This window comes from Anarhichas minor, unplaced genomic scaffold (assembly GCF_050575085.1).
Source record: "Anarhichas minor isolate MPS153535 unplaced genomic scaffold, ASM5057508v1 ptg000016l, whole genome shotgun sequence".
Classification (NCBI taxonomy): Eukaryota; Metazoa; Chordata; class Actinopteri; order Perciformes; family Anarhichadidae; genus Anarhichas; species Anarhichas minor.
Window position 1 is genome coordinate 2,275,635 of NW_027466462.1, and position 144,179 is coordinate 2,419,813.

Consider the following 144,179-nt stretch of genomic DNA (forward strand, 5'->3'; position numbering starts at 1 on the left):
GTGTGTGTGTGTGTGTGTGTGTGTGTGTGTGTGTGTGTGTGTGTGTGGCCTCTGGTCCTGTAAAAACCTGCAACAGGTTACAATCCATCTCACTTTGTTTGTGTCTCCTCCTAAAGCCAGAAACACATCCATCCTTTTGTGAGTTAATGTGTGTGTGTGTGTGCGTGCGTGTGTGTGTGTGTGTGTGTGTGTGTGTGTGTGTCAGACCCCCTGCAGAGCAGACTGTGGTGCAGAAGATGAGCAGTGCATTGTGATGTGGTGTTTTTACCGTAGCTAAGGAGAGAATAGCATTACCATTCAAAAGGCCTGCTGTCGCGGTTGGAGGGGGTTTAACAGGGTTTTCTGCTCCGCTGTTATGAGCTGCTTCTCGGCTGCTTTTACACACTCTGGTGTGTGTTGCTTCATATATTTGTTCTTCTATTCTTTCATCAAACTTATATATTTATATGTTTCTGTAGTTTTTATAAAATCTTTCCCTGCTGACTGGAAATATAAAACCTTTAACTGTACGCGTTATTGAACCAACTTTAACTTTAAGGAAGTTAATGTTAAGGAAGACGCTGTTAAAGCTATAATCTGGGGTTAACCTAAAAATATTAATAATAAATATGTGCAGTTTTGAATCATATTGAGCTGAATTCAACAATTTTTATTAATTGCATTTGAATAGGATCAGCTGTGAATCTTTAATCACCTCACACGTTGTAGGAAGAGATGCTGAGAGAAATATATACTGTATATCTGTGAACTTGTTTCGCTTCTGGATGGAGGAATGTTTGGAGCACAGCTGCCCACTGGGGTCAGAGGTCACCGTTCAGCGCCCGCATAAGGCCTTCGTGAAATGACCTGGCATTGTGTGTCTCCCCCGTCTCCCTCTCTGTGTCCACACATACACAGAAAACACTCTGTCACTTCTATCAAAAGGGTCATCGCCGCCCCGTCGACTCGGATTAGAGACGGAAAAAGTTTAGCGATGGAAGAAGAAATGAAACGAGGAGCGGAGGGAGAGAGAAAACGATGACCGGGCGGGGAAGGGAACAGACAAAAAAATGTAGAGAAGGAAATAGACTGAACCGATCGGGAGAGACGGGAATAGAAAGAGTGACAGAAGGACGGAGAGGAGTTATTGTGGGTGCGGAGACAAAAGGGGACATAAAGAGACGGCTGTATATCTGTCAGGGGCTGTCCAGTGTCTTTCTCTGCAAAGGTCATGGACTGATTCTCACACACACACACACACACACACACACACACACACACACACACACACACACACATACACACACACAGAGCTGACCTCAGTGTGCTGAGTAACTTTTTATTAGTCTTCAAAAAGGCTGCAAATTTGTATTGTGTGTGTGTGTGTGTGTGTGTGTGTGTGTGTGTGTGTGTGTGTGTGTGTGTGTGCGTTAATGGGCGAGTGAGTCAATAGCCTCACATCAACTCAATTTATTGACTTTTTTGCATCACTATGAAAAGCCGTAAATTACCGGGGCGATCCTGATAGCCTGGCCTCCCCCTTTCTTTCTCTCCCCCACCCCCCCACTCCCCACTCCCCCCTCCCGCTGTCTGTCTCTCTTTTCTCTCTCTCTCTCTCTCTCTCTCTCTCTCTCTCTCTCTCTCTCTCTCTCTCTCTCTCTCTTCATCGGTCCGTGTTGAGGCTCATGACAGGAGGATGAAAGGGTCAAAATTAAAGTGAGGGACAAGTTGAGGGGAGGAGGGGGAGAAAGGGGGCGGGGGAGGAATTGCACATCAGAGGAAGCGAGGGGAATGAAAGGGAGCACATTTGAATTTGAAGAAGTGTAAATTTACAGATGATTGTCAAGAATAATTTTAACGCCGCTAATCAGTCGCTTATGCAAATTTTTCGACCAAAAACTGTATTTTTGGTGATTCTGGACTGTTTGAAGGTTTCACTTTTGGCTTTATGAAATTGTTATTCGGCATTTTTCACCATCTTTTCTTAAATGTTACGTTACAGAACGTAAATAAGTGAAGCGTCTATTGCTGAGAAAATCATCATAAATAGTGGTAAAAATAGGGTTTGATTGCATAAACATCTGAATGTTTCCAGACTTTACATTTTGCAGTTTGCATAAAAGATTGCTACTAAAACAAGGTAATATCCAATATTGGCATTAATAATGGCGTCCCTTCCTCTTGTGTAGCTCATTAGCAGCTGTCCTTAAATATTGTTTGGATTGTTAGTTCAGCTTTATAGAAACATACAATTATTAATGTCTGATGGTGCAATACTGTATTCAATTCTCATAACGATGTAAATCACTGTCGGACTCACACCATCAGTGTCCTCCATCCTTCAAAGATTTCTAACTATCTCCCATCCTCATTCCTACATTTATACTCCCCTCTTTCCTTCCTCCTCACCTCACTTCCGACCTCCATCCCTCTCTCCCTCTCTCCCTCTCTCCCTCACCTTCTGGCCTTAACTATCAGCCTCCATGAACCTCAGGCCTGCAGGCCTCGATCATTACACTTGATTCCACCTGATTCCAGTTCCCTCGTGATGGCACCCTCATGTCCCACATGCACTTGTTCTAGTTTGTTAAAACTGTCATTGCAGATGTGGCAGTAAAAGGTGGTAGTAAAATTATGACTTTTAATCAGCTTTTGAAGACACATTTGCTTGACCAACGACGGTCGACAGCATCGCTGATACGACCTGAAAACTGTGGTCGACCTCTTCAACACGCATGAAGTTCTCGCCTCGGCAAACGTGCAAATAAAACCTGTGATGATCCCTACGTTGCATATTAAAAGTTTGCATATATTTCTTTAAAAAATATACATGACAGTTATATGCATGTGTCTGTTTTTTTATATATATATCTCGTATAGTGCAGATATAACAGAAAATACAATGGTTCAAATCGTGTGCAACCCACCGTATTGAGCTGGAAACGGACATTTAGGGGACACACAAGCAGCCAGCTGCTTGGCCGAGCGTAGGCATGTCCATGCAGCGCTCCCCCAGCGGTGCTTCCACTGAAATCCCCGTGTAGATATCTCCAAATATCTCATTTGTTTTAACCTGCCCAGGAGTTCCAGATGGTCACAGTTAATTACCGTCTATTGAGTTGCGAATCACGCCAAAAGTACGCTCTTGTCCGATCGCTTTTCTTTTAGTATCTGTGGCGCCAGCGTGAGTTTAAACAAACCATAAATGGTACTTGTAGATGCCTGCCTGACCCCGGGTCTGGCATGCGTTGCGTGCGAGCCGCCATGGAACGACGCTCAGTATGCACAAGAGCTACAAGTCAACATCCACATAATGGGTTTGAACGGACAGGAAATTTTAAAGACAAATGCCATCGCATTCCTGCTTTGATAGGACGACGCGTGAAGCGCTCGCGCACAGACAGGAAATCCACCGCATGCGTCCTGGATTCCCACTTTTATACACCTGCAGGAAGATATGAACGTGCAGACAGGATATCACCCAGAGCCTGTTCGCTCTTCATCTCTCTGCCGTACTGTTTGTTGTTGGCTTCTGGTAGATTCCAAAGAAAGTATTGCTCGGTGAAAAGGTCACATGCTGCTTTCATGCTCACGGACTCGTCAAGGCAAATAAACTCGATAAAGTCCCTTAATTAAACACAGAAATCTAACATTTTTATTGTAACTGTACATCAACCGTTGATGTACAGTTACACACAAAACAAAATACAATGTTAAGTGAGTTGTACAGTAGTTTATGTATATATATATACAGGCCTTAGTGATTGATTTTTAGATGAGCATTGCAATGAGCTCAAAGTGACAACAGTGACGTAAGATTAAGACCATGTTTTGAAGAGGGAAACCTTAATTTACATTGACTTTGGGCCGGTAGTCCTCACTTGAAAACAAACGAACCCTGTGAAAAAAAGCAGCCTCCCAGGAATTCTTAGATCTCCCGAGCCCCTCTCCTGATTTTATCCGTTTCAGACAACAGACCCTCCTTCACTGTCCCTTTGAATTCCTCAAATTCCCAGATTTGGGAACGTGGAGTTCCTATATGATGTCTCTCCAGACCATTAAGCGCAGTGATCCTGACCCCCTGCATCCGACAACACGACATTCCTGACCTCCTCGGCAGGCTCTGATCCGCTCCGCTGGAAACAAACCTCTCCCACTGCTTTCATTCCCTCCTCCTCCTCCTCTTCCTCCGCCCCGGAGGTCCTCCCTCTGTTTCAGGATCAGGGAGTTAGAGGAGGGGTGAAAGGTGAGGGTGAGGAAGGAGAGCGATGAAGACAGAGGAGGCTTGTCTTGTGACACAACCATAACTTTTTTATCGGTCACATTTCAGTCCTTAAAATTGGTGCGATTGACTGTTTAACAATATTGAGTGTTTTCAGGTGTTCTACTTTTATTTATCTAAAGTATTACAGTCAGGATATACTGTTTACTTCCTCGACCGTCCAGACATGCTAATGCTGGGCGGAGAGACACAATGGTTGATGAAATCAGCAGAGAGACGAATGTGTCTGGGCACCCCGCAGTTCGACCCTTAAGTCAGTCATTTTAAACACCTGCAGGGGTACCAGGCTCACACACACCTGGTTTTGGGAGCTGTCCTCCACTTCCTGGGTCCCGTGATCCATTTGTCTCTCTCACGGGGCATCTTCGCTCCTCCTCACCTTTGGCCTCATCAGAGGAGGGAACATCTGGGGAGGAATCGTTTTGGCTTCTTATCCATGTGATTGATTTTGTTGCGTTAGCCCTTAAATTAAAACCATAACGCTGTCTTCGTCTGTATATATATCAGTTTATGTCCTTCGTTGTTTGGAGGAAGCGCACACTGACTCCTAGAAGCTAATGGTTTTATTTATTCATAAGACGTGACGTAACACAGAACTTCCTTGGGGTGGTCTCGAACCACCAACCTTTCGGTTAGCACCTGAGACCGCTCTGGACAATACGTAACAAGTAGAAGCTAGTGTTAGCATGCTAGCACTAGCCCACACAGTCAACACTTTGTGCTAGCCTGATAATAATCTGTATTTCTTATTTGTTAAGACGACTTACAACAGCGTGTACATGTCGTCCACGCTTGTTGGCACTTTTATGTTTCTCATGATTGTGTTTATTTGGCTTGTTAGCTATGGAGAAAGATGAAATCTCAATCCTTCATCCTGCCTGTGAACAACTGGCTCGGTTGTTTTTCCAACCTGGGAAACAGCCGAACAGCAAAACACCAGACCAGTTTGAATCACTGAAAACATTAGAGATGTGGGCAGCGATGCAGAAAAGGAGGCTATAGAGCTAACAGCTAACCTAGCCATTTCTGACAAAACCTCGAAGCCTTTTCTTTGATAAAAATGCTGTTATTTTCGAGGTAAATGCCTTTTTTCTGTCTAAAACAAGTTAATACTAGACCCGTGTGATGGCTACAGCTGTCCATTTCTTCAGTGCTTTCCCACACTGCTGAACAGGTGCTTTGTGTGACTTCATCTTGGTCGAGCTTCCTTCCAGACTCAACAAATTTCAGATATAATCAGTCAAAGTTGTGGAGTAAATTCAGTCTCGTTTCACACTGTTTCTGAAGGTTTTGCACTTCTGTCGATCAGCAACGTTACACAGAAGGTCCAAAAGGCCTTGTAGACATTTTTCCTGAAGGGATGCGGGAGAGTGATAGTGGACCTGATATCATATCACACATCAGATAAAGAGATTCCTCGTATGAAGAAGGCTGCAATATCTTGATCTAAGACACATAAACAAAAACACGGTTCGTGTGGTTATTCACGATTATCAAGGAATCTATATTTAAACCATTTCCTCGTCGTCTGACAAGGTGGTTGCTCATAAATCAGCATGTTTCTCTGCATAACTTCCATATTTATATATGTTTCAGACTGTAATCGCTCAGGCTTGTTCTTATATTTGATCTTTTACAAAGTGTTCTGGATTTAGATTTGAGGAATAAGCATTAACTAGCACAGATATTCAGCCCCTTTGTTTGCTGAAAATGTGCTGAATTGTTTCAATCCCAAAGGAAATGTAACAAAAAATAATAAATACATCAATGGTATCATGAAATCCATTCTTTAACTCCATCTCGGCTCCTTTTTAAAAACCTTTTCATGATCCGATCTACATTCTAACGTCCCAAACTGGCTCCCAACCTTTAACAAGCAGCTTGAATATATATATATATATATATACGTGACAGCCGAGATCAGATGGGATTGTCCCAAAAGAGCATGTATCAGCGTGGTAAAAACAGATTGCCCAGTCAAGTGCGCCCTGATGTCATGTCAGATATGTGTTGTTTGTTCCGGTTGCGGGGGGAAACCTGTCTCGCTGCCAGGTTTGTCTGGTAACATCTTCATCCTGCTCGTCTTACATTGCAGATCAGTCTGGACCTTTGCAACCTTGTGGGAGATATTTTCATGTGAATGTTAATGACTGGTGATGAGTTTAAATATACTACAGAAGGTACACAGAGATGATAGTAAGATTTCTGCCTTCTTGCAGTATATAGATCAGTGTTTTCGTGCCAGAGTTGTTACTGAAATTCATTATTTTTCAGGTTTCATTCGCCTCATGTTTGTCTAACCTTTACCCCCTGATCACACAAACCTGGTTAACTATTAACTCGTCCTTAACTGGTTATGTAAACATAAATTCACACGTCCCTGGGTGGGCTCGAACCACCAACCTTCCAGTTAACAGCCGACTGCGCTAACCGATTGCGCCACAGAGACTGCTGAAGGAGGTGTTAGCATTGTAGCATTAGCCCAGACAGTTGACACTGGGTGCTAGCCTGATAACGATTGTTATTCCTTATCTTTCTTGTCAACTTACAACTTGTACCGCTGCTTTCATGTCCAGTTTCCTGTTGCTATTTTTCATGGATGTAGCAATTAGCTTGTTAGCCTCACTCTGCCTGCGTGTGATTGGCTCGGTTGTTTTTCAGCAAAACCAAAACTTAGATCTCTGTGATCATAACAATTACACTCACATATCTGCTGACACCATCTAATGTTTCCAGTTGACTCCACACATCACATGTATAAGAAGCTCACTTGGTATCCAAGTGCAATGCAATGTTTCCCAACTTTTGGCCGAAGTGTCCTAAATACCCCCGAGTAGATGCCGGCGCTCCTCGCATGGATACTGCAGCCTGAGACGCGGTATGTGGCGGGATGTTTAACGTGATATAAGGCCTCCGCTGGCTCCGCGCTCTCGTTATGGACTATTAAATTACACAAGGAAGACATACTTGAATGTTGCTGGCATTGCAGCGCGCCTAGATACCAAAAGGGGACGATGGTAAATCCTGGTCATGTAAAGGGAGAGATTTTCTTTACCCGTATGTTGGCATTAGTGGGGATTTATTTTTAGAGGTGTCTGCTGCAGAGAGACATGGACTTGCAGACTTAAATGCAAGATTGCAATATTGGATTTTCATGACTCGATCGAAGGAAATCTGCGCTGAACATTCATGGTCTCTGTGTTTACGTTGCGTGCAAGCGTACATCGTTTCGCTTCAACATGCTATAACCTCGCAAACTTTTCCAGATGAAAAAAAAACAAACAAAAACTCTCTTGATTGAAAAACTCTTTCATTGTGAACGTTACTGCAGGCGAGCCGTTGTCTTAGCATCCAGATTTATGTTTTTTTAATAATAAAAGTATGTCAGCACAGTCTAGCCTCCAGGTACAGGAGACATTTCCCTCCCGTCTGTGTCGGAGGCTGCTGGGGTTACACCAGCTCTGTCCTGGCATGCTAAAACATGCGGTACACATGCATCATTTTCCTTTTTGCATTACTTGGACTTGAAGGTATTTGTTGTATTAGTAGTTTATGACTTTGTTTCAACTAGTGCAATGAGCCTTTTGAGTGACTTTTCTTCCTGTGAGTCCCGTGGAGATGCGCAGCGCAGCCACAACCGGCAGCTCTGACATTAAAAACGCTGTATGATGAATTTGTTTTGTTTGTTATAAGAAATTGCAGTCTGCAGTTTACCCGCTGTCTAAAGGCAATATCAAAGTTATCGAACTTTGAAGGGAAATTTCCAAAATAAAAGGCCTAAGGGAGAGTTTAATTTCCAAAATAAGTCGCGCAATGAACAGTTTTATTGTGAAATAAGATGTGCAGCGATGGAAAAACATTGGATTCCAAAATAAAATGCACATGGAAAAGATTTAGTTCAAGATAAGACATGCAAAGAGGAGTTTTGCTCTGAAATGAGACATAATGGGCGCAAAGCAGTTTATTTGCGAAATTCCCTTTCAAAATAAAACAAAGAAGAAGATGCGCAAACAAAAGCTACACGCTGAAATAAGATTTGCAAAATATGACATGCAGAGAGTTTCACTACAAAATATGACATGAAGAAATGTTTCCTTCCAACACAATATGCACTAAGCCGGCATCTTATTTCAAAATAAGATGCCCTAAAGAAGAGTTTCGCTCAAAAATAAGTTTACACAAGTTTAATCCAAAAAAAGACACAGGAAGAAGAGCGCGAGGTGAGGAAGTTTTCGGTATTCATGGTCTCAGATGACCCTGAACTTGCTTTATTCATTGAGCTGTAAACCCAAGATGACAGATGCTCAAGCGTCTTTGTTTAAGGTGGCCCTTTCTTTGCGTTAGTTCTTTAATCCCTAACTTCCTCTCCCGTCTCACCACCTTAAAGTGAATCCACAGGTTTAAATCGCCTTAAACGATGTCACCTACAGCGCTCTACTTCCATCATTGTTAACCACAACCGCGGTTTCCGTTGGGATTTGTCTCAGGAGCTTCTTCTCCACATGTGGACTCACTCTGACATAAACACATAAACACACACGTCGCCTCAGGACCCACAACACCAAAGAATGGCATTCAGCGACGCCTCTCTCTTTCTGTGTGTGTGTGTGTGTCTCAGGTGGGAGCACCTTCGTGATTTAGTGGCTACCTTCATATCCACCTCCTCCTTCACTCCTCTGCCTCCTCCCATGACGGTCCATCGTGTAAAGAGATCTCCTGCTTTCTCCTCAGTTTATTGTCTAAAAGATTCTCATTTTCTTTTCTTCCGAGCTGCATCCCTGAGGGCAAACGTATCTGCGCTGAGTTTTGACACACGATTGACACACGATGATCCACCTTTAAGAAAAGAGAGAGTAGTTTTTGTCTCTTCTATAAGTAGGGACCTTATACTAAATAAAAGAAAAGATAGATATGAGATGAGCAAAGAGGAAAACTAAGAAGCAAATTAATGTGGATATTTGTTTACAGCTGCAACATACAGAACAACATGGATGAAATGAGTATAGAATTTTAAATGTTGAGTCGGGAAAAATGTGAAAGAGATCATTTTAGCAGGAAAATGTCCCAGAAAGAAGAAGCTAAGAAATAGGTAGTTTTATTTATTTAACAAATATGAAGCGTTTCATTTGTTTACTATTTGTAGTAGCTATGCTTTAGAATTGTATTTGATTTATGGATATACACACAAAAAAAAAAGAGAATCCAAAGGATACCATGAGATATTTGACATGGTCCTAATATGTCAAAATACAAACATGAAACATGAACCAAAAGATAGAAACACCTAAATACAACAAAAACACTTTAATAGTAAAATGTCATCTTGCATAACATAACTCCTGTTGTCTCATATGGAAATGCCTGAAATAAGTAATCGATCATGTACGATCCAAGTAATTGAGTCCCCTCTCTTTCTGGCTGAGAATGAGAGTTTCCTCCCCCTCCTCCCCCTCCTCTCACTCCTTTCTGTGCGTCCCATTCACAGCTTCAGGCTGTATTTTACTGGTTCCCATCAAAGTCTAATGGTCTGTAGGTAACTCTGTTGTTCTCTCGGCAAACCCCGGCCTCTCCCCTGTCTCCCCGTCTCCTCTCCCACGCGCAGGAATACATGCCTGACTTTGTGTGTTTAGGAGGAAGAGAAAGAGGTGGATCGGATCACAAAAGAAGGAGCGTCAGGGTGATATTTTAACCCCACCACGCTGCTCTGAGAGCTGCTGAAAAGCTGATTGACTAGAGAGGAGAGGAGGGAAGAGGGGAGGGGTGCCTATAGCGTAGCAGTAGCCTGCAGGATGCTTATAAGAAGACATACTCGCACCCTGGTTACATCCTGCATGTCTTACTAGGCATTCCCGCTCGCTTTTCTTCCGTTGATGAGACACATTTTGAACCTCTGAGGCACAGAAACACCTTCAAACTTTTATTTGTGAGGCTGAACATGAGTTCCTATGGTTCAACAGGTGTCCCTTTGTAACAGCGGGCCCGATCAGACATCAGTAGAAATGTTACTAGAATATTTAGAAATGCTTCTTTCTTCTTCGGCCTTACTGGCGTGTTTCGTAAAAGAGGAAATGCTGCCACGACCAAAGAAGACACAAACTCCGGCATTAACATAAACCTCGAGGTCTCTGTCAAGGTCTCCTTGAGAGTTCTGGCCAAATCGAAGCAGCAACTGAGCGGCTTATTTCCAGACTTTCGGGAACCCCTTTACCATTTATGGACATGTCAGCGTGCGCTGAGGCGGCCTTGAAACACGTCAGAGTGAGAAGAGTCACTCAGAGCTGCTATTTGAACGTGTTTAATCTCTTTTATAGCAGTTTGAAGGACTAGTCTGTTGAGAACGAAAGTGCACAAAAGGTGTCACACTCGCCTCGCATGTCTTTTCCATTTAAGGACATCACACGGTGTTCCAAGTCTGTTAACATTACAGCCCGCATCATATCAGAGGGTCCACTGGACCCTGCACAGGAGACTTCTATGGGAGAGAATAATGTATAAAATGCTCAAAATGTTGGTCGCTTGGCTTCAAGTTCCTTATTTTAGTCTTTTAAAATAATCATGTCTAAAGATCGTAGACGTTAAAACCTCTAAAACAAGATGCATGAAACAAAAGAGGCCAGACTGCGATATCATTACAACCCCTTTGATGTTGGCTTTTCATTGCAAGATTTTAAAAATGCAAGATTTCAATGAAACAAGTGAAGTGATGCTGAGGAAAACATCTGGAGGAAAATGGAAAATGTGCTTAATATCTCTGCAGAAAACAAACCATTAAATGCAAAGTTAGTGACACCGAGAGGTGAAATTAAACTTTTTAGTAATTCAGCGTGGAGAACCTCATCGTTTGTACGCCTCCACGCTGCTGAAGTCCTTTGAACAAGAGACTCTGAAACTGACCTCCCTGCAGAGGCTGAAAGATAGGGAACGTATGAATCAGATTTCTTTGACTGACCCAGACTGTCCCCACCCGTCTGCTCCTTCAGGCAGGTTAAAACAAACGCCGACGATTACTCAAATGTGACTCGAACAGGCCTTTCCACACTGCAGCCACGTCAGTTAGTATAATAAGTGAGATTTAATAGACTGGAGCTGATGCCGATAGTTAGTCAGGAGGGTAAAAGTGAAATTTAATGGAGTGAGCAATTCATGTGGTCTCATTACAGCGCCGCAGGCTCTCCCAGGTGTGTGTTGGTGTGTGTCTTTGGGGTCAGCGAGTGGAATTTTCCCTCCGTTTGTGCACTTGTCTGCCTGTCTCCACATCGCCCCCTGTGGTCAAAAAGGGGGACTCAAAGACCCTGGCGATGACAAAAGTATTTTAAAAGTAAAACACACACACAGCCAGCGATGAATCAGAGCTTCCTACTTAACCTTTTGTATTTTTTTTTAATCTGTCTGACTGCGCAGTAGCCACAGGAGAAACGCACGCTCTGATATTTATGCCAGGGTTTGCACAATTCGACTTCAATCAGCAAAAGCCAGACAATACAAGAAATGCAGCTGATGGAGAGTGACTCAGCAGAGTGGAATTCTGTCTGTCTCATTAGTAGAATCCCCCATAACTGCACCAATCAGTTTTTTGATGATGGTTACATGTGTCTGGTGGGACGGATGAACTTCAGCCACAACTAAAGGTTGATCTGACTTGTGGTTGGCGCTGCTTTGCCAGCGAGACATGACTCACTGAGGACTTAAAAGAGCTGAGGTCGGACGAAAGTATGGAGTTAAATGGAAGGATGAGACATAAAGATAGAGAGAGGGAGAAGTCACACTTCAATAACATACAGAAGTGTTCATTTAATAACTCCATGGCTTAAACTATATTTGACATACTACACATAAAACCCCTCCAAACCACAAATTGTTGTTTTTACAGTTTCTTTTGTAAATTATTGATCTTTAAAGTTGCTGATAGGCACATTTTGTTACCATTGGACAGGCGAACTGTTTCCAGGCTTTGTGCTTAGCTAAGCTAACCATCACCAGGATATGTCTTCATATTGAGCGATTATTATTACTCGTATTACTCTCTCAGATCAAATGTCACATGAGTCAGGACTTCTTAGGCGTTAAGAAACTACAGAAGGAGGGTTAGACAATTAAAACATAGAAACCGAACATGTGTCTGTCACTCCAGTGCCAGACCTGTGTTTGTTATTAGGCCTGCAGGTATTTGCACACACACACACACACACACACACACACACACACACACATCTGTCCACATACCTGCTATGTGAGCACACACAGATACACACACACAAACACACCCTCGAGTGAAATCTGTGTCCAGATTACCACCAGCCCTCTATTCACACCACCTCGACAAGAGGAGAAAAAAAAGAGAGAAGTGAAGCTGCAGCTCTGTTAGCGAAACTTCCGTTGCTAAAAATAGGTCCTGGTTGGCAGCGGTGGTTGGCAATGCGAGGCGTTGTTTGGCAGGGTGGCGGGATACGGTGGGGTAACCCGAGGTGCGCGTTGGCTCGATGACTCTGCAGCTTTTTAAAGAGGATGCTTTGGTTTGCAGTGCTGGATTAATAAAGTAAAGGGAAAGTTATTTTGGGGGATTTCTTTGCCCCCTCCTGGTCATTTTTTGGTATCATATTATCAGTTGTTAAGTGAGAGAGTAAAAGTGAAATAGAGAAATATTGATTATAGATTTGTTGCAACCACCTTTGCCCTCTTAATTAGCCAATCCAAGACGAGGATGTGATGCGGACGTTAAGAAGAATTAAAGGAATAGTTTGACATTTTTGGGGAATGCGCTTATTTGCTTATTTGATCAATACCACTCTTATCACCACTATCTGCCAGGAGATGGTTAGCTTAGCTTAGCACAAAGACTGGAAACAGGGGGAAACAGCTAGCCTGGCTCTGTCCAAAGCTAATTAAATCCCCATAACATGACAGTTTTCATCATTACAAACTGTATCAGTCAATAGCACAGCAGCTGCAGGAGCTCAACATCTGCTCCAATCCCGTTTTGTTTTGCCCCGACGTGCTTTGCCGAGGCCTTTTAGCGTCGCGTCTCGGCTCGATCGCGGCCTTGGACACACACATGGCGGCGTTAGGGGGGCATTTATCCTTTCAGGTACATCCACGGGGACCCACCGATCAGTTTACACTCGTTGTTCGGTGAAACCTTAAACTGCACTGCTGAGGGCATTTGTGTCTGTCCCTGTAGGCCTCTTGGTAAGGACAAAACTCTTCTGAGGGGACATTAGCTCCATCTCAGATTTCACGAGCTGTAATTGCCGTCCCATTGTGATGCGGAGACAAAAACACGCACATATTCTCTCCACATGTATGTATATTTCCGTCCTTGTTCCTTTTTGCGCACATGTCGCTCTGAGGTACAAAACAGAAATCACACAGGTGGAACCAGATCTTGTTTCACTCCCCCTCCTCCATCTGTAGATCCCTCCTCCCCTCCCATCGTTCCCTCCGGCTCTCTAGAAGATTATTTTCACCGGTCCCATGTGTCCACCATTACACCCACTTTTCACCCCGGCTCTGCCTCCATCTGTACCTGTTGGAAGCCATTACTTCTTACTACTACTTCCCTCTCTTGTTTAACAGTTTACCACTCCATTATCTACCTCTCCATCCCTCCATGCACCTCCCCTTTCCTCCTCAAAAAGCCCCCCGTCCCCCTCCAGGCGAGCCCAGTGGACTTCAAAGGGGGGTGATTATCATAGCACTTATCAAGAGGGTGGGCGCTGTCACTCACTTTATGTGTGCGTCTCTACAGGCCAGCTTGTGTCTTGAAATCATTTATATTTTACAGTTCACACATTTAGAGTTTTGAGGGAACTTCTGTTTAAAGAGCAGTTCATGATTAACCAGAGAAAGTGTTGCTCATTTAACATAATTAGGGTTTTGTTAAGTTATAAATATGACCCCGGATGAGAATTTGCAACGTAGCTTTAAGGCTGTGTGTGTGTGTGTGCGTGTGTGTGTGTGTGTGCAAAATAGTACGCCAATTTTGTGCAGATTAGCAGGTAGAAGGGGAGGGCAAAATAACAAGAACACTATTTTGGAGCCGTAATGTTTAGTTTTGATAAGAAACCTCGATAGTCATTTTTTCAAAGCTCATTACTGTGTGTTGCATTGTGTTGTTTTATGTTTGTGCATATTTTGACCTGTCAATCACTGTGTAGCCCCGCCCCTAAAGCATCCCCTGCTTCATGGTCTGTGTGACTCTAAATGGACCATAATGTACTAAATGAACATCATGCTGTATTGAAGAAGACTTGAAACTAGAGATTGAGACCATAAACTCATGTTTACAATGTTTACTGAGGTAATAAATCAAGAGAGAAGTAGAGTCATTTTCTCATAGACTTCTATACAACCAGAGGAGTCGCCCCCTGGTGGACACTAGAGAGAATGCACGTTTAAGACACTTCTGCATTGCCTTAACTTTTCAGAACCGGTGGTCGCCGCTTGCTTTGGCCTAAATTTCGTTCTCTTCACATTGTTGACGTGTAACACTCACTGGATGTTCATGTAAACTCACGTCCTCGACTGGAGACATGTTTGGTTCACATGAGAGTACAGCAGCTTGTATTAGAGTCAACGGACCATTTATAAAGAGCAGTTGGATGTTTGCGTAGACAACAAAAGCCTGATGGGAATAGTTTTCATTCATTTTATCCTTCTTCTAATCTTCTTTAAGCTAAACAATGATGTGTTTGTGCTGCTTAGGAGAACAAGTCTTTGCAAGAATGAGACAACACATCTTTCCTTTATTGATTTCTGACGCTGTGTAGTACCTGACGAGTTAATTCCGTGTTTACTACACTGCAGTTTGTCTCCTGCAGCCGTCAGCTCTGTTCATCCTCATCCAGCTGATGTTAACATCACGCTACACTGATGGATCCTCCAGTTTTACAACCCTGAATGTGCATTGTAAATATTATCTTTAGCGTCGTACATCTCTTGGCTTCTACTTGGCTAATTGAAATCCAATCATAAATACTTCTATGTGGTCTAATACTGTAAATACTGTCTTGTACTGTAACGCTACTCGTCTCTGTCTTGAGCTTGATAATTTGTCAAACTCTCTCTAAACGCTCAAAGAGAAATGGGATGTTTGCTTCCAGAACATCAGATCCACCTGCTCACAATGAAGCAGTCCTGTTTATTGTCCACGTGTTGACTGCCAAGACTAAACGAGACAATCGACAGATGTAGACACCGAGAAGATACACAGCTGCTGCCTTTGTTGTACTCCTAATGAAGTTGAGTCAGAGAAGATCCATGTCAGTTAATCTTGTTTTATTGAGACAGTGAAGGGGAAATCCTTTTTCTTTTTCTCCTTTTTTCCAGTAGGGATGGCAGGAATGGTGATATATACAGTATATTGTGAGACAAATACATTTATCAACCGCCAAAGACTTTGCCATACTGTTTGTTGTGTTCAATGTCTCTGAGTGTGTTGTATGGGCCTCATGTTTGTCAGGTATTTGCTGGATTAAATTAAACAAAAACAATACTTTCCTGCCCAGAAAATGGTTTATATCAGGATATATTTCAGAATAAAATCACATGTATTGCAAATTTTTGCAATTGGAATGGAAATGGAATTACGTCCATATTGGATCTAGTTTTGATCTACTTATGGAGACTCCAAGTGTAGCCTGTGTTTGTTTTTTCTCCTCCCGATTGTCGACCTTAAAAGCAGCTTTTTTATCCACAGTTTAATCATCATGAATTTTGTCTAATTTCACAAGTCCAGACCTGAGACAGAAACAACTGGTGGTGATAATCTATTCCTTTTGTGCCAGTCCTTCCATTCCCGTCGTTGGTTTGCCGGCGTGTAATTTATGCCCTAAACACACATTTCATCTGCTCCATTGATCACGCAGCGTCTTTGTCTGCGCTCTTGTCCGGACAGCGGCTCGCAGTTTGTTTTGGCTGCCGCCCTAGTCTCCTCCTGTAAACCCGTCTGTGTCGACAGCAGATTTTTCGCTGCAGAAAACGTCTCTGAGCTCTTTTTTTGTTTGTTTCTTAATTGCCGGATTGAGCTGGCATGAAGCTGCCTGTTCCTGGTTCGCTTGCGGCGGTGTTGCCGGTGGGCAGCCGGCCACCTTTATCGGCACGCCAAAGAGTTACGAAAGGTTCATTCCAAGTGTCTGTGCTGAAAGGTGGAGGATGTACTGATCAATTTAGAGCTTCAACAGGTGGCAAAAGTGATGATTAATCCTTTCCACTGGCAATGGCACAGCTCATTGGAACAATGGAAACACCTTTGCAAGCGAGGGGAATCCCAGCTTTATTGTTGCACTGAAAGAATTATGGGATTTTTTTCATGTTTCCAAACTTGAGTCATTGTCTGATTGAGATCCAGATACATTTTCTGCTCCTTCTTCCCAATATAAATGTGTTTCTTCTGATACTTCCAGACCTCTGCAGTGTGTGTTGACCCTGCATGCACTTTTAAAAGTGACCCGCTGTTCTATACTTGGTGCTTTGGGTTTATTTTCATGTCACTGTTGTGCACTCACAGTGAATTTATAGCTGGAGAGAAACCAAACCCCGACCGGAAGCTCATGTTCTGACGATGTGGACTGTCGGGCAGCGTCTTGGCTCCATGTCTGAATACCAATGGGGTGGTGGGGGGGGGCTGCGATGAGAATCTGAACTTTAATAGATCATGTGACGTGCCTGACACTGGTGTTGATTGTCAGGGCAGCAGTATCTCTGCCCACATAGGAGGTGCAGTCGTTTAATTATAAAATATGATTCACGGAAACAAACTTTAAAGATAAAATGTGAAAAACCTTCAATAAGGTGAGCGGCCATTAAAAGAGGCGAGGTGGGGCACGGTTGAGAATCGGTTATCAGGAAGGCTTCGCACATATTTCAGCTCATCTTGGTTGCAGATCAATCATCCTTTCACTGATAACATCTACTTTTAGAGATAGCTGGGCAGGGCCTGGGACCTGAGGATACACTCTACATAAAGCTGTACCAGAGGTATTAGAAGAAACTCGCTTCTTAGCTCCTGTTCGGCGTGCGTGCCCGCTCTCGCGTGATAAAAGAGAGAGAGAGGCACACAACAAGGCTAGGCAGGTAGAGTCCTAATCCTGTCTAATAGTAATGTTTCTGTTCCATCACGACTGCACCAACCTTAGCCAGAGGAAAGAGTGTGTGTGTGTGTGTGTGTGTGCATGTTTCTGCATGAGTGCAAGCCAGCACAAATGACTGCATGTCAACACATCGACGATTTTGATCCAATATGATTATATTTAATAGAGGATTTCACAGGTTTAAACGTAAACATTCCCAAATGTGTCCCAGTTTATTGTCTGTTTCAGTGGAAGTGAATGAGATCAGCTGACAGGAAGTGAACGTGGACCGAAGCTCGTGAATGTACTTTACTTTCCATAACTGTATATTTGCATCGTGGTATTGATACTTTTACGACAGGTATGATGTATGTATGTATTATTCATCGGAAAATACTGAGAAAAAAATGGCTATCACGATTTCTCGGAGCACAAGTAGACGTCTTCAAAAGTCCAGAACTCGAAGATATTTCAACTACAAGTGAGCAAGTTTAGACTTTGACAGGAGATAACTTCGTAGATCACTTTTTATTGGGTGGGGGAAGTTTCAGCAGTCTAAAGTAATTGATGTTATGTGTTGGGAGGTTTGAAATGTCAAGTGTTTCTTCATGATTGTGTCACATCTATCTCATCATTATAAGTTCTCGTCAGCCAGTTAAACTCCTTTATGTGCTGTGAAACATTTTTGAACATTTACCCATCATCACATTTTTTTGGCTCAATAAGATATTTTTTCATCCCTTTGACTCTCCATTTTTCATTTTGTTTTTGAATTTACGAGGATGTAAATCCAGTATATAACCTGGTCTGATGTGAGGCTCTTGCTGTTTTTGTTACTCAGATTTAGCTAAGCTTAGCTCAACTAATCTTAGTTTACTTTGACTCTGCCAGGAAAGCCGCATCATGCAGCACGTTAGGACAAAGAAGTTGAGACATTAAAGCGTTTTGCAGCATTAAGTCTTAACTGGATTAGAGATTGGGAAATGCAGAGGGGAAGATTTCCATTACTGTTTACTATCTGTTTACGTAAAGTCCCAGAATGCATCTGGGTTTAAAGTGCATGACTACGAATGTCAACTGTTGCTTTCAAGGACCATATCAGAGTTTTCTTTTTTTCTTTCCAAAAACTCTTGTGGTATCATTTTTTATGCATTTTCTTTCCTTTCAGACTTTGGTTTCCATTGATTTCTGCACAATATTTGCATATGTTGAGACGTATTGTTCCACGTTAATACATTAGTAATCAGAGTGATTTGTCTGCTTTGCATCACCTCGTCACAATAATGTAACTTCGACAAAAATAAATGCAGGTTTAACGTCAAATGTGATGGATTAAGTCCCCAAAATCTGCTGATTGATTTAGAAAGCACGCAAAAGTGAATGGAAGCCAATGGCTGCATGGAAAAGTACCTTCAAAAAGCAGAAACACAGCAACGTAATTTAAACAAAACACAGTAATACCTCTGGTATAGTCCTTCCATGACGAAAAAAAAACATCGAAACGTGAATTTGGAGCATTTCACATGAACTGAAATTCTGCTATTTTACTATTTGCATCAACAAAACTTCTTTTTTTATTGAGTTTTAAATCTTGTAAAACGTCTTTGGAACTGTTTCAAAGAGTGGACATAAAAGTGAAGTCCCTCTCCTGATACATACGCATTGCGCCTTCTGCCAACTACAGCGGTATACTTTATATACATTCGCAGCCGCCGGTCGTGTCAGCCCGCTCTGTGCGACGTCCTGTTTGGGTCGGGTTTTAGCGCCAAAGATTTCCGCTGTCTGCCCAAAGTTACAGATGATCTGACTCCAGCTGGGTGGCCTGCACGGTACAAGAGGGAACGCATTACTGAAACACACGAGGAGCTTGTGTACAAGTACACAAAGCGGTGCACGTGGACACATGTACAGTCCATACCGCTCACACACACACACACACACTTAGACACACACTTAGACACGCCAACACAACGTGGAATAAACAGAAGTAAACGAGGAACGCTGGAGGCCCAAACACAGCTGGTTAGTCTCCTGTGGTGGATGTCAAGGTCACAGATGGACCAGAGAGGAAGAGGAGGGAGAGGAACGAGAGGAAAGATATGATAGGGAGGGGAGGAAGAGGAGAAAGGGGGAGGAAGGGAAGACAAAACAGAGACATTGGATTGAGGGGGTGGGGGAAAGACTCTTTCTTCCTCTTATCTCCACATTTTCCTTCTTTGCCCTTTGCCTTTCTTTATGTGCATAAGCAGTGACAACCTCCCGCTGCTCTTCTTCCTCTTGAAGTCATTCCTCAACGTCAGCTTCAGCTTCAGGTGCAGGTGAAATGTAAAAAGGGTCACATTCAAAATCCATCTTTTTCCCTAACGCTTCGCTGTCAGTCAGTGATGATCCCAGTCATGTTTTTGTTGTTAAACGCAGACAGCGACTCCTCAGAGAGTTCATTGGTTTGTGTTGTGCAATGTCATTTTGACTGGCAGGTGTTGGAGTGAACTCTGCGCTCCCATTGGTTGTTAGCATGCGAGGACATGCTGAGGATTAAATAAATTCCTGTGCATCACTTGGTTGGGAAAGCGTGAAGGGTCAATTTAAGGATTCGCTTGGTTCTGCACTTCAATTCCCAGAGTTCACTTGTCAGTCAAACAGTTTGAACGTGACCTTTTCCTCTTTTTTTTGTGGAAAGAGATTGTTTTATCTTTATTCTCTTAAACCTTCTCCATGTTTTTTCTTCTCTCTGTCTCAGTTAAGTCAAACACAACATTGTGTCTCAAAGAGCAGATTAGAACTGAAATGAATAGTCGAATAACTCATCAGTTATTTAACCATATTCAATTGGCAACTGCTTTCAAAATGTTGATTATCTGCTTCCAGCTTCTTAAATGTGAGGATTTGTAGCTTTAAACTTAATATCTCTGACTGTTAGTTGAACCAAACAAATGATTTGTGGCAGGATTTTTCACGATTATATAGACAAAATGATTAAAGGGATTGTGTGATAGTTTGGGGCTAGCTGTTTCCAGTCTGTACGCTATGCTAAGCTAACTATGTGTGACTGCGACTACATTTACTGCTGCATAGTATTTACTGATGAATGAAATGTGGAGGAGGAAAATGAACCTATGGGTGTTTCTCTCCACAGTAAATCATCTGTTGAGTGTTTGATGGGTGCTTCTTTGTGCTTTAGGAAGTAACTGCCGTATTTTTCTAACATTCGCACGACTAACTTTACTTTTGATGCTTTGCTAAACTCTCCCCTTGTCCTAAAATGGCCCAAAATCAATACTAGATTACTTCCTTGTTTTGTGACTGAAGCGGTACACGTGTTGAAGCAGCGTCGCTGTGTGTGTTTGACCAATGAATGACCGTCAGTCCTGCAAACTCCACCAGGAAAGTTCCCGGTCTCCACGGTCAAAACATTCCTCATAAGGTTTTCTCGTCCCTGGGGAAAGGTCTCCAGGTGTTTTTTAATCTGTCACTGGTCTGATTTGTCTATTCTTTTAGTTGTTCCTCTGCTTCAATACCTGAAACAAGCATAAAAAGTACATTTCCCAAAACCTAATTGATGCAAGTGAGTTAAAACAGCAAATAAAAAACGTTTCGTTGTGTTTTATGGATAGAAAAAAGGCCGAATGCACATTATCTTACATCAAAATGCCACACATTATTTCTTTAACTACATATTAGCACTACAATCGGCTTATACATACAGTAATGCCAGGTATCTTCAGGATCACACATTCCTTCAGCCGTGCCTCTCTGACCCTTAAACCACCACCATCATGGTGTAATTCTATAACATACGAAGCAAACAAAGCTTTATCTCACTTTTTGTTTTGTTTTGAATTTAAAGCAAACTGGCTGTCCTGTCACATCACGCCGTTGTTGTCTCAGCCGTGCAGCTCCGTTTGTGTGTAACCCTATAGACTCAACCCTTCACGAGGATAACATCTGCCGACCCTATAGGCACGAACGAGGCAAGTCCAGACGTCAGCCGACGCACGAGCTGCCACTCTCGGGTGTTTGAATGGCGTTTTGAAAAGAAGTCTCGGTTAGATGCTCGTACATGAAAGTGTTTGGACAGTGAAGTATGAGCAAACAAGCGAAGATTGATTGGGGAACATTAGCCGAAGCTTAGAGGCACATAGCTGCATAATGCCAGGATGACAGAGTGGAAGAAAACTGTTGAATTCACGCCGTCGAATCGGGAATGTGCCTGTTCCATCACGTTATGTCAGTGAACGTATGCAAATTGTGAGCGCGCTGCTTTTGTCTGGAGTGCTGTAACCTTATCTGGTACAAGTCTAACCCTGTAGCAGATTTACATTCCTCTAACTTAACCTCGCTGGCTCTAACCTTGTAGCATAAAGGGTCTTTTCACCCAAATTACGAAACACACGTACACTCACAGGTTGTGTTTCAGAGGGTGTAAGATGATTAGATGATCAAGTAGCTTTCATATTGTGAAACCAGGGCTTCAGATCATTGTCCTCTTTGTTCTCTGTGGGAGAATGTAGCCCTGAGAAAGCCGATCTCGTCACTACTCGTCATTTTTTGCCGCTTGGACAGAAGCCCCTTGACAGCCTTTTTGCGTACTATCTTTTAAGTACGTTGGGAAACAGCGGCGGTTAGGTTCAGGCAACAAAACGAGCTAGTTAGCGTTAAAAAAAAGCATTATGGTTTGACTTTAAATAAGTACACTTGTAACGTAACAACCTATCCTCATTCAGCAGTTCGTATGATATCATACGAAAAAGTTACTTCTCATTTTTTATGCGTTTTCCTACGACAGTCCAGCAACACGTGTCGATTACCACTCGTTAAATGCATCAAGTCTTTTCAAATTAAACTTCCGTCTTCACAGGAAGCAACTTAGTTAGGTTTAGGCAAGAAACTACTTGGTTAGGTTTAAAATAACTACAAAAGTTGCGTTACTTAAGTACGGAAGTAATGTGACAAATAAATAAATCAAACGCCGATCGAGCATCGGTATTGAACTAGGCTGTGTGTGTGCGTGCTCTTGTATTTCTATCTATGCGAGGACCAGGACCAGTTTAAGGGAAGTGAGGACACTTTTTCAGTTTTGTTTGCAGGTTGTTACACTTCAGGTGTTAATCTTAGAAAAAGAACTGGGGTAGATTGTGTGTTCTCGTGCAGCATTACCTGCATCTAGACGTCCAAATTCACCCACATCACCTGTGAGTTTATTTATCTCCACAATAATTCTTCATTGTGTGCATGTGTGCGCGTTTTCCTCGTCTTTATTTGACACCACCTCACACATCCTCCGCTCTCCCCCTCGGGCGCTGGCTTAGCAGCTGTTTGCGCATATCATCCTTCACTTTTTTTAAATCTGGGTGTGGACAGGGGAGCGCATCTCCGCCCTGCTCAGGTAGAGGCTGGATTATATCCCAGAACAATGCCTCCGCAGGGCCAATAACAATCTGAGGCAGCCGGCTCTGATTGGGTAATACCTGAGGAGGTATTCATGCCTTAACAAAAGGAGGATAATAGAGCGGAATAATAAGAGCAACATGATATAGAGATGGGAGCTAGGAGAGCGCGACACTTTTGTCATCCTCTGCTTCTTGTTCCACATTTTTAAACCATGTTTTTGCTTAAACTGAATAAAGTTTTCATCGTCTTTGCTCCTTTTACTTTGTTGTTCTTTTATGGATTTAATTTTGAGTACCTTTAATGCTCCAAATTGCTTGTTTTGCATCTATTTTTAGCTTCCTCTTCTTTAGCCTCTTTGGCATACGTTTCCTTTGAGCTGCTCTCTTTTTTGGATTCCCTCCATTTCTTTTACCCGCTCTCTTTTCTTGCTCCCTCCACTAGCCCAAATTTCACTGTTTTCCTGCTCACTTTCTCCCTCTCTTGCCCTCCTTCTGTCATTGTGATTAGAGGAGTTGAGGAGATCAGAGGGAAGAAAGCAGGAGCAGCACTGCTGACCTTTCCCCTCCTTCTCTCTCTCATACTTTGTGCCAAGCTCGCGTTCTCCTTGTTGTGTGTTTTCCTCTGTTGTTTTATATTGGGGAGTTTTTCCTTTTCCGATACGACGGTCCAAGGAGCGTGGATGTCATATGTTGTACAGATTATAAAGCCCTCTGAGGCAAGTTTGTGATTTGTAATATTGAGCTGTACAGAAATGTTTTTATTGAATTGTATTGAATGTTGTCGTAGTAGCTTAGCTTAAAAGTAGTAGTACCTCAACATTTCTCAATAGCATATCAATTCACCACATATAGATGTAATAAATCAACACTGTGCAGGGTTGTTCTGTCAATCATCATCTTATTGACACTCTTTAACTGAACGTTTCTCAGATGCCTTCCCACCAGTCTTTCCCAGGCTCTTATTATGTCAGACCGAGACCCAGACTAGACCATCTGATGACTACTTACGGGGGTCCCGGAGGGCCCTTGACCTCGATTATTGTGATTATGAACACTCACAGACTGTGGTCATATGAACTAATACACCCTGCACTTTCTCCTCATCCACCCCTGTCCCCTGAACCTCCATCACACCCCAGTCAACACCCTTTTACCCCTCTTCCTCCCGCCCCTCCTCTCCTCCACGTCTGTCCACCCCGCCAGCACCCTTTCATCCACTAATCACATTGAAATGCCAGCCATGACCTCTTAGTTTGACCCGCAAATAGACCCCCAAACTATGGACCCTTATGAGACATTTGCTCCTATATTCACATGGAGGTAATTAAGTGTGTAATTAATGAGGTATTTTACATGGATTTACCACGACAATCACACAGATATGTAGGAAGAAAACACACCTTTATCTCTGCTCGCCATGTGGTCCATCAAGTGAAAAGATGGCGTCAGGTTTTAAGAGGCTCGTACAAAGTCTAAGAGCACTGCGTGATGTTTGGTAGATATCTCAGGAATGCCACCCCTGAACACAGAAGGGTTAATCTGTAGTTCACTTGGAGTTCATGAGCTACAAATGGCGTGTGGTGATGCTGACGTTTGTTTACTGTGCATGATATGGGATGTATGAGGACGTGAACCTGCAGAAATGGAGATCGCTAGAGTGAAAATGCACCTGAAACAACAAGAACTTTGGGAGTTAAAGCTGGTTTGTGTGTCTACCAATCAAAGAAAAGAGCCGGAGGGAACGAACCGAGTTTGAAAACCCAGAAAAGAAAAGCGTACGGGGAGACAAATAAACAGTAAACACAAAAGGGAACCTGGTAGTACATCTTATGTTTGATACATAATTAGATCTGCCCTTTAGAGAATTATGCACTTTTTAAATCAGCAATGACTGGATCTCCTAAATCCGGTTTAAATCCCTGCCAACTTCTCACTGATGCAACTACTCCTCACATCCACATGACTCATGGAGTTTTTGCCAGACTCTCTTCGTGCTCCTCTGCCTCTGTTTTCCGTCTCTTTGTTTGATTTGTTTCTTTTAGTCATGAAGGGATTTGAACAAATCCTTTCAGTTACATTCTGATGATGCATTGAGGCGGTGAAGTGTGTCGCTCAAACGAAGAGGAAGTTCGACATTCAAACTCCAAATTGTCTGGTCTTGAACAAGATTTCTCCACATATATTTCCAAAGCACAGGTTGTAATTTCGGTTTATTTTTGTTCTTCTTTTTCTGCAGGGTACGTCTGACGAGCCGTGTGCAGGCAGAAACTGTGGCGAAGGATGCAGGTGCAACCCAGAGAAAGGCAGCCGGGTGAGTCCCGTCTCATCTGCATGATAGCGCCAACTTGTACAACTTGTACTTGCTTTTACCTCCTTTTAATCAGGGCAGCTCTCAGCCTGGTTGGCCATCACGTGTTAGTTTACACTGTGATATTACGTCGCATTATAAAACTACACATTTCCTTTAATAGTTAAGACATCATGTAAATGTTAGCTTGTATGAAGTTGCAAGAAGTGCTTTTTTCCATCTAATTATATTTAAAAAGAAGCTGTTTTGGGGATTTTAAGTGATAATGTTTCTGTTAATCCCATCCCCTCCTAAAAACTATAATAACTTTAAATTGTAAGTTGTTATTTCCCCCAGTCGTCTATAACTCCCTATCATGGGAGTGTGTGAGAGAAAGACTATCAATCCATCTTCATACTTTAATCATCCATCACAGCAGCTTATCTGTTTGCCCGGTACAGATGTTTTAGCTCAGATTAATTGCACTATATTTATGGTCGAGGTTAATGGTTTGCTGTTTACTTGTTACAGTGCATTCATCCAGTTGAGGTGAACTGTTTTGGCAAATTAAATTGCGGGAAACAAGTAAATTGCCTTCACTTCAGTTAGAAACAACGACCCCGGGGCTCTGGTTTACATTTGTTATCTCTCTTCATCAACAGCCACAGACATTATCAGCACCTATCAAAGTCAGCTCTGTGTTAGTCCGTGTTGTACATGTTACAACATCCTTACAAACAATATCGTGATTTCTCCAGGCGAGGAGTTAGACGAAAACAAAACTGTGTCTTAAGGCGAGGAACTCATCTTCCTGTCACCATGAAATAAACACCTGTGTGGTGACTGACTCATAGATGCATAACATCATTTAAACTTAACAAACACACTTATTTCAGTATAAAGATAGAGACTTTCAGCTGTTTAAATTTTAGTAGCCACAAACAGAGCAGCTCTACTCTCTGATTTATGACTCGGAGTGACCGTTGAGAGGAAGGTTTTGTGGGTGTTTTACACGTCAATATAAACCGGCTGGCTTCATGTACATTCCTGTACATTAACAAGCCTCTTTAAGTGCTGCAGCATCATCAGGTCAGAGGGGTGGAGGCCGTAAATATTTAGCTGGAAGGGCTTCTCTTGATCTTATGATTTCTTCTTTTGGAAACATCTGACCAACAGAAACAATACAGAAACCCTACAGTAGATTAATGTAGAATTTTACTCATTCTGGAGCATCTTATGTTCGAATTTCTATACAAAACAGTACTAAAGGGGAAAGGTTTGGTCTCTGATGTGGTGGAATATTATTTATTTACACACGTGTATTAATGTAGCAAATGACGCAAGAAAATCAGTGTGTCCATGAGTCAAACCAAATAAATGTGGTTTAACTAAGATTCTAAGAGAAACGTAAATATAGTAAAAAATAGATTAATATGAACACTGTGTGTGCGTGCGTGTGTGTTCACATCTGGCTAAAAGCAGACTAGCTGTAAGCTTCACACTGTAGCTCGGTCTCTTTCAGCCCGTATCCAAACAACAATTACTGTCTGACACAGAAGCCTGCACTTACTGCCTGCACACACTGTACGCCAGTCCAGGTAAATAACATAGCGACGGCCTGCCACATTACACCCAGGTACCTGTAGCTAAATGACATAGCTCAGGTAATACCACCTACCCCAGTACAGGCCCTGTGCTAGCCCTAAATTACACAGCCGCCGCCGGATTACCTTCTTTAACGGACACGTTTAAGTGGTACGGTGCTTATTTGTCTCTTTTCAGTTTTACTTTTGCACTCGCAGGTCGGTGAGGTGAGGCGTGTTCTCGATCATAGCGGTTAGCAGCCCTAAAGTTCACAGGTGGAAAGTAGTTTAGGTCGGTGTTTGAGCTCATCTCTTGTTTTGGTTCTTAGTTTCAAGCAGGATAAACTTTCATTCAGTTATAAGCTAGATTCTCTATACACGCCACATAAATAACGTTAAACTTCTTAATTCTAGCAGCGGAGCAAGAAAATCGAATAATAATGTTATCCAAGGAAGTTGTCCGTCTATTAATTGTCGTCCTTTAATGCACGGAGGAAAACAGGACCATTGAGACTAAATATGTTGGTTACAGGAGGTGCTATTTTAATTCCCATATATCAAGTCATTTGTCACAAAAAGGGTGTTATCATCCCGTTCATCATCAGAGTTCACATGGGGATACATTCTGTCTGAAAGTTTGGCACTTTTACTGAGAACATAGCAACACAAAGTAATGAGATGAATCAGACACAGGTGATGCTCTGTTGATCCCCGAGGGGGAACTCTTGTCAGTCGTTTGACAGAACAAATGATGAGGTTTATCAAAAGGTCAGCTTGTGCTATGCAAGTATAATTACTGTTTGTGTGTAAAGGCGTTTCTAATGTGCGTCTATTCATTTTTAAGACGACAGTTGTTGCATGTAAAGCTTCCCGTGCAAAAGGGAGGAAAAGGAGCCGAAGCACAAAACTGTCAAACTAGATTCTGTGAATCGAGGAAAAGTTAGTTTAATAAATTAAAGTTCAAGGAATAGTTTAACATTTTGGTAAATACACTTTTATGCTTTCTTACCAAGATTTAGGCGATAAGATTGATACCACTCTCAGATAAATTCAATATGTAGCTGGGGCCAGCAGCCAGTTAGCTTAGCTTAGCATAAAAGCTGGAAACAGGGGGAAACAGCTAGCCTAGCTCTTTTCAAAAGCTAACAAAATCTGCGTACCGCCACCACTAAAGCACAAATCAACACGTTACGTTTTGTTTGTTTGATTCGTACAAAAACTGAAGTGTAAAACAGCAGTTTTCCCCGGAGCAGTCACTGCTGTTTCCTGTCTTAATGCTAAGCTAAGCTAACCAGCTGCTGGCTGTAGCTTTCATATTCACTGCACAGACATGACAGTGGTATCAATCTTCTCATCCAACACTGAGGAAAACTATGTAAATGTGCAGATTGTCACTTAAAATATAAGCCTTGAACCTTTAGAAGCAAACAAACATCTTAATGTTTCCATCGTTGTTCCTGCTGTACAAACGTTGGTAAAGCTGGAAGGCATTGCACACACTGCTATATTATTAGAGGAGGAGGGCAGGACTGACATGCCGAGACGTAGAAATATGAACTGAAGAAGTTTCCTCCGGCTAATAAACGTAACACGAAAGCAAACATCTGTTTATATTGGGAGCGACAGACAAACCCGTCTGTGTGCCTAAAAAGGATGAAGCTTTAATCACTGTATAAGTTAGATGGATCTTATCATCTGGAGCTCTTACAGCCATTGCTCCTGCCTGAGTAACATCCTTCTCCCATCGGTGATAAAACATCCGACCCCAACACAAACACCGCAAAGACACAGTCCAGACGGCGTGTGTTGCTTTTAGTCGGTTTTCATTATTAATAGCCGAAGGGCTCCACTTTGTATTTAGAAGCTTGTGTTCACATGTGTGTGACTTCCCTCTGTGTCATCTTGGATCCATTAGGTCCAATAACATCCACTCCCGTTGGGTGAACCCCCCCCCCCCCCCCCCCCCGAGGGTCAGAGGGCAGCGTTAGGGATGACAGGATGGTCGGTGTGTGTTCAAGCAGTGGTTAGGTCAACACACATTTCAAGTTACGCAGGAGTCAGGAAGTACGTGTATTATTTCATTTTGCCGGACCTCCGTCTGTGTGCCGATCAGAAGCAGAGAGGCGGAGGGACGACTTCCTAATTTTGTCAAACTGTCAGCCGAGTTAACTCAACATGTTCTGTGTGACGTTCCTCATCCAGTCAGAGTTCTATTGTACTCGCCTGTGTTGTGTTTAATCAGATTACCACAAACTGACACACACCTGGGTTCAGGTAGCATTCACTTCAGCAGAGGCAGCAGCAGAGTTCAAGATGATCAGAAACCTTTTTAGATAATCTATTAGTCAATTTGAGTAATTAAAAAAAACTAAAAAACTCAAAATTCTTAAATTTCCTTTATTATTGCAACGTGGACATTTAGTAGCTGAATTAACTCAGATTATTTTTATTGTTGTTATTGTAGCTGTTTGCATAGTATGTAAAAGTCTCTCTCTCTCTCTCTCTCTCTCTCTCTCTCACACACACACACAGACAACAAAAGGGCGGCAGGAATAAAGGATGCGTAGAGAGTCCTTTTAAAAGACGATGAGGGTAAAGTGATAGTGGATGAGTGTCTCGGTGGGATGGGAAGATAAGAGAAGGAGGGATGAAACCCCTCCGCGGGGGCCTCTCGGTGAAAGACGCTGTCTCTCCATCCCTGAATTCCTTTACTTTAATCCTGAGAGAGAGAGAGAGAGAGCGAGAGAGAGAGAGAGAGAGAGAGAGAGAGAGAGAGAGAGAGGGGGTTGCTGGATCCCTTTTATGTCAAAGCAGGGAGGAGGAGAAAAAGGAAGAGGAATTAAAAACATCCAGGAAGTTGGCAGGAGAAAGACAGGAGAGGACGATAAAGACGGAGATATTAAAGAAAGTTAAAGGATAGAAGTGAAGATCAATGCGAACTAAAATAGTTTATTTTACGCGCAAATTTAAAAAGCTTCAAAGTTTGTAGGAGTCTGTTTCTTGAGCCTTAAAGTCTTGTAATAGCCCTTTAACCTTTATCCCAAAAAACAACACGTAAAGCAAGAGGGAAGGATAAAGGAAAGTAATACTGAGGCCCGTTAGAAGGAAGATCGCATGTGTGTTTATCCGAACACACACAGACGGAGGCTCAGATTTCACTCAGATAATCAGAACCCCGAGACAAGCATGAGCGCTGACTTTGATCTCCGTCCTTATCTTTCAGTACGTCTCCCACCTCTCTCACCATGCCTCCTCTAATGTGTCGCGTTTGTGATTATGAAGCTTGTGCGGTTTTCGCCTTGTGTGTGTGTGTGTGTGTGTGTGTGTGTGTGTGTCTGGGGATGTATAGGACAGTCTTATCACACACACACTGCTGGGCCCCTACATGGCATTTTATCAGGCTGTCCCTCCTTTTGAGGCTGGAGTCTTAAAAAAAATGGTGGTGGTCTTTGTTTTGGCTTCGTCTCAACACACACACACACACACACATATATACATAGACGTATAAAATGGTGGTAGAGCGGCCATTTTGCCTCCCAAAATGTCTCGTCAAAACAAAAAGCCGTCTCCTTGTCTTTCAACGGTAGAAAAAAGGATGCGACTTCTAGCTTTGAACTTGTCTCTTAAACACACACACACACCTGACGCTCGCAGGCGGCTCATCCCCTCACCAAACACTGGGTTTAGTCTAGCAAAGGTCAGAGGTCACAGCCGACACAAAGGCCAATGTAGACCAGAAGGTCAGGGGCACCAGGATCACAGACTCCGAGATAGACAGGACAGTGTGTGTGTGTGTGTGTGTGTCTCTTTTATCTCTTCTTTCCGTCTCACCTTTCTCATCACTCTGAGCTTCTTTCCCTTTTTGGATCTTTAATGGCTTTAAATCCTAAAACTTTATTTAATCAAATAAATGAAAGTTGAAGGAATACTTCAGTATTCAGTTACTCCACTTGTGTTACCTTGAATTCTTGAAGAAACGGAGAATGAAAACACAAAGAAAAGCCTTGATGAGTTAAAGTAAAGGGGGTCAGCGGCTTTCCTCGTTCCCCGTGGAGACACGCGAGAATAATAAAGTTTTCTTCAAGAATTCAAGGTAACTCTGGCTGAGTAACTGACGGACAAATAGTCAATTTGTGGTTGAAATATTCGTTTGAAGGTGAAACAACAAAACAAACGTCACTGTTTCCTGTTTAGTGTAAAAGTTTAAAGTCGAACTAGAACCAAACCGACAACAGTAGAAGAAGAAGCAGCTCCAGTACCAAAGACCTGCTGCTGCGTCTTCTCTGTTTCCAGTGCACACTACTGCCCTCACATGGCCGCTTTAGGAACTACCACGAAGAGTTCAAGTTTGAGCAGTTTCTTGTGTTTTATCACAAAGTTTGAAATTGTAACATTTGAGATTTTTAACGTGGAAAAACAAACTACTGCAGTTAATGAATGGTTTGGTTGCATTTGGTTGTTCAGTGTGTTTAACTTTAGCTTTCAATCAGGTGAAGTGTGACATTTTATTATTGACTTTGGACGCAGCAGTTTGACCAAACCGGTCTTTACTCAAGGTCCACTTACAAGCATTTTCTGTCCACAAAGACTGGAAGAAGACCGTTAGATGCAGTCGAAAGCTGGGAAGCCGACCTTATGTGAAGATCTTTTTGTGATTTCAAGCCTGTTTAAGCCTGTTAGTGGTAGTTCACTCATTCATCTAATCTTAACTGCAGTCTTTGACGCACAGTTCAAATAGCATGAGAACATAGAATAAAAGTAAATGAAGGGGAAAAGGCCGAAGGGAAGGTGTGACTGGGTTCCTCCTCCTCCTCAGCTGTCTTTTCTGCACAGTGCAGGAATTAGACACCTTCTGGGTGATCTAATGTCACACGCACACACACATACACACACACACACACACACACGTATATAAAGGGCAAACCCTTGAAGGAATGTACACAACAGGTTATTACTGATTTTATAAGCTCTTGTGATTTGATGTGATGATGACGGCAGTTATTTATGACATTTCCACTCACACACACACACGCACATATTTAACACGCACACACACATTCAACACCAATCTGAACTGTAATTTATGACATTTGTTTTTTTCACCCCGCCCTGCTCATTGCTGAAGCTCAAACTTAGACGCTGTTAAACATGTAGATGCTCATCGCCTTTCAAAAGGACAAAAATACTTTAGCAAACGTGTGTGTGCTTGAATCTCATATGTGCAGGGTTATTTTAGGATAAACACAATTAAAAGTGAACATAAGAAGATGATTCTGACCTAGACCCTGAGTATAGACGACGGGGGAATAGAGGGATTACTGAACAGGTCTACTGGAGAGGTACAGGGGCCTGACAGGCCTGAGCCTCTGTCTGAAGCTACTGATAACAGTTGTTGTTGGGAAGTCACAAAGGGTCATAAAACGACTACAAAGAGATGTGTAACAACCAAAAAGAGAAACAGAATAACTACAAAAAAGAAGTCTCTTTGAATACGTGGGTGTTGTTCTCATGTAGGAGAGGTGGGGGCCCTTTACACGCCGTCTCATGATCCGTCCATGCGGAGGGGCCTCAGGTTGGGCCTCAGGTTGGGCCTCAGGTTGGGCCTCAGGTTGGGTGGGCGTCTGATTGGATCAGGAGGAAGTACAGCTGCTTTATTTTCTATCTCTGGACTCGTAGTAGAGGAGAAGTAGAGTCCCACGCTGCTGCTGACACACACACACACACACAGAGAAGATATGCACATTCCTATGAACAAACTGCAGGAATCTGAAATCCCTACCTAACTAAACACAGCTGGATGGAGCTCGTCTTCACACACTTCAGTCCTTTTGTCAGCAGACGGGAGAAGGTGACACGTCGCCCCGTTATAAACGAAGAGAGGCGAAAACAAACAGGAGGTTCACTCGCCGTATATATTTTCACATGTTGAATCAAAACTGAAACACGTTTTTTGTCGTTTTGCTCGTCATCTTCCACAATCTTGGCCGTCTCTGCTGTCAACACACTTCAGTGTTGTTTGTAAACGAGTGTTCGGCCCAGACGTTGAGGTCGATCAGCAGTCTGGGTTTTGTTCTGACGGTCGCAGCATAGGAACTGTACCAACACTTCTTCTTGTTTGCAGCAGAACAATAAAACATGCAATGATTGAACATAAAGTAAAGTGGACACAAATAAACTGCCGTTGGCTGAATTGAGGCAGAGCCTGCTGTTGTTTTTCATCGTTTGAGTTCGACTGATGCTCTTCTAATTACTCGTTTGCACCCTCTCCATCTGACCGGAGAATCAGCGCCTGCAGCTATTTATCTCGATGCACCAACTCCGGAAATTTCACGTAACGATAGTGGGAGGAAGCTCTCGTTAATTAGCTCGTTTCTTTTGCAGACTGTCTGCAAATTTGGTCAATATTTGACCTCAATTTGGTTAGAAACTTGGCTGCAGATTGCACAAACAGTCCAGCTGTTAATTTCACGTGATATGTAGCAAATGTTGGAGGAGCATGCTGTTTGAGCACACCTTTACAGAGTTTTCTTGCATTTAAATATATCATAAAACAGTAATAATAATAATACAACAAGCATACATAAGGAGGAAGAACTACTGATATGTATGAGATAAAAGTGATCCAAATCCTAATTGAGTGTAGTAATTGATCTGTATCCACATTACCTCAACAGTCACATCTGTACATCACTTTTAAAGGTCTTAAAGGTTTAAACGTGACAATTACATCGGCTGTTTGCACTCACAGGTTGTCGCCACCTCGGGCACATTGTTGCGTCCCAGACCCGAGTACGCCAATTAGTTCAAGTTTTTAGGGCTGCGGAGTTAAAAATCCTGTGTTTAGTTTTATGGCTTTTCTTAACAGCTCATTTGGAGCACGGCCTCATGGGAAACCAACACCTTTTGTCTCACTTGTTGAGGCTCATAATGCAATTATAAAAAAAACACTTTTTTTGCCGTTGATTTCCGTCCTCGTGCTGCACCTGAGAAAACACCACGGCTTCATGACATCATCGCCGTGGGACAGCTGTGGCCCTGCTGACCGCTAACGGGGGTTTTTATTGGAGGGGGAAAGCACCTGGATGGAAAAGAGGTTGTTTGTTTAATGGCGGCGATTACTACAAACAGATGAGTCAGATGTGCAGAGGAGGGGTGGGAATCAGTCTGAAGAGAGGCCTGCATCATGAGCACATGTTTAGAGTTCATATTGATGTAAAGGAAATCATTTAAAAGAATTCCTCATAAACCTCGTATAGAACCAAAGTCATAAAGTGCTTTTTATCACGTCGCCTTCCTTCCATCTGTTTGCGTTAACACACGGCAACAAACACTTTTATAAAAGTCTGCATGATTGACCGAGATGGCAGGAAGTGTTGTCGACACGGAGCAAATTATTCAACATCTGGAGCGTCGACTGTTTTTTGGTATTTGAACGGGTCGAACTGAGACGCTTGTCTGGAGTCGTTAAATGGGTCTAAGAAGACAAATTATAATCTGATAGACAGGAAGTAAATCTAGCGTTACAAAATAAAACAATAACCATCTTAAATACGGATCAACTGTCCAAATTCAGCTGTTGCTTCGTGGAGCAACGGCAGGAAAAATCAGAATAGGAATCGCATGAAAGAAATCTCACTGAATCTGGCAGAATGACCAAAACTGTCCAATAAACAAGCAATATATTTTGTGACTTTTATTTACAAACGGCCAAAATGCAGATTAAACAAAACCGAATGCAGGTTTGATTACATCCTTAGCGCCCAACTGCTCCCAGTGTGATGTTGATGTGTGTGTGTGTGTGTGTGTGGGTGTGTGTGTGTGTGTGTCCGCCCCGTCTTTGGTTGGTGTATCATCTCTCAGCCTGAGCAGGACAAACATGTCTGAGATAAACGAAAGGTGTTTGGGTTCGTGGTCTGATCGCCAGAGGGAAAAAGACGACGCAACCTAAACATTCCCATCGAGAGAGGATTCCCCCTCTTTCTCTCGTGTGTGTGTGTGTGTGTGTGTGTGTGTGTGTGTAATTGAGTGTGGGAGCTGCTGACTTTCTAGTTAGTGTTTTCACTTGTTTCACCTTTAACAGCATCAGAAGTCCCGTCCTTTCGACCACATTCTTGTAGCCTTTCTGTGCTTGTTTGAGGTTCTGTCGACTCACGTGGCCCGACCTGTAATCAGGTTATCAAACTGCCCCCGCTGATTCAACTTGCACCCAAAGACCCAACATTTGCCCGCCCCCGCCATCCTCCCTCCTCTCCGCGTTGCACCCATCACCGTCCCCCAGTGAGCATGCGGTGTGACAGCTAAAATCTTCCCCCCCTAGCACACTCGTAGCTCAAAACAATGCGTTCCGATAAACCCTCGGAGGGCCCGAGGGTATTTGTTCGCGGGTTTGTAGCCGCGTGCGTTGGTGGACAACACACACACACAATGGTTTTCACACGCATGGCGGCTAGAATCTGTCTGTCCAAGCACTCTCTCCTATCAGGAAGTGAGGTAGGCCCGGTGGGAGCGGTAAGTCCAGAGAGCTTAGCGGCCCAGAATAGGCTCCATTGTGCCCTTTGTGCTGGAGGGGATTTGGGCCTACAAACTGACCAGTCTGCTGGAAGGTGATGAGGATGGAAGGTCTGGAAGAGCCGGGGCGGAGACCCGCCGGGCTGGCATGAAAACAGACGGGGATGCCAACTGGCGAGGGTGTCTGCGGGCGGGAGCGCTGGCAAACGGATCTCTGGTAAAAATGTGTCCCCGTGTCTTTAAAAAGCACTTTATTTGTATAATGTGTACAAACTAGATGTGAACCATGTGGACTAGAGAAGACATTTTTTATTCTGTAACTTTAACCAAAAGACTAAAGCCACTGTAACTTTAACAAATTAGGAGTAACAATTAATATTTAGTGTCTTTAGAGGGCCAGTGTGTGGCATTTAGAGGGATCTATTGGCAGAAAAGGAATATAATATTAATAAGTATGCTTTGTTTTGTGAATAATCTCTTGAAAATAAGAATATGTGTTTTCATGACCTTAGAATGAGCCGTTTATATCTACATACAGGAGCGGCTCCTCTGTTTCTACAGTAGCTCAGAATGGACAAACCAAATACTGCCACACGGGAGAAGTTTCAGTCGGTTGCAACCTGCAACCTCACCACTAGATGGCGCCAAATCCCACACACTGCCCTTTGACAGACCCACAGAGCTTTTTAGCCCCTCTCAGTTGTGGTTCTACTGCACGTCTAGAACTGGAGATATACTTGCTCTTTAACCTCACGTACAACCCGTCTGCAGCGTGAACAAAGTTCTTTACACACTTGCTTTATTTCTGAGGTCACGGCAGAAAAAGCCACAGTGGTGCCATCCTAGATGATCTGTCAGCATACTGCCCCTACCATTCATGTGTCTTTGGTACGCGTCACATTCATTTAACAATTCAATTCCACAATTTAACAGTGCTCTCTTTTTTTAGTCTTTATTGGTTTCCCCTTCTTTTGGTTCCCTTTCATCCTTTTACTTTTATCTCCACTCTGTGATCTTCTTCCTCTGCGGACTGAATTCATGAATTCCATGCCATGTTAGGGAATAAACAGAGACACTCTCCTCCTGCTGACCATGAAAGAGACTCTCTGAAGATTAGATTTTAGTAGCTGTTTCTCACATTTATTAGCTTTTTTTTCGCAAATGGCAAAAGTCCCTTTGTATCCATGCGCCCGCGGTTAAGATGATGAGGACAGGAGCAGCAAAAGCTTCATTCCCCTTAACTCACACGTCACCTCTCACCTTATACGTAACACCAGACGCACGGCCGAGTCTTTGAACGTTACCCCTGTGACCTGAAAAACCGATACTAGAAAGACTAGAAAGAGATGACGTGAAGTGTTTGATTTTTCTGGAGCTGTTAGGGAACAAATACAGATAAAAACACGAGCATGTTGCAGGAGGAGATGGAAGGAAGGCGAGGCGTGAGAGAAAGTGTCGGGATCCCCGCATAGTTTCTCTCCCGGGTGAAACCAGGTGTGAGCGCGAGCTGCGAGCCAGACAGCGTTCCCTGGTTCAGCCCTGTCATTACGGCCCCCCCCCCCCCCCCCCCAAGTGGGATTAGAAGCAGAGCTGCGGCCTCACACAGTGTGGTCAAGGCTGATCCAGGATCATTGTCACTTATTGTCACCGGGCTTTGCCATACAGAATACAACGTAAAGTTTAGACACTCACAAGAAGGTATTTATACTTTTTTGTGACTGTACGTCACACAAAATGGTCCGGATGCTACAAACTCCACCCGGCTGGTACTCCCTGCAGGCTAAAACAAACTCACTAAAGATGGTTTATAACTGGTATTTGGTATTTTTCTGTGATGTCCCCTGATGTTGGATTACTGATTTCACAGTTGTGTGTCTGCAGGCAGAGCGGTAACATATGAATAGGACCAGGTGTTGGGAAGAGATTTACATTCCTTTTTGTAATGGGGGGGTGTGTGAACCTTTACCTTGTGTGTAATGAAAGGTGTCTGCATCCTCTGTGCATGTGCATATACAGTATGTATGTGTGTGTGTGTGTGTGTGTGTGTGCTCTGGAGTGTGTGTGAATGTAATTACGTGTTTTTTGTACTCCTTTAAGTTAAGGACAAAACCGATGCGCATGCATTCAAGCACTCACTTTCATCTCAGCCCTTTAAATGGCTCACTGATGTTAAATGTGCATCTGCAGCACTGGTTCACTTCCCCAGTTAATGCAGTCGTGTCTTTATGAATGAATTCATGAGCAAACAAAAGAGCTTACGTTTATGTGATAAGCACAAAGAAATCCCCTGTTTGCGTGCAAATGAAGCGGTTTCTTTTTAATCGAACTGACTCAGTGACAACAATAATAAGCCTTCAGCCCGAGTCACTCTTAGAATCCTCTGACTTTGCTTTGACCCCGGACCCGGACATCTGTGCCTCCTGTCTCCTCCTCTTTTAAGGTTTATGCCTTACTGTGTTATCAAAAGTTAAATTCTAACACTTCTTCCTGACGATATTTCAAACCAAATAATAACCCACAGCAGCAGTTTCTCTTCTAGACCTCCATCTTCTACCACCCACGCCGCTGCGTGCCCACATGAAACACCTCACAGTCCCTCTCAGATCTGGGTCTGTGAACATCCCTCAATGAGTAAAAAAAAAAAATAAGACCAAAGCTGCGTTTTCCACCTTGAAACAAAACCACAACACAAAGAATACATTTCCTAAGTGTTTCCGGGGTTCCAAAAAGTCCCTCGTCTGCTCATGAATGTTACATTAGGGGGTTATGAATAATGAACTAATACATAGAATGAAAAATGTTTGTATGTTTAATATTCGTGCCTTTTACCGATTGTCTGTTCTTCCTGCGTGGCTTGAAAAGTGACCGGCCGTCTCCTCTCTTCTCTCAGGGTCGTCCGGGGATTCTCGGCGAGGTTGGTCAGAGCGGACCAGAGGGGCCACGCGGGGGCCTGGGGCCCAACGGGCCTAAAGGAGAGAAGGGCCACGTTGGACTGAAAGGACCATCTGGCCCCAAAGGAGACAAGGTGGGTGTTGAAATATTGATTCATTATAATTCACGACTAAAGCTAAAGGTTCATGTTAAACAGTAGCATGTGTTGACCACCAGGTGTCGCTATTATAACTGAATATAAATGATGGTTTATCTGCTGACACAGGGACCGATGGGAGTACCGGGGTTCCAAGGAACAGATGGAGTACCTGTAAGTAACATCATAAAAGAGTTCAGGAACAGAGAAATGTCAAATGAAACTGTCTGTTTGAGTTTAAGTCCACGTTGTGAGGATGAAACTGTCATCAGTGCTTGTTCTTGAAGCGCCCCCCCCCCTGTCCGTCTCTCTGTAGGGTCACCCTGGTCAGGACGGTGGACGAGGACCATCAGGACTGGACGGATGTAACGGGACCAGAGGACAACCTGGAGCGCCCGGCTACGGGACCGGAGGACCCGGATCACCTGGATTTGCTGTGAGGACAAACTTCCATTTCTATTTGTGTTACTTTATGTATTTGTGGATGTTTGAAGTCTTTATTAAGAGAATATAGATAAATATTATTGTCGCTGCTTATAATAGATCCATTAATAGTGGTGGTGTCCTTTTACTCACACAGGGTCCTTCTGGGCCAAGAGGGCAGAAAGGAGAGCCTCGATTCATCTCTGATAACGGTCTCACGGTACGGTCGCGTTCATACTTCCATCTTCTTCTTCTTGTTCGTTGTGTTCTTCTTTGAGTTCTTCCGCTTCTTTGAGTCCATCTTCTTTTTCTTCTTTTTCGTTGAGTTGTTGTTCCTCTTCTTCTTCCATGCTGCCGTTCACATCCCTGCTGGTGTTATTAAATGTTTCATATGTAGAGTTAGAGTAGTTTGAGCTTGTTTTCCCACCGTACTGGTTTCTTACTTTTGTCCTTTGGAGAAAACAAGTGAATGTATTTGGGGCTTTTTACTGACTTCATTAGCAAAGTGTGGCTTTGATCTTTAGTCTTTTCTTGACTTTTGAATTTGGGAACTTCTAATATATAAAAAATTAAGAAAATATTCTCTCTGTTGACTTTGGAAAAAGTTTACTATTTTGTTAAAGTTATCCAAGCTCAAAGATCTGAGAGACAAATGTTTAGTTTTGTTATCGTCATCAATCCAGCTGAGTATGTATTTGTCAGACATGTAAAGCTTTGTGTAAAGTAACTTGTCTTTGGTGTGGATTTGCTCTGCCATTCAAAGATTTCAAGACTGTAACACTCTGAATAATCTGCACCACATTTACTCCCTAAAATACGTTTTTTTTTTTAAAGTATTGGATTATTTTTATTTATAGAAACAGTTTGGTTGCAGTTGCATGGTATGGGTTATGGTACATGCATAGATCAGCACTGAGCCAGCCTGCAGTGCTGTGTGTGGCCACCAGGTGGTGCTACAGTACAACTGATAGTAATAACATGGTGGCGTCCTGCATAAACCTCATCTGTGTACAAAACCCTAATAATCCTAAACCAGTTTATCCTACATTAACATGTCAAGTTGTCTTTTATTAATAAAATAAATTAAGAGGATCGATGCTGATGTGTTTTTCTTTTTTTGTCTTTTTTTAGAGTTTACCAGGTTTGCGAGGAAGAGACGGTCCATCTGTAAGATTCCTACTTGTTCTGTCACCGTGCAACAATAAATATTCTGTACATGTTGAGTACTTTGAATGCAGAGTTCTGACCCGGCGGTGCTGTTTCTCTGCAGGGTATCAGAGGTCCTGATGGTCAACCTGGGTTTCCTGGTCCCAGCGGCCCTGAAGGATTCACCGTATGTAAACTAATTCATCAGACTGATTTAGGAGTCTAGCTTTTGTCTCACCTCAGAAATAGTAATTAATTAATTCATTTCTATTCAATCATCAGGTAATACTATTATTACGTTGTTAGTCAAACATATTTCAAAGTTACAGTTTCCAGATTTGTTATGTTTTTTGTGTGATTAATCTTATTCTAACCACCATTACATCTTTGTAGACACTCATATTTCTAGAATATTTTCTTTCAGTTGAAGCGTTTGTGAATATTAATTCTGACTTTGGTCGCTGACTTTAGTTTTGTCGTCTGTCTCCAGGGCCCGCCTGGTCCTCCCGGTCCTCCAGGGCTAATGGTAAGTAAAACAATAGAGCACTTTGATTCATTCTATTATATTCTATTATGTTCTATTATGTAAGCTTTTATCATTTAAAGATTGTTGCTTTTGTTCCTCCAAGTGTGTTTTATTAACCCTGTTGTTTTTTAGGGGAGCCGTAGTGACGGATTTGAAGGAGAGAAAGGAGACAAGGTACGCTTTATTAACTGACGACATGAGATTTAATCACACACACACACAATCACACACACACACTCACACACACTTTAATCCCGTAAACGTCAGCGATACACATTGAAACAGCAGGCTAGAGTGCTCTGGCTGGGTCCTGTGTGTGTGTGTGTGTGTGTGTGTGTGTGTGTGTGTGTGTGTGTGTGTGTGTGTGTGTGTGTGCATTTATGTGTGTTTGTGAAATTAATTGTTTAATGCATGTTAAAATCTGACTGGTGGTGGCTTGACAACCTGCTCTTCTTCCGTCCAACACATTAATTCACCCTCCATCTATGCTGCCCTCCTTTAACCCCACCCATCCCTGCATCCCTCCCTCCCTCCCTCCTCCTCCTCCTCCTCCTCCTCTCCATCCCCAGACTGACTACCCAGACTGTTTGTTGCATCCGTCTCCTGTATGATAAAAAGATCACATGAACCTACTCGATTCTGTCTGGTTTTGTTCTTTCAAATGATCCGTGCTGCCGCTGAGACAAGTCGCAAACTGTAGAAATTTAAATAAGATCTGGAATCAGCATCATAATCAAATCTCAACCCCCCCCCCGAAATAGAAAAATCTAATTCAAATATGGTTTGTGACTTGACCGGTGGCATCACACACTTGTTTCCCTCACTGGGGTGTGACAGTTCAGAGATTCTACATGATGAAGTTTTTCTCCCAAATTGAATAAAAAAAGATTTTTAAATAATCTTGCATTTTTTGGCATTTCATATAAAAAATTCTGCTTAAATCAAAGCCTTCAATGTAAAATAATAAACTTCAACACAGAAGTGTCTGAGCTGTCACTCTGGAGGACGATCTGTGGACTGTACCTGGGTGCTGGAATCACTTGCTCCTACTTCCCATGTTGCACTTTATTTCCCCTCCCCCCATTTTTAATCACGTTTTGGGCGTCTGGTGGTGAACTCTGGGATTTGCGGTTCATTTGCCTGCTCTTTGACTCCTCAACATCCATCCATCCATCCATCCATCTCACTCACAGCAATCACACCAAGAGTACTAACAAGTCCACTTCCTCACACACTGCATGGCACGGTATGCTCAACCAAACCAACTCAGACAGGTTCAGGGCTGAACTGAATGTGGAAACAGCCGGGATCACTGTTGAGTCTGCTGAGATATTCAAATTGTCAATTCTTAAAATGGATCACCAAGAAACTCAAGATGAAGTATCCCTGAGCTCTCTTTTCTCCTGTTCTTTCACTCTTCCTCTCTCATCTATCCATCCATCCATCCATCTATCCATCCATCTATCCATCCAACCATCTATCCAACTATCCAACTATCCATCCATCCATCCATCCATCTATCCAGCCATCTATCCATCCAACCATCTATCCAACTATCCAACTATCCATCCATCCATCTATCCATCCATCTATCTATGTGGCCAGAAGTGTGTGGACAAATATGCTTTTTGGGCACTTTTAGTTTGAGGTAATTTCACAACAAAGTATTTTAGTTTACATTTTCCTGAGCAGCAAAATAAATAAATAATAATAATAATAAAAAGAGTGATAATACATTTTTTTTAAATGTCACAAAAAAGGATTAAAAATAGAAGCAGCAGAACAAGAGATATTGTCTTCCACACATTCTTCTTCCTTGTCAAAACGTGGCGCCTACATTACCCACAATGCACCCCGGCGGTTCAGGTGTGAAACCGACGTAGCCTCGTGTCTCCAGCCTGCAGCAGAGATGTCTCACTTCTCTGTAACTCCACATCACCAGATGTATTTTCCTTCTCAAACAGACACTTGAGACTTCACACAGCGTCACAGTCTGCTTTAGCTTTGAATATTCGGCTGTCCACATACTTTTGTTCATTTGTCTCTTTCGATCTGCTCTTTTTTTCCTCTCCTCTGTTTTTTTTGTTCATATTTTGCTGCTCCTTTCTGCTCTTGTCCTCATCCTCTCATCTATTTATTTTCCTCTCACCTCCCATCATGTCCTCCTTCCTCTTCCTGTTTCTCCTCCACCTCCATCTCCTATAATATCCTGATTGGCTAACGGTGTGTTGTGTGTATTTCGGACTCCAGGGCGACGTGGGTCTTCCCGGACCCAGTGGTACTCCCGGCGACGGGTCGCTAAGAAGCGAACAAACTCTCACTATCTACAAAGGAGATAAGGTAACACAGCAAGGGAAGGCTAGGAGCAGAGGACACACACACATACACAGATGTGGTGGGGTTTCACCAAAATAGTGTTAGAAAGACGGTCAATAACAAAACAGGCAGCAGGCTGTTTGATGTTTGAAACCAAAGGGTAAATATAAGAGGAAGAGGAGCAGTGATTGCAGCAAACTTTACGGCCACGGAGGAGGAAGAGGAGGAGGAGGAGTGGACGAGGTTGGTCCAATGGAGTGTCAGTGTAGCATCTTTTTTCTGCCACTTTGTGTTATAACACTTCCTGCCGTAATCTGGAGGCAGAAATAATCTAAACATTTGAATTAAAGTTGTACATTTATTTTTAAATCAGGTGTCGGAACGTGTGATGTAGATTTATAGATACAAAGGGGTAAAAAATCAAACTAGTCTTTATGCAGATTCTTAGATAACCCTCTGACCTTTCAAAATAAAGGCTTTCATCATCAGAAATACATGAAAATAAAACATATTTCTATCAAATTTTGTGGCTAAAACTACAACTATAGGCCCCTCCCTTTCTGCCTCCAGAGACACTTGGATTGTGGTAAACGTTTAACTAAAGCAACGAACTTCGTACCGACCAGCCTCACATCATCACCTCACTATCTCCTCACTCCTCCGCCCGCTCTGTGCACAGCAGCCCCTTCAGTGGCTTCATCCACAGTCACCTTTCCCCCTCGACTTCCCCCAAACGCCCCAAAATCTCTGCCCGTCGTCTCCGCTTCCACCTGCCCCCCCCTGGTGATATGGTGATAAGCGTAAACGGCTCTCTCTTCCCTTGGTCACGCTATCCAGGGCGACGTGGGCTTGCCCGGTGACCCCGGCCAGCCAATGATCAATGGCGTTGTGGAGTTTGTGGGTTTTCCCAAAGGAGACAAAGGAATGCAGGTTTGTTGGAAAACGCAACTCTTCTCCTAGTCGACGTTTTTAAGAGCTGCGCTGTGTCAAAGACGGACAAATACAGACACGTGTCCTTCAACGTCCAACCTAAACTTTACAAGTTCCTCCTGGTCATTAAGTCAGAACAATACCAGATACGTTTGTAGAACAACATGTATGGTTTTGCCCAATAACTCCCAATAAAGCCATTAGTATTCATCTCAGTTCAAAACAGTATACAAATTAACTTGCAGAGAAAAATGACTCTTAGTCAGCATCATGTAATGGAGCTGTTAGCAGACTCGCTGTCTTTGTTGTTGCATTTAAAGACACTCCAACATCTAAATGTGTTGCTATTAAACTACAAGCTCTTTGTTTATCCTTTTCATGACATGATTGTTTAATGTTCTTTTTTCCCAGCACTCAAATTATCAACACAAAAGCATCCTTGAATGCACCAACACGCATCCTTAATATCACACAATGATGATGCAACGTTGACAACAACCTTCAGGGAATCAAATCCAGGATTGGTGAAAAGTAGACGTAAAGATTGAGAGGTTACGGAGGTCACTACAGTTTAGTTCAAAGCCCACTGTCAACATTAGAAATCCCTTTTGTTGCAAAACCATCGAGACAAAAATACTCTGAGTCATCGTCCCTGGGTCCCTCCGCGTTCTAAGCCCAACACAGAGCTCCCTCTCTGGGGCTTGAAGAGCGCCGGACCCCTCAGACATTCTGTTTGATCCACAATATGTTCCCATCAAGAGTTAACTCTGGTATTAGCCGGGTTGTTATTTTTTTGAGTGAGGCTTTTACAGTTTGCACGGACGTACAAAGGTGAGTTTAAATCCAAAGAATGTTTTAAGAGTTCATTTACTGCAAAGTGAAGCTCGTCTCATGTTCACCTTTGTTCTCCCTCCGTCTGTCTCACAAAGGGTGCGCCTGGCCCAAAGGGGATCAGAGGGTTCCCCGGCAGTCCTGGCAGACCTGTAAGTGGTTGTTTTTTCTCCCAGAAACATCCATTTTTAATGCTATTTCTGTAAAATGAATGCAACAACTCTTCTTGAAAGAATCAGAGAGGTTGTTGAAACAGCTGAGAGATCAATATATTCCCCCTATAATATGTTATATATCATTCTTTTTACTAAATTCCAGGGACCTTACGGCTTTCGTGGTGAACTTGGAGAGAAGGGCATTCTTGGATACCCCGGTGCCAGAGTAAGAGCTAACAGCTGACGGTGTTACACCACTTAGAAGTAGAATTGTGTGCATTTTGTTGTATAATCCCTCCGCACAACTGGAGAGTCCTTAGTTATTCTCGCGTAGTGACGTCTGTTATCAAATGTGCACCTTTATTCCCTCTTCTTCTGTGGTGGATGTCGTCTTTGATTCCACCAAACAGGGTTCTCCTGGTTTTAACGGGCCTCCCGGACCTCCAGGACAACAGGTGGGCTTCTGTTAACTGATCCCTTGAAATATTCAAACGCTGAGACCTCAATATTATGAGCCGTTATACTTTTACCTTAGACACAGAAAATACTCATTTCTGATTGGCTAACAGGTGTCACTGCACATCGTGTAACAGGACACTTCATCATCACACAAGTCATTTTAAATTTCTACAGGACCAGATACATCACAGAGGAAGCTCATGTATTTCTGGGTTACTCACTAGAGACAAGTAGAAGCAGAAAGTCTCTGAATATGGGAAAGTACCTCAAAATTATTCTGAACTACAGTACCTCACTAAATGTACATCTGTTGGTGTCCTGAAAGATGAAATAATGGATGAGGTGGAGGAGGAGAAAGCCTTTATGTTCCTGTATCAGGACACATTCAACATGTAGATATTTAAGGCTCCCTGTAGTGCAGATTAAACACCATCATCCAGTACATTTAAACCAGATTTTGTAATATTTTATATTTTTATACACACACACACACACACACACACACACACACACACACACACACACACACACACACACACACATTGCCATTAAATAACGAATAACAGTACAATGTCAACAAGACAACAACTCAAACTTAAAATCAACTTAAAATCAAATAAACAACGACAGTAAAATGATCTAAACCTCTTTCTTTTTGTCCTGACAGGGATTCAGAGGTACTCCAGGTTTCTCGGGGCCCTCAGGATACACAGGAGCAAAGGTAACACGAGTGTGTGTTTCTTACTGAACACCTGCTCAGAATAAACACCGTTTGTTTGATGGATTTGGGACAACAGCGTTGCGATACCTTTTTCTCACCAGCAGATGGCGTCAGCGTTTCTTAAATAAATTTTTGCCTTGGCTACTTTAATTTGGGGAAGCAGTCAGCTGTCAGGAGAAGAAAAAAAACTGAAAACTTAGCTTTGTGATAAAGAGATATATTATTATCTCTAAATAATGACTTATTATCTCATAATAATGACTTATTATCTCATAATAACGACTTATTATGACTTATTATCTCTAAATAATGACGTATTATCTCTAAATAATGACTTATTATCTCAAAATAATGACTTATTATCTCATAATAACGACTTATTATGACTTATTATCTCTAAATAATGACGTATTATCTCTAAATAATGACTTATTATCTCATAATAATGTCATAGTATCTCATAATAATGTCATAGTATCTCAAAATATTTTTTTATCCCGCTTATGTGCTATTTTGTCCTGAACTTGTCTCTAACAGGGAGACCAGGGAGACCCCGGAGCACCAGGACCTCCTGCTTACGTTAGTGGTGAGGGCACTGCTGTTCAAGGTAACACACAAACCTAAACTAATAGTTTAATAGATCAACCACAGGTTTACTGTGAGTTATTGTTTAATATGTGCAAGTGTCCCGTGTTGAGCGTCTCTTCTCTGATTGGCTGTAGGACTAACAGGTGACCCGGGTCTCAATGGCCTACCCGGAGCCCCCGGTGACCAGGGATTCCCAGGATACGCAGGACCACCAGGCCAACCAGGAGTTGGTGGTTATGGCACAGGTAGGCTCTTCTACGCAGAGATGCAATGGGTTTATTTTTATAAAATATAGCTCAAATTAACCCAAATCTGTCCTCACGTGCAGGTGGTTCCGGATCCCCAGGATTTCCCGGGACCTCCGGCCCAAAGGGAGAGAAAGGTAACCCAGGCTTACCAGGTTACGGCTCCGAAGGAAGCCCCGGCAACCCTGGACCCCCCGGACCCCCCGGCATTACTGGACCTCAGGGCCCTACGAGTACGTTCACAAACGACTAACCAAAGCTCTCCCTCCACAGGTGGTCGTGATAAGGATTGGCTTGTTTGAGAGATGAGAAGACTCCCAATCGCAATGAAATCAACTATTTTAAATTTCCCTTTTTTTAATTTTACATCCTGTTTATGTTGTCTACTGTTTATTTGACTGTGACAAAGCACTGTGAGGTGGATTCCTCGCATGAAAGGAGCTAAAATAATTCAATTTGTTTTTTTACCAGCCATAAAAGCCAGTTTACCTCTTAAAGTATAAGACAAGATAGAAAGAGACTTTAAAGCATCATGGCTGACTGATTTAACTGTCCTCCAAGGCTCTGCCGTTCAACCCTGCATCATCTATCCTGAGTGGTCCGGGCCCAAAGGCAGGTATCCTAAACGCGGCCATATTGCCATCACCACCATGGCAATATTCAGCCCGCCAAAGGGAAAAGTCAAAACAAACAAAACACAACTTTCAGCCGGCAGTATCTAACTGCCAAAAAGCTTTTTTTATTATTTTGATTTAACGCTATACTCTGTGGAGGGTGCGGTGGTAAGTGTAGTTGAGAAGAGTGAAGGCCATTCTTCAGACTTGGATGGGAGGGCCTCTCTACTCCAAGCTGCTTTTCTCCTCTTTGGCCAGAAGGTGTCGCCCTGCTGCCGCGCAATTCACTGATTTTACATGGACGTCGATGCATGGCGGCAGCGTTGTTTGCAAACAGGGATTTTATTTTATCGGCACAAACGGGTCAAACGAAGGAAGACAAAAAAAAAGATGAGGGGCACAAACAGAAAGAAAATGATAGCAATAAGAAAGATGAGCTGTTTGTTGGGAACATTTCATCTCTAGGACATAGTCTAAAGGGACAGTGTGGATGTTTTGAAGTCCTACAGTAGATGGAGTTTGGAGAAACAAAAAGACACCAAAAGAAAATCCATATTGGTTTAAGCGTACGCTATGTTTATAGTATTCTCACCGCTTGGAACTGAAGCTATTATATTCATCTACGCTCTCGTCAAAGCCACAGGACTCCATTGACAAAGCCTCGCAGAACACGGGGGTTACAGGTGTCTCGATCGCTTAGTTTGTTTGTGTAGTTGTTTGACTTTTTGTGTTTTAAATGGTAAGTTTGGATTCACAAAAGTCACTCAACAACACAAACAAACCAACCGATTGAGGCAGCGGTAGACCTGCGACCCCGTTGTTCTGCGAGGTTTTTGTCAGTGGAGTCTGGTGGCTTTGAACAGAGCGTAGATAACAGCTTCGATAAAGCGCTGAACATATTCTAAATATAGCGTACAATTAGACTGACAGTGATTTTTTTTAGGTGTCTAAAATACGTCCACAGCAGGTCATAGCTTTGCTCCCGTGCTGGTACTCCTGTCTACTGTAGTTAAAACACTGAACATGGATCAGTAGCTCATACAGACTCCTTTAATCACTTGATAAACTATAACTACATGTATTTGGTGGTGAGAGAGTCTCAGCTCAAAGGTTTACGCACCAATGATTCGTCATCCTTAAACCTAGACAGGGTTATTACCTCCGTCCTCGACCTCAGATTCTCTTCACCACAAAACTCCAGAGTGAACTTCCACTCTCAGATAATATCACAAATGTTTATTTGTTGGCAGTTTGTCTCCTTTGTTTGTGTCGGTGCTAAACTGCAACGCACTATGCATGCTGCTTGTGGCAAGTAGCTCTTCACGGCCATTACAGTCGATGTGAAATCACTGAATATGCTCAAGTACAATGCTGTTTTATATTTTAGTACGATATAAACAAGTTAATGCTTTTTATTTTATTTTTATTTTTTTACGTAAGCATCTGTCGTCTTGCAACAGCTGCTGAACTCTTTCATTTTACTCGCTAATCCTGATTCCACACTGACACCGAGCTGCACTCGCACTGTGCTGGTTTCAATCTAACACATTCAATGTTTAAGTGCATATAAAAATAAGTAAGTAATAATAAGATATCATTATTTTCACATCTTATATCAGTCAGTGCAGTGCAGCTCAAGTTCAAACAGTGTGAAATCTAAAAACAATGTCGTGTGTATGTTTGTTTGTGACTATACTTTGTGGCTTATTTACCATTTTAACCTCTAATTGATTCAACTTTGTGTGTGTGTGTGTTCTTGCAGGTGGTGCCCCCACTCTCCCTGGAGAGCCTGGACCTCCTGGCTCCAGAGGAGAGCCGGGTGAAAGAGGACAGGATGGCTACAGAGGTAAGCATCGCTGCTATTCTTTGACCAATCCCTGAAGAAACACGTCTTGCATTTAAGTCCCTTTCACAGTCCATCCCTGAAATGTTCGGGGACATTTCCTGCCAATGTGAATTAGCCGTTTCAAGCCACTTCAAAACCTCGTTGTCCCGTTTCCCTCGTCCTCCAGGTGATCCCGGCGACTGTAAATGCCTCGGAGGAGGCACCTCGGGGTATCCCGGGTTAGCTGGAGTGCCAGGAGTCAACGGCAACCCCGGCTTCGCTGGACGAAAGGGGGAGCTTGGCGACGGCGGCTCACCTGGCTTCAATGGCGTCCAGGGACCTCCTGTAAGTTTGTATTTTTAGTATTTTTCTTTTGTTGACAGCTTCCGTCCCACTTTGCATCCACACATTATTTGTTGTAAAGCCAAGTCCCACGAGAGTCCATCATTTCCATCCTCCTGCAGGGTCGTTCTGGTGGCAGCGGCTACTTTGGTCGTAAGGGAGAAAAGGGGACGTCTTACTACCCCAACCAGGGTTTCGGGGTGAAAGGAGAGCTCGGCGGCACTGGACCCAGAGGACCTAATGGTGAAACTGGAACACCCGGCAGAGACGGAGTGCCTGGCTTCCCCGGATCCCCCGGACCCCCGGTGAGTGCTTCGACACACAGTATTCACGTCAATCTATAAGATTTGAGCAAGTTCTTAAAAGAAGGTAAACAAATAAAGATTTTAAAACAACCTTCTTCTTTGCTTTTCCTCTGCAGGGTGACGGCGGCTACGGCACAATTGGAGAGAAAGGTTTCCCAGGGTTCCCTGGGACAAAGGGTCGTCCCGGGGGCCCCGGCGAGCCCGGTATCGGCTACGCCGGCACGCCCGGCTTTCGCGGAGAGCCTGGAGACCCCGGTATTTATGGGCTGCCGGGGCAACCGGGTTTACCCGGACCGAAAGGTAAGTGATGCCGAGGAGGAGCGTGTGTGTGTGTGGGTGGATGTAATGACTTATTCTCCCCACAGGGTGAAAACCCCCGACCATACCTCCATCCCATCCAATCAGTGTTCTGTCGTTACCATAGCATCCTCATCCTAACACTCTAAACCAGTAGAGGACGTTTTTCGGGGACAAACGGCTCCTCGCTGAAGCAGCCACACGGACCTGAAGGGACGACATGTTAGACTTTCTCTCCCCGCACCTTCATGCCTCGGCTGCTGCAGTTAACTACCTGATTAATGGTTCTCCATTAATGTGCTTGTACACTTCTTCTGCAGCCAATAATCTCAAATCCGTGACCTGCTTCCTTTGTTGACTCAGTGACGCACACTGATGAGATTTTTAATTGCTGATTGCGCGACAGCTCCTGTGCTTCTTTAGTCTCAGAGGATTTGATTCACTCGGTCAAAATGTGATTCTCAAATCAGGTAATAATTCAAATAAGTTGGATTTGGTTGCTCTTTGAAAGGATGATGCTGGTGTCATTACAAGACCGCAATAACCCACCAAGCTAAATGTTGTTTAAAAGACACAATATCAGTGACAAACATTAAAATAAATGTTTGCAACAGCTGGCTGATTTGGGCTATTACTTTGAGACATGTAGAGCCAGACAGGTTTATGTGATTAACATTTTTATTAACTGGAACAAAAGTCAAAATCAAACTGGGTTCAACAGTCTGTAAAAACAAGCATCAAAACAAAAGAATCAATGACCCAAAGATGAATTAATAACTATAACACTTCATCTAAAATGATTGTGATCGATGTAAACTAGACCTAGATTAGCTCACAACGCTGAATGACACCAGCAGCCTCCATTAGACTTCCTTTAATCCGCTTCTTCTTCTCCTCTGAGACCAAACGACACAAAGTCCTCAGCAGCAGCTGGGCCACTCATGGTGCTCTCATACCATGACGCTAATGCTCAGCAGCTCATTCATTTTGCTCTTATAATATGAAGGTTATTGTCACTCACATGAGCGGAGAGAAGACTCTCTCTCTCTCTCTGTCTCTGTCTCTCTCTCTCTCTCTCTCTCTCTCTTCTCATTGAGTGGAATAACCTATTCTTAAGCATTTCTACATTCAAGCAAGCATTTCAATATGCTTTTTGCCTTAACTGAATGAGCCTTGAATTAATTGAATGGAAGTTATTGCTGATTTGCTGATATCTGTTTGATGAAAAAAAAAGATTTAATTGCTTTATTGGCGCATGCAAATGACCCTGACTGGCTTTGTATGCTGCCATCTCCTCTCTCTCTCTCTCTCTCTCTCTCTCTCTCTCTCTCTCTCTCTCTCTCTCTCTCTCTCTCTCTCTCTCTCTCTCTCTCTCTCTTCCTTGTGCATGTGTATCTGTCCAGGTGAAAACAGCTGTGCAGGGGTTAATGACGCCGGAGAGGGAACGGGTGGGTAACTAACTTTTTCATCCACCAGCCAGAGTAACGAGTCCGGGGGGAACAGAATTTACAGCTTTTTGGTAGACGTGCAGACGAGCTCTCCTTTGCTCTGCAGATGTTGCTTTTGATAACTTTGAACCAAAGAGCAAAGCACTTACCGTCTGCTCTGTTTATTAGAATTAGTAGATTTCTCCTAAATTCACCAAACGTTACCATTAGATGATGCCTGGCGAACGTCACTCATAGAGAAGTCTCTGATGATGGCAACTATTTGAACTGACTTAGGCTCAGCTGACCACTGTGGGAAATGTAGTCCTTTGCAACCTCAGGGACTCCACTCCGGCCGAGTCAGCCGCCGGTTGACGGTCACGTTTCAGGTTTTACCCGAATATTCGCAGAGACACGCGACAGTTTACTCTCCTCTTCCTCCGATCAAAGCTGCTGAAACCTGCCGCATGTTTTCAAGCCCTGCCTCTGCTACGTGCTTTTTTGGGGAGAATATATGGAAATAATAGAACTGATTCCACAACACCAAATTTAAATCATAGCTTTGAACTCTTAATTGTTTATCCATCATGCTCTCATTTATTTTTTAACAGCTCTTAATTGTGATGAATTTTGCTACTAACTGCATTCAAAATACAACACACACAATAACAACAACAACAATAATACCCATGATTCAACTTGGATTAACCTAAATGAACATTTGGGGTGAATGGAGGCGACAGACAATCAAGATATTCACAAGAATTTACTGTTTGAGAAATGATGTTAAAGAGATATTGTGTTTAGCGTTCTCATTGTTCCTCAGCATGTATTACATTTAGTGTTGTTTTGCCCGCTCTAGCTTAGCATAATGGAGCACGTAGATGTAGCCGTTTGTAGTCACTGTGTGTGTCTGTCAGAGTGTTTAAAGTGTGATTGCTAACCTGCGTGTGATGCTACCAGGCACAGTGTTACCTTGCTCCATACCCGGCGAGGGTGGAGACCCCGGTTACCCCGGTGGACCTGGACGACCAGGTACGATTCAACAAAGTGCTTCTGTCTTTGTATGTCTCATTTTAAGAAGGAATGTCATTGTGCTTCAAATGTTTTTCTGCTAAAATAAGATTTATTAGCTTTTTGTCAAAATACGAGGTCTCCAAGCTTTTTTATTTCATGTTTCATGTTCTTAAGAATAGATTAATGTCAATTTATGCCACTTGAAACATATTGTAACGTGAAAAGCGTTGATTTACTTCATGCTAACAATTCAATTCACTTCTATTTCTTATAAATAAACTCAATAAAACATCCTCATAATTGAAGTCGTACCCGTTTGCGCCCGTCAGGTCTTAAAGGTGAGCCAGGTTTCCCAGGAAACACGGGACGTCCCGGGTTTGACGGTGGCAAAGGAGAGAGTGGAGACCCAGGTTCTGGAGGCCGACCTGGACCACAAGGTGAACCAGCGTGGTGGACTCTGTACTATCTGTCATCCAGGTCGAATGAAAGGGATTCTGCCTTCAATCCATCACCTCTAACGTTTCCTCCACCCTCTCCTCCGTGCAGGTTTCCCCGGACCCAGAGGGGATCCTGGACTTCCAGGTTCTCCAGGACAGAGTTTTGACGGAGGCAGGGCGAAGGATGGTGTTCCAGGGCGTCCTGGAGCCAAAGGTCAGCCCGGAGAGGTACTGGGAGCCACACCCGGTGGCCCCGGACAGAACGGTTTACCAGGAACCCCTGGAGACAAGGGCCCGCCCGGGACACCGGGAGGACCTGGATCACCTGGTGGGTCTCAGACAGAGACAATCTTGCATTTAAAGGGTTAAAATTAGAGGGAACCACAAGTGTTAAATCAGGCGTTTCTGTCTTTTAGTCCACCCCATTTATATCAGTGAAACTACATCCTCCAAAAGTACAGTTACAGTTGATCAACACCCTTAAAAGTGAAGATCATAATCTCCATAAAGGGAGGATTTATTGCAGGACTGTTGTATTAGTAACAGCTAGCTGTAGCTAACAGGCTGTAGCTGTATTAGGAGTAGTACTAGTAGTTGTACTGGCAGCAGAAGTAGTACTAGGATAAGAAGAAACAGCAGCAGCTGTAATTGTCTCTCCTCCTCCGTCAGGTGGTGACGGACGCTTCGGTGTCCCTGGGCTGAAGGGAGAGCGCGGCGTCGACGGGTTTCCCGGTATCCCCGGCCTTCCCGGCCTTTCAGGTGAGCCGACTTTCGGCATCCCCGGTCGGCCCGGAGCTCCTGGCGGCAGCGGACTGAGCGGATCACCAGGTGAGGGGAGAAAGGTCCAGTAACTCTGTCCATGTCTCACCAGACTTCTGTTTAACTTTGCAGGACTTGTATTCTTGTCTGTCTAAATAGAGTCATTTCTAGCATGATTTATAGAAGAAAACGTATATTTAGTTTAGATCTTGGCTGTTGTCTCTCACTCCTCGTTCTTTTCACTTTTACCCTTTTTCACTGTATTTCTTTCACAATCCTCCGTTGACGAATCACACACCAGTTGCCTGTTTTGTTCCTGTTGTTTATTTAAACTCTGCATCAAAAGAATGTCCTCTCTTCCTGTTTTGTACTTCTCTTTGTTTCCTCCTCATTTCCTCCCTCCTTTTCTTCACACCACCACCATTATCTCCATCCATCCTCTCATCATCCCTCCATCCTTTTCTTGGTGTTGGGTCACTCGGTTATAGGCTGCCAAGGTGAGACACTCTCTCCACCACCCGTCCACCCGTCCACACTTTGCTCTCCATCCCTCCGTCCTCCTGCTGTTCGTGCACTAGACCAAACGCTTTGACTGCAACGCTCCTCACAGTGTCTGCTCGCTCTCCATTTCTCACCTGTGCAGCAAAAAAATGTCCATCTCCGTAGATTCATGTTGGCGTCAGTGGGGTGTGACCACAATGCAATTTGTCTTTTTGCGGAGGGAGTTTTTTTATTTATATAATAACCTATATTTTTCTTGTTTTTTTCTTGTTTTTTCCCACGTTTTCTTCAAAAATGAACTTCATTCTTTTATTTTATTTTTTAGCTGTCGTTGCATTGAAATTAATGTATCACACCCGACTGAAGGACAGCTGATTCGACAAAAAAATGCAATTTCACAGCTTGATTAGTGGTCAGATAAATGGGTTCAGATGGACATTTTAGCTGTGAGAGATTCAGAATCAGAAAGTTCTCAAGAAATGTGACAGTTGATGTTTTTTGTTTTATTTTCGCAGCCAGCACTAACGCTCGTAGTTCAAGTACACCTTGAAGTGTAACCTGATTGTGTTTACCGCTTCAATAGGCTCGTGTGGCTACTAAAGATTTGGGCTAAAGTGCTATCTAACAATATTAGAGGCATTTGTTCTTCACCCTTAAAAAAAGGACTTTTAATTTTCAACTCATCTCTGCATTGTCCCAGATTTGTGACACGTCATGACAATCTAATGTAGCTGTATGGATGTGATGAAAATGAGTTCTCTTTTTAACAGTGGTGGTAGTGCGCTATGCTGTCGGACAAACAAACTTTTAGGCGGTTAAACTTCGCTAATTCAGTCTGGAATTGCACTTGAGTTTGAAAATATATCCGATGTAATATTTCAGTATATTAAAGATATGATCTGGCACACGTTTAAACATTTAAATCACTGCATGTTGTGCAAGTAGCCACGACGTGCTCGTATCTGTTCAAGTGCAATTGCAGCCTAACCAAAGCAATGAAACAATGAAGAGCAACATGTGTGTGTTAAGAATAAAAATAATTTATAAATTGCTATATTTATTAATAAATGTAACAATTGTGTTGAAGGTAAGTTAATTTATTATTTTTAAAGAAGGTAAGTTTATATTTGTTGGCTTTTAGTGAGTTTTGTGTCTGAATAAGTGAATTTATGTTTATGTTTTCATTTTATTATGTTATTGATCCAGTTTTCTTTAGACAGATGTGTCCATTTATAATGTAGATCAGGACCCGTGTCTCACTAAAGCTCTCCGTCTTTCTTTTGTCCGTCTCGTGTCCCGTCATCATCCGTCCTCCGCCAGGTTTCCCCGGTCGGAAAGGGGAAAGAGGAGACCCGGGTTTCCCGGGGCCGGCAGGAATGAAGGGAACCCCAGGACAGCCCGGCACCCCTGGATCACCAGGGTCTAGGGGACCCCCTGGACCTCCAGGACCAGGAACTAGAGACGGAATCCCAGGAATCCCAGGAAGGAAGGGTAAGCCGGAGCTACTGTTTCTCACCACAGTTAATGTTCTAACGTCTCCTCGCTGTGACAGCAACATTTTGATTCTGCGTCTCTTTCCACAGGCGAGCGAGGTTTCCCAGGACTGACGGGTTTCCCCGGACTACCGGGTCGACCAGGAAGCCCAGGGTTTCCCGGAGCGAAAGGAGGGGCTGCAGGCCCCGGAAGAGACGGACTCCCCGGCGGTCCCGGATTCCCCGGACCGAAAGGTAGAGTGTCCAGAACAGGAAACAGGACGATGAGATCTGGGCAGAGTCACAACCAGTGTTCCTTTAGTAAAACTCTGAGCAATTAAGCAACCTTTTCTTCCGCGACTAAGACGAGGCGATGACGAGCCGGCACCGACTCCATTAACCCTCTGCACCCCAAGTTTCAGAGCGTTTTATGCTCACATTGTACTCACTGGGGCGTCGATCTTCTCTGCAGAATATGAATCCTTCGCTGCTGTGAAAGCAGCACCATCGTGGCTAGAAGTAGAGAATGCAGAGCGGCGAAACTTTAAATGAGACATGAAGTGATGTTGATGAAACATCAAAATGTTAAGCTTAGTTTTTCTTGACGGAAGCGTTCGTCACGCATTATGTGACCAAGGACCGTCTGAATTTTTAGATTTTTTAAAGACAACACGGTGCTCTTTCGTTGACGCTAACATCAATGTGTTTTTACTTCTGTAGGGGAGAGAGGATACACCGGTCTCCCCGGTTTTCCCGCTCCTCCTCATCGACAAGAGTTTTTGGAAAGAGGTGAATCAGGAACACCTGGAGGCAGCGGCCTTCCTGGCTTCCCCGGACCCAGAGGTAACACTACTTCCTGTTTACTGCATTCACAACCGAGACGCAGACTGTATCAGTACAACCAACAAAGCACATAATCTGATCAAATCTTCAGGTGACAAGGGTCTGCCAGGTCAGCCTGGTCGTCAGGGTCTGCCTGGACTTCCCGGATACGCTGAGCAGAGTAAAGGACAGCCGGGACAGCCTGGGTTCCCCGGGCAGCCGGGAAGTCCAGGTTACCCCGGGCCGAAGGGAGAAGGTGGAATCATGGGATTCCCCGGCATGTCAGGACCACGGGTAACAAAACACAACAGAAAACACACTCACAAAACGTAAACGTGCAACAAGTTCAACCAGCGAGACTCAAGTTCTGACGCCTTCTTTCAGGGCGATGACGGTGGACCTGGTTTTCCTGGCAACCCTGGAGAGTTTGGTCGTTCCGGTGGAAAAGGTGAGTGTAAATATCACGCGAACCCCCAAAAAAATATCTATCACATCTGATGATTCATAGATCCATCGTTTGACTCACATGTTCAGGTGCACCCGGAGAAAGTTATGGTTATCCTGGAGGTCCAGGAGCTAAAGGCCAGCCAGGAGAGTCAGGTTTCCCAGGTAAGACTCACCACAACCACACCGTACCTTTCCTCTGGAACGTCCAACAGTTGCTCCTTCAAAGTGCTCTTAACTTTAGACACCGGTTATGTATTTTTATTACTTTATAACACAGAAAAAATGGCCGATTCTGTTTGTTATTTTAAACTGATTCACGCTTGTGTGTTGACGTCTGGTGTTATTCATCCCCTGTTCTACCAGACGTTTTTCCCACCACTTTAAAAACATCTGATATCCAACATCTGATCTCTCTTCAGGTGGCCGCGCCATCGACGGCGCCCCTGGTGACAACGGCTTTCCGGGAGGTCCAGGTTTCCCCGGAGCGAAGGGAGGTCCTGGTGAAGGAGGGCGGCCTGGAATAATGGGTGAGAGAGGCCGCTTCACCTCCTTAAAGACACCAGACAGAGAGAGCCAGACTCAGATAGTAACACATTTGCACCCGTCTCCACTGCAGGCTCCCATGGTTTCCCCGGGCCCAAGGGCCAGCCCGGCTACCTGGGAAGAAGAGGAGAAGACGGGACTCCTGGTCTGCCTGCAGGTTCTGGAGGTCCTGGAGCCAAAGGTGAGAGAAATATGAACTTTTTGTTTCCACGTGAGACGAGTTAACACGACGAAGGAAGAATACGAGCAGGTTCTGTAGACAAACACTCTGTTGTGGTTTTACAGGTTTGCCCGGATCCTCTGGTTTGGACGGACTTAATGGCCTTGGTGGACCTAAAGGCCTCCCTGGAACCCCAGGCAAGGACCTGAGTCATACTTCTAGTGGTCCGGGGCAGTTTATGTGGAACTTTGACAGAGTCAGAAGAGAGTTGATCCATTTCAAACAAATGGATCAACTCTGGAGACCAGGATGTAGAACATGCACTTGCTCAAGCCTATCTGACCACAGTATCTTTAAAACAATATGAGGTTTGCAGCGACGGACCTCAAGAAGCTTGAGACAGAGTCAAACTCACAAAAACATAAAGCTTTACAGAGACCAAGTGGCTCTGCAGTTGAGGGTTTGGTTTGGTATCGGGATACATGGTCTGAGAAGTTTGGGAAACTCTAATTTCAAGATTATACATCCACAATTTAACCATCCACGATGTTGGAAGATGAGCAGCTGTTGAAGGTTTTGTTGTCTGTGGATCCAGGTGGGAATGCGGGAGGTCGCCCAGGTTCCCCCGGTGCTCCAGGATTTAAGGGGGAGAGAGGCGTCTCCTATCCAGGAGGTCCAGGCTACTCCGGACCGAAGGGAGAGAGAGGAGATTCAGGTGAGATGAAGGAAGTTTGAAAATGCTCACTGAGTATATATTTAATGATACGATACCAAAGTAAGGACTGCGGGTTTGTTTTTGTGTCAGGTGGTCCTGGACGAGTAGGGTTCCCTGGTCTGCCTGGACCTCCTGGTCCCACTGTGGGGTCAAATTTTCCCGGACCTTCTGGAGACCCCGGTCTCCCTGGACTGGACGGAGAGTATGGTAAATACATTTCCTCAGTCCAATGTCCTTTTCTTACTGTTACTTTCCCTTTTCGTCAACCTAATTTACTTTCCTTTCCTTCCCTTTTCATTTCCTATCCTGTCATTTCCTTTCTTTCTCTTAACACAATTTCCTCTCCTGTTTCCTTACCTTTCCTTATTACCTCTCCTCCCCTACTAACCCTCTCCCCTCCTCTCTCCTCCAGGTCGCCAAGGTCCTTCAGGTCCCCCCGGCCCGCCTGGCCCAGGCACAGCCCAGGGAGACAGAGGAGACTCTGGGCTCCCGGGCTTTCCTGGCTCCCCCGGCAGGAAAGGAGACCCAGGCATCCCCGGAGGCCCCGGACTCCCCGGCGGCTCCAACTTCAAAGGTGAAGTGGGGCCCCAAACCGCCTTTAAACTAAAGTTATGACAGTGTGAAATCAAACAAATGTTGTATTTCTTTGTGTTAAGAAATAAAGGAAAACTTTGTGTCTTTGCTTTTCAGGAGGACGAGGTGAGACCGGCTACAGCGGAGGTCCTGGTCTCACCGGTTTCCCCGGTGACCCTGGTTATTATGGTAACAAAGGACCCAAGGGAACACGAGGTAGGAGGACTTTAGTCATTCCACAGGTAGCAGTAGATTGTGATGGTACCCTTTATTCCCTCACATCCATCCTGTGTTCTCCCTCCACCTTTCCCCCGTCCTCCCTCCTTGTCTCTCTCCGTGCCTTGCTCTCCAGGCCGTCATGGTCGTAAGGGAATCCCAGGAGTCGCGCGGCCACCGGTGCTCCCCCCCTCGAGAATCTACGGAGAAATGGGTTTCCCCGGTGCAGCCGGCGGCTCTGGTGGCCCCGGAGAACCTGGTCCGCCTGCAATGCCTGGACGCCCAGGTGAGCGGTGACATTTCAAATGATCTCTGGCATGTTGAAGACACTGTTGGTTACTATTATAGCTCTTTATCATTAATGCCAATATCTGTTTTTATCTAAATCACGGTACCTTTGCTTCAAGGAGACATATGTTTTAGTAGTATTGGTGGTATTTAAAGGAATGGTGGGGTATTGTGTGAAATGCGCCAAAAGTTCTACTCTCATGTCCGAGCGTTAAATATGAGGACTGTTAGCTTAGCTTAGCATAAAGGCTAAAAACAGGCATAATAGATTAGCTGTCGAAAGGTTAAAAGAAATCTACAAATAAGATGTAACGTGTTCATCAGTGAGCTGTTTGTTACCTTTGTGCAGAGCCAGGCTAGTTCTTCCCCCTGTTTCCAGTGTTTATGCTAAGCTAAGCTAACCAGTTGGTGGCTCTAGCTTCATCTTTGAGACATACATGAGAGTTGTATCGATCTTCTCATTTCATATATATATATATATATACATATATATATATATATATATGTATATAAAGGTTGTGATTGACAAAAGTACAGTTAATGTGTTTTACAGCACAGAGACAGAAAATGAACAAATATGAAAATAGACATGAAACTAAATGGCTGTCTGTGACTCTCCTGCTGCAGGTCCTAAAGGTCGTCTCGGTCCTGTGGGTAAACTTGGCAGGACCGGATCTCCTGGTTTTCCCGGACCTATCGGCGACGCCGGACCCCCCGGTTTCCCCGGATCCACTGGAGAACAAGGTCAGCAGTCTGTCGGAGATGAAGCTTATTTCTAACTGTTTTGTCTCAGATGCTGAAGCAGAAAATGACAAATGTGGCAAATGTTTCCTTTCAAAGTTGGTAGAAAACATAATAGCATCTGTTTTATATTATATCCTCTATTATTTTATAGTAGTAATAATGATAGTGACGAATAGAAGAAGTAATCAGACTTCTTACATTGTTACGTCTCACCTCATATGAAATGGGACATTACTATTACATTATTAAAAAATAGTATTAAATAAAACATATTGGGTCTATTTTCTCCTCGTTTCCTCTCCTTCAGGTCCCACCGGTGCAGTCGGTCGTCCCGGCTCTCCCGGCGGCGTCGGCCGCAGTTCCAGCATCGGCTACACTCTGGTGAAGCACAGCCAGAACGCCCAGGTCCCCATGTGTCCTCAGGGCATGGCCACGCTGTGGGACGGATACAGCCTGCTGTTCGTGGAGGGACAGGAGAAGGCACACAACCAGGACCTCGGTACGGAAAAACACTTTTTATTCAGTCTTCATCTATCTTAATTTATGACCTGCTGAGACAAAGATACAAAACTCTGGCAGAGCTTAGATCAAGAGTAAGACGTTTTTAAAGATAGCATGTTGTATCAGATCCAATCCGTTGCAAAGAACCAGATTTTTTGATTTTCTTGCCCATACTTCTACCCGAAAACTGAATATTAGAGTCACCCCCCTCTCTCTCTTTGTGTCTCCAGGTCAGCCAGGGTCCTGCCTCCCCAGGTTCAGCACCATCCCCTTCCTCTACTGCTCCCCCAACGAGGTCTGCTACTACGCCAGCCGCAACGACAAATCCTACTGGCTCTCCACAACCGCACCCATACCCATGATGCCTGTGGTCGAGCAGCAGATACAACCTTACATCAGCAGGTACTGGCACCCGGTTGGGACCCCTCGCGTCACAAGTAAATGTACCACACCTGTGTGTATATTACATGAATCTCTCTCTCCTCTTGCAATGAACAATCCAGGTGTTCTGTGTGTGAGGCTCCGTCTCAACCTGTGGCGGTCCACAGTCAGGACATGGCCATCCCCACCTGTCCTCCCGGCTGGAGGAGTCTCTGGATAGGATACTCCTTCCTCATGGTAAACTCAAGACTAACAAACCAATTTCTCGTTTTAAGGCCTCCAAATAAAATGTAGGGTTCTGCGCAAAATCCGATGAAATCAAGCAGGTTCACCGGAAAATCCTTCAGCTCAGACTCAAATAAAGAAGTAACCTTCCTCCTCTCCTGTGCAGCACACGGCAGCCGGCGCTGAGGGCGGCGGCCAGTCCCTGCAGTCTCCCGGCTCCTGCCTGGAGGATTTCCGCGCGACGCCGTTCATCGAGTGCAACGGGGCCAAGGGCAGCTGCCACTTCTTCGCCAACGAGTACAGCTTCTGGCTCACCACCGTGGAGCCCAGCCAGGAGTTCGTCTACTCGCCGGCGCAGGAGACCCTGAAGGGAGGCCAGGAGCGCTCGAGAGTCAGCCGCTGCCAAGTCTGCAGCAAGATCTTGTAGTAGGAGGAGGAGCGGAGGGATGGAGGTGACATATAAACACCTCAAAGGAAAAGGTGCTGATGACGGAGGATGAGATGATTTATAAAGAAATCTATAAAAAGAACATTGACTGAAAACGAGCCCCGCTCCTGCTTCTCTCAAGAATCGAGTCGAACGACATCGACTCCGTTTTTTTAGAGATTTTGATCCCTTTTAGGAACGAATGGCTTGTTACAAAAAGAAAAACAAACGAGAGTTTGAGTGACGAAATGGAAAGAGCAGAGCTCCATCGCTCTCCTCTAGATTATCACTGACAATGGTGCTATTGTTTAAGTGTTTATTTTGTGTCTTGTCTTCTGTATTTTGTGTCGGTTTGTGGCGAGAGTCATTCTCGGCTACCTCGGAGAGTGGCGCCCCCTTCTGGTTTGGCACTGCATCGCTTACACATCAGGGCCGGACGTCTGCTTCAGGTGATCGGCTCAGACGGTTGAGTCCAGCTTTGGTGTGTTTGAGAGTTGGTTGAATCTAAAGGTCTTAACTTTTGTGAGCTGATCTAACTGAAGCAGAATCACCTGATTCGGGTTCAAAACACGAATTTTTCAGCGTAGCGGGCGCCATGAAGCTTTTCTTCTTTTTGCATTTACTGCCGGCTACGACCACTTTTACTGCGGTGATGTCACAGATTGTGTCACGTTAAAAGCTGCAGAAATTAATCATTTCATTACGGTACGGAAATCAAATAACCTGCTTAAAAGCATTTAAGTGAGCTATCAGTGTGCTACGTGCAACTTTTTGTCAAGCTGATGTACAGTATTCACCTCGTTTTCTATGTAAAGCATCAGACGCACGAGAGTAAATTGTAAAGAATAGAGAGAGTTGATAAATTTACAAGCAAATTAGTGGTGGAACACAACTTGTTGTTGTCATTTTAAATCAGATACCAGACCAACAGCAACTTTTAGGGCAGAAAATAACAATAAGCTTTTTCCAATATCCTCTTTATAATTTCCATCTTTGCTCATTTGATTTGACTTTCTAAGAACATAAATATATTTTCAGGTGAGAAATATCAAAAAAAAAAAGCCAATTTAAGGTCCACTGTCTTCATTTTTATTCTTTTAAGCAAGTTGCAATTCTCCACAAGTTGATTTTAATAGTTTGCAGTCCTTAAACGTTCGCATGCTTCATGTTTCGTATGCCCGTGATCTCTGTACATCTCACAATAAGACCCTCTGGTGCTACAACAACCCTCACTGATTTGAAAGACAATATTTTAAAATATTAAACATGCGATGAAAAGGAGAACCCTCCCCCCCCCCAGCTCTTTTCCTCTAAATTGCTAAAACTGAATCCCTGCAACAGCTAGCCGCAGTAAGGAGTGACTATACATACACATATATATTGCACTGATGTGAACTCACATGCGTTAGAACAATAAACCAAATCAAGGGGCATATTTCCTCTCCACCTTCACAGGCTTTCATCTTTATTTTGTGACCAAACTTTACTCAGATGGCAACAGGAAACCAAACACACACACACACACACACTCTGACAGATTGTTAATTATTGCTGTATATAATGCTTTCTGTATTTCCCACCAAAGTATGTTTGAGCAAAACTCTATAAAGCTATTAGCTCTTTGTTTTATATATATATTATTTTTACAGTCTATGTGTCTTTTCTCTGTCCTTGGATAAGAATAAGGAAGTCGTCACTTATCTTCTGTCTATAAATGTAGATTTTACAGACATATTTATGACGGAATTTAGCGTTTTTTGCGTTGACTTTTCGATGTAAATCAAACGTCTCGCCTCCTTTCCTTGTATCCTTATCCTTGGACGGTGAAAGCTACTGGGTGACTTGTAACCACTATGACCACTGTGTCTAGCACATAGCTCTGTCTCTCTGCTGGTAGCCCTGATTCTATAACTATGCCACATTTTACTTCTTTTTCCTTTCATTTTTCTCTTCATTTTTTTTTCTAGATTGTAATTATTTTACTTAAATCATGATACTATCATCTGGCTTTATTTACTGAGATGGGAGGGAATGGGCAGATAACGATGTGTACATTAAGTATTATGGAACAAACAAAACAAATGCCTTTAGGATTCTGTTTTTATATGGAAAATATATTCGCCACTGATGATTTAACAGACGCATCGACCGTTTTTATTGTCTGTTTGGACTTTAGCCCGTTTTCAGAAAGAGTTGAAATGTTTTGTGCTGTTAGTGCCCGGAGGGACAGAGAAGAAATGCAGTTTTCCTCAAAGAGGATCTATAACAACATTAATAACATGTCTGTTACTGTAATGTGTATTTCTGTGCTCACACACGTTGAAATAAAGTCTCTGAACTAACTGAGAATGTCTAACGCAGAATTATTTGACATAAAACGTGAGTATTGTTTTATGGGAGCAGTTTGAATGTTTTGTAGAAACATGTTTTGTTGTGCAGGTCGAAATTGACTTGAAAAGACTGCCTTGTTGAACAACAATAAGCATAAAAATGTGTGCAATATATCTGTTTTAAACAGAAAGTAATTTTATTTTCCTTTCCTGATCGGAATGAACTTCCAAGATTATAATAATAGTAATACACGGGACAATATTGCAAGTAAACATATAGTACTGAGGTAGACTGGGATAAAAATAATAAAATATAAACTGAAATGTAGAAAGGAAAATTTGATAAAATACGGTGTGATCATTTTTTTTTTTTAGCTAAAACCCTGATTTGGAGAAGAAAAATACTCTAAATATACTAATACATATATACTAATATTTTTAAATTAAATGAACGTATAATCCCTGTCATGACACATCCAGGCAAGTAGGTGGCGACAGAAGCCGTGCTGTGGTTTGGTAAACAGAAGAAGCTCATCATCACAACAACACTGCTAGTAACCTTAGCTCAAAGAAGAGCGAAGTGTATTTTTTTCTGCTTATTGGGAACATATTAACAGGTGAGTAATGAAACTGACGGACACAAAAGCTTCTTAAATACTTGTTTAGCTTGTGTGCACGTTTCTACGATTGTTAAATTACGCGTTAATCTGTTTCCGGTGTGTGTAAAACGTTAGCCTGCTAGCTAACATTAGCTCCGCTAGCTTCTTTTCATTAGCTGTCAATATTATCACCTGCTAAAGGTTTGTTTTGGGTAACTGCTACAGTCTGTAATGTCGCTGTGTGCTAAGAGTCGGGTATGTCATAAAAATAAATTTATGATTTAACGTTGCTGCCAGCTTCATCACGGCATGCTAGTTGAAGCTACATTAGCTAGCTAACATAATTATCCGTTACAAAAAGCTATAAAATGTTAGCTACACTGGCTAAACGTGGATTCCTCAGATGTTTTTGTCACTTCGTCTTAAAGGACATTCAGGGCTGTTTCGGGCAGAGTTTATAATGTTATGTGTACGGGTAATGTTCTCTGTCAATAATGTAATATTATCTATAGTTAGGTGGTAACTAATGTACAGTAATACATGACATTACTTAGCTAGAAGTGAAATACAATGCACAGTATTTCATCCACTTTAAGGTAACAAAATGCACCGATAAATATGGTTGCTGAATATAAGGCTAGTGTTACACAGACCACAAAGTGGTTGTTGGTCAAGTGTGTCCAGGCCCACTAAATAAGGTGAATAAATTATTATTACTGCGTAGTATGCCAGTTTTGTGTTGGCAAGAAATGCCCGGATGTATATTCGCAATAATTCCTTCAACCGCTCATAATTAATAGACATGTAACCTGTGTGAGGCCTCACAAGTAGACATTGATTTCTATTCAGGGGTCACTAGGAAAAAATTAACATTTTAAAGTTTAGATCAAACGTCACATCCTGCAGCATATATAATATATATCATCAATGTGTATAAGAACGTTTATGGTCTTTTTTTAAAGATCTTTTCGATAGTTGCAGCGGACACCTCAGGGAAACAAATCAATCATCAACACCCACACCCAGAGGGAGAGTGAGTTCATTCTCCTCTCAGGTAGACTTAACTGGACTTTATCGTGACACAGCAAATAGTTGTTTGCTGCTATATTAATGTTCTGAATATTGAATTCAGCACCTGCTTCGGTTCACTCTCGCCACATGCTTTTGGCCACGTACTGTGTATCCAACATCCTGTGATCACCAACACGTGCAGGCTGTAACAAGGACAAACACTGGAGTTTATGCCTCTCTTTTTATTTTAACTCCTTTCAGCGTCTTTTTCATTGATCTGGTAGTTCATATGACATATTTATAAGTGATAGATAGATGACCATCTGAACCAAACACCTGATAAAAAGTACTCAGTCTAGAAATGGAGTTAAGAGAATCCACTTTCTGTTTTGCATAACTCCAGTTAGACGTCAGTATTTTAATTTAATTTCTGCAACAATGCAAATGTGCTTCATGCTCTTGCAAATCAAGTGTGAGTCGGCTATCGCCTTGATTTCTGAAATGTTTATTCAAGCAAACCCTTATATCACAGGTTATATTGCTGTGTTAAGCCAGCGATGCCACTTAGTGCAACTATCTTTGTGCTGCTACAGACACTGCTAAATATTTTCAAATATTCTGGTTCATATTTCTTATTAATTATAGTTCCGTATAAAGTGATTGTCTAACTGTTCTATCAATAGAAATGCTGGTCGATCCTGACAAGGATTGCTTTAGCTGTAACTACTCTAACAAATAGATCTGCTAAACCCCTCACACATGTCTACTAGGGGTGTAACGGTTCGGTTCGGTGCGACACAGTGGTGCCACGGTTCGGTACGTTTTGAATACAGCAGAAAACTAGAAATGCCAGAGAAATGTCCTTGATTTTAAAATATATTTAAGCCAAGCCAAGTACCGCCGTGAAAGGGCTCATGGCTTTTTCCACTGTCTCATGTTAGGTTCAAGGAACCTCTAGACTGTGGGGAAACCGCATGTAATCCAGCCTCTTACACAAAGAGAACCGGTTTCAATTATAAACAAAGCATTTAATACCTCTCATGCTAAAACAATTGCATAGTGGAGTACATTATTTACAGTTACACCAAATATGACCTGCTCACCCCAAAAAACGTTACCACCCACCCAGTGGTACAGGAGCAAGAGGCCGGAATTTCTTTCTCCCCCGCCTTACATAGTTCAAAAAACATCCCATAATGTCCGTAGTTCCGATTGGCTAAATCCAGTTGGCTCCTCCTCCTCGCAGGACCCTCGCACGGGTATGACCTGTAATTGCCTGTCTAGAAATCTATCTGTCCCTTACTCCCAACATACTATTCTTTACAGTTTAAAACATTCAATGCCTGTCTTTTATGGCTTAACACTTCTATGGTAAACATTATATATAAAGATAAGGATTTGCAACTTTTGGCAAAAACCTTCACAAGCAAATATAAAGGTGCTACAAATTATACTAAGATACACTTCTAACTACAAAACACTTCTAACTACAAATTCTAAAACACTTACAATTATGAATCTTCTAATTATGTATTCCAAAACACTTCTAATTATGATTTCTTAATTATGAATCATTAAACACTTCTATTATAATTTCTTAAAACACACTTCTAAACCCCAAATTTCCTACACTCAGTGGATCACCATTCACCATCCAGGGGAGCACAGTTTGCTGCCCTCAATGAGTGTTTCTTCTCCCCTTCTGGCTACAGACTTGTTGCTTGGGTCCTCCTGGGTCCTGAACAGTTCTTCGAACAGCTCAGTCGTTACCAACTTTTTCTCTGGTGCGTTCTAGTTATCTTAATTCAGCTTTTAGTTCTCCTACTAGTTCTTCTACTTCCCTTATCTGTCTATGCACCTCCTTTATCTCCCTTTATGCAGCCTAGGAGTATTCAATGAACTCTCAACTGAACATTTTTACCATAACAGTTAACGTGACTTACAAACAGTTTATTGCACAGTCTCATTCAACCTTTAAACGTATTTCAACACTGCTAGAACGCAGACTAGACACGTATTATTGGACTTATTGTCCTGTTTTATTCAACCTTAAGTCCTCTGGTTTAACACGCTATTTAACTTTACCAGACCCGAAGATATTCATGAAAACCCACGGGAGTTTGACTCGACCAGTTAAGGCATCACTACTTCAGTCCGCCCAGCTCCACTAAATGCTTGTTATTCTACTTCTCTTAATTGCCCACACGATGTCTATTTTAATACACGGCAAAGGCCCGACGAGAGAGTCCCCGAGCGTCGGTGTCCCATGTAACAATGGATCCCTGGCCTCAGAAGCTAACCACCGCTAGCCTTAGCACTCCTAAACAGTAAGCCGATTTCGACCCGGGAACGCGAAAATCGGACCACTAAAAGTTGCCACTTAAAGACTCTCCCGGCCACACATCCCCAGATACGCCGATCTCAAAACAAACTGTTTTTAAACAGTTAGCCTGCTGACCCAGTAGTACACGAGCTAGGCCAGAGAGACTCCCAGTCCGTGCACACTAGTACCGCCGAGCAGATTAACCACTTTTTAATCCCAATGTGGCAATTTTCCTTTTTATTACAGTGCTCGTAATATTAACCCTTAATCACAGCACTCGTAATATTCACCCTTATAGTCAGTACCCTTAATTCATTCTACAGTATGTTTCACAATGTAAATATACATTACTCAGTTTGGAAATGCTACCCATAGCATCAACACATGCTACTTAGCTTCATGCGTCTCCCCTCGTGGTCAGCCTCTGGGCACAAATCACGGCCATTTCCGGCTAAAATTCCTATTTCTACCTAAACAGATTTCAGTAAACTGCTCTGCGTACCTTTTGTTCGTGGCCACTCCAAAAATTTCCGTGATTCATGACCGTAAGCTTGCACGAAACCAGTCGAAGAGGTCCCTTCGTGGTTGCCAAATTGTTAGGTTCAAGGAACCTCTAGACTGTGGGGAAACCGCATGTAATCCAGCCTCTTACACAAAGAGAACCGGTTTCAATTATAAACAAAGCATTTAATACCTCTCATGCTAAAACAATTGCATAGTGGAGTACATTATTTACAGTTACACCAAATATGACCTGCTCACCCCAAAAAACGTTACCACCCACCCAGTGGTACAGGAGCAAGAGGCCGGAATTTCTTTCTTCCCCGCCTTACATAGTTCAAAAAACATCCCATAATGTCCGTAGTTCCGATTGGCTAAATCCAGCTGGCTCCTCCTCCTCGCAGGACCCTCGCACGGGTATGACCTGTAATTGCCTGTCTAGAAATCTATCTGTCCCTTACTCCCAACATACTATTCTTTACAGTTTAAAACATTCAATGCCTGTCTTTTATGGCTTAACACTTCTATGGTAAACATTATATATAAAGATAAAGATTTGCAACTTTTGGCAAAAACCTTCACAAGCAAATATAAAGGTGCTACAAATTCTACTAAGATACACTTCTAACTACAAAACACTTCTAACTACAAATTCTAAAACACTTACAATTATGAATCTTCTAATTATGTATTCCAAAACACTTCTAATTATGATTTCTTAATTATGAATCATTAAACACTTCTATTATAATTTCTTAAAACACTTCTAAACCCATGTGCCCTGCGATGAACTGGCGACCTGTACAGGGTGTACCCTGCCTTCGCCCAATGTTAGCTGGGATCGGCTCCAGCGCCCCGCGACCCTGAACAGGATAAGCGGTTTGGATAATGAATGAATGAATGAACTTCTAAACCCCAAATTTCCTACACTCAGTGGATCACCATTCACCATCCAGGGGAGCACAGTTTGCTGCCCTCAATGAGTGTTTCTTCTCCCCTTCTGGCTACAGACTTGTTGCTTGGGTCCTCCTGGGTCCTGAACAGTTCTTCGAACAGCTCAGTCGTTACCAACTTTTTCTCTGGTGCGAGTGATGTTGAGGGAGAGACGTCTACACTGCAGTCTGCTGCTCAAGATATCTTTCAATCATATCATGCCTGGAACTCCATCTAGTTTGTACATCTTGAATTAGTTTGTGCGCAGGAAGCGCTAGCTTAGTGTCGCGTTAGTGTAGTTGTTCTTCCGTGGTGGGCGTGTCAGAAAGCACGTTGTCTGTTACGTCGGGTGAGTTGCCTTGTTGAGCGCAGTGGCTCCACCGAGAGAACATTATACTTCACACAATTTAAGCTATATTTTATTTTTCAAATGCAACAGTATTATTCAAACGTATTGTTCGGTTCGTAATGCGTACCGAACGGTTCAATATGAATGTGTGTATTGTTATGTCTACTATGCAGTGCTAATAATCGTCATTGACATTGACCCTGAAACACACGTCCTGTTTTTCCTCTTCGATCCTCAATGCAGGTACGCTGGAATTTTCTGACACCCACTCGGACATGTCCTATGTCTTCATCAACGACTCGTCGCAGACCAACGTGCCTCTGCTGCAGGCCTGCATCGATGGAGACCTGCCTTTCGCCAAGCGGCTCCTGGAGACGGGATGCGACCCCAACATCCGGGACAACCGGGGCCGCACCGGCCTGCACCTAGCCGCCGCCCGAGGGAACGTGGACATATGCCGCCTCCTGCACAAGTTCGGGGCAGATCTGTTGGCCACGGATTTTCAAGGAAATACGGCCCTCCATCTGTGTGGTCATGTGGATACCATACAGTTCCTGGTTTCCAACGGGCTGAAGATCGATATCTGGTAAGAAATGTGATGCTTAGGCGATGAAGATGATGTTGAATGATGACTTTTTAATCCATCACATTACCATTGGCGCACTAACTGGTGCGTAACATGTAAGCAAGTCAATCAGAACGGCAGCTAATGCTACATGTAGACCGATGCAGAAGGATGCTAATGCTACATGTAGACCCATGCAGAAGGATGCTAATGCAACACGTAGACCGATGCAGAAGGATGCTAATGCTACATGTAGACCGATGCAGAAGGATGCTAATGCTACATGTAGACCGATGCAGAAGGATGCTAATGCTACACGTAGACCGATGCAGAAGGATGCTAATGCTACATCTGATGCAGATTCCAGGACTGATGTATTTAGATACTGTGCTTAGAAGGAAAAATCACACTATGTGCGCTTACATGCACAATTGTTTTGATGTGTAATGCTTCTGTTTTGTGCATTTAAACACTATATCCTAGGTTCAGTAACCTGGATAAACCCTTATCTCAATTTCAAGATAAAACCTGGATATCCTGGAGTACTCCTAGTAGATTAGTAAACTGTTGTTTTCCACCACCAGGGATTTAACGACGAAACTAAATTGTGTGGTGAAATGCAGCAGAGTTTAGTCATCCAGGGTTCATTCTCTGACTGATGTGGTTACTCAGTCGCAACATGCAGGCAGACTATCAAAGTGACCGGTACTGTTATGATCTCGTACACATGGATACTAATCGCCAGGTTTCTCATATGTCATGTAAACATCACAGTGTGAAAGATGAGCTCTTTGAAACAATGACATGTTAAAGGAGAGTGTTAGTATTAGTGTGGACGTAGCCGGAGGAGGTAACTGAAACAGGTTTAATGACGCCTGGAGGTTCTTATTAGCCTCCTCCCTCTGGTGTGTGTGTGTGGCTGGCTGGCTGGCTGGCTGGCTGGCTGGCTGGCTGGCTGGCTGGCTGGCTGGCTGGCTGGCTGGCTGGCTGGCTGGCTGGCTGGGAAACTCCCACCCTGGTGGTAGATAACAGAGAGGTTGGAAACCACAATGCCCCGTCTTTTCCCCATACCACTCCCCCTACACAGCTGGCTATGTGCAGTAATTATTACACTGACTGTGACTTTGAGTTACAGTATGTGAGCTAGTTGCGTCCGGATGTGCTGGCAGAGACAACGGTTTACTCTGTGTGGGTGTGTGTGTATGTTTCAGCAGCACAGTCCTCTCAGGGGATTCACCTTGGATGTTGAAGTGTGTTGTAAAGTAACTCGCCTCTTTACTCAAGAGTGAATCTGCATTCTCCACTTGCTACAGTGGCCTTGTTGTGCCAATGACATGTCTGCACGCTCAGTGTGAAATGTATTGTCTCTACAGTGGGCTCATACTATTTGCCTCAAGCCTGTCATTTTATTCAAAGGCTGAGGAGTTAAAGAAGTAGATCCCTCCTCACAACAGAGGAGGGTTGTGTGCTCAGAAGGCCTTAATAGCTCAATGAAAAGACAGCCACGGTGTTTATCCCTTAACATGGAGAAGCTGTATCACAGGAGCTCTGTCATCCAGTTTAATCATTTAAAGAGTCAGTTTAAGTCATGCTCAATCTGCTAAATACACACTGTGTGTGTGCTGTTACACAAAAGCTCTGACTGTTCAAACAAATCATCCTCTCCTTCAAGCTATTCAAACACTTCAACAGTTCATTAGGCCCTAAATAATAATGATTTACTGGAATATCAGCAGAAAGGAAATGCGTAAGGGTGTAAAACAGTGTGTAGGATAGATACTAAAAGTGTACGTGTGCACAATAGCTGACAATGGCGTATGCCAACACAAACAATCAGACTTGTAAAACCATGCATACGCCTGCCTCTGTGCAGTTTCCTTTTAAAAATCAACCGGGCCGCACGGTCATGCGTTAAAAGGCAACCTAAGAGGCAAACATAAACCAACATGGTGTGTGAAGTCATTTCAGCAGTGTAGGCGTGTCCATGAGTGGAACGTGTGAGTGTAGAAACAAATGAGGTGAACTAAATACACGCTCACCTCAAATATCTTGTATGGAAAGCAGCCACACTAAAGGCAGACAGAGACGGTGTGAAATCTGAAACTTGAAGCGGTCCTTCTGATTGTGCGGTATCAATATATTTCAGACAACATACTGTCTGTGTGTTTTACTTTATAGACCGTTGTCACACAGTTAACACTCACCTGTAACTGTGAAAGCTGATCAGAAGTTATTCATGTGTGCTTGTGAAACGCTGATTAACATTTACAGCTTCCGATCTCCAAGCATTCCAAAAACAGACTGTGACAAACTGAAGTTTCTTTGTGTTACACACTGAACCCTCAACATTTCATGGCCCTTTTTAAGATTTTACCAAACAACTGCTTCTGTGTGAAGTCGGACTAGTTAACAAGTAAGAACTCTGAATTTTGAGTAGCGTTTCATCGTACTTCCTCATCGTAGGAGCTCAGAGAGTTAGATGGTAAATGGTCTTTTATCAGTGGCCACTGTTGTAATCAGTGTGAGTTTGTGCCCTTTATAGCGCTACAGAAGAAAGCTTTGCAAAGTGACCACAAACCACCTTTTTAAGATGGTGTGTGTGTGTGTGGGGGGGGTGTAGCACTTTGCCGGTGAGATGACAGTTTTGAATGGTGGTTTCCTTTTATCCAGTAGTCGTGCTTGATACTTCCTCCAGCCTGTCCTTCGTTTCTAACAGTGTCTGTCGGTTGTTCTGCTCAACAGTAACCACAATGGCTCCACCCCTCTGGTGCTGGCGAAGAGACGCGGCGTCAACAAGGACGCCATCCGTCTGCTGGAAGGACTGGAGGAGCAGGAGGTGAAGGGCTTCAACAGGGGACCCCACTCCAAGCTGGAGACCATGCAGATGGCCGACAGCGAGAGGTGAACTACGAGTGTGAGGAAGGATGGAGTGTGTGTGTGTGTGCGTGTGTGTGTGTGTGTGTGTGTGTGTGTGTGTGTGTGTGTGTGTGTGTGTGTGTGTGTGTGTGTGTGTGTGTGTGTGTGTGTGTGTGTGTGTGTGTAAGGTGGAGTAGAGCTCCTGTTTGTAACGGTGATGTCCTCCGTCTGTCTGTCCCAGCGCGATGGAGAGCCACTCCTTACTCAACCCCAACCTGCAGAGCAGCGAGGGCGTCCTGTCCAGCTTCCGGACCACCTGGCAGGAGTTCGTGGAGGACCTGGGCTTCTGGAGGGTGCTGCTGCTGCTGGTGGTCATCGCCCTGCTCTCCCTGGGCATCGCCTACTACGTCAGCGGGGTGCTGCCGTTCTCCACCAGCCAGCTGGAGCTGGTGCACTGAGGGGAGGGGCGGTGAAGACGACGCATGGGGCAGGGAGGGAGTGGAGGAAGTTCTGCTTTCGGCTGTTTATACCAGAACAGAAATCCAGATCTTTGTTTGTATTGTTGGGAAAAAGTATTTCTAAAAAGAAGCAGCGATCCAAAAGAACAAAACTCTCTTTCTCTATTAATAAAACAACTTGCACGCTTGAGGTGGTGAGCAGGAGGAGCCAGGAGGAGTCTCACACTAACATGAGGTTGGTGTTGTTTAAATATTGTGTAACATATCCCCTTTAAAACGAGATGAGAAACAGCGAGGGAGAAACATACGATGCTCTTGTTTAGGTTTTAATGGCGTTTCCATGTACGACACCTTATTTCATTTCATTAATACTGTGTCTTCTGTTACAAGCTGTATATTGCCAATGTTTTGTATCTTTTACTTTCCTATTTGTCTGATCTTTCCGTTGTGTTATTTATCAGATATCTTCTCGTTACAGAAGCATGCGGCTCTGTTGCATTTAAATCATTTAACATCATATTTAAACTGTATATTGTAACAGCAGATTAACAATGATTTGCTCTATATTCACTTTATCTTAACCGACTTGTAACACATGTAGAATTTATCTGTTGTAGCTTTTCCCACCTGTTGATTTTTTGTGTGTACAATACAGCATTTGAACTGAATCCTAATTTAATGTGGAAAAAGAATAAAATCATGTGTATGTATGATTCTAATCAGCCATGTTGTCAGATTTCTGATTCATCTGCTGATCACTGCATTAATAAATATTTACACAATGTCTTTAATCCATCCAGTATGATTTTAATTAATCAAAAACATGTCATCAGATATTAAAACTTGTCAAATGTATATGTGTAGAAATGAGAGCATGTTAAGTTTTGGAAAATAAGGTTCCTTCAGCCCAGTACTAGGGGATGTAAACAGGAAGTATAATATTGCGTAATTAATGGTGAGTTTTAGTTTTTTTTTATTTAGGCAAATTAGCACCTCTAGAATTATAGTTCCTGTTTGCAGTGTTCCCATTGGTACAGACAACTATCACTGCATTACTTTGATAGTCAAACAAACAAACGGCGGGCGGGCAGTCAGAGTGGTAACAGGTTAAAAAAACGGTAATTCTCAGGCGAGTTGAACGCTTTTATGATTTCTTGTCGGATTTAAGGACGTTCATTGGCGTCTGATATGATGTCATCCACTGAGTCACACTAAATCTACTAATATTTAAAATGTAAATACAAGCATATTTTACACACAAGAGGATATCACACGTGCCATGAATGTAAAATCTGAATATACAAAGTTAATCAGATATACTGCTGTAAATTCCTACAATTCAGAGCAGTATCTGTAACATTCCATCCGACCTCCTACCTCTTTTAAAAGGCCAATTTAAAGTGTTTCCATTTAGTTAATGTCCGACACATAGACATATGAGAAAACCTCCGACAGTGTTTTCTTTATTTTATTGTATCCTCGTCCTAAAGTCAGGCGCGTAAAACCCATGAAGTGCTCAAGAGAAGGCCCGGATAGGCCCAGCTCTGTTTACTGGCCAATTACATGTCTGGAATATCAGTGTGGGCGGGGTTAACTGTTGACATTTGTCCACAGGTGAGGAAGTGTTTGTGCGCGCTCGCTCTCGTGAAATATCCGGATGAGTCAAGGTTTGTAAATATTCAAATTTTGCGTTGAAATTTAAAAAATGATGGACGTGATTAAAATGTGCATGAAACAAGTCAGTATTCAGGCCTTAAATGAAGACATGAGCTACAAGACGTCTCCGGTCATCAATGAACAACTAAACTCTCCTGTCACTGAGCTGGCGGATTATAACTGGATTAAATCATCTCCACGTTCGACTCCACACCACGCCGCGTGCACCTTGGCGTAAAATGGCATCATCTCAAGCCACCCACGGTAAGAAGAGACGCTATTGTGACGTTGCACCGTGTCCTGAGTGACAGAATATTTAGTTGTGTGTTGTGTTGTTGATCGTTTTCTGACAGGTCGTTTCTTTCTTCCGGGCTCTAGATCCCGGAAGAAAGAAACGCGTGTCACCTGTCATGACGCGGTAGTGTCACCTACCATGACCTGTGTGCGCGGAGGGAGATGAGGAGAGCATCACATAAATCTGACTGCGTCTCGTTATTGCCCCATCATTTCCTTCAACATAACATAACTTTTTATGGATAATCTTTAACACTTTATTTATTATTTCCCCCCAAAAAAGGCTGAAATAGTTTGTAAAGTCTGCCATACACAAATTCAACCGGATTTGATCTGCAATGTATTTAAAATATGCTGAAAGCTTGAAAAAAATACACGTAGTACATCACATTAACACAATATGGTCAACATTCTTTAAAATACATTTTATTTTTATTTTGTTAAAAATGTATAAAAAGACATTTGGTTCGAAATTAATTTTTTTGGGATTGCACCAACATACTATATTGACATATATATATATATATATATATATATTAATAACATTCAATTGTCCAAACACTGGTGCAGTTGCTCCTCCTTCATGCTCCGTGCACATAAAATACAGACAGCTGTGCTGCAGGAGAAATGTCGAAAAGACGTTTGGATGTCTTTAGACGTTGGACTCTGCGTGAGAACCTTCTAAAGAGAGGCCCTCATCGGCTTCAGGGGGGCCACGAGGAGTGCCACCGTTCAGTAGCGCCGCACCCACATCTGAACATCGAGCAACACCGGGTCCAGGGGTCCCTCTGGAGGAGCGGGTCTTCATGCACCAGCCGATCAGAACACATACAGGTGCTGTGATGATAAACACCACAGCTGCTGTGATGCCGACAGCGGTCTGAGTCCTCATCTGTGTCTCGTTGGTGACGCTCTGAGTCGGCTACAAACCGGAGAATGAGAGGAAAGAAGATTTAAGTTAGACGTACAGTGATGCAATGTTTGTCAAATGATGCGTGACACGCTGCACTGAATGCACGTGACGGCAGTAACAGTGTAGTCCATAAGTAGTTAAGTACATTTTGTATTTCTACTCCACTACAACTTCGAGGTACACTTGTATAGGCCTACTTATGTACTACTTGCCGACTACATTCATCCGGCAGCATTATAGCTACTTTGCAAATTAATATTAGTAATACGAAATATAATCAGCACACTATGACTTAATGTTGATCCCAGGGACACAATACAATAGGCTGAACTGTGCTCCACCTTTACCAGCTGATACAAGTGATGATGAAGCATTATTTATTATAATACAATAATATAATATATGATACATTATTCTGGACATTCTGTATAACTTTTGGTACTATACGAATGTTGGGATCTGACCCTGCTGTCCTGGCTGGCTGAGACCTTCACACGTGCTTTTCAAACAAAGGAGCAACCATGTTCCTTCCTTTCACCAAAACGCCTGACATGGGGTCTGCAAGAAACCTCATGCCGGATGACCACACCCCCCAGCTCCAGCAGAAACCTGATGCTGGTCCCTCATTGGCCAAGAAAGGGCCCCCCCACTGGTTGTGCCACCTGGTTTATAAGCCTGAGCACAGCTAGAATTCTTTCTCTTCCGTCCAGACCCCGCTGGTGTAAGGAGATCCACAAGGCTCTCTTCACCCCGGACACGCGCTGGTGTCAGGAGGTCCACAAGGCCTCTTCACTCCGGACTCGTCCAGGGGACAAGAAGATCCACGAGGAACCGCGGCCTCATCAAATCCTATCAGGTCACATGTAACATGCGCTGGTCGAACAGACTGTGTTTTTTATTTTGAGTTTTGGATCCTGTAGTGCGAGAACGGATAACTCCTATGCCCCGTTCCCGTCCCACCCTTTTTGTGTACACACCGCCGGCAGAAGGTAACAATCTTTCCTCGCCGAAGATTTCCGGGAAGGACGACCCAAACCTCGTCCCTCAGCCGAAGTTAAAAAGCCCCTCTCTGCAGCGAGGAGGCCGAGTCTGCGCCAGCACCACGGAGTCCCGTTATATTGTGTATTTCCTGCTGTAACTGTTTGCATTAGATCCGTCGCTGCTAGTGGATGTGGAGGTTGTGGTTTTATCACTTCAAAGACCAAAACCACGGTGGCGGAGCCACCGACCGAGTATCCGATCGTATCACACCGATCGTATCACACCGACCGAGTTTCGGGGTGATACGAGAGCAATACTCGCATCTCACCGCAGTGATAAAGATCTGTTTTGTTTTGGGGATACTTTTTATTTTGTTTGGTTTTATTCTCTCTTTAAATCGGCTCTGTGAGTGACATTGAGAACCGCAACTATCACCGTACAAGCGTGACCGGTCGGTTCACAATCCGACCGCAGAGTTCACGAGTGATCAGCTGTTCCTCACATTCTCACTGCAGCGCTGAGCACCGCGCTCAGAGCTCCTCTCTATTTTTAGAAATAAAGATATTTGAAAATCTAAAAAAAAATCTCTCTCTCTCTCTTTATTTTTTATTTTTTATTTTTGTGACGCCCTCTCAGACACGTGGTCGCTAATCTTGGCTTGTAGGCTCACACGCCCCTTTTTAGGTTACTACCATCACTGTTTGAGTAGCCCCCCCCCTTCGTTTCCTCACACACACACACACATGTACATATATCTATATACATATCCTTACCCCACTTTATTCATTTGACTTTAGGTATTAGATATATAATTGTATGATAGTGTTTGTTGATTTTGATAGTACTTGATTTGATCATTTATTATTTTGATTTAATAAACTCTGTTATATTTTAAAGAGCAGTCGTCTGTGATTACTTGTGCATATGTGTGTAATAATAACTGGATGTAGTGGCCTGTGCTCGAACTTAACCCTTCACTTTCACTCTGAATGTGTAATAGTACTCAGACTATTGACATTATGAGTGAACGCTAATTATGAGACTTAGTTTTATTGTTTGGTTATTGGTCCCTGTTCGCAGGGTGGTGCCCCGTTATTATTAATAATCATTAATAATTGTTACTGACATTAATAATTCTATTGATGTCAAGAATTTAGTTTCTTAGATGCTGATAACCAAACACGCTCCTCTACGTTCCCAACACGAACATTTAGGATTTGACTATTTACTCCTTGTACTTTGCAGTTGCTTTATACGAGAAAAGTTGCTATAGTTGTATAAAAAAGCACAATTATTATTCTATCGATATATATTATGTTGCTACAGGCACACAGAGAGATTCATGTTGTTGCATTGTAACAACATGTTACAATGTTAGGCTCTATAATGTGTGAATTGTAGTCAAATAATGTGACAACGATCATTAGAGATGGGGGGGGGGGGGGGTACTCACAGGTACAGGCGGCGGGCTGCTGGTGGTCTGGTCCGGGACTCTCTTGGTGACTCTCAGCCTCACAGCAGACAGATCCTCCCTCGGTCCTTCATTGTCTTTATCTTGAACGTAAAGAAGGTAATCACCTCGATCTCCAGTCGTAGCCTCCTTCAACGTCACCGTCAAGTCACCCTGCGACTTCCACAGAGGTGATACAGAAACTCTCTCCTCAAATCCAGCCCCGCGGGTCACGATCCCGGACAGAAAGTCCAGCTGAAACACCAGCTCTCCGTCTCGTTTCACCGTGAACTTCCCACGTTTTCCTGCCGTCACTCTGAAGAACGGAAACCTGACCGTGTCACCCTCAGTGACCGATGAGTCGGTGAATAACACCACGTGCAGGTGGATGATCTCATCCTTGGAGCCGTACCTTAACTCGTACAGCCCGTCGTCGTTGGTGTTTGCACTGTTGAAGATGACGGATGACTTGTTAGAACTTATCCGGTCTCCGTAACCTGGTCCCGACTTCCACCCATCAACCCACTGAGCCACCAGCTGCGTGCTGCCATCTTTCCGCCGGTGCATCAGTGTTGCTCCTTCTTTCTTGCAATTTTCAGTTGCTGGAAACTTGACTTGATCTCCGTTGTTAACATAGACACCTTCTCCAAACACATGGTTGACAACACACAAGAGAAAGAGCAATATAAGCTCGTCCATTGTCAGTCTGCAGTGGCGTCCGTGTTCTATGAAGAGCTCTCTTCAAATGTTGAGTGGCCCATGGGCGTGTGCCAGAGATTTTCCCTCCCGCCTGTATCACGTGAGGGTAAACATAACGTTATTCTCACTGTTTGAAGAGACGGACCTCTGATAGGCGCTCCCTTCCTTACAAACACCAATAGGCTCATTGAACATGCAGGAGTCTCCAACGCCCAAAGTTTATTAATTAAAAACTGAAGTGGAAAGAGTTGATGCATAAAATACAGCTACAACTGTAAGGGGTTTAGTTAAAGCAGTTACAGCTGTCGTCCAAAATAAACAGTTGAGCAGTGCTTTCAGGGTATCTGTGCTGAGATTATCATGACTCACTTTCCTGTCCTGCAAGGTCGAGATGGAGATGTGCACGCGCTGTCTGCATGTGAGAAAGAGGGGAAGAGAGGCTGTTTCACTAAACACCTGCTGCTCTTTCTTACCTCACACAAACAAAGAAGGAACTTGGTTTTAGATTTTTCTTTTTCTGAAATGCATTGTACTTCACATTGTCCTTAATCAACGTTTGGATTTAACGGAATGCGTGGCGATAATTTGATATGAACCTGTAATCTCACATTTCCTTGTTAACGTGATCTCTCCTTAGGCCGCAGTTTAATGAATGTGGGGTACTATCTCATGCAGAAACCCAAAAGTGATATTACATAACCTTTGTGCAGTGGAGAGAGGAAGTTAAGGGAACCTGACTCTCTGAGCTGTGTTGCTATAATCCCATAATTCCCATTTCACAGCATCATAATGCAGCGCATGTTTAATGGAAAACTTTATCACTTCTGAAATTATATTTTTAAATGCATTTACCAAAATAAAGGCTAAAAAATACATTTAACTAATTAATGATTTAATTGGTTAAGGAATTACTCCCACTGATTTTATCTAGGCTCTGTAATGTTTTTTAATGGTATAAAAAACACGTAGTAATGTTCACATCACATTAGAAACACAAGCTCTGCTGTCTTAAACAACGCGAATAAAATGATTTTCCGGACATTAACTATATGGAAACACTTTAAATTGGCCTTTTAAAAGAGGTAGGAGGTCGGATGGAATGTTACAGATACTGCTCTGAATTGTAGGAATTTACAGCAGTATATCTGATTAACTTTGTATATTCAGATTTTACATTCATGGCACGTGTGATATCCTCTTGTGTGTAAAATATGCTTGTATTTACATTTTAAATATTAGTAGATTTAGTGTGACTCAGTGGATGACATCATATCAGACGCCAATGAACGTCCTTAAATCCGACAAGAAATCATAAAAGCGTTCAACTCGCCTGAGAATTACCGTTTTTTTAACCTGTTACCACTCTGACTGCCCGCCCGCCGTTTGTTTGTTTGACTATCAAAGTAATGCAGTGATAGTTGTCTGTACCAATGGGAACACTGCAAACAGGAACTATAATTCTAGAGGTGCTAATTTGCCTAAATAAAAAAAAACTAAAACTCACCATTAATTACGCAATATTATACTTCCTGTTTACATCCCCTAGTACTGGGCTGAAGGAACCTTATTTTCCAAAACTTAACATGCTCTCATTTCTGCACATATACATTTGACAAGTTTTAATATCTGGTGACATGTTTTTGATTAATTAAATCATACTGGATGGATTAAAGACATTGTGTAAATATTTATTAATGCAGTGATCAGCAGATGAATCAGAAATCTGACAACATGGCTGATTAGAATCATACATACACATGATTTTATTCTTTTTCCACATTAAATTTGGATTCAGTTCAAATGCTGTATTGTACACACAAAAAATCAACAGGTGGGAAAAGCTACAACAGATAAATTCTACATGTGTTACAAGTCGGTTAAGATAAAGTGAATATAGAGCAAATCATTGTTAATCTGCTGTTACAATATACAGTTTAAATATGATGTTAAATGATTTAAATGCAACAGAGCCGCATGCTTCTGTAACGAGAAGATATCTGATAAATAACACAACGGAAAGATCAGACAAATAGGAAAGTAAAAGATACAAGCTGTATATTGCCAATGTTTTGTAACAGAAGACACAGTATGAATGAAATGAAATAAGGTGTCGTACATGGAAACGCCATTAAAACCTAAACAAGAGCATCGTATGTTTCTCCCTCGCTGTTTCTCATCTCGTTTTAAAGGGGATATGTTACACAATATTTAAACAACACCAACCTCATGTTAGTGTGAGACTCCTCCTGGCTCCTCCTGCTCACCACCTCAAGCGTGCAAGTTGTTTTATTAATAGAGAAAGAGAGTTTTGTTCTTTTGGATCGCTGCTTCTTTTTAGAAATACTTTTTCCCAACAATACAAACAAAGATCTGGATTTCTGTTCTGGTATAAACAGCCGAAAGCAGAACTTCCTCCACTCCCTCCCTGCCCCATGCGTCGTCTTCACCGCCCCTCCCCTCAGTGCACCAGCTCCAGCTGGCTGGTGGAGAACGGCAGCACCCCGCTGACGTAGTAGGCGATGCCCAGGGAGAGCAGGGCGATGACCACCAGCAGCAGCAGCACCCTCCAGAAGCCCAGGTCCTCCACGAACTCCTGCCAGGTGGTCCGGAAGCTGGACAGGACGCCCTCGCTGCTCTGCAGGTTGGGGTTGAGTAAGGAGTGGCTCTCCATCGCGCTGGGACAGACAGACGGAGGACATCACCGTTACAAACAGGAGCTCTACTCCACCTTCTGCCTCAAGCACGCAGCTTCACTGTGACGCGTGTCTGAGGTTCTGCAGCCTCGCCATGTTGTATTTAAATAAAATCAGAAGAAGATAAGACAAGATAAGCTTTTATTGCCTCCACTGTCTACAACCCAATTTGTGTTTTGGCTCTAGACAGGAAATGACCCGAGTGGACAATCAGTTTAGTGTCTTTGTTGCATATTTTTCTAACAGCCGTAAGCTTAATTTGACTTGTTTCTTGTTTTGACAGGAGACGTTTGGTGGATTTAGAACACAAATAGACACATTTAAATGTAGTAGCACCCCCCCGATGAGGCACAAGTTTAGTGTATGTTGTGAGTTAGCATTAGCATTAGCTCTATGTGTGTAGGCTGCAGTCATGCTAACAAGGAGAGAGTGAACACATATTTGTTGTTTTGTGTATTTTTACACATTCTTATCCTGGTTTGGGGTTTTCAAGTGTCACCTGTAGTGTCTCAACATAAACAATATTCACCTGACTTCAGTTTATGTATGGAAAGAGATGCTGGCTGCTGTAACTGTTCCTCCACAAACACAAGATAAACCTTTGTTTTGTTTGTTCACGCTAAGTTCAAATAAACAAGAACAAAAAAGAAAGTGTGGATGGAAACAAAGTTTTAGGCTTTTAAGACTAAACGTCCTCTTTGTGTGAGTGTCCCTCTGTTTACTCTGTAAACATTCAGTGAGCTTTTGTGAAGGCATTTTATCAGACTAGCTGATTCCTCCCTGTTGGTTTGTTCACACATGAACAAGCTCCAGTTTAACCCTCATCACTGCCTCAAAGCCAGGCATAACCAACAAAGGTGTGGTCTCTCCCACTCCACCCACACTCCATCCTTCCTCACACTCTCACACTCGTAGTTCACCTCTCGCTGTCGGCCATCTGCATGGTCTCCAGCTTGGAGTGGGGTCCCCTGTTGAAGCCCTTCACCTCCTGCTCCTCCAGTCCTTCCAGCAGACGGATGGCGTCCTTGTTGACGCCGCGTCTCTTCGCCAGCACCAGAAGGGTGGAGCCATTGTGGTTACTGTTGAGCAGAACAACCGACAGACACTGTTAGAAACGAAGGACAGGCTGGAGGAAGTATCAAGCACGACTACTGGATAAAAGGAAAGCACAGTTCAAAACTGTCATCTCGCCAAGTGCTACACCCCCCCCACCCCCACACACACCATCTTAAAAAGGTGATTTGTGGTCACTTTGCAAAGCTTTCTTCTGTAGCGCTATAAAGGGCACAAACTCACACTGATTACAACAGTGGCCACTGATAAAAGACCATTTACCATCTAACTCTCTGAGCTCCTACGAGAAGAAGTACGATGAAACGCTACTCAAAATTCAGAGTTCTTGTTAACTAGTCCGACTTCACACAGAAGCAGTTGTTTGGTAAAACCTTAAAAAGGGCCATGAAATGTTGAGGGTTCAGTGTGTAACACAAAGAAACTTCAGTTTGTCACAGTCTGTTTTTGGAATGCTTGGAGATCGGAAGCTGTAAATGTTAATCAGCGTTTCACAAGCACACATGAATAACTTCTGATCAGCTTTCACAGTTACAGGTGAGTGTTAACTGTGTGACAACGGTCTATAAAGTAAAACACACAGACAGTATGTTGTCTGAAATATATTGATACCGCACAATCAGAAGGACCGCTTCAAGTTTCAGATTTCACACCGTCTCTGTCTGCCTTTAGTGTGGCTGCTTTCCATACAAGATATTTGAGGTGAGCGTGGCTCAGCAGAGTGTAAACACCTGAGCTGATAACAATGGGTCCTGTGTGCCAGTGCACTCTGTTAAAAAACCTCTTTAGCTTCAACTGTCCCCTCTCTCCTCCCTGATGTGTATTTAGTTCACCTCATTTGTTTCTACACTCACACGTTCCACTCATGGACACGCCTACACTGCTGAAATGACTTCACACACCATGTTGGTTTATGTTTGCCTCTTAGGTTGCCTTTTAACGCATGACCGTGCGGCCCGGTTGATTTTTAAAAGGAAATTGCACAGAGGCAGGCGTATGCATGGTTTTACAAGTCTGATTGTTTGTGTTGGCATACGCCATTGTCAGCTTTTGTGCGCACGTACACTTTTAGTATCTATCCTACACACTGTTTTACACCCTTACGCATTTAATTTCTGCTGACTTTCCAGTAAATCATTATTATTTAGGGCCTAATGAACTGTTGAAGTGTTTGAATAGCTTGAAGGAGAGGATGATTTGTTTGAACAGTCAGAGCTTTTGTGTAACAGCACACACACAGTGTGTATTTAGCAGATTGAGCATGACTTAAACTGACTCTTTAAATGATTAAACTGGATGACAGAGCTCCTGTGATACAGCTTCTCCATGTTAAGGGATAAACACCATGGCTGTCTTTTCATTGAGCTATTAAGGCCTTCTGAGCACACAACCCTCCTCTGTTGTGAGGAGGGATCTACTTCTTTAACTCCTCAGCCTTTGAATAAAATGACAGGCTTGAGGGAAACAGTATGAGCCCACTGTAGAGACAATACATTTCACACTGAGCGTGCAGACATGTCATTGGCACAACAAGGCCACTGTAGCAAGTGGAGAATGCAGATTCACTCTTGAGTAAAGAGGCGAGTTACTTTACAACACACTTCAACATCCAAGGTGAATCCCCTGAGAGGACTGTGCTGCTGAAACAAGCACACACACACACAATGTGAGAAGCTAAGGGAAGTATGGGAAAAAGACAGGCAACGTGGCTGTCCTGCAAGCAAGCAAGCATACACACACACACACACACACACACACACACACACACACACACACACACACACACACACACACACACAGACAGAGCAAACCGTAGCCTCTGACAGCACCATCCTGACAGGGTGTGGCTGGCATGACTGGCTAGAAACAAAATGCCATGTCAGGGAAATGTAGTGTCAATAAAGTAACTAGGAGACTCTAAAGGAAAAACAGTGCTGGATACTGGAGTTGTAAAGATGTTATCTGAGAAGAACCATCAGGTTCAGGTTACTTTTAGTTGTACCCGTAGGTAGACTTGGTTTGCAGTAGAAGGCTCAACAATCATTTTTTCTGTGATCACAGCTGTGGTTATTATGACTAATGCTGGGACACGGTGGAGTTGCCGTTCGGACTGGTACATTTTTTTCAGTGGCGGGCCGTGCATTTTATCTTTAGGTAAAAACAGTACGCTCTGAGGGACCCAGTGCAGCCTGTCCCAGAAGAAATCCTGTAAGATGGCCTGTAGTCTGTGTGTGAGGCCTGTTTCCCACCACCCTATCCCAGTTGCCCTCCACCACCTGCTCCACCTCCAAAGACTCTGGCAAAACTCTTTTGAGAAGAGGATCCCCACCCCACCACTGGTGGTGCTCCTGTGACTCAGCACCACCTCACCCCCCCGCACACTCTCTCTTCCAGTCACTTCAACATCCAAGGTGAAGTCCCTGAGAGTACTATGCTGCTGAAACACACACACACAGTGACCCTAAACCTCTGCCAGCACCAGGCTGGATACACATCTGGACGCAATTAGCCAGAGCAGGTTTCAGAAAAGGCCCTGAAAGATTCTAGAGTGTCCGTCACAGTCGTCTGACTTGAACCCCACAGAAAATCTCTGGTGGGATATATTAGAGAGCTGGAGGCCATTGCTCATAAGGAATGGGCTCAGATTCCTCAGGAACGCTGTCAGAACTGGTGTCTGGCTATGCATCACGTTTGCATCAGATCATAACAGCAAAAGGGTTCTCTACTAAGTACTAAAGATGCTTGTCATGAAGGGGTTGAATCATTTTGAGACTGCAGTAGTCATTAAAAGTGGTATTTTGTGTTGAATTAGGAGAAACCACTTATAGTATTAGTTGTGTTGAGCTATTTAAATTGTCCTTGTTTGGGCTGTTTATTGAAAACAGCTGAACGTTTGTAAATCTTGCCAATAAACCTAATTTTCAATGGGGGTTGAATCATTTTGAGTACAACTGTAGGTCCTTCTTACCTTTCGGACCTCCTGCATTGACACACTCCCAACCGCACCCTCAGATCCGCCGATGCCAACATCCTTACCCCCCCTACTCTGTCCAAGCACCGGACCTGGGGGGGCAGGACCTTTTCCATTGCTGCCCCCCCCCCCTCTGGAACTCTCTTCCCCAGCACCTCAAACATTCTCTGTCTCTCGACACTTTCAAAACTGCACTTAAAACTCACCTATGTAAAACTGCTTTTAACCTGTGATGTTAGTTATGTATGTATTTTGTGCTGTTCCTTAACTGTTATGTCATCTATCTTGTTTATATTGTAATTGTTTTTATTGTTTCTGTTTTTACCATGTGAAGCGCCTTTGAGTACCCTTTAAAGCACTATACAACACACTTCAACATCCAAGGTGAATCCCCTGAGAGGACTGTGCTGCTGAAACACACACACACACACAGTAAACCGTTGTCTCTGCCAGCACCAGGCTGGATGCACATCCGGACGCATCCGGACTAGGTCACAGTCAGTGTAATAATTGCTGCACATAGCCAACTGTGTAGGCGGAGTGGTATGGGAAAAAGACGGGGCATTGTGGTGTCCACCCTCTCTGTTATCTACCACCGGGGTGGAAGTTGCCTGAGCTATGTGTAGCATTAGCACCCTTCTGCATCATTATGAAACAACTTGCAAATACAGCCACAGAGGAGAATAGAAAGCTGCAGGGACGGGAAGGTAAAACCACAAGAAACATAAACTTCAACATCATCTTCATCGCCTAAGCATCACATTTCTTACCAGATATCGATCTTCAGCCCGTTGGAAACCAGGAACTGTATGGTATCCACATGACCACACAGATGGAGGGCCGTATTTCCTTGAAAATCCGTGGCCAACAGATCTGCCCCGAACTTGTGCAGGAGGCGGCATATGTCCACGTTCCCTCGGGCGGCGGCTAGGTGCAGGCCGGTGCGGCCCCGGTTGTCCCGGATGTTGGGGTCGCATCCCGTCTCCAGGAGCCGCTTGGCGAAAGGCAGGTCTCCATCGATGCAGGCCTGCAGCAGAGGCACGTTGGTCTGCGACGAGTCGTTGATGAAGACATAGGACATGTCCGAGTGGGTGTCAGAAAATTCCAGCGTACCTGCATTGAGGATCGAAGAGGAAAAACAGGACGTGTGTTTCAGGGTCAATGTCAATGACGATTATTAGCACTGCATAGTAGACATAACAATACACATATCCATATTGAACCGTTCGGTACGCATTACGAACCGAACAATACGTTTGAATAATACTGTTGCATTTGAAAAATAAAATATAGCTTAAATTGTGTGAAATATAATGTTCTCTCGGTGGAGCCACTGCGCTCAACAAGGCAACTCACCCGACGTAACAGACAACGTGCTTTCTGACACGCCCACCACGGAAGAACAACTACACTAACGCGACACTAAGCTAGCGCTTCCTGCGCACAAACTAATTCAAGATGTACAAACTAGATGGAATTCCAGCCATGATATGAATGGAGTTAAAATAAAAAGAGAGGCATAAACTCCAGTGTTTGTCCTTCTTACAGCCGTGTAACAAGGACGTGTACAGACGTGTTGGTGATCACAGGATGTTGGATACACAGTACGTGGCCAAAAGCATGTGGCGAGAGTGAACCGAAGCAGGTGTTGAATTCAATATTCAGAACATTAATATAGCAGCAAACAACTATTTGCTGTGTCACGATAAAGTCCAGTTAAGTCTACCTGAGAGGAGAATGAACTCACTCTCCCTCTGGGTGTGTGTGTGTTGATGATTGATTTGTTTCCCTGAGGCGTCCGCTGCAACTATCGAAAAGATCTTTAAAAAAAAGACCATAAACGTTCTTATACACATTGATGATATATATTATATATGCTGCAGGATGTGACGTTTGATCTAAATTTTAAAATGTTAATTTTTTCCTAGTGACCCCTGAATAGAAATCAATGTCTACTTGTGAGGCCTCACACAGGTTACATGTCTATTAATTATGAGCGGTTGAAGGAATTATTGCGAATATACATCCGGGCATTTCTTGCCAACACAAAACTGGCATACTACGCAGTAATAATAATGTATTCACCTTATTTAGTGGGCCTGGACACACTTGACCAACAACCACTTTGTGGTCTGTGTAACACTAGCCTTATATTCAGCGACCTTATTTATCGGTGCATTTTGCTACCTTAAAGTGGATGAAATACTGTGCATTGTATTTCACTTCTAGCTAAGTAATGTCATGTATTACTGTACATTAGTTACCACCTAACTATACAGAATATTACATTATTGACAGAGAACATTACCCGTACACATAACATTATAAACTCTGCCCGAAACAGCCCTGAATGTCCTTTAAGACGAAGTGACAAAAACATCTGAGGAATCCACGTTTAGCCAGTGTAGCTAACATTTTATAGCTTTTTGTAACGGATAATTATGTGTTAGGCTTCTTTGTTTGTGTGAGGTAAGAAAGAGCAGCAGGTGTTTAGTGAAACAGCCTCTCTTCCCCTCTTTCTCCCATGCAGACAGCGCGTGCACAATCCCTAATGCTCCATCTCGACCATGGGCAGGCAGCGGTGAGTCACACACATGTGCCCATAATTCAACTGAGATGAAGTGCACCGCTTCAGCAGAAGCCACTGCAAACAGCGTGATAATATTCGGTCTCTTTTGTGCTCAGGCAATACAAGACAAAGGCATAGGGGAGGGAGCATCTCCCCTATGCGTTCAAAAGCATTCACTCGCCTGAGAATTATCGTTTTTTTAACCTGTTACCACTCTGACGGCTCTCTGAAACACTGTGTGACTAATATTTTATTCAATCATTAACTTAAGAATGCCTTTGCACTACTAACCTGTGTTTGTCTGCTTTGCCAATAAATTTGATTCAATTCTTTTTAAAACGTCATCTTTTGGTCAAGTTTTTAGTGTGTGTTTGTGGTGTGTGTGTGTGTGTGTGTGTGTTGTGGAGAGGGTCGAGGAGGGAGGCTCACCTAATCGGCAAAGTTAATTAATTAAAAAATGTAATAAAACTAATAACATTGCAATTTGAAATATGAAGGCAGAATATGCCTAAATAATATGCACTTCCTGTTGATAAATTCGTTGCTGCATTACAATTACAGTTTATTTGTAATTCCAGATCATTTTGATGATTGTTTACTAAGTTGCTGTCGTACAATTTATTATTTCAATAATAAATACCAATACAGTTAATGTATATCTGTGTATTTATGTGTTACATTCTGTTTTACAAACTTATAGAAATAACTGTTTAAATCAAGCTGTTGCCTTTAAATTATGATCCCAGTCACTTCGGCTTATAGCTTATTCTGTATATATAAGAAACCATCCGACAGTGTTTTCTTTATTTTATTGTATCCTCGTCCTAAAGTCAGGCGCGTAAAACCCATGAAGTGCTCAAGAGAAGGCCCGGATAGGCCCAGCTCTGTTTACTGGCCAATTACATGTCTGGAATATCAGTGTGGGCGGGGTTAACTGTTGACATTTGTCCACAGGTGAGGAAGTGTTTGTGCGCGCTCGCTCTCGTGAAATATCCGGATGAGTCAAGGTTTGTAAATATTCAAATTTTGCGTTGAAATTAAAAAAATGATGGACGTGATTAAAATGTGCATGAAACAAGTCAGTATTCAGGCCTTAAATGAAGACATGAACTACAAGACGTCTCCGTTCATCAATGAACAACTAAACTCTCCTGTCACTGAGCTGGCGGATTATAACTGGATTAAATCATCTCCACGTTCGACTCCACACCACGCCGCGTGCACCTTGAAGTAAAATGGCATCATCTCAAGCCACCCACGGTAAGAAGAGACGCTATTGTGACGTTGCACCGTGTCCTGAGTGACAGAATATTTAGTTGTGTGTTGTGTTGTTGATCGTTTTCTGACAGGTCGTTTCTTTCTTCCGGGCTCTAGATCCCGGAAGAAAGAAACGCGTGTCACCTGTCATGACGCGGTAGTGTCACCTACCATGACCTGTGTGCGCGGAGGGAGATGAGGAGAGCATCACATAAATCTGACTGCGTCTCGTTATTGCCCCATCATTTCCTTCAACATAACATAACTTTTTATGGATAATCTTTAACACTTTATTTATTATTTCCCCCAAAAAAGGCTGAAATAGTTTGTAAAGTCTGCCATACACAAATTCAACCGGATTTGATCTGCAATGTATTTAAAATATGCTGAAAGCTTGAAAAAAATACACGTAGTACATCACAGTAACACAATATGGTCAACATTCTTTAAAATACATTTTATTTTTATTTTGTTAAAAATGTATAAAAAGACATTTGGTTCGAAATTAATTTTTTTTTTTTTGGGATTGCACCAACATACTATATTGACATTATATATATATATATATATTAATAACATTCAATTGTCCAAACACTGGTCAGTTGCTCCTCCTTCATGCTCCGTGCACATAAAATACAGACAGCTGTGCTGCAGGAGAAATGTCGAAAAGACGTTTGGATGTCTTTAGACGTTGGACTCTGCGTGAGAACCTTCTAAAGAGGGGCCCTCATCGGCTTCAGGGGGGCCACGAGGAGTGCCACCGTTCAGTAGCGCCGCACCCACATCTGAACATCGAGCAACACCGGGTCCAGGGGTCCCTCTGGAGGAGCGGGTCTTCATGCACCAGCCGATCAGAACACATACAGGTGCTGTGATGATAAACACCACAGCTGCTGTGATGCCGACAGCGGTCTGAGTCCTCATCTGTGTCTCGTTGGTGACGCTCTGAGTCGGCTACAAACCGGAGAATGAGAGGAAAGAAGATTTAAGTTAGACGTACAGTGATGCAATGTTTGTCAAATGATGCGTGACACGCTGCACTGAATGCACGTGACGGCAGTAACAGTGTAGTCCATAAGTAGTTAAGTACATTTTGTATTTCTACTCCACTACAACTTCGAGGTACACTTGTATAGGCCTACTTATGTACTACTTGCCGACTACATTCATCCGGCAGCATTATAGCTACTTTGCAAATTAATATTAGTAATACGAAATATAATCAGCACACTATGACTTAATGTTGATCCCAGGGACACAATACAATAGGCTGAACTGTGCTCCACCTTTACCAGCTGATACAAGTGATGATGAAGCATTATTTATTATAATACAATAATATAATATATGATACATTATTCTGGACATTCTGTATAACTTTTGGTACTATACGAATGTTGGGATCTGACCCTGCTGTCCTGGCTGGCTGAGACCTTCACACGTGCTTTTCAAACAAAGGAGCAACCATGTTCCTTCCTTTCACCAAAACGCCTGACATGGGGTCTGCAAGAAACCTCATGCCGGATGACCACACCCCCCAGCTCCAGCAGAAACCTGATGCTGGTCCCTCATTGGCCAAGAAAGGGCCCCCCCACTGGTTGTGCCACCTGGTTTATAAGCCTGAGCACAGCTAGAATTCTTTCTCTTCCGTCCAGACCCCGCTGGTGTAAGGAGATCCACAAGGCTCTCTTCACCCCGGACACGCGCTGGTGTCAGGAGGTCCACAAGGCCTCTTCACTCCGGACTCGTCCAGGGGACAAGAAGATCCACGAGGAACCGCGGCCTCATCAAATCCTATCAGGTCACATGTAACATGCGCTGGTCGAACAGACTGTGTTTTTTATTTTGAGTTTTGGATCCTGTAGTGCGAGAACGGATAACTCCTATGCCCCGTTCCCGTCCCACCCTTTTTGTGTACACACCGCCGGCAGAAGGTAACAATCTTTCCTCGCCGAAGATTTCCGGGAAGGACGACCCAAACCTCGTCCCTCAGCCGAAGTTAAAAAGCCCCTCTCTGCAGCGAGGAGGCCGAGTCTGCGCCAGCACCACGGAGTCCCGTTATATTGTGTATTTCCTGCTGTAACTGTTTGCATTAGATCCGTCGCTGCTAGTGGATGTGGAGGTTGTGGTTTTATCACTTCAAAGACCAAAACCACGGTGGCGGAGCCACCGACCGAGTATCCGATCGTATCACACCGATCGTATCACACCGACCGAGTTTCGGGGTGATACGAGAGCAATACTCGCATCTCACCGCAGTGATAAAGATCTGTTTTGTTTTGGGGATACTTTTTATTTTGTTTGGTTTTATTCTCTCTTTAAATCGGCTCTGTGAGTGACATTGAGAACCGCAACTATCACCGTACAAGCGTGACCGGTTGGTTCACAATCCGACCGCAGAGTTCACGAGTGATCAGCTGTTCCTCACATTCTCACTGCAGCGCTGAGCACCGCGCTCAGAGCTCCTCTCTATTTTTAGAAATAAAGATATTTGAAAATCTAAAAAAAAATCTCTCTCTCTCTCTTTATTTTTTATTTTTTATTTTTGTGACGCCCTCTCAGACACGTGGTCGCTAATCTTGGCTTGTAGGCTCACACGCCCCTTTTTAGGTTACTACCATCACTGTTTGAGTAGCCCCCCCCCTTCGTTTCCTCACACACACACACACATGTACATATATCGATATACATATCCTTACCCCACTTTATTCATTTGACTTTAGGTATTAGATATATAATTGTATGATAGTGTTTGTTGATTTTGATAGTACTTGATTTGATCATTTATTATTTTGATTTAATAAACTCTGTTATATTTTAAAGAGCAGTCGTCTGTGATTACTTGTGCATATGTGTGTAATAATAACTGGATGTAGTGGCCTGTGCTCGAACTTAACCCTTCACTTTCACTCTGAATGTGTAATAGTACTCAGACTATTGACATTATGAGTGAACGCTAATTATGAGACTTAGTTTTATTGTTTGGTTATTGGTCCCTGTTCGCAGGGTGGTGCCCCGTTATTATTAATAATCATTAATAATTGTTACTGACATTAATAATTCTATTGATGTCAAGAATTTAGTTTCTTAGATGCTGATAACCAAACACGCTCCTCTACGTTCCCAACACGAACATTTAGGATTTGACTATTTACTCCTTGTACTTTGCAGTTGCTTTATACGAGAAAAGTTGCTATAGTTGTATAAAAAAGCACAATTATTATTCTATCGATATATATTATGTTGCTACAGGCACACAGAGAGATTCATGTTGTTGCATTGTAACAACATGTTACAATGTTAGGCTCTATAATGTGTGAATTGTAGTCAAATAATGTGACAACGATCATTAGAGATGGGGGGGGGGGGGTACTCACAGGTACAGGCGGCGGGCTGCTGGTGGTCTGGTCCGGGACTCTCTTGGTGACTCTCAGCCTCACAGCAGACAGATCCTCCCTCGGTCCTTCATTGTCTTTATCTTGAACGTAAAGAAGGTAATCACCTCGATCTCCAGTCGTAGCCTCCTTCAACGTCACCGTCAAGTCACCCTGCGACTTCCACAGAGGTGATACAGAAACTCTCTCCTCAAATCCAGCCCCGCGGGTCACGATCCCGGACAGAAAGTCCAGCTGAAACACCAGCTCTCCGTCTCGTTTCACCGTGAACTTCCCACGTTTTCCTGCCGTCACTCTGAAGAACGGAAACCTGACCGTGTCACCCTCAGTGACCGATGAGTCGGTGAATAACACCACGTGCAGGTGGATGATCTCATCCTTGGAGCCGTACCTTAACTCGTACAGCCCGTCGTCGTTGGTGTTTGCACTGTTGAAGATGACGGATGACTTGTTAGAACTTATCCGGTCTCCGTAACCTGGTCCCGACTTCCACCCATCAACCCACTGAGCCACCAGCTGCGTGCTGCCATCTTTCCGCCGGTGCATCAGTGTTGCTCCTTCTTTCTTGCAATTTTCAGTTGCTGGAAACTTGACTTGATCTCCGTTGTTAACATAGACACCTTCTCCAAACACATGGTTGACAACACACAAGAGAAAGAGCAATATAAGCTCGTCCATTGTCAGTCTGCAGTGGCGTCCGTGTTCTATGAAGAGCTCTCTTCAAATGTTGAGTGGCCCATGGGCGTGTGCCAGAGATTTTCCCTCCCGCCTGTATCACGTGAGGGTAAACATAACGTTATTCTCACTGTTTGAAGAGACGGACCTCTGATAGGCGCTCCCTTCCTTACAAACACCAATAGGCTCATTGAACATGCAGGAGTCTCCAACGCCCAAAGTTTATTAATTAAAAACTGAAGTGGAAAGAGTAGATGCATAAAATACAGCTACAACTGTAAGGGGTTTAGTTAAAGCAGTTACAGCTGTCGTCCAAAATAAACAGTTGAGCAGTGCTTTCAGGGTATCTGTGCTGAGATTATCATGACTCACTTTCCTGTCCTGCAAGGTCGAGATGGAGATGTGCACGCGCTGTCTGCATGTGAGAAAGAGGGGAAGAGAGGCTGTTTCACTAAACACCTGCTGCTCTTTCTTACCTCACACAAACAAAGAAGGAACTTGGTTTTAGATTTTTCTTTTTCTGAAATGCATTGTACTTCACATTGTCCTTAATCAACGTTTGGATTTAACGGAATGCGTGGCGATAATTTGATATGAACCTGTAATCTCACATTTCCTTGTTAACGTGATCTCTCCTTAGGCCGCAGTTTAATGAATGTGGGGTACTATCTCATGCAGAAACCCAAAAGTGATATTACATAACCTTTGTGCAGTGGAGAGAGGAAGTTAAGGGAACCTGACTCTCTGAGCTGTGTTGCTATAATCCCATAATTCCCATTTAACAGCATCATAATGCAGCGCATGTTTAATGGAAAACTTTATCACTTCTGAAATTATATTTTTAAAGGCAAAAAAATACATTTAATTAATGAATGAATTGGTCAAGAAATTGCTCCCACCGATTTTTTTAGGCTCTGTAATGTTTTTTAATGATATAAAAACACGTAGTAATGTTCCCATCACATTAGAAACACAAGCTCTGCTGTCTTAAACAACGCGAATAAAATGATTTTATAAAACAAAAAAACAACCTCAACTGTTTGGTTAAAAATCAAATCTATTGAGGAGAAGTCATGGAGCTTTGTTTATTCAGGAGTGTGTAAGATTTGAGAGCATGTGAAAAATGTTCTGCAGATTCACACGACAGAAGAACTTGGCTGCGTTTCAGAGCTCATGAGATTGAGTCACGCCTTGTCTTTGTTGTTCTGTCACCAGCTTTAAAATGATTCCCCATCCAGTAAAACGAGCGAGAGAGACAACAGAAAAAATGTCTTTAAGTATTAATAAATATAACAGTGTTCATCAAAATGATTGACATACTCCGCAGATTCTCAAACATTTCCTCACATTTGGAGCTGTGGGAATATTTATTTTCTTCTCTCAAACGCAGGTGAAAAAAGTCACACTGTTTATAATGTCGGAGCGATTACCTCAATAATAGAGATGATGAAGGATATATGCAAATCAATAATTGCCCACACACACATTTGAGCCCGCGTGCCCTCCCTGGGCAAACAAAACACTGACACTTGCCAGCATTCATGTTTGTCAAAGCAAACTGCAGAACCTATCGTGGATTCATCTGCGTTAAGATGACAGATCATCTGGCTCAATTTTATGTCGTACACCTTTTGGAAACAATAAATCAGATCCCTTTGATAAAACGGATTTAATGTGTCTTTCTTTGAGGTTGCTGCGCTGTTTTGGGGGCGCGGCCTACATTTTTAGTTGCGAACAAGTGAGGCCACAGATGTGAGGCAAGTACATTTCATATTCTTTTACAACTTTTCTTGATCATGGTAACTGGGCTTTGAGTATCGATACCGATCAGAGACCATGTTTAATTAATAAGCTATAAGCCGAAGTGACTGGGATCATAATTTAAAGGCAACAGCTTGATTTGAACAATTATTTCTATAAGTTTGTAAAACAGAATGTAACACATAAATACACAGATATACATTAACTGTATTGGTATTTATTATTGAAATAAATTGTACACCAGCAACTTGGTAAACAATCTTCAAAATGATCAGGAATTACAAATAAACTGTATTTGTAATGCAGCAACGAATTTATCAACAGGAAGTGCATATTATTTAGGCATATTCTGCCTTCATATTTTAAATTGCAATGTTATTAGTTTTATTACATTTTTGAATTAATTAACTTTGCCGATTAGGTGAGCCCCCCTCCACAACACACACACACACACACACTCACACACACACATACACACACACACTAAAAACATGACCAAAAGATGACGTTTTAAAAATAATTGAATCATATTTATTGGCAAAGCAGACAAACACAGGTTAGTAGTGCAAAGGCATTCTTAAGTTAATGATTGAATAAAATATTAGTCACACAGTGTTTCATCAGCCCCCCCCCCCCAGTATTGATTGGCGTTGAACCCAGAAGGCCTCCCATTAACGTGAGATCCTGGAGGAGCGCTCCCATTAAGTGGTTGCATCTCCACATTTGAGTTTTCAGCACCGGGTCCAGAAGAGACATTTGATCTGTGGGATATAAACCAGTAAAGGGCTCCCAGACCACTCAAAACAATAAGCACAGCTTCTGCTATGGCCACAATGGTCCCCACGCACATCACGTTCTCTCCAGGAGGTTTCTGAGTTGGCTACAGAGGGGGACAAGAGAAAAAAGAAAATTAATTCAAATGAATGGTGACACTTATTTGCGTGATAACAGGTGTAACAGTCCTATAGCGAGCTTTTTTTGTTCTTTCTTTTTTTTTTTAAAAGAAGAGGGGCACTCACACACTCAGTCGGTGCTGTGTTCTGCTCCAGGATTCTCTTCGTGACTTCCATCCTCACAGCAGGAGGATTTCCCCTCCGTTTCCGTCCATGTTCCTCTACGGTGTAGCACATGTAGACACCCCGGTCCTCCGTCCTCACCTTCTCCATAGTCAGAGACAAGTCTCCAGTCACGTACCAGTCCGATGACACGGATACATTCCTCTCCCCAAACCCGGTCACATTTCTGATTTCTACTCGCTCCTGTTCAAACACAAGTTCTCCGTCTTTCTCCCATCTGATGAACTTCACAGGTCTGTCCTTGGTTTGGGAATAACATTTCAGCTGGGCTTGCTCTCCCTCGGTCACAGATTCATCGTCGGGTATAATAACCTCCAGCTGGATAATGGTAACAACGGTGTCCTTGCAGAAGAACTCGTACGTAAGTTTGTCGTTGTACCTCACATCGGTTAAGACAACAGTGGATGAAGAGCTGTGCACAATCCGGTTTTTGTAAAGTCCCTCTGACTTCCAAGTGCCGTTAACGAATTTCGCCACGGTCACTCTGTTGTTGTCTGTCATCAGTTTAAATCCGCCATCGGTGCAGCTCTCAGTCGCCGTCAAGTTTACTGAGCCTCCTATTATTGCCACAGCGGCTTCTCCCGAATGGCATCCGGCAGAAAAAAAGACAACGAGCGCACAGAGTCTAATTAGCGCCATTGTCACGCGTCGCTAGAAAGAAGAACGGGCTAAACTTCAGCCAGCATCTGTACACACGAGCTGCTTTCCTCGAGAGAGCCAACTGTTTGAATGAAAGGTGGGAAGAAGCCGGCATGACACACCACGTGACCAGTAGGAGGAGTATAATATTTATTACAATAATCTCCACTTTGCACAGTAGTCCTATTTGATGTGATGTGTTGTATGATGTTCCTTCTTCCAATTTCTTTCTAATGTTGACAAAGAGAGAATTCTTTATTTCAGCTGATACCAATATAGTGACGTTTGTATATTATTCATGTTGTCCTTACAGCTAAAGTACAGAGGACTTTATGGCACAACCTGCTCACTCACACAGTAGCAGACCTGACAACAGTTAAGGAGTGCCCCCTTGTGAGCCTTCTTATATCTGAATTATGCTTCAGACATGTGACTTATAAGTTATCCAATGAAAACTCAGAGAGGTCCAGATGCTAAAATGTCCTCCCAGCAGAGGTTCAGGCATCATTTCTAAATGGCGACCTACAGCCTACGTCTATTAAATCAACAATGTACATTTCATCATTTCAACAATATTTGTTGTCAAATCGTTACAGAGTAAGACACATTTAACATACAGACACATTGAACTTGTACTTGAAGAATACAATTGAATCGTTAATCCAATCATTTGCTTCCTTTGACAATTAATCATCAGCAACAATGGTTGCAGCAGAATTGAGGAAACAAATTATGAAACCAACATCATTATTTACATCGTCAAAAATATGTGAAAGCGGATGCAAACATTCTGCATGTGTGTGGTTTCAAACTGCCAGTATGTGGATTCCTGGTTGTCTAAACCTTACTCAGCAAATCATCATTTTACTGTTTTTTCTTCTTGTAATGCTTGTTGTCACCCCTCCCCTCCCCCTTCTTACTGCCATGCATAATTTCTAAAATTAGACACAATTATTACGAAATATGACTTCCGTCATAAATCCTGGCAGCTCTCTTGTTTCATTCTGAGTCACTACGTGTTAGCTGTGAATTCAAGAGTTTGTGGTCTCCTGAACTTACCAGGCAGGCTTTCATGTTGTAACTCATTTATGTATCATTCTAACAATTGCATGTTTGACTTTGCTATTTTCCTGTTTGGTGAACCACTGAGTTACAAAAAAATATTATATATGGAGGGTGGAGGACGAGTTCAGGAGTGTAAAGAGGTGTGGTGGTTCATCAGCTGATACTTCAGTATCTCTTTCCAGACGGCAGCAGGGTGAACAGGGTGAACAGGTCATGGCTGGGTGTTTTTCTTTTCATATTCACAGGCTCCTCTTCTCCACAAACAACATTCTGAGTGGAGTCAGTGGAGACAGCATCCTCTGTGGATACAGGGACGATGGTGGCTGTCTTGAAGCAGGTGGGAACTCTCTCCTGTGACAGTGATATGTTGAAACTGTCAGTGATGACATCAGTTAGCTGGACCAGGGATGTGATCAGACCCAGCAGCTTTACTCATATTCACTGTCATCAGGGTTTTCCTCACATCCTCTGTGGAGGCTGACAGTGGCCGTCCTCTGGAGGCGGGGCAGACCTGACAGCTGACTCTTTGTTGAGGAGATCAAAGCCAGCATAAAAGGTGTTCAACTCATCTGTTAACGTGATGTTAACATCTCTCATAATGGGGGCACTCCTGCTTTTATAGCCTTTGGTCATTTTGGATGGCCTGCACATATCTTTAGTGCTGTTGGTGTGGAGGTCTCTCACCACCAGTCTGTCTTGACGCCTCCTCTTTGCCTCCTTGATGCCAGCTTTTAGTCCTGCTCCGGTGATGCATGCTTCCTTGTCACCTGACAAAGGAAGCTTTTTTTGGGGCTTTGGATAGTGCCATCACCTCTCCATTCATCCAGGCCAAATCAATCTAGTCCGTTCACTAAAGCAGGAACTTTAAGGTTTGGTGTCTTATTGTAATCAGGTTTTTTCCTTTCTTTTTAATACTGTCATTAGATCCCCTCTTTACTTATGCAATGCATCTGTTTAGTTTTTTTGTATTTATTCCTTTGGGAAAAACTAGATGGGGCTGTTTTGTTATGCTGACTGTTTGTGGTGCTGCCCCCCCCCACCCACCCCCCTATGAACGGATCATCTTCCGTCATCGACGCACCGCCGGTATCGAAACTACCGACAGCCTCCCTCCAAAACGTTTGTATGAGCGGTCGACATCAGTCTGACTCGCTCCGCGGACACGAACCTTTTTAACTCCGCTTCACACTCTGACTTTTCTTTTTCTTTTTCGCTCCACTTTGTGAAGAGTTTTGTTTGGATATTGTCTTTGGTTGTCGTAATGTCTCGTCGTCTCTTCCTGGTGGTTTCCGCCCTGCTTTGCTGCGCAGGAATGCAGCCTATGAGCGTTAAAGGTTTGTGTCTTATTTATGAACGCGTTACTTTATTATTGAGACACGAGTGTGTTCTAGAAGCTGTTAGTGTAGCTGAATAACCTCGTTTTATGTGGGTTCTTCTAAAACGAATTGGGGGAGGAAAAAGGGAAGAAAGTTTTTAGCGTGTGTGTGTGTGTTAGTGCGTGCGCGTGCGTGCGTTTGTGTGTGTGTGTATGGGAGAAACTAAAGGTAAATGGGTGAAAAACCCATTATAGATATCTCCAAAACTTCCCAGTTAATTTCTGACACTAACTCTTTTTTGTATGACAAGTGTTCTGAGATTGTATGTTTAAACATGCATATGACGCCATATCTTTACTAGATATGCACTCATTTGCATGTGCATTTCCAGAACATAAATCTGAAGATTAGATAAAGCCATGTTCAAAATTCAGATACAAAAAAAATGTGATTTATTTTAAAGCAATGAATTGGAAATCAACAACAACAAGACAAAAATGTAAAGGATATAAAAAATAAATAAATATACAGTATATATACACCCACGTGTACGTATACATATACACACGCTTACAAAGTGTCACGTGTATATTTAGGTGAAGAGTTAAGCAGGGATGTGTGACTGTATGTCATTGTCAGTGGGGGGTTTTGGCTTTTTTGATGAGTATAAGTGTGTGTGTGTGTGTGTGTGTGTGTGTGTGTGTGTTCATGGTAATGAAGAGAGGTGTCACAGAGGGCAACAGTGATGTGTTTTTAATCGTTTTTTTTGGACAACAATGGAGCTCTATGACACATAGCAAGAAGATATATCAGGCTTTACACACATTACCTGTTGGTTAGTCTTTTCATAGGGTTTGTTGACAATAAGATTTCTTTTTTTTTAATTGGTAGGAGAAGCATCGCCAGACAGACCAGTGAAGATCCAGGCCTTTGTTGGCCAAACGGTCATCCTTCCCTGCCAAATTAAAGTCCGTGAATACGAAGACGTCCCGTCAGTAGAGTGGTCCAAGAAAGGTCTGAAGCCCAACATCACCTTCCTGTATCGGAATGGCTGTGAGACCTTCGAGGAGAAGAATCTGCTCTTCCATTACCGGACCAGCCTCTTCATGAAGGAAGTGAAAAAGGGAAACATGTCGCTGAGGCTTTCCGACGTGCGGCTGTCTGATGCAGGAACATACAAATGCAGGAGGATCCCTATGGAGCCCCAGGACGCCAGTACAATAGAGCTCTCTGTGGGTATGTCCGAAAACTCTATTCATTGTAAATTACTATGCAAAAGTTGCTTGTTATCGTTATATGTTTGTTACCTTTGGTCAAATCCAGGTTTGCAGTTTTTCTGCTATGCTAAGCTAACCAGCTGCTGGCTGTAACCAGTGGTGGACAAAGTCTATTCAGATCTTAAACGAATTGGATGTTCCGAGCAGAGGGATTGCCTCCACACGGCTCTCAACATGGCTACGGCTGAGCCGGTGGCTGGCAGCTAACGGTGCTAACGGCGCTAACAGTGCAAACATTGACAACAGTGCTTACAACGGTAGTGTTCACCTGAGGGTGGGCGCTAAAGGTACAAAAGCATTCGCATCAAAAAGTACTTAAAGTACCAAAAGTAAAAGTACAAGTTCAAGGATTCAAGGAAAATGTATTCTCATTAAGCAACACAGGGATGGACAACGAAATGCAGTTGTTGTCCATTTGTAACACAAGAAAAACATGACAGACAAAATAAAAACAGTAGTGCATTCCTGCAGCGCTTTATAAGCAATATAAACAGCAACAACAACGGTTATCTGTGCAGATAATGTGGCCGAATGTGTTCCAGTAATAAACACGAAAAAACAACAAATCAAGACATTAAAATTAAGTGAAATTCATGGGAGCTACCGGCCGCAGCGTAACACAGCATGGACCATTTCAGAATCATATTTATGACGCTGGATTAAAATGATTGATGCATGTTAAAGGTAGAGCTCATTTCAACTAATGTTTATACTGCAGAGTGGCTGAATCCATAATAATGCATCATAGTGTTTTTTTATATATTTTCTATGAATAATCTATACCATATAGCTGAAGCTTTAAAATACATTTAGTGGGGTAAGAAGTGCAATATTTTCCTCTGGGATTTAGTACAGTAGAAGTATAGTAGTAGCATAAAATGGAAATTAAGTGCAAGTACCTCAGAATTGTACTTAACACTGTACTTATTTTCATTCCACCACTGTCTGAAGCTACTTATTCACCACACAGACGAGAGAGTGAATTCTATCTTCTCATCTCACTCTTGGGAAGAATGTGAATAAGAGAAAGTCAAACCTCAGACTTCTCTGCACCTGTTTCACTCACACCTAAATTACTTTGATCAAATATACAACCTTGAAGATTTCTTACAAAGACCGGACACTATTGCTCAACGAAGTATTTTCCACATTGGTAATGAATATGATTTTGACATAATGTTTAAAGTATACCTTGTATGATTCTTTTTTTTTTCCCGTTTAGGTGCAGCGTCTGAGCCCAAACTCTCGCTGGTTCGAGGTGCTGGAGTGACTCTGCGGTGTGAAGCGAGCTGCTGGTTCCCGCTGCCCGAGATTACATTTCTCGATGCTCAGGGGAACGTCATCAGTGCTGAAGACCCGAAGAAGGATCAATCCACGAGCGGCTGTTTCAACGTCACAAGGAGAGCGACTGTGCAGACTGGCAACAGGTTAGATTCTACTTTGACTTGTTATTTAATGCGTAGATTTGGTTCCATCTCTAAATCTATGTTGTCATTTGCTTTATATACCTCACGTTAACGTCATGGCGTCATTGTAAAGAGCACCAATCAAACGCAAATGATGTGGAAACTTAGATGGAAATATTGCATATCATCCACACTCACGTGATGTTTTTGTCTGCTGCCATTCCTTCCGGCACAAAACTCTACAAAAACAAACTTTAATGGACTCATGTCTTGTCATTACAGGTTCACCTGCAGAGTTCGCCAGCCTGACATAAACCAGGCGAGGGACACGGAGATTTACATACCAGGTACGCTGGAGCTCTAACACTCCACCTGCAACTAAAACCTACATTCACATTCATGCTTTAACCGTCTCTTGCCTTTTTGTCAGCCGCATAGAGTTTTGCTATAAAACAACCTGGACCCTAGTTCCCTATGTTTCTGTGTCTAAGTGTCTTATAGACAACACATTTTGAAACTAGTTCAGTATTGAGAGTGAACACCGCAGTGTTCACTCTCAATACTGAACTAGTTTCAGTATTGAGAGATTGCAGTGTTCTCTCTCAATACTGAAACTAGTTCTGCGGCTGCAGTGTTCTCTCTCTCTCTGGTAACTCCTCACCGTCAATGTAGGTCCACTAAAAGTGCTTGTTTTTGCCACTGACTCAACCTTTCTCTTGATCCGGTGTGTTTGTTAGAGTGTCATGTGACTCGTTGCCATCAGTGGAAACGTGAGCGAGAGTTGGAGAGAGGAGTGCCGGTATTTTGAATATCATGGCTGAATATTTAGATGATTTCCACAAGTCCTCTTAGTGGACGAGCATTAGGGGTGAGGAGTTGCCCTGAGCGGTTACACATCACCATAAAGGACCGTTTAGTGGCTGCTGTCTGCAGCGTTCTCCATCAATACTGGACCCGTTTTTAAAATGGCTGTCCGCATTGTGACGCAAAGTGACGTAACCCTTCGCCGGGGGTTCCTTGCGACAGGTTGTGGCTCGTCCGTGCGTCATCGTTTTTTTCTAAGTGGAAGTTTCCCTTCTGCTTAGACAACTTTGAGCTTTTTACTTCTTCAAATTTCAATAAATTAAGAGAAATATGATGAAGACATGAAGATATGTTGATGTATTTTGGTCATTCGTGCATGTTGTAACACCGTTGACTCTTATCTTATCTGTAGGATACTAACATACTGAGGTTTTTCTGGCCAAGATAAGTAAATCAAACATTTCTATTTGTTAGTGTTTGAGTGTCCGAATCCTCAGTCAAAGAATTAAGTTTTTCTTATCCGAGGATTTTATTGAGGAGAATCCAATGACTTGGACATTTAGTGTGACTGTCGTTAGTGTTTCCTATTTTCTAAATTTCCTATAATATACTTATGTCTGTGTAACCTTTATTATTATTTCAGATGACTGCATGGGATCCTGCACTCGAAATATCAGCATTGCTGTTCTAGCATCCATAGCTCTAAGTGCAATAATTGCATTGCTATGCGGGAGATATTGCAACTGTGGTGAGTCGATCACACTTTGTTTGTTTAAAGGAAGCTTGTTTTAGTTTGCAGCTGGCAAATCTCGAAATTCAACACCAGCTTCTTCAGCCAAATACCACACGGACACAGATATGTGTGTAATATTTGTGATCATTGCATCTTTTGAGGTTAAATTGATGGAATTAGTTTGTTTGTAGAAAAGGAGAGCAGTATATTTGTACCAAAAGAAACGTCTTTTAGCGCCTTAAGGTAACCGATCATCAGATAAATCGAATCCAAACACTTGAACCATAAACACAAAGTGCGACCGAAGATATTTTCATTTATCAACCTAAAGAAACGTGAAGAAGCTTTGTCTGTTAGAAGATTCCTGAGCATGATTGTAAAGCAAATGAAAGTGGTGACGCAGAGCTTTTTATGTGAACCAAACACAGGAGGCATCAAGTGCTAAAAGAACATTTTTCTTTTTGTTCTCACACAGAAGGACGTAAATTGCTTTCCAACCAATCATCAGTCCAAAGTTCAACACGCAGCAATGCAGAACGTCAAAACCTGAGAAACCAGGCAGACTCCGTCCAAAATGCCGCCAACGAGCATCGGAGAAAAGACGATGGATTGAAGTCGAACCTTCTTGCCAAAGATGAGATCATCCGCAGACTAACTGGAGAACTTGAGTTCCTCAGATCTCAGCAGAGTCCTATTGTGTGCCGTCAGCCCATGAACCTCGCTCCAGAGTTTCCCCACGTCATCGATCCACAACCAGCAGCCTCAACCAACAACAGCGGTCCTGATCTTTTGACGAATAGCGGTGCTGCGTCGCCCATCGCTGCTTCTCCAGCTGCTTCTCCAGCTGCTTCTCCAGCCTTCCCTGCAGAAGGACCGCTTGTTGGCCTTTCGAGGAGCATGTCCGAGTCTCGGCCTCGTTCAAACGCCACCAAGATCCCACGTAGATCCACCATCTCAGCCCCGTCCAGTAACCGCTACAATGTTCTGGCAAATTTAACTGAAGATGATGCGGAGCCGTTGCTGTAAATGAGAACGGAGCACACTGTAGAACTTTGTGATCAGTTCGGGTGGCTTTGAAACAAATGATTGCCTCCTGATGTTTACAAAATGCTGGGTACCCACGAGCCATCGACACTCGTTGAGCGCTCAGGAGTTGCTGCTCATTCTGCAGATTTGAAAAACACATCCTGTGAACCAAAGAAAAGTCTCCTGAGAAAGAGTTTTAAGTTTAGATTTATTTAAATCTCTACACACTTAAACGTATTCAGGTTTCTGGTCTTCAGACCTTTCGTGGTTTTAGCTGTTACTTTATGTAGATTGAATTAGTTGAAAAGGACGAAGCACCTTTTTGTACTGTTAATACTAAAAAGGGAGCTTTTATTTGTTTAACAACAAATAAACAGCAACCTGGTGAATGAGGCATTCATCTATTTGCTTCACAGGTGAAGGGTTCAGCATTCAGCTTTAAAGAAAGTGATTTAGAAGTAATCTTTCAGCTACAAATGCATCTGGTTTCCATTTCCTTTCATTTGAAGCTGTTTTTAGATGTGAATTGTGAATGTGATTATTTCCGTCTCTTACGCCGCTACGATTATATTCACAAACTTCTCTTTTGTCAGTAAATTCATTTAATTTGTGAAAACAGACCAACAAACAGCTACAGAATTGTCACGCATCAATATTTTTGCCATGTGACAGGATGTATTTACTGTCAAATGTTTTTTAAATGTTTTATTCAAAACTAATATTTTTACATATTTGAAAACCAAGTTGCACTTAGTTTTGTACTTATGAATTAATGTCATTAAAATGATCCTTAACATGATTCTGTCATTGACTTAAACATTGTTTTCTAAATAATTAATTCATTGATTGAAGTGGAACCTAAAAAGTACAAACAGGGATAAAACAGGGAAGCAATACGATGGATGTTTGACACCAAAGGTCAGCAGATAAGTCTTGGTTGGACTTGCAGGGCCTCAAGCTCAGAGCCTCAAGGGTTTGGATGTTCTCACCACATCAGGTCAGCGAACAGTCATCAGCTAACAGTGTTGGATGAACCATCTGTCACTCAAACTCTCACCAGCCAGTCGGAAGAAGAGCTGAAACATCTCTTCCATCGAGCAAAGCCTTCCGTGTCGTTCTTTGCTCTTCTATCAAAGAAGAAATGCTCTCCGGTGTGTTTCTGTCCCCTGGTGGCCGAATAGTGATTCATGCAGATTTGAATTAAATGATTTGAGATATTTTCTATGAGAGTTTGTAGTTTGTGGTCGTTTTTTTGTGCAGGCTGCTTCATTTCCTGTTGGCTTGTCTGCATGAGGCTGGTGACGGGTGTGAACCTGTGTGGGTGAGAATGAGCTGAATGCTCCTGGTGTCATGTTAACGTGTGCGTGTTGAAGTTGGTGGAGGTGAAAAATCTGTGAGAAAGAACTAACACACGTTCCATTAAATCAACAGCCGCTGCTTTTTATCGGTCCAACATGAATGTGAATTATGTGATTTGATTTTCCCTCTGTCTCTTTATAATCTGCTGCAGTATAAAATATTCATCTTTCACTAAAGCTGTAGTTAGAATCTGCCTTACCATATCTTTACATATATATTTAGGACTCTCTGTGGCCTTAAGTCTCATTAAATCCGGTTAGATGAGTTCTACAGCACTGATTCTCATAGCATGGTCCATGCAGAGTTTCCACATTCATTTATTGAACTATCATGACGTAAACATGTATCTATTTATTTTTACAAGACGAAAGGCGTTTTCGTTCCACACCACAAAGTTTGACTCTTCCTGTGTTTTAATGATTTCCTGTAAAGCAAGGATGTGGGCTGACGTTCTACCGACCTGAGGTGAAGAAGAAGAAGAAGAAGGACAACGTTGAGACAGGATGGGGATCACATCACTCTGCCTGATGCTCTGTGAGAAATTCAACTTTTTAAAAAAATATATCGCTTTCTGCTTTCTATCGTCACCTATTTATCACCCGACAGACTTTTAAACCCGCGTATTGTGCTAGAAAGGAGCGACGACCTTTCTAGCACAATACGAGGGTTAAAAAGTCGTGTCTTTCAAGTATAATATATACATAACATATATGTGTATATGTGTTACTGTCTATATATATATATATATATATATATATATATGTGTGTGTAATTAAAAAAGGTAGTATGAAGCAAGGAGTTAGCAAAAAAGTATTGGCATCAAAATATACTTAAAATACCAAAGTACTTATGCAGAATGATAATAAATATTATTGGACAGAGGTGTAATGTAGCTACATTTACTCAAGTATTGCACTAGAGTACCAATTGGAGGTACTTGTAACTTTCTTGAATATTTCCATTTTATGTGACTTTCTACTTCTCCTGCGCTCCGTCTCAGAGGTTACAGGGATGTTGTACTTTTTACTCCATTAGTCTGAAAGCTTTAGTTTCTTCTCAGCTCACAGCTTCTCGTCCCCTTCCTGTCCAGTGACAACCACGTATCTCCAGATGTGTTGCTGTTGCTTATTTATGATAAATTGAAGGGTGAAGTGTTCCTTTATGTGGTGAGAACGTTCTCCTACTTCTTCAGCTAAATAAACTCTTTAAAAAGCCTCTTGAATCAGCTGGAAAACGCATCGTCACTAAGCTGTTTGTTCTTGTTAGAGACACGTGGTTCTCACAGGACAGCGACGCTACAAACACATCATGGATCTATAGAATACGAGGCATTGATGTAGATTAAACTGCCCGACATCATCTATAATAAAACACTGACTTCAGTAAAGGATCTGAAAACATCTTTACAATCTGCACATCAAAGGACAACCTCAATCTGATGGTTCTTACGTTCCTTCCTGTGTGTTCAGCCACGTTGGTGATCCACCCCAACAGATCACAGTTCTTCTTGTATGAGTCCGTCACTCTGACCTGCGGAGAGGCAGGAAGCTCTGACGGTTGGATATTGAAGAGAAACACCTCCTCGCATGCGTCTCAGCTGTGCGACTCTGACTGGGGAGTGTCGAACGGGTCCTCCTGCGTCATCGAGGACGTCTATTCATCGGACAGCGGCGTGTACTGGTGCGAGTCTGAGCTGGGGGAGTGCAGCAACAGCGTCAACGTCACCGTGACTGGTAACATGTGCATGGAGCTTTTATGTATTGATGTTTGAGGCTGACTTTATGCTGTGCAGGTACCCACACGATCTACAATGTGCACGACCGCAATGACAGCATGGTTTGGTTTCAGGTGGGGATGTGATCTTGAAGAGCCCTGCGCTTCCTGTGACAGAAGGCGATAAAGTGACACTTCTCTGTTCCAACAAAGAAGGCGAAAACAGAAAAAATTTCTCTGCAAAGTTCTTCAAAGATGGTGTTTCCATCGGCACTGGACCTGCAGGAAACGTGACCTTTTTGAAGGTGTCCACGTCTGACGAGGGTTTCTACCATTGTGAACTCCCCACAGAAGGAAAGTCCCCACAGAGCTGGCTGGCTGTTAAAGGTGATGATGATGTTCTCTCTGCACACAGTGTGTATGTGGAGGCTGCATTAACAAAAACAGAATGATAGAATATTGTAGAATAATGTAACAATTTGAAAAGAAGACAATCATTGCATACAAATATTTACAGATAATTTCATCAAGAAATTCAAATCTCCTCGTGTCCTTTCTGACGTTTAAAGTGCACTCACTGGTGGTGAGGAGTAACTTAGATAGTGTTCTATTTAACCCTATATATATATATATATATATATATATATATATAGTCTGTGATTTAACCAATTAAATGCCTTTTCTCCTCCTCCCTTGTTCGTTGGTCAGCAGTCAGCGCTGAGCCTCCTCCTCTCATGCCTGTGCCCAGGCTGGTGTGTGTCGTCCTGCTGGTCGTCCTCCACGTCGTCATCGTTATAGTCTGTGTGAATATACACAGAAAGTTAGTTAAACACCTCCGGGAATCATAAAAGTAAAACATTCTTAACTATACAACTTAACAGCTCCATTTATATTGGACATTAATATAAATCTATCGCCAGTGTTCTTGTATGATACAATGAACTTAAGTTAACTTGCCACAAACCAAACTCTGCACAATCTTCTGAGTATTTAAACAACATTTCACATTTTATTCCTTCATTTAGCTTTTCAGCAACATATAATTTGGTCTTTGAGTGATTCATAGCCCAGTAGCAGTATTTCAAAAAGCAGTATTATTATTTTTTAATAACTGATAACCATTGCAGAAACTGTAGAAAGGGTGTAGTGTAATATGTTCATGTTACTTTGTTTTATTCAGTGGTGGAGAAAGTATTCAGATACTTTACTTCAGTGGAAGTACTCATCAGGAAAATGTACTAAAGTATAGAAATGTCCCCTGTGACTGTTAGAATATTATATATGCAATCATTCAATTACTCATGCATTAATGTAAGAGCAGGATTTTACTGTAGTTGGTTGAGCTTGAGCTCATTTTCATTATGGATTCATCTGCTGATTATTTTCCCAATTAGTCGATTGTTTGGTTTGTAAAGAAAATCTGAAAATAGTGAGAAATGGCATCAAAATTACCCAACGTGACACATGTCACAATGTGTGTTTCGCCCAGCAGGGAGTCCAAACCTCAACATTATTTAAAGATGTTATTAACAAATCCTCACATTTTAGATTTGTAAACAGGAAAAGTTTTAGTGCAAAATGACTTTAATGATTCGCAAAAAAACCCTCTTATTCAAACTCTTCCCATGTTTTTGTAAAGCTGTCTGTGCATGTTTCACTCGTCTTAAAAACAATTCTATGAATCAGTGCTGGATCTGACTTCTAAGCACATACTTTCATTTCTCTTAAATAAAGATACGACAGTTTAATTTCCCTGTGACTCGGTGGAATCTTCCCCCTTTTTGATAGTTATTCTGAGAAGAAGCATTCAACTTAAATACATTTATTTTTCCTCCCTTTGATTGTTCTGGTTGATGATCTCACCAAAGTGTCTCTGAACATTGTTCTCTTACTATTTTCAGTTTGTTCTCTGTTACTTTGCACTCACAAATGCAGCAGCGAGCACAGCAGCCAGTGCTGAGATCTTGAATGTTCGTAGTGACCTTAAGAACTGTCCATCTTGTGAAAGAGGAACAAGAGGTTTGTGCGAGAGACATTTCTAAGAAATGAATGAAACAGAAACATCTGACGCGCTCACTGAAGAAAACATTTCCTTTAAGGAATCTTAACAGTATTTTGCATGTTTTTTTTAATGGGTTTCAATAAATCACAGACTTACTTAACTTACTTACAATCGTTGCTTAAAGTTCTCAGCAACGATTTGATGAGCACAAAGTTAATAAGTTTTAACAAACCTGAATTCTCCTTTTAAATGTTCATGGTTTAGTAATGAAAAGCGTACTTTGTTTGCAACAGATGCGAAACATGCACGAAAAAGGTTTTTTCTTTTTACTAATGACAAAATGTTATGAAGATAAGGGACTCTTTGTATATTTATTCTATTCACTTAATACACTCTGACAAACTTTCAGAACAGAAATCTGACAAAGTCTTCATGATTGGTCCAACAGCAGTGACCTCCTATAACCTCTTCTTTCCTTCTGCTCTTTACACACTTATATATATATTTCTTTAAAACGTACCTTTCAAAGCTGATTATACTGTTTTATTTCATGTCCAGCACTCCCATAGCTGTTCATCATGCTCTTACCTCAAATGCTACAGTTTTGGTGTTTTGTCATTTTATTGTTTTTGTTGTTGTTCTGTGCTTTCTTTCCTTAATTTAACTTAAAAAGTATCGCATATCTTAAAAAGTGCTCAATTAAGTGGTGCAGTGAGTTTGACTGTGTGAATGTAAAATGACAATAAACAGCATAATACTGATGGTAGGAGCACACCCACTTTCATGCATCACAGACTATAAAGATCAGACTTCCTCCTCAGGCTCAGTTGATGTTTGATGTTCACGTTTGTTAATGTTTTGAGGCACAAGTGAACCGACGGACACCAGTTGAGCTGATATCCAGAAAACCTGAGGGGCGGTAAGAGTTTCTCTTTTAATTTTCGTGAATACAAACAGCACACCTGCTATGTTTGTATACAAATGAACTGCAGCTTACAACAACTGTCCCAACCGCTGTTTTAAAGGACCAAAATAAATGGCATAAACTGCTTTGGGTTCAGAGGGTCCTATCTGAATGAAGTATGCATTCATGTGCACACATTCTAATCTGATGCCACAATATCAATACAACTCATGGAAGTGGCTTCAAATGTTGGATGTTTTACTTGCTACTGTAAACTTTTACTAAATACAACAGATGTAGAATGATGTCAACATTGCGAGATACGTTTTTTTGTATTTTTTTTTTTCAAATGTTCAATTTATATCAAATTGAATAATACAATTAAAATCTTGTATTATAATCTAAAATATAATACAAACAAAAAATGGAAAAGCTGGCAGGCATATTGTATATACAGTATGTATACACATACATACAGTTTTTACGCCATTTGTATGATGCATACAGTCAGATATGTCATACAGGTAAAGGGTAGACAGGGCTGCATTACAGCAGAATGTATAATGTCCATACACAAAGTGTGAACAACCTACTTTTACCTGGATGAGTGGAGAAAAGTCGTGTCCTTACCCTGACTCTTTTTGTTCTCTCCTGTGACCTCACAGTGTTTGATGCTGACTTTACTGAAGATGTATCTCCTCCGGCCCCTCGCCGCTCTCCTCCTCCTCCTCGTCCTCCTATCCATCGCTCCAGCGGGAGCTGAAGTGGTGACGTCGATGGCAGACTGTGAAGAGTTTTTCCTTCAGCAAACTCCACCAAACATCCCGGGTATCTTGGAGGGAGGGAAGATCCTATACCAGAACAGATACAAACTCATTTGCCAGACTTTCAAAAACATTAAAAGATTTGTGACGCTCTACGACACAAATAACAAGATCCCAGTGTTTTCTGCCGACAAGTACAGAGCGATAAAGAACACTGGTAGGCCCAATGTAGAATGGAAAATAGAACCACAGGTATGCTCTTTTGTTTTTTTATTTTTGTTACTAAGTCACAAATATAATATTGTATGTCTGACTGAGACTCCTACAGATCCAAATCCATAGCAACTACATCACTACTGCATTTTTAAGTTACATTTTGCAAAATAGTCAAAGCTGATCCGGTAATACTGCAATACTACACAGATGCAAAAAATATTTATACACTACTGTGAATACTGGCTGATGCTACCGCTAACAATAATCATAATCCATCCATTATCTGTTAACACTTATCCTAATTATCCTAATTATTTTCTGAGAGCTCTACAAGTGATTTACATTTCATGATACTGTAACTTGTAAGGCTTGACACATGACATGACAACATCCTTTCAGTACTGACTGGGTTTGGCTTAAAGCTGATGTTATCACAGTCGTTTAACTTCTGTCAATCCAAGTTTGTTTTGTAAAATAGAAATAATCAGCGTCTATTATGTATCATTACTGTTACTGTACATTTGATCTGCTTTACCACTATCCTGCACACATCAGTAACTCAGCCTTTCAATTGTTACAGCTTGAGAACATAGGTAACAACAAGAACATGAAGAAATCATCCAAATCTAGTTACAACCACCAGGCAGCAAATACTGATTACACCAACCAACGGTACGACAGAGGCCATTTATTTCCATGCTCTTATGCATCGAGCAAAGAGGATAAGGAATCTACCTGTACCCTCACCAACGTTGTTCCACAAAAACCAACATTCAACAAGGGAAGCTGGAACAGAATGGAGCATTGCATCAAATGCTTTCTGGATGAGTACTGTACAAACAGCAGCGGTGTCATTGAAGCCTTTTTGGTAACTGGAGCACAGCCCGGCACCACATATATCAATAACAAGGTTAATGTTCCTTCCATGCTCTGGTCAGCATTCTGCTGCTTCAGTGAGAAGGATGGAGGCAAGTGGCTAGCAAGCGCACATTGGGGCACAAATGTGCCAGATAGCAGCAAAGATTTACATCTTCAGGCAAAGACCTTGGAAGAGCTCTCTAAAGAACTGACAACATCAAACTCAAAATTTGAAGTGTTTCCTGGAACACATTGTCCTCCCGACACAACTGTCACTCAGTTGTACCCACAACTTAAAAAAACTTGCGATTGCCCACCCCCCATTTTAACTACTTCTACCCCATCTACGACCACCTTTACCCCTCTAATTTCAACATCTGCCCCTCTCTCTACCACATCTGCTCCTCTTACTACAGCATATGGCCCTGCCAGCACCACATCTGCCCCTCTCACTACCACATCTGGACCTCCTAGTACCACATCTGGCCCTCTTACTACCACATATGGCACTATTAGTACCACATCTGCCCCTCTCACTACATCTGCTCCTCTTACTACAACATATGGCCCTGCCAGCACCACATCTGCCCCTCTCACTACCACATCTGGTCCTCTTAGTACCACATCTGGTCCTCTCACTACCACATCTGGCGCTCCTAGTACCACATCTGCCCCTCTCACTACCACATCTGGCCCTCCTACTACCACATCTGTCCCCCTCACAACCACATCTGGTCCTCTTAGTACCACATCTGGACCTCATAGTACCACATCTGGCCCCCTCACAACCACATCTGGCTCTCTTAGTACCACATCTGGCCCTGTTTCTACCACATCTGGACTTCTTACCAGCACATCTGGTCCTCTTACTACCACATATGGCCCTATTAGTACCACATCTGGCCCTCTCACTACCACATATGGCCCTCTTAGTACCACATCTGGCCCTGTTTCTACCACATCTGGCCGTCTTACTACCACATCTGGCCCTCTCACTACCACATCTGGACCTCCTAGTACCACATCTGGCCCTCTTACTACCACATATGGCACTATTAGTACCACATCTGCCCCTCTCACTACATCTGCTCCTCTTACTACAACATATGGCCCTGCCAGCACCACATCTGCCCCTCTCACTACCACATCTGGTCCTCTTAGTACCACATCTGGCCCTCTTACTACCACATCTGGCTCTCTTAGTACCACATCTGGTCCTCTCACTACCACATCTGGCCCTCCTACTACCACATCTGTCCCCCTCACAACCACATCTGGTCCTCTTAGTACCACATCTGGACCTCATAGTACCACATCTGGCCCCCTCACAACCTCATCTGGCTCTCTTAGTACCACATCTGGCCCTGTTTCTACCACATCTGGACTTCTTACCATCACATCTGGTCCTCTTACTACCACATATGGCCCTATTAGTACCGCATCTGCCCCTCTCACTACCACATCTGGCCCTCCTACTACCACATCTGACCCTGTTTCTACCACATCTGGCCGTCTTACTACCACATCTGGCCCTCTCACTACCACATCTGGACCTCCTAGTACCACATCTGGCCCTCTTACTACAACATATGGCCCTGCCAGCACCACATCTGCCCCTCTCACTACCACATCTGGCTCTCTTAGTACAACATCTGGCCCAACAACTACTATTCTTCTAACAACCACCTTGCCTCAGACCACACTATTTGTATCAACTACCCCAGCAACTAATCCAACCACGACTCCTCCAACTACTAAACTCAAAACTACTACCATGACAACAACAACCACAGTCCCCACAACAACCACCAAAACTACAACTGCTAGAACAACTACTTCCACAACAACAACCACAACCACCAGCACAACTACAAAGAAGAAAGATGAGGACAAAAACAAAGAGGAAAATAAGCAGGAGAATGAAGGAAACCCAGTTGGAGGAGATCTAGTACCACCATTACCTATTCCAGGCAGTGGAGTGCTTCTTGGGGGTCTCGCGACAATTTTCACAGGAATATTTACCGGAATAGGTAGTGCATTTTCAGGAATGGCAACATTTTTGGGATCACTGGGAGGAGCAGGGAGTGTGGTTAAAATTTTCCCTCCGATCATTCTGACTGCTGTTAACATTGCTCCTACAACAGCTACTACTGCTCATTCAAACAACGGGCTTCCTGGTGCCACTACTGTTCCTAAAACTACGACAACTCTTTCTTCTATTAGAACTCCTGCAATTCCACCTGAGGTTATTGCTACTCCTTCAGCCATTTCTGTATCTTCTACCACCTCTAGCGGCCCTCCAGACAGTGAGTTTGTTGAACCAACAAGTCCTCACAAAAGTACTACCATTCCAGTAAAGGCCATTACTATTCATCCAGCAATTACTACCCAACAAGTATCTGCCATTTCACCGACCGTGGCCAAGCGTCCAACAACAACAATGCCCCAAACTAGTACCACATCTGCACTTCTTACTACCACATCTGGCCCTGTTTCTACCACATCTGCCCCTCTCACTACCACATCTGCTCCTCTTACTACAACAGCTGGCCCTACCAGCATCACATCTGTCCCCCTTACTACCACATCTTCACCTATTAGTAGCACATCTGCACTTCTTGCTACCACATCTGCCCCTCTCACTTCCACATCTGGCCCTCCTAGTACCACATCTGCACTTCTTACTACCACATCTGACTCTCTTACTACCACATCTGGTGCTCTGAGTACCACATCATCCCCCCTCACTACAGCAATTACTACACAACAAGTATCTGCCATTTCACCGACCGTGGCCAAGCGTCCAACAACAACAATGCCCCAAACAACACCCATCCATGCAAACTCTGCTGCGGCATCAACCGCCTCTGTTGGTGCAGCCACAGCTACGACTCAAACAGCTAACATTTCTGATGAAGGCTTTTCTACCAAACCTTCTCCAGCTACTGCAGCAGCTCATCGCATCTTCTCCACTCATAGTCCTCCTTCCTCTTCAGCTCTTTCTGAAACCTCAAACCCTCCAACAATGTTTTACCCTCCGTTTTCTCATTCAAATTCCTCCATCCTGTGTCCCACACAAATATATATTTCTCACTATTACCAGAATGTTCTTGGGTACTACCAAGTGTTATATCATTACCAGAATAACAACTAGCAGATGTTTTGCTTGGCTTTAAATTGCTTGGCTTTAAATCTCAATCAAAAATGTATGGCTCTTACTCTCAGTTGATCATGTTGCATGTATTCTTATAAAATGACTAACAAAGAGAGAAAACACACTCCAGATTCGGTTGCACTTCAGTCTCTTCACTAATAGAAATTGTTGTGTAAAATCTATGGATTGTAGACAGAATGTGTACCTTTTCACTCCCAAAACGTGATTGTATGACATGATTTTTTTCTTTGATTTTATTAAAATTTTTTTCCCTCTTCAATGTGTTTTTAAATGCATTTATTTGCCTTGTGAACAGCATTTTATGGTGCAATGAAAATAAACTTGCCTTGCCTCCAACCAAATAAACAGTATTATTAATATTTAAGAGAAAGAAATGCACAAAACCCTGCACACATAAACACTGCTTTAAAGCCGGTGAAGTCATTACATGACGAGTATAAAGGTGCACCATATTGAAGAAACAGAGACACAGCCCATCAAGTTCTACTGGATGACCTAAAGTTTTAGTTTTAATCATCATTTGATCAAGCATCTTGGGAAAATGCATAACATCCCCTGCTCTAAAAGTGTGTTGCTTTCAGTGGATGCTGCAGATTTCCATTCCCAGTTGTTTGATAGTTGACTTTTCTTCTTTTTTTTTAATCTCTCCCAAAGACTCCCATGTTGTCACATCGAGTGTCAGTTTGACCGACAGTTTAAAATTCATTATAGAGAGTCATTCGACTAAATAGTAAAACACCACTAATGACATTTATTGACATCCGCACAGACACAGTGAGAGACACACACACACCAACACACTCTGACAGGAATCAGTTGCCTTTTAAAACTGTGATATTTGTTACATATGTTGATAACAGACATGTTTAATTAATTGGACAGTTTTGTCTCTATACAATTAAAGTGGTTTAGATCACAATGCCCACTAGGTGGCGTAAATGTCTTCACTCTGCATTGAGGTTGAAAATCTCCTCTAACCAGTGTTTGCTGCTTGTGTTTTCCCCTAAATTGTTACATTTTCATCACCTTGAGTGCAAACTATTTTCACATATATACCTAAGGGGAGAGTTCAACCCAAAATTGAAAATACATTTTTTTCCTTCTTACCTGTAGCGTTATTTATTAATTTGGTGTGAGTTGCTATGGTTGGAATAAGATAGTTCCTACATAAAACAGCTCACAACAAGGTTATTAAATGATCTTTTGTCTTCTTTACCTTTTGATGTTGTTCTTTTGAAAAGTGAAGCAATATGTGGAAATGCCTTCAACTTTTCAACTTTCAAAAAAGGGCGACTTATCTGGTTGCAAAAAGAAGGCCCGACCTACCTGACTCTACTTCTCTCTTGATTTATTACCTCAGTAAACATTGTAAACATGAGTTCATGCTCTCAATCACTAATGTCAAGTCTTCTTCAACACAGCATGATGTTCATTTAGTAAATTATGCTCCCAGATGCACCATTTTTCAGAAAATGTTCATGAATGCATGTTCACATCCTGCACACACAGGAAACACAACAGTGAACACACATCGATGGACACACATCTGAGAGCAGATATTGTTCACTGCTTTTTCTTCTGATGCACGTTCACATTTTGAGTGTTGCTTGTAGAAGACGAGGAGCTTAGGCTTCTCACATGAAGGATGTGTTGCTATTCTCACATCTACATTGATATACATTTTAAAGTGTTTTTTATATGACTGTCTTTCCATCAATGACAGTTTCACACTACACAATGAGAACAATCTGATCTGTCATTTACCATAAAACCCTCTATCTTTGGATGCCTCAGTGACTTAAATTACACGAAAGGGAAATTGCAAAGACAAAAACAGGAAGTCATTATCAAGTTACAGTTGCTGTGCTATCGGCAGCCTCTGCTGGTCTTGCTGAGTCAGTGCAGTCAGTACGTTTCATCCTCAACTCTGGTAATGACATCTAAGACTGAAAAGTCTAAAATAACAACAGTTATTATTACATAATGCATTAAGAAAAAAAATCATTAGTTATTACCTAAAAAAAGGGGAACTACTAACTTCCAGTTAGCTTGTACAAGTGAATATGGAGACTAAAGAATATGGAGATAAAACCTGAATTGTACGTGCTGTGCATTTCTCATCCTCGGTGACTCACTTGGTAGTAACACCGGCACTACATGAAGGGCCTTTCTCAATATGCGTACTTCTCTGTACTTGTGAACTCGTGGACTTTTGAAACGTCATCAGGCTCAGCCCAAGTACTGTTCCAATTCAAAGTTCACATCAAGCCAAGCACGCACCAAATGCCAGGATGTGGCTCGCTCCGCCCATTTTACCAGGTATGCATCGGTGGTGACTTGTCTGTACTTGGGACAGCCAAATATCCCAGAATGCATTTTGCACCAGCAACAGGAAACAATAGCGGAGGAGAAATCACACAACTGGAAGCTGAAACTTTCGAAATACTACTGTTGTTAAGTCAGAGAAAGTCATTTTAGGATGTTTTGAGGTGAGAAGTTAGTTGTTTAAGCATCAAATCTGTGGTCGGTTTGTCAAGATTCAGCCGATTTAAAAATCTGCTCCGACGATTTCGGAGATGTGAGGTGTTGCTCGCGGGACCGGCAGTAAACCAGCACCGGGGGCTCAGCGCTCACGGTGCCCGCCTAGAACAGCCTGATCTCGGCGAGTCTTTTTGAAACTTGCCGCTGGTATTGACGTCTCTGTAGCGTTTTCCTCGTCGGCAAAGAGTACAGCAATCCGAATCTGATCCACATACATACTGTATATACATACAATTTTATATACAATTACAATTATATACATATGTATAAATACATATACTTGTATGTGTATATATATATATATATATGTGTATATAATATAATACTTAATATATACTTAATATAATTTTAAAAAAAGTATTTTAAATGAAAACGAAAACAGCAGGGTTGTCATATTTAGTTTGATTGTAAAAATACTTTACAGTAAAAAAACGGATTAAACTCATTAGTAAGACCAGCTGAGGTGGTGATGTCATCAAGTAAGCTGCTGTTCCAATTGTCCATACTGCGTTCTCTGGACTTGTGAACTTTTGGAGTATGGACTTGGAGTCCAGACTCCAAGTCCATACTCCAAAAGTTCACAAGTCCGTACTTGTGAACTTGGGTATTGAGAAAGGCCCGAAGTCAGGACAAACTGTGTGCCCCCACTGCCAGCAGTCAGTGATCACCAACAATCATGTTAACAATGGTTTGGTTCAGCCATGGTATCTCTTTCTCACTCTCTATTCATCCTCCCAAAACACAAATAAGACCGGGTTAGAAAATAACAGTGTCAACCACTGCAAGGCTGTGCCAGCTAACAGCATGTACATACTCTCCTTCTACTGCCAAATGTAAGTTTAAACTGGCTGGTTACATTATACTGCATACTTTATAGTATAAAGTAGCAATACATGTAAATACTTAAGAACAGTTACAACAGTTGTATCACTGTGTGGGGCTGAAGCTGCACTGACTACAACAGGAAAGCCCTGCAGCGCATAGTGAACACAGCTGGAAGGATCACTGGTGCCTCACTCCCCTCCCTGCAGGACATAAGGACACCCGCCTCACCCGCAAAGTCACCATGATTGTGCGCGACTCCAGCCACCCCTCACACAGTCTCTTCAGCCTCCTGCCCTCTGGGAGAAGATACCGGAGCCTCCGCGCTCACACCACCAGACTCTCAAACCGCTTCGTCCACCAGGCTGTTAGGAAGCTGAACTCTCTCCCTCCTCTCTTTTAAGACTCTATGTCCGACTGCTGCTAAATTATATATTATATGTTGTCTAAATGTTTTTTTTTTATCTATTTGCACTGTATTCACTTTATATGTTCATATCTTTATATGTTGGACTGCAGAAGCGTTTTTTCTACTCCTCAGCATGTTCAGTACATATTGTGGAACTGACAATAAAGCGAACTTTGAATTTTGAACAAAAGTGTACTCGACAGCAGCAACTGTACCTCCTTCCTTCATTGGTACTTTCCATGGTGCATTTTATGGCTTCTTTTAAGTCACATGACTGGCTTCATCCTGAAAGTGAAAGTAAGTGGATAACTTATATAATAAGAACCGTTCTTTCTGTCCACATTACTTGAAGTGGCACTCTGCAGATACAAAGGTAAGGACTTTCTATTATGTAACAACGGGTATAATGTGTAACTGATTTTATTCCTATGGTTTCATAAAATGTCTCCTTATTGAAACAGAAACACACTTTTATGAAAGACATGCTTTATGTACTGCAGAGTTAAGCCTTCACTTTTAACTCTATACGTAATTAATCACTGAACTTGAAAGTGAAAATTGTCTTGACTGTCATTTCAAGTTGGTACGTGTTGACATAACTTTGACATACTTGAACTGTATTTTCTTTTTTTTAGTTCAATTTGTGACCACTGTCTTGATGGTTTTACCTGTGTGTCTCCTGTTGTCATCTTCCTGCTGTTAGCGACTGCTAGTATTGTTTTTGTTGTTCTGTACTTTTTTTAACTTAAAAAGTATCGCATATCTTCAAAAGTGACTTACTGATGGTAGGAGCACACCCACTTTCATGCATCACAGACTATAAAGATCAGACTTCCTCCTCAGGCTCAGTTGATGTTTGATGTTCACGTTTGTTAATGTTTTGAGGCACAAGTGAACCGACGGACACCAGTTGAGCTGATATCCAGAAAACCTGAGGGGCGGTAAGAGTTTCTCTTTTAATTTTCGTGAATACAAACAGCACACCTGCTATGTTTGAATACAAATGAACTGCAGCTTACAACAACTGTCCCAACCGCTGTTTTAAAGGACCAAAATAAATGGCATAAACTGCTTTGGGTTCAGAGGGTCCTATCTGAATGAAGTATGCATTCATGTGCACACATTCTAATCTGATGCCACAATATCAATACAACTCATGGAAGTGGCTTCAAATGTTGGATGTTTTACTTGCTACTGTAAACTTTTACTAAATACAACAGATGTAGAATGATGTCAACATTGCGAGATACGTTTTTTTGTATTATTTTTTTTTTTTCAAATGTTCAATTTATATCAAATTGAATAATACAATTAAAATCTTGTATTATAATCTAAAATATAATACAAACAAAAAATGGAAAAGCTGGCAGGCATATTGTATATACAGTATGTATACACATACATACAGTTTTTACGCCATTTGTATGATGCATACAGTCAGATATGTCATACAGGTAAAGGGTAGACAGGGCTGCATTACAGCAGAATGTATAATGTCCATACACAAAGTGTGAACAACCTACTTTTACCTGGATGAGTGGAGAAAAGTCGTGTCCTTACCCTGACTCTTTTTGTTCTCTCCTGTGACCTCACAGTGTTTGATGCTGACTTTACTGAAGATGTATCTCCTCCGGCCCCTCGCCGCTCTCCTCCTCCTCCTCCTCCTATCCATCGCTCCAGCGGGAGCTACAGTGGTGACGTCGATGGCAGACTGTGAAGAGTTTTTCCTCCAGCAAACTCCACCAGACATCCCGGGTATCTTGGAGGGAGGGAAGATCCTGGACCAGAACAGATACAAACTCATTTGCCAGACTTTTAATGACAGGAGAGGTTTTGTGACGCTCTACGACACAAAGAACAAGATCCCAGTGTTTTCTGCCTACAAGTACGGAGCGATACAGAGCACTGGGACCAGAAGAGAATGGAAAATAGAACCACAGGTATGCTCTTTTGTTTTTTTATTTTTGTTACTAAGTCACAAATATAATATTGTATGTCTGACTGAGACTCCTACAGATCCAAATCCATAGCAATGACATCACTACTGCATTGTTAAGTTTTGCAAAGTAGTCATTAAGTAGTGGAAATATATGCAAGCTGATACAGTAATACTGCAATACTACACAGATGCAAAAAATATTTATACACTACTGTGAATACTGGCTGATGCTACCGCTAACAATAATCATAACCCATCCATTATCTGTTAACACTTATCCTAATTATCCTAATTATTTTCTGAGAGCTCTACAAGTGATTTACATTTCATGATACTGTAACTTGTAAGGCTTGACACATGACATGACAACATCCTTTCAGTACTGACTGGGTTTGGCTTAAAGCTGATGTTATCACAGTCGTTTAACTTCTGTCAATCCAAGTTTGTTTTGTAAAATAGAAATAATCAGCGTCTATTATGTATCATTACTGTTACTGTACATTTGATCTGCTTTACCACTATCCTGCACACATCAGTAACTCAGCCTTTCAACTGTTACAGCTTGAGAAGATACGTAACAACAAGAACATGAAGAAATCATCCAAATCTAGTTACAACCACCAGGCAGCAAATACTGATTACACCAACCAAGGGTACGACAGAGGCCATTTATTTCCATGCTCTTATGCATCGAGCACAGAGGATAAGGAATCTACCTGTACCCTCACCAACGCTGTTCCACAAGAACCAACATTCAACAAGGGAAGCTGGAACAGAATGGAGCAATTCATCAAATGCTTTCTGGATGAGTACTGTACAAACAGCAACGGTGTCATTGAAGCCTTTGTGGTAACTGGAGCACAGCCCGGCACCACATATATCAATAACAAGGTTAATGTTCCTTCCATGCTCTGGTCAGCATTCTGCTGCTTCAGTCACACGGATGGAGGCAAGTGGCTAGCAAGCGCACATTGGGGCACAAATGTGCCAGATAGCAGCAAAGATTTAAATCTTCAGGCAAAGACCTTGGAAGAGCTCTCTAAAGAACTGTCAACATCAAACTCAAAATTTGAAGTGTTTCCTGGAACACATTGTCCTCCCGACACAACTGTCACTCAGTTGTACTCAAAACTTAAAATGTCCAAAAAAAATAAACTAAAAAAATCCAAAACTGCAACTGCTACAATAACCACAACCACCAGCACAACTACAAAGAAGAAAGATGAGGACAAAAACGAAAAGGAAAATAAGCAGGAGATTGAAGGAAACCCAGAAGGAGGAGATCCAGTACCACCTATTCCAGGCAGTGGAGGGCTTCTTGGGGTTCTCGGAGTGTTGTTAATAGGAATATTTTCAGCATTGGCAACATATTTGTGGTTAAAAAAGCCATTACAATCTGCCCATATTGCTACCTGGCCATCATATTGCTACCCTATCACATCTGGACCTCCTAGTACCACCTCTACCCCTCTAATTTCAACGTCTACTACCCCAGCAACTAATCCAACCACGACTCCTCCTACAACTACTAAACTCATAACTACTACCATGACAACACCAACCACAGTCCCAACAACAACCACCAGCACAACTACAAAGAAGAAAGATGAGGACAAAAACGAAAAGGAAAATAAGCAGGAGATTGAAGGAAACCCAGAAGGAGGAGATCCAGTACCACTTATTCCAGGCAGTGGAGGGCTTCTTGGGGTTCTCGGAGTGTTGTTAATAGGAATATTTTCAACATTGGCAACATATTTGTGGTTAAAAAAGCCATTACAATCTACCCATATTGCTACCCGACCACCATATTGCTACCCTATCACATCTGGACCTCCTAGTATCACCTCTACCCCTCTAATTTCAACGTCTACTACCCCAGCAACTAATCCAACCACGACTCCTCCTACAACTACTAAACTCAAAACTACTACCATGACAACACCAACCACAGTCCCAACAACAACCACCAGCACAACTACAGAGAATCAAGGAAACCCAGTTGGAGGAGATCTAGTACCACCATTACCTATTCCAGGCAGTGGAGTGCTTCTTGGGGGTCTCGCGACAATTTTCACAGGAAAATTTACCGGAATAGGTATTGCATTTTTAGGAATGGTAACATTTTTGGGATCACTGGGAGGAAAAAGGAATGTGGTTAAAAATGTCCCTCCGATCATTCTGACTCCTGTTAACATTGCTCCTACAACAGCTACTACTGCTCATTCAAACAACGGGCTTCCTGGTGCCACTACTGTTCCTAAAACTACGACAACTCTTTCTTCTATTAGAACTCCTGCAATTCCACCTGAGGTTATTGCTACTCCTTCAGCCATTCCTGTATCTTCTACCACCTCTAGCGGCCCTCCAGACAGTGAGTTTGTTGAACCAACAAGTCCTCACAAAAGTACTACCATTCCAGTAAAGGCCCAACAAGTTACTACCCAACAAGTATCTGCCATTTCACCGACCGTGGCTAAGCGTCCAACAACAACAATGCCCCAAACTAGTACCACATCTGCACTTCTTACTACCACATCTGGCCCTGTTTCTACCACATCTGCCCCTCTCACTACCACATCTGCTCCTCTTACTACAACAGCTGGCCCTACCAGCATCACATCTGTCCCCCTTACTACCACATCTTCACCTATTAGTAGCACATCTGCACTTCTTACTACCACATCTGCCCCTCTCACTTCCACATCTGGCCCTCCTAGTACCACATCTGCACTTCTTACTACCACATCTGACTCTTACTACCACATCTGTTGCTCTGAGTACCACATCTTCCCCTCTCACTACAGCAATTACTACACAACAAGTATCTGCCATTTCACCAACCGTGGCCAAGCGTCCAACAACAACAATGCCCCAAACAACACCCATCCATGCGAACTCTGCTGTGGCATCAACCGCCTCTGTCGGTGCAGCCACAGCTACGACTCAAACAGCTAACATTTCTGATGAAAGCTTTTCTACCAAACCTTCTCCAGCTACTGCAACAGCTCATCACATCTTCTCCACTCACAGTCCCTCCTTCCTCTTCAGCTCCTTCTGAAACCTCAAGCCCTCCAACGAAGTGTTACCGTCTATGTTCTCATTCAAATCCCTCCATCCTGTGTCCCACACAAATATGCATTTCTCTATTATGGTTATTATTATTTTTAATTTGGGCTGTACTGTCCCTTTAAACCTCTTTTGTCTTCTTTACCTTTTGATGTTGTTCTTTTGTTTTTATCAATACTAGCTCGATGTCCTGTGATTTGTGAACAAGGTAATAACCAACTATCACAAAATATTGTAACATTTATGTATTTAGTTCAAGTTTTGCTGCTACTTTAGAACAGAGGTCTTCAACAGGGGGTCCTGCGACCCCTAGGGGGTCCGCGAAATCTTTGGTTGATTAGACAATGTTTTTTTTTTCTTTTTTCTTTTTCTTTTTTTCTCTAAACATGAATCTGTCCATTATTTTAATAGTTCAGTATTGTATGCAAGATAACAGGTATGTTTATGCATGGCAGTGGCACTAATAGGACATCACTCATTGTCGTTTTCACATTTATGTTTAAAACGAAAACATCAGTTTGAATAGCTTGTATGCATGATTATCATGCAATTGACAATGTTGGTATTGGCATTGGTATCAGCTGACAAGGTGTGTTTGTAAATGGCAGTGGCACGGCCTCCCTACTCACTGTACCTTGCACATGTTTAAAATAAAAACATGAATATATGAACCTGTGTATTATCTGAATAGCTTAGCATTGAATGCACAATAAAGAGGTATGTTTATACACGGTACTAGGCCCATTTAATATAAAACACAATTTTATACAATATATATAGTCGGGGGTCCCTGCTCCATCTCTCTATCAGTTTGGGGGTCCTTGGCCTGAAAAACGTTGAAGACCTGTGGTTTAGAACATTACTGCATTGACTTTACTTGTCCTCCACTGTTGACATTTGTATTAAATGATCCATTAATCAATCAGTGATATCAGGTCCCTGTCTTTTATGTGGTGGGGCTACCACTTGGCTTATATTTGGATCCCAGATTGTAAAAGTAAATCTAAAAGATTTAAAGTTTTAATAATAGAAATATTACTCCTTATAATCTCCTAACCCATTCTGTTGTAGCTGGAACCAATCCCATTGGCATAAGGCCACACACACACACACACACAGATGACTCAACCTTCAATCTCACAGGTACAGAGAGCCTGTGTTTACACTGTAGAGGGGAAACTGGACACACAAAGTACATTTCTGCATCGTGACAAATCCAACAAACCTGATGATCAGGTGAGAAAACAAAATCTCCCTGATGAGGGAATTAGAAAGTTCTTTCTACAAGGAAGCGGTACAGTGTTTCCTTGATGCTGTTGATGCCAGGAGAGTCACAAGATATATGAGAACATTACTGGTGTATTTCCTGTTTAGCATTCATTAGTCTCACATGAGAGAGCAAACACACAGATGAGTCAGCGACATTTTATTAATAAGGGAAGCATTGATTTGGTGATTTGCGAGTCGAGACATTTAGGTTTACAAAAAGTCAAAGCTTTTTAGACAGAAAAGTATGGGGACTTGTGTTTATTTGTTTTTCCCAAAGTTGTATGAGTCGACATACTTGCTCAAGGCCTATAATGGAAATAATGAGTGTGCCTGCATGAGGAGTGATGCAGATGTATGGTAAATAAGCTCTGGGCTTAGGCATGCGAGAGTATAGTCTCCCTGTCTGAACTTACGCTAGAGCTTCATTAGTTTAACTACAAGACTTCTGTGTTGGTTACCCGGATCAGGTTTTGTTCATTAGTGGAATTATTAAGAAATGAGACACTGAAAATACAAAACTAACGCTGTGCAGGTGAGACAAAGTGGACACATAAAAATACAGTAAAAAACAAAAAGCTCAGGTGAGTATCTTACAATTTTCAGCAAAGTGTTGGTAAAAAAAAGTCTAAAAACCTGTAATTAAACAGACATTGAACACATCTTCAGTTGAATACATGAACGTATAAAACTTCAACACTGGTTCTGTTGGTTCTCTTCAGGTGGCTCCTGGTTTGATTATTGAGTAGAAGGTTGATGAAAGATCCATTTCTGAGAAAACACACACATGTAAACTATTAAGCTGTTAAAAAGCTGTAAATAATGTGGAGGGACAGTTTTCACTGGAAGAAAAGCAAACACAGCATCTATAACTGTACTTTAACCTTTAATAATACATCGTTTATTTGATTATTTCTTTTATATTTCGTCTCAATAATCTGAATCAGCAAAGTAACTTGTAAGTAAATCTTTACAAAGCGCAATATTTCACTCTGGAATGTAGTAGAAGTTTAAAGCACCGTAAAATACAAATACTCAGTACTTGAGTAAATATAATTACTTTCCAAATTACTTTCCACCACTTTGTTCACTACTGTGATGGGAGATGTTATTGATTCTCCAATTGCATCTACTCTGTTTTGCCGTGTGCTGGATGCCAAAATGTAGGTGAGAGGATATGTGTTTGTTTCAAGCATGTCAAAACTATCACTCATGACCTGAGGGTACATACGCCTTTCTCACAAAGAGAAGAAGAGCTGTTTTAGTTATCTGTACAGTGGTCTATAATGTGTTTGTATGTGTGTGCGTTACCTCTGTCCTCCTGTGGTTGCACTTCCTGTGTGATGGTGACATCCGTGTACGACACTTCAGAGTCGTTTTTACCTGCAGCACAACACTTCTCACTGTTACACATTTAGGTTCACGTGTTTTAAGGCAAATTACAATTCATTTAGAAAAGTATTAGTTGGTTTATCAGAACATTTAGATGTTTGTGGCAGCAGGGATTGGGTGGCATTGAGTCAAAATAAACAATGGAGCTCTTTGGCACAGAGGAAGAAGGTACATCAGGCTTTGCAAATCATTTTGAATACTGTAGGATACGTTTATTGTTGGTTTTGTTGACCATGAAATATAATATCACCATGTTTGTTGACAGGCTGACCTTTGTGGTTCCTCCAGAGGCACAGCAGCATCACAGAGGCCAACAGGAGGCAGACGACCACCACAGGAAGTAGAATGGGTGCAAGAGGGAGATGAGAAGATCCAGGACGCCCGGCTTCAACACAACAAATGAGAAAAAACAGTTTGACGTCAATGCAAAACACAAGCTCTATGTGGCTATGTGCACAGATCAATCTACCTCCTCATTCATCTCCTGGTATTCAGTAAAGCATCTCTCTCATTGTCTCACCTCTGACAACCAGCCAGCTGTCTCCTGATTCTCCAGCTCCAGAGATGTGACACTTGTAGAGGCCTTCATCAGACTTTAAAACACTGTGGATGGTCACGTTTCCTGTCGAGCTGCTGCCGACGAGGACGCCATCTTTATAAAATTCAGCTGTGAGATTGGAGGAGGACGTCGTCGTCTTCGTTATGCAGTGAAGAGTCACAGATTCTCCCTCCTGCACAGGATGGACAGGACTCTTCAGGATCACAGAGCCTGCTGAATGACAGAATGGCACAAAGGTCAGAAAATGGTTCAGAGGTGAAGTAGCTTTAAAGCTGCAAATAAAGATCACGTATAGCAGTGACTTGACAAATTGTGCTTTTTATGTTTTGTACAGATTAAATGAAGATTGTGAGCTTAAGTGTTTCGGTATTTTTTATTTTTTTTGACAGAACCAGGCTAACTGTTTCCATATGCTTCCAGTCTTTGTGCTAAGCTAAGCTAACTTGGCCGCTTGCTATAGCTACACATTTATTGTACAGACACGAGTGGGGTGTCTAGCTTCTAGTCTTACTCGGCAAAAAGGCGAAGAAGAGTATTTGCCAAACTTTCCTCTATGTCACGGCGTGTCTGTCCAGCTTTGTCTCACCAAACGTCCTGTGAGTGACAAGACCATTTGTAAGTAATTTAGCGTACAAAAACATCACCAATCTTGCTTTTTCCGTGTCATTTTGCAACATAGTCTGCACTGACTGTAACAGTGTTTCATATCAATGCTGCTTATTTTCTGGTGAGGCCTTGGTGAACTAGACACGCTCTGTGTGCAGTTGAGGGTTTGCATGTTGGATATTTTGTGCCGTGGTGATATTTTTGTGTTGGTGGTTTAGTTGAACCCACCGGTCACAGTGATGTTGACGGCATCGCTGCACTCTCCGGCTCCAGACTCACACCAGTACACTCCAGTGTCTAATGTGTAAAGGTCATTGATAAAACACTGGAACTCATTTCTTTTACCCCAATTCATGGAGCACTCTTCGTTTTTGTGCGTGGATGTGTTTCTCTTAACTCTCCACTCAGAGAAGTGTCCTGAGTCCACACAGCTCAGCGTTACAGACTCGTACAGAAAGAACTGGGATCTGTTGGGAACGAGTCTCAGAGAGGCTGAAAGAAAAAGAGAGATGATGACAAAGTGAGATTTTCACTGTAAATGTGTTCACACTGCGAGCAACAGAAGTCCTTTGAATCTCTGCCGAGGTTAACAGCAACGTGCTGCCTGACACGTCTTGTCGCATTTTGTTGCTTCTTTGTTTCACAACGGATGTGATGTGGACAATAACGCCGCCGCTCTCTGCGACTTCTCTGCAAAACAATGGTTGGCGAACGGTTGCGTCCATTGTTGGGGTTCATGAGAAGCTGTAATTTTGTTGAGCTTATTTGCCATTAATAATTTGATGCCTAACTACAATGCAACATAGGACCAAAGTCCCAAATTCAACACCATCCGCCTCTTCACAAGTTCACAGCTTCACAATGTGACACAATGTTTTTCACCCACAAATCAAACTCTCTACTGTAACTGTGAGAACTAAAGGAATTAAAGGTAACTGCAGAAATATAAGGCTGCATGTCCTTCTTGCAGGCAAACAGTGTTTCATCTGCAGCCTTTTGAACAATGCTATGGTCTCCTTTTGTTGCAGCGCTTCTCTGTGACTGTAATTAACTTGAATTTGCTTCAACTCAATTCAACACTTAATTGCCATTTCAACACAGTTGATAGCAATTTGCTTGTGGGACCTGAAATGAAACAAAAATGTATCTAACTGCTAGTATTATTTCTGTGGTTTTCATAAAAACCTACAAAACAATACTGTCGTAATATGTGCAGGCATTTAGTAGAACTGTATACATTTGTAAATCATATTCTAATTTAAATGCTTCCTCTGCTTTTTCTGAAATTACGTCAAACATCCAAACATCAGACCGGGTTGTATTTTTTAATCGGCTAACTGCTTGTTGAATCAGAACACAAAGTAGATTCAATAAAAGGTTTAAAATCTAAAACAGATGCTTACATTAAAGATGCGCATAAACCCACACACACAGACACACACTCATAATCACATAATCTTATTACTCATAGTACTCACCGACAATAGTGCAGAGTGTTGTGATCTCCATGCTTGACTGACTGAGGGGCTGCTTCACGCCCCTTAACTTTATGTCATCTTGACATTGTTTGAGCAGGATGTGTGTCAGCCGAACACGTTAAAACCACAAAGGTCAAAGGTTTTACTTTCTCTAACCAGGTGACCTAAAATGAGTTATTATGAAAATAGGAAGTGTTTCACGATTTCTAATCTGCGTCTGAACACGAAATTGACTCATAACCAACGTGTTATGACATTTAGATGTTTCAGTTGCTGTTGCACCACCCTTTGATGAATTTGCAGGGCCATTCCAATTTGCAAGTCACCTAAATTTGGCAATAATTGGTTTGTAATGTAGTTGTTTAAACAACGCGGACTGGAGTTGTTTTGTACCAAAATGTATTAGCCTTTTAATTCAGTTGAGTAAAAACATTAATGTTAATATGTACTTTTTTTCACAGCACATACTGTAACATCAAGTCTGGATTACCACTCAAGCAAAAAGAGGACAATTCAACCGGGGTCTTTCAAATAGAGAAACTTATAATATCAGCTTGTTAAAGCCAGTTAAGCACTTATTTGTATTTGGAAAAATGTTTAAATGTTGCATGTGTTCTGGTACAGTTGAAGTTCACACAATAGTTTTATGCCTACTTTTATGCAACAGTTCTGTGCCATAGGGTAGAGTGTAAAAAACTGCAGGGAAGTTACGACATTTAAGCCAAAAGTTCAATTAACCCGTTCAGATTCCCTCACCATTCAGATGGACGTAACTCTTTTAGTGCGTCTACATCTATGATCACTGTCATCTGACTCAACTCAAATGCACAAACATATTTCATTGCCGCTGCTATAAACTTCCTTGTGAGAGAGAAAGAGAGAGGCGGCGGGGAAACAAAAAGCTCAGGTGAGTATCTTACAATTTTCAGCAAAGTGTTGGTAAAAAAAGTCTAAAACCCTGTAATTAAACAGATATTGAACATATCTTCAGTTGAATACATGAACGTATAAAACTTCAACACTGGTTCTGTTGGTTCTCTTCAGGTGGCTCCTGGTTTGATTATTGAGTAGAAGGTTGATGAAAGATCCATTTCTGAGAAAACACACACATGTAAACTATTAAGCTGTTAAAAAGCTGTAAATAATGTGGAGGGACAGTTTTCACTGGAAGAAAAGCAAACACAGCATCTATAACTGTACTTTAACCTTTAATAATACATCGTTTATTTGATTATTTCTTTTATATTTCGTCTCAATAATCTGAATCAGCAAAGTAACTTGTAAGTAAATCTTTACAAAGCGCAATATTTCACTCTGGAATGTAGTAGAAGTTTAAAGCACCGTAAAATACAAATACTCAGTACTTGAGTAAATATAATTACTTTCCAAATTACTTTCCACCACTTTGTTCACTACTGTGATGGGAGATGTTATTGATTCTCCAATTGCATCTACTCTGTTTTGCCGTGTGCTGGATGCCAAAATGTAGGTGAGAGGATATGTGTTTGTTTCAAGCATGTCAAAACTATCACTCATGACCTGAGGGTACATACGCCTTTCTCACAAAGAGAAGAAGAGCTGTTTTAGTTATCTGTACAGTGGTCTATAATGTGTTTGTATGTGTGTGCGTTACCTCTGTCCTCCTGTGGTTGCACTTCCTGTGTGATGGTGACATCCGTGTACGACACTTCAGAGTCGTTTTTACCTGCAGCACAACACTTCTCACTGTTACACATTTAGGTTCACGTGTTTTAAGGCAAATTACAATTCATTTAGAAAAGTATTAGTTGGTTTATCAGAACATTTAGATGTTTGTGGCAGCAGGGATTGGGTGGCATTGAGTCAAAATAAACAATGGAGCTCTTTGGCACAGAGGAAGAAGGTACATCAGGCTTTGCAAATCATTTTGAATACTGTAGGATACGTTTATTGTTGGTTTTGTTGACCATGAAATATAATATCACCATGTTTGTTGACAGGCTGACCTTTGTGGTTCCTCCAGAGGCACAGCAGCATCACAGAGGCCAACAGGAGGCAGACGACCACCACAGGAAGTAGAATGGGTGCAAGAGGGAGATGAGAAGATCCAGGACGCCCGGCTTCAACACAACAAATGAGAAAAAACAGTTTGACGTCAATGCAAAACACAAGCTCTATGTGGCTATGTGCACAGATCAATCTACCTCCTCATTCATCTCCTGGTATTCAGTAAAGCATCTCTCTCATTGTCTCACCTCTGACAACCAGCCAGCTGTCTCCTGATTCTCCAGCTCCAGAGATGTGACACTTGTAGAGGCCTTCATCAGACTTTAAAACACTGTGGATGGTCACGTTTCCTGTCGAGCTGCTGCCGACGAGGACGCCATCTTTATAAAATTCAGCTGTGAGATTGGAGGAGGACGTCGTCGTCTTCGTTATGCAGTGAAGAGTCACAGATTCTCCCTCCTGCACAGGATGGACAGGACTCTTCAGGATCACAGAGCCTGCTGAATGACAGAATGGCACAAAGGTCAGAAAATGGTTCAGAGGTGAAGTAGCTTTAAAGCTGCAAATAAAGATCACGTATAGCAGTGACTTGACAAATTGTGCTTTTTATGTTTTGTACAGATTAAATGAAGATTGTGAGCTTAAGTGTTTCGGTATTTTTTATTTTTTTTGACAGAACCAGGCTAACTGTTTCCATATGCTTCCAGTCTTTGTGCTAAGCTAAGCTAACTTGGCCGCTTGCTATAGCTACACATTTATTGTACAGACACGAGTGGGGTGTCTAGCTTCTAGTCTTACTCGGCAAAAAGGCGAAGAAGAGTATTTGCCAAACTTTCCTCTATGTCACGGCGTGTCTGTCCAGCTTTGTCTCACCAAACGTCCTGTGAGTGACAAGACCATTTGTAAGTAATTTAGCGTACAAAAACATCACCAATCTTGCTTTTTCCGTGTCATTTTGCAACATAGTCTGCACTGACTGTAACAGTGTTTCATATCAATGCTGCTTATTTTCTGGTGAGGCCTTGGTGAACTAGACACGCTCTGTGTGCAGTTGAGGGTTTGCATGTTGGATATTTTGTGCCGTGGTGATATTTTTGTGTTGGTGGTTTAGTTGAACCCACCGGTCACAGTGATGTTGACGGCATCGCTGCACTCTCCGGCTCCAGACTCACACCAGTACACTCCAGTGTCTAATGTGTAAAGGTCATTGATAAAACACTGGAACTCATTTCTTTTACCCCAATTCATGGAGCACTCTTCGTTTTTGTGCGTGGATGTGTTTCTCTTAACTCTCCACTCAGAGAAGTGTCCTGAGTCCACACAGCTCAGCGTTACAGACTCGTACAGAAAGAACTGGGATCTGTTGGGAACGAGTCTCAGAGAGGCTGAAAGAAAAAGAGAGATGATGACAAAGTGAGATTTTCACTGTAAATGTGTTCACACTGCGAGCAACAGAAGTCCTTTGAATCTCTGCCGAGGTTAACAGCAACGTGCTGCCTGACACGTCTTGTCGCATTTTGTTGCTTCTTTGTTTCACAACGGATGTGATGTGGACAATAACGCCGCCGCTCTCTGCGACTTCTCTGCAAAACAATGGTTGGCGAACGGTTGCGTCCATTGTTGGGGTTCATGAGAAGCTGTAATTTTGTTGAGCTTATTTGCCATTAATAATTTGATGCCTAACTACAATGCAACATAGGACCAAAGTCCCAAATTCAACACCATCCGCCTCTTCACAAGTTCACAGCTTCACAATGTGACACAATGTTTTTCACCCACAAATCAAACTCTCTACTGTAACTGTGAGAACTAAAGGAATTAAAGGTAACTGCAGAAATATAAGGCTGCATGTCCTTCTTGCAGGCAAACAGTGTTTCATCTGCAGCCTTTTGAACAATGCTATGGTCTCCTTTTGTTGCAGCGCTTCTCTGTGACTGTAATTAACTTGAATTTGCTTCAACTCAATTCAACACTTAATTGCCATTTCAACACAGTTGATAGCAATTTGCTTGTGGGACCTGAAATGAAACAAAAATGTATCTAACTGCTAGTATTATTTCTGTGGTTTTCATAAAAACCTACAAAACAATACTGTCGTAATATGTGCAGGCATTTAGTAGAACTGTATACATTTGTAAATCATATTCTAATTTAAATGCTTCCTCTGCTTTTTCTGAAATTACGTCAAACATCCAAACATCAGACCGGGTTGTATTTTTTAATCGGCTAACTGCTTGTTGAATCAGAACACAAAGTAGATTCAATAAAAGGTTTAAAATCTAAAACAGATGCTTACATTAAAGATGCGCATAAACCCACACACACAGACACACACTCATAATCACATAATCTTATTACTCATAGTACTCACCGACAATAGTGCAGAGTGTTGTGATCTCCATGCTTGACTGACTGAGGGGCTGCTTCACGCCCCTTAACTTTATGTCATCTTGACATTGTTTGAGCAGGATGTGTGTCAGCCGAACACGTTAAAACCACAAAGGTCAAAGGTTTTACTTTCTCTAACCAGGTGACCTAAAATGAGTTATTATGAAAATAGGAAGTGTTTCACGATTTCTAATCTGCGTCTGAACACGAAATTGACTCATAACCAACGTGTTATGACATTTAGATGTTTCAGTTGCTGTTGCACCACCCTTTGATGAATTTGCAGGGCCATTCCAATTTGCAAGTCACCTAAATTTGGCAATAATTGGTTTGTAATGTAGTTGTTTAAACAACGCGGACTGGAGTTGTTTTGTACCAAAATGTATTAGCCTTTTAATTCAGTTGAGTAAAAACATTAATGTTAATATGTACTTTTTTTCACAGCACATACTGTAACATCAAGTCTGGATTACCACTCAAGCAAAAAGAGGACAATTCAACCGGGGTCTTTCAAATAGAGAAACTTATAATATCAGCTTGTTAAAGCCAGTTAAGCACTTATTTGTATTTGGAAAAATGTTTAAATGTTGCATGTGTTCTGGTACAGTTGAAGTTCACACAATAGTTTTATGCCTACTTTTATGCAACAGTTCTGTGCCATAGGGTAGAGTGTAAAAAACTGCAGGGAAGTTACGACATTTAAGCCAAAAGTTCAATTAACCCGTTCAGATTCCCTCACCATTCAGATGGACGTAACTCTTTTAGTGCGTCTACATCTATGATCACTGTCATCTGACTCAACTCAAATGCACAAACATATTTCATTGCCGCTGCTATAAACTTCCTTGTGAGAGAGAAAGAGAGAGGCGGCGGGGAAACAAAAAGCTCAGGTGAGTATCTTACAATTTTCAGCAAAGTGTTGGTAAAAAAAGTCTAAAACCCTGTAATTAAACAGATATTGAACATATCTTCAGTTGAATACATGAACGTATAAAACTTCAACACTGGTTCTGTTGGTTCTCTTCAGGTGGCTCCTGGTTTGATTATTGAGTAGAAGGTTGATGAAAGATCCATTTCTGAGAAAACACACACATGTAAACTATTAAGCCGTTAAAAAAGCTGTAAATAATGTGGAGGGACAGTTTTCACTGGAAGAAAAGCAAACACAGCATCTATAACTGTACTTTAACCTTTAATAATACATCGTTTATTTGATTATTTATTTATATTTCGTCGCAATAATCTGAATCAGCAAAGTAACTTGTAAGTAAATCTTTACAAAGCGCAATATTTCACTCTGGAATGTAGTAGAAGTTTAGAGTACCGTAAAATACAAATACTCAGTACTTGAGTAAATATAATTACTTTTTAAATTACTTTCAACCACTTCGTTCACTACTGTGATGGGAGATTTTGGGACATTAATGATAAATGATAAATGATGGTACCCATCATCGATCTGATGGCTCTCATCACAGCACAACCCTACGCCTTTCTCACGAAGAGAAGAAGAGTGGTTGTAGTTCTGTAAACTTTACGGCCATTTTGTATGTAGTCCAAAAATGTTTTCACATTTTTGTCCTGTTATTTTTTATGTTTTTTACATTTATCATATCAACCATTGCTAGTTATTTTGGACAGTGGTCTATAATGTGTTTGTATGTGTGTGCGTTACCTCTGTCCTCCTGTGGTTGCACTTCCTGTGTGATGGTGACGTCCATGTACGACACTTCAGAGTCAATTTTATCTGCAGCACAACACTTCTCACTGTTACACATTTAGGTTCACGTGTTTTAAGGCAAATTACAATTCATTTAGAAAATATGATTGGAAATACTGTAAAAACTCTTCTATGAATCAGAATCAGGATTGTTTATGTATTTATTTTTATATATAAGAAGTTGTTATTGTATATGATCATTAGTTGGTTTATCTGAAGATTTTTTTATTTCAACTTCCTGAAGACAACATAAACTGACAACCTGTCAACATGTAAACATAAGGTAAACTGTCATAAGAAGCAATTTGTGGTTTGAAACAATCCACACATAATTAATGTTAATGGACAATGTTCATCTTATGTATTCACAGAGGAGGTAGTGTTTGTCTCAACAAAACCCGATAATGTTGCAGTCTAAAAAATATTCTTTAACACCATTTTTGTGAGTGTGATTTTCTCTTCTTTCACTTGTTTTGACATTTAAGCATCGAGGGAGTTGATACATATATATATATATATATGTATATATTGTGTATATATATATATATACTGTGTATATATATAGTGATTTTCTTCCTATCAGATCAAAATGTTGAGGAAGTTAGTGAAATGCTGCTGAAAGTGCCAGAAGAAACACCAGTAAGTAACCTTTTTTTTTTTGTCAATTACTATATAAAACGCTAAATGTTAAAGGATGAGGAATACGGTATTTTATATTTTCACAACCTCAACAAATCCATTTAAAAGACTCAGCACCCCAAGTCCATTAGTTCCTACTGAAGACGTACATTCTTAAAAACATTAATATATAGTTTGACTCTTAAAAAAACCTCTTTCCTGAAACAGCTGGGCACTGTAGTTTTTATCAAAGGTTACTCAATCAGGAGAAAATAGAGAGTGAAGACCCTCCCCTTCCGGTCCCCTCTATGTGACCATTTGGGAAACGACTTTCTTGACCCTTTAAAATTATCTTTTAAATTGACAAACATTACATGTGTAATTAATGGCACAAATGAGATGGGATCCAAAATGTATTTGTCTCTCCGTATACAGTGTTTGTGAAAGCAGGGATTGTGTAGCATTGAGTCAAAAATGAAAACAGGCTGACCTTTGTGGTTCCTGCAGAGGCACAGCAGCATCACATAGGCCAGCAAGAGACAGACGACCACCACAGGAAGTAGAATGTGTGCAAGAGGGAGATGAGAAGATCCAGGACGCCCGGCTTCAACACAACAAATGAGAAAAAACTGTTTGACGTCAATGCAAAACACAAAACCAGCTCTATGTGGCTATGTGCACAGATCAATCTACCTCCTCATTCATCTCCTGGTATTCAGTAAAGCATCTCTCTCATTGTCTCACCTCTGACAGCCAGCCAGCTCTCTCCTGATTCTCCAGCTCCAGAGATGTGACACTTGCAGAGACCTTCATCAGACTTTAAAACACTGTGGATGGTCACGTTTCCTGTCGAGCTCCTGCCGACGAGGACGCCATCTTTATAAAATTCAGCTGTGAGATTGGAGGAGGACGTCGTCTTCTTCTTTATGCAGTGAAGAGTCACAGATTCTCCCTCCTGCACAGGATGGACAGGACTCTTCAGGATCACAGAGCCTGCTGAATGACAGAACGGCACAAAGGTCAGAAAATGGTTCAGAGGTGAAGTAGCTTTAAAGCTGCAAATAAAGATCACGTATAGCAGTGACTTGACAAATTGTGCTTTTTATGTTTGTTTGTACAGATTAAATGAAGATTGTGAGCTTTAATGTTTGGGTATTTTGTTACTTTCAGACAGAACTATAGCTAACTGTTTCCGCCTGCTTCCAGTCTTTGTGCTAAGCTAAGCTACGGTAACTTGGCCGCTTTCTGTAGCTACACATTTATTGTACAGACACGAGTGGGGTGTCTAGCTTCTAGTCTTACTCGGCAAAAAGGCGAAGAAGAGTATTTGCCAAACTTTCCTCTATGTCACGGCGTGTCTGTCCAGCTTTGTCTCACCAAACGTCCTGTGAGTGACAAGACCATTTGTAAGTAATTTAGCGTACAAAAACATCACCAATCTTGCTTTTTCCGTGTCATTTTGCAACATAGTCTGCACTGACTGTAACAGTGTTTCATATCAATGCTGCTTATTTTCTGGTGAGGCCTTGGTGAACTAGACACGCTCTGTGTGCAGTTGAGGGTTTGCATGTTGGATATTTTGTGCCGTGGTGATATTTTTGTGTTGGTGGTTTAGTTGAACCCACCGGTCACAGTGATGTTGACGGCATCGCTGCACTCTCCGGCTCCAGACTCACACCAGTACACTCCAGTGTCTAATGTGTAAAGGTCATTGATAAAACACTGGAACTCATTTCTTTTACCCCAATTCATGGAGCACTCTTCGTTTTTGTGCGTGGATGTGTTTCTCTTAACTCTCCATTCAGAGAAGTGTCCTGAATCCACACAGCTCAGCGTTACAGACTCGTACATAAAGAACTGGGATCTGTTGGGAACGAGTCTCAGAGAGGCTGAAAGAAAAAGAGAGATGATGACAAAGTGAGATTTTCACTGTAAATGTGTTCACACTGCGAGCAACAGAAGTCCTTTGAATTCCTGCAGAGGTTAACAGCAACGTGCTGCCTGACACCTTCTTGTCGCATTTTGTTGCTTCTTTGTGAACTCCCTAGTTATAAGCCGCTCTCTGCGGACACTCTGCAAAACAACCTACTAAAACACCACTGTAGTAATTTGTACAGGCATTTAATAGAATTTAAATGTCCGTAAACGGTAACATGCTTCCTCTCATTTTCTGAAATGGTGTTAAACATCAGACCAGGTTTTATTATTTAATCGGCTAACTGCTTGTTGAATCAGAACACAAAGTATATTGAAAAAAGTTTCAAATCGATATTATCGACATTAAAGATGCTCATAAACCCAGGTGCACAGACACACACTTATAATCACATAATGTTATTACTCATAGTACTCACCGACAATAGTGCAGAGTGTTGTGAACTCCATGCTTGACTGACTGAGGGGCTGCTTCACGCCCCTGATCTGACTTCATGTCGTGTATAGACATTGTTTGTACAGGATGTGTGTCAGTCGAACACGTTAAAACCACAAACGTCAAAGGTTTTATATTTTAGTTCCTGTTGTACCACCCATTGCCTGTCTGACAGGAAGCAGCACGTGAAACTGGGAAAGCACGTCTCCGCCTCCCGGACCATCAGCACCGGTTCCCCCCAAGGCTGCGTTCTTTCTCCTCTGCTCTTCTCCCTGTACACCAACAGCTGCACCTCCAGTCACCAGTCCGTCAAGCTCCTGAAGTCTGCGGATGACACCACCCTCATTGGACTCATCTCTGGTGGGGATGAGTCCGCCTACAGGTGGGAGACTGACCATCTGGTGACCTGGTGCGGTCTGAACAACCTAGAGCTCAACGCTCTAAAGACAGTGGAGATGGTTCTGGATTTCAGGAAGAACGCAGCCATGCCAGCCCCTATCACCCTGTGTGACTCCCCCGTCGACGCTGTGAAGTCCTTCCTCTTCCTGTGCTCCATCATAACCCAGGACCTCAAGTGGGAGCTGAACATCAGCTCCATCACAAAGAAGGCTCAGCAGAGGATGTAGTTCCTGAGGCAGCTGAAGAAGTTCAACCTGCCAAAGACAATGATGGTGCATTTCTACACAGCCATCGTTGAGTCCATCCTCTGCTCCTCAATCAGCGTCTGGTACGCTGCAGCCACTGCCAAGGACGAGGGCAGACTGCAGCGTATCATTTGCGAGAGTATAATATCAGCTTGTTTAAGCCAATTAAGCACATATTTGTATTTGAGTTCACACAATAGTTTTATGCAAAGGTTTTGTGACATAACGCAGAGTGTAAAAAACTGCAGAAAGGTTATGACGATAACCCGTTCAGATTCCCTGACCATTCCGATGGACATAACTCTTTTTGTGTGTCTACATATATGATCACTGTCATCTGACTCCAACCCAAATGCACAAACACATTTCATTGGGTGTCTCTAAGCCAATCACAGTGTTCTGCATCATCTAAAGTGGACTGCAAGTATAGCCACGCCCCCTTTTTCAGCAAGCATGGCCGACTGTTTGGTAAGGACGGTGTGTAGTGCACATTTTAATCTATTAATCATAGTGTTAAAGTAAAAAATTATTTGTGTTTAAACTGTGTTTGAAATAAGCATGAGATGTTATCATGCTGTATGTATATATATATATATATATATATATGTTTTTTACTTTAATAGGAATAAATAGCATGAACAAAAAAAACATCCTTTCTACACAGTCATTAAAACATACACTTAGCTCAAAAAGACTACATGTCCAGACAATACACAAATATCAAACCATTCAATCAAAATGTTGTTGCTGTTGGCAGTGATATGTTTCTCCACCGTATTGTGCTGTTGCTTTAGTCAATGCAGAGCACAGACTGTAAGTGCTCAACTTTTCTACCACTAGATAGCAGTATACGTGTAAAAAACAAAGATTTAGTCATATTTACATGAGACTTTGTTAATTATCTAGGTTATTGATACAGATGTATTTAATGCTGATTAATTCATCTGATATTTGATGTTTATGGTTCATTTGCAACCTAGTTGTACACATCATGTATCATCATTTATGTTTGTGCCATTTAAGAACTAAACATTCATGGAAGAGTGAGCATGTGTTGATCACGAGGCAATAAATAAAGACAAGTGAAAAATATAGAGATGTTTGGTTTATTCTTATTAAACATTATACATAATTTACCTACCTCATTGATTTAATTGTCACACTTAAATCCTGATTGTAATGGTTAAACAAGAGGTCAAAGGGCCAAGATGAGAAGATATAATGTTGGTCAAATACTGTGGTCCAAATAAAAGCACTTCAGTTTTTATTGCCATTGAGATACAGGAAGTTTGACTCTAGAATGTTTTCTAATCTCACAAGACAAGAGCAAAAACCAGATTCATTGGTTCTCTTTTCTTCTTTGCTACCATGTTATCTGTCTCGTGATCCCTCAGTTTTAAATCTGGAGCTTTAAGGGGATGCAGACGTCAGACTGGAATTGGGTTGGGAACCAATGCAACCAAGGGTACTTCTCAAGTCTCTTAATTGTCGTTTCCTCGCTCCTCGATCCTCGCTTGAACCGGAAGTTGTTTCTGTGCCGCCATATTGACGGCCGTCCCAAAGCTCTAATGTAGCTCGGAGGAGCGAGGATCGAGGATGGAGGAAGGACCTCTGAGGAGCCGTGAGCGAGGAACCACGAGAACAGACTTCATCAGTTATGTGATTGGACGCTGCAGCCGATCGGACTGACTGACTGGAGTTTAACACCAGAGTGAAGACGGATCACAAAATAAACTCTAGTTTATATTTGATTAGGTTTCTGATTCACCGTCTGGTTTAAATAAATGTTCATTGTAGTCTGAACAACAAAACGACCACAAACAACTTTCTTCATTTATTAGAAAGATTTGTGTTTTCATGATCTGATATTTCCCTCAATAACTTTTATTATGAATACAATTAAAGTCAGAGAGAGCTGAGGGACTAAACACTTTTTACATCATTCCTGAGTGTTTGATGAGTTTTATCATTTAAGAGAAACAATAATCATATTCTGGGTTATTTAATAATGACGCCACAGTCACAATTTCAAAACGTACAGATAATTCATGAATAAGACGATCGCATTCCGCCGGTAGAAATGGATCCTGCTCTTATAAACAGAACACAGAACAGTTTGTTAGACTACAGAGAGAAACACCTCTACAGTGGTGATTACTGTGTGTCTTTATTAGTTATTAGTATTATTAGTTGCTGTTATTAAGTACAGTGATCATGTGAACAGACACAAACTTATCAAAAGTCAAAAGTTCCTCTCTCCTTGCATGGTTTCCTCCATGCATCCCTGGTGGGCGGGACTAAGACGCAAGGAAAGGACGCAAGTGAGGGAAACGGGGATGCAATTAAGAGACTTGAGAAGTACCCCAGCTCTTTAGCGTGTTGGACACTCGCCCTCCCGACTCTCTCAGGTGGATCTCTGAAAAACCATTACCTCTAACATTCAGCACCAGACATGGAAGGGACTCCTCGAGCCACGCGGAGGCAGCATGTTAGAATTTCCCTAGTTTCTGCAGTCAAATGCGCGGTTTCAGTGAGTCATAAAATAAATGGGTGGACTTGTCTGTATAACAGTCAGCGCCCTCGAGTTCAGTCTTCTGTGGGTCTGCTGATCAGTGAAAGGAGAGTTAAGTTACATTAAATGGACGTGGAGGAGTTCAGTTACACAGTTTCTCTCTCGCCTCTAATCTCAAGCTTCACTCTCCTCGTCCTCGTGCTGTTTTTCGGCTTCACACCTGTTGAAGGTAAGATCATTCAAAATATAACGTTTAACGTGGAAATCAATTCATCTTTTCAATTCACGCGGGTAGACAATGAATATGTCATAATTAAGTATTTTCATGTTATTCTGATGTTATGTGTAGTTTTTCTGTTTTGGTAACAATTTAAATTCTGATTATTTTTGAGCAAATCCTCTGTGCTTTTCCAGTAGACTACATATGTGTCAATAAACTGAAGTAGGATAATACAAAAATAATACATACTACCATCATGAGGTTTATTATAAACGCCTGTGAATATATCTAAACAACTAACTATGACCTCAATGCTAAACATAATTAACTCCTCTATGACTGTCAACAAAAATAACATTATAGGCATCATAAAAGTAAAATGTTTGGCTTGATTGGATTGTATTATATTGCAGGTGTTCCTGAATTATTCTGAACCTTCGTTTGAATTAAAGGGGACATAACTACAGTTAATGCACAATATACAGAGGTCATTAAACACCTGCCAAAGAGGACTATGAGTTACTACTGTGAAAACTACAAAGATCAGGCGAGGGGGCACAACTGGTGATTCTTTTCACTATCGATGTATCGTGAAAGCTTTCTGTTTAGCAACACTGTTTTAAAGTTATTAGTTCTGGAAACTTGGTATGACTTTATGGCCTTATTTGGAAGTAATAGTGGAGAAAACACCACTGGAGATGATTTAAGCGTCAACATACAACAAGATTCCAGACTTCACTCGCTTTTCAGCAGGTTTTTAATTTCTCCTCCGTTTCCTCAGGTCAGCCTCAGGTGATCGGATCTCTTCAGCCGATCGTTGCTGCTCCTGGCGATGACGTCATCCTGCCGTGTCACGTGAAGCCGCCGCTCAACGTGGCGGCAATGACGTTGGTGTGGTCGAGGCCCGACCTCAAGCCGGACCCCAAAGATCGGCTGAAACAGGTCGAGTACGTGCATTTCTACCGGAACGAGCAGGACATCCCGAACATGAAGATCTCGTCGTTTGTCAACAGGACGACGCTGTTCAAGGACGGCCTGACACGAGGCAACATATCGCTCAAGATCAAGAATGTGACGCTTTCTGACGAGGGAAGATTCCGATGTTTCATCCCGAAGTTAGAGAGCCCAGTAAAGTCTTCAATTGTTCTCCTTGTCGTTGGTGAGTTCATCTGTTCAAATGTCGTTCAGGATCCAGATTAAAGTTGCAACGAAAGATTCATTCTATTGTTTAAAGTAAAGTTAATATACTATATTAACATTTTATCTTGTCAAGAAGGCGCCAACAAATATTAAACCTATATGATCAGTGGCTGAACAACGTGTCCTGATGCAACCGTATGATGTCTTCCTACGTTGCTGTCGCTCTATAACAAACTACTATTGTCTCCTTTAAATATTGTGATGTAAGTCAAGACAAATCTTTTTTTTTTTTCCAGAAACAAATTCTGCTAAAACCTGGACAACAGAGCCGCCACTGCAACCCACAAGTAACCAAAC

General features: G+C 42.3%; 7 protein-coding genes and 2 long non-coding RNA genes across 12 annotated transcripts; 5 read left to right on the forward strand and 4 right to left on the reverse strand.

Annotated features, from left to right (window-relative positions):
- The first annotated feature begins 24,032 nt into the window (after nt 1-24,032).
- Nucleotides 24,033-61,502, forward strand: col4a6 (collagen, type IV, alpha 6). Its single transcript, XM_076092175.1, has 47 exons — nt 24,033-24,038; nt 24,955-25,029; nt 37,987-38,121; nt 38,254-38,298; nt 38,441-38,560; nt 38,705-38,767; nt 39,679-39,714; nt 39,818-39,880; nt 40,184-40,219; nt 40,352-40,393; nt 42,470-42,559; nt 44,395-44,448; nt 44,615-44,677; nt 44,862-44,906; nt 45,578-45,631; nt 46,169-46,238; nt 46,354-46,464; nt 46,548-46,697; nt 48,841-48,924; nt 49,091-49,248; nt 49,368-49,550; nt 49,667-49,850; nt 51,251-51,295; nt 52,238-52,309; nt 52,621-52,728; nt 52,838-53,056; nt 53,398-53,556; nt 53,976-53,984; nt 55,309-55,479; nt 55,572-55,715; nt 56,181-56,303; nt 56,395-56,576; nt 56,667-56,730; nt 56,817-56,891; nt 57,149-57,256; nt 57,346-57,453; nt 57,558-57,629; nt 58,028-58,147; nt 58,238-58,354; nt 58,560-58,721; nt 58,838-58,936; nt 59,073-59,222; nt 59,852-59,968; nt 60,276-60,467; nt 60,700-60,871; nt 60,973-61,087; nt 61,242-61,502. Exons 1-47 carry the CDS (start codon nt 24,033-24,035, stop codon nt 61,500-61,502), a joined length of 5,031 nt encoding a protein of 1,676 aa, XP_075948290.1.
- A 2,801-nt stretch (nt 61,503-64,303) lies between these two features.
- On the forward strand, nt 64,304-74,218 carry LOC142950792 (ankyrin repeat domain-containing protein 46). Its single transcript, XM_076092391.1, has 4 exons — nt 64,304-64,449; nt 69,792-70,134; nt 72,856-73,014; nt 73,211-74,218. The coding sequence occupies exons 2-4, from the start codon at nt 69,824-69,826 to the stop codon at nt 73,425-73,427; spliced, it is 687 nt and encodes a 228-aa protein (XP_075948506.1). The 5' UTR covers nt 64,304-64,449; nt 69,792-69,823; the 3' UTR covers nt 73,428-74,218.
- Nucleotides 74,219-81,517: 7,299 nt separating this feature from the next.
- On the reverse strand, nt 81,518-87,544 carry LOC142950793 (ankyrin repeat domain-containing protein 46-like). The gene is made up of 3 exons (XM_076092393.1): nt 86,926-87,544; nt 83,034-83,192; nt 81,518-82,095 (listed from the first exon to the last, which is right to left on the reverse strand). The coding sequence occupies exons 1-3, from the start codon at nt 87,234-87,236 to the stop codon at nt 81,879-81,881; spliced, it is 687 nt and encodes a 228-aa protein (XP_075948508.1). The 5' UTR covers nt 87,237-87,544; the 3' UTR covers nt 81,518-81,878.
- A 12,127-nt stretch (nt 87,545-99,671) lies between these two features.
- LOC142950794 (butyrophilin subfamily 3 member A2-like) lies at nt 99,672-106,383 on the forward strand. Its single transcript, XM_076092394.1, has 6 exons — nt 99,672-99,926; nt 100,800-101,144; nt 102,408-102,612; nt 102,874-102,938; nt 104,039-104,143; nt 104,604-106,383. The coding sequence occupies exons 1-6, from the start codon at nt 99,854-99,856 to the stop codon at nt 105,152-105,154; spliced, it is 1,344 nt and encodes a 447-aa protein (XP_075948509.1). The 5' UTR covers nt 99,672-99,853; the 3' UTR covers nt 105,155-106,383.
- A 633-nt stretch (nt 106,384-107,016) lies between these two features.
- On the forward strand, nt 107,017-108,678 carry LOC142950614 (Fc receptor-like protein 5). The gene is made up of 3 exons (XM_076092176.1): nt 107,017-107,047; nt 107,983-108,246; nt 108,362-108,678. Exons 1-3 carry the CDS (start codon nt 107,017-107,019, stop codon nt 108,676-108,678), a joined length of 612 nt encoding a protein of 203 aa, XP_075948291.1.
- A 9,725-nt stretch (nt 108,679-118,403) lies between these two features.
- On the forward strand, nt 118,404-124,498 carry LOC142950795 (uncharacterized). 4 transcript variants are annotated; one of them, XR_012954521.1, is made up of 5 exons: nt 118,404-118,634; nt 119,718-120,214; nt 120,803-120,858; nt 121,513-121,857; nt 122,418-124,498. It is a non-coding gene; the product is annotated as an uncharacterized LOC142950795 (long non-coding RNA). The 4 variants fall into 4 exon arrangements; XR_012954520.1 differs by lacking the exon at nt 118,404-118,634 and having other exon boundaries at nt 119,492-120,214; XR_012954519.1 differs by lacking the exon at nt 118,404-118,634 and having other exon boundaries at nt 120,208-120,290.
- A 2,401-nt stretch (nt 124,499-126,899) lies between these two features.
- LOC142950615 (uncharacterized) lies at nt 126,900-129,274 on the reverse strand (the record flags this gene model as incomplete). Its single annotated transcript, XM_076092178.1, has 5 exons — nt 126,900-126,959; nt 127,500-127,571; nt 127,831-127,965; nt 128,101-128,352; nt 128,974-129,274. Coding segments are annotated over 5 exons (813 nt in total), but the record flags the coding sequence as incomplete, so codon positions are not given.
- Nucleotides 129,275-131,244: 1,970 nt separating this feature from the next.
- Nucleotides 131,245-132,988, reverse strand: LOC142950796 (uncharacterized). The gene is made up of 4 exons (XR_012954522.1): nt 132,458-132,988; nt 132,188-132,322; nt 131,857-131,928; nt 131,245-131,316 (listed from the first exon to the last, which is right to left on the reverse strand). It is a non-coding gene; the product is annotated as an uncharacterized LOC142950796 (long non-coding RNA).
- A 328-nt stretch (nt 132,989-133,316) lies between these two features.
- LOC142950616 (uncharacterized) lies at nt 133,317-139,320 on the reverse strand. The gene is made up of 6 exons (XM_076092179.1): nt 139,290-139,320; nt 138,561-138,824; nt 137,680-137,931; nt 137,418-137,539; nt 136,273-136,357; nt 133,317-133,594 (listed from the first exon to the last, which is right to left on the reverse strand). The coding sequence occupies exons 1-6, from the start codon at nt 139,318-139,320 to the stop codon at nt 133,317-133,319; spliced, it is 1,032 nt and encodes a 343-aa protein (XP_075948294.1).
- Nucleotides 139,321-144,179: the final 4,859 nt, after the last annotated feature.

What these genes read in the sequence shown, in the direction of transcription:
- col4a6 (XM_076092175.1), top strand. An exon ending in TGACGCCGGAGAGGGAACGG is followed by an intron (nt 51,296 to 52,237) that starts GTGGGTAACTAA and finishes TGATGCTACCAG; the next exon opens with GCACAGTGTTACCTTGCTCC. An exon ending in AGGAATCCCAGGAAGGAAGG is followed by an intron (nt 55,480 to 55,571) that starts GTAAGCCGGAGC and finishes CTCTTTCCACAG; the next exon opens with GCGAGCGAGGTTTCCCAGGA.
- LOC142950792 (XM_076092391.1), top strand. Translation starts at nt 69,824, where the DNA reads ATGTCCTATGTCTTCATCAACGACTCGTCGCAGACCAACGTGCCTCTG. An exon ending in GGGCTGAAGATCGATATCTG is followed by an intron (nt 70,135 to 72,855) that starts GTAAGAAATGTG and finishes TCTGCTCAACAG; the next exon opens with TAACCACAATGGCTCCACCC. An exon ending in CAGATGGCCGACAGCGAGAG is followed by an intron (nt 73,015 to 73,210) that starts GTGAACTACGAG and finishes TGTCTGTCCCAG; the next exon opens with CGCGATGGAGAGCCACTCCT.
- LOC142950793 (XM_076092393.1), bottom strand. Translation starts at nt 87,236, where the DNA reads ATGTCCTATGTCTTCATCAACGACTCGTCGCAGACCAACGTGCCTCTG. An exon ending in GGGCTGAAGATCGATATCTG is followed by an intron (nt 83,193 to 86,925) that starts GTAAGAAATGTG and finishes TCTGCTCAACAG; the next exon opens with TAACCACAATGGCTCCACCC. An exon ending in CAGATGGCCGACAGCGAGAG is followed by an intron (nt 82,096 to 83,033) that starts GTGAACTACGAG and finishes TGTCTGTCCCAG; the next exon opens with CGCGATGGAGAGCCACTCCT.
- LOC142950794 (XM_076092394.1), top strand. Translation starts at nt 99,854, where the DNA reads ATGTCTCGTCGTCTCTTCCTGGTGGTTTCCGCCCTGCTTTGCTGCGCA. An exon ending in TACAATAGAGCTCTCTGTGG is followed by an intron (nt 101,145 to 102,407) that starts GTATGTCCGAAA and finishes TTTCCCGTTTAG; the next exon opens with GTGCAGCGTCTGAGCCCAAA. An exon ending in CGGGAGATATTGCAACTGTG is followed by an intron (nt 104,144 to 104,603) that starts GTGAGTCGATCA and finishes GTTCTCACACAG; the next exon opens with AAGGACGTAAATTGCTTTCC.
- LOC142950614 (XM_076092176.1), top strand. Translation starts at nt 107,017, where the DNA reads ATGGGGATCACATCACTCTGCCTGATGCTCT. An exon ending in ATCACTCTGCCTGATGCTCT is followed by an intron (nt 107,048 to 107,982) that starts GTGAGAAATTCA and finishes CTGTGTGTTCAG; the next exon opens with CCACGTTGGTGATCCACCCC. An exon ending in CGTCAACGTCACCGTGACTG is followed by an intron (nt 108,247 to 108,361) that starts GTAACATGTGCA and finishes GTTTGGTTTCAG; the next exon opens with GTGGGGATGTGATCTTGAAG.
- LOC142950616 (XM_076092179.1), bottom strand. Translation starts at nt 139,320, where the DNA reads ATGGAGTTCACAACACTCTGCACTATTGTCG. An exon ending in AACACTCTGCACTATTGTCG is followed by an intron (nt 138,825 to 139,289) that starts GTGAGTACTATG and finishes TTTTTCTTTCAG; the next exon opens with CCTCTCTGAGACTCGTTCCC. An exon ending in GAGCTGGCTGGCTGTCAGAG is followed by an intron (nt 137,540 to 137,679) that starts GTGAGACAATGA and finishes GTTGTGTTGAAG; the next exon opens with CCGGGCGTCCTGGATCTTCT.